A 144,179-nucleotide genomic window follows, 5' to 3' on the forward strand; every position below is an offset into this window, starting at 1 on the left:
GAATTTTCTCTATTTTCCATATATTCAGATTAAAGTGTGGTAAAGACTTGGTTGCCTACATCATCACCTACTCCCCCTTCTCCTTAAGGACAAAACCCCAATTTTTGCTTCTAACATTGCCATCAATGAAAAAAGGAAATCCACAGATAAGAACACAAGCAGAAGGTATATTTTGCAATTGTCTTGACTGTTGGTGTGGGAGGTGAGTGAATGCATTGTATGGGGTTTGCAGGAAGTGATCATAAAAGGGAGGGCCACACCCTACTCATCTTCCTTCTTCCTGCTATCTGCAATGCAGATATGATGGCCAAATTTCCAAAGCCATCTTGGGCTATGAGGCAATGCATCAAATAGCAGGAAGATAAGAGGAACCTGGATGCCTCATGAACTCGGAAATGGCTGTATCAGTCTTAGACTGCCTCTTTCGGAGTTCTTTAATCTGAGATGAAAAGAAATTTCTATTGTTCTTAAGTCACTATTATCTTGTCTTTTTCTGTAACATGCAGCTAATTCTAACATGAATCATGCAACTACTAGTAAGTATATGCAATGACATTTTAAATTTTGCATTAGACAAACATAGATGGAAATTTTGGTAAGGGAAGTTAGAAAAGCAAATAGCAGGCAGTGTTATAGAATTTAATAGTGTTTTTTTTTTAAATAATATTTGTCTTTAAGGATAATAAACATGTGCGGACTATTGAAAAATAGCTCACAGTAAATGAAAAACAATGATTTCTATTCACTCATTAATTTTTTTGTTCATTATGACCAACCTAGATAGCATATTCAAAAGCAGAGACATTTGCTAACAAAGGTCCGTCTAGTCAAGGCTATGGTTTTTCCAGTAGTCATGTATGGATGTGAGAGTTGGACTGTTAAGAAAGCTGAGTGCTGAAGAATTGATGCTTTTGAATTGTGGTGTTGGAGAAGACTCTTGAGAGTCCTTTGGACTGCAAGGAGATCCAACCAGTCCATTTTAAAGGAGATCAGTCCTGGGTGTTCTTTGGAAGGACTGATGTTGAAGCTGAAACTAAAATACTTGGGCAACCTCATTTGAAGAGTTGACTCACTGGAAAAGACTCTGATGCTGGGAGGGATTGGGGGCAGGAGGAGAAGGGGACGACAGAGGATGAGATAGCTGGATGGCATCACGGACTCGATGGACGTGAGTCTGAGTGAACTCCGGGATTTGGTGATGGACGGGGAGGCCTGGCGTGCTGCAATTCATGGGGTTGCAAAGAGTTGGACATGACTGAGCGACTGAACTGAACTGAACTGAACAGAATGCATTCACTGAAACAAACATAAAGTGCCTATTTTGTATTAGATACTATACAAAGCATTGCAAATTAAAAAAAGGTCAAAGTTCTTTGTTTAGGAGCTAATAAGTTGGACACACATATAGATTATTAATATCTTGTGGAAAATGTAGCAACTCTAATGCAAAGACTGGCTATGTTGCCTTAGATACGAGGTAAAGACATGGAGGAATTAGCCAAACAGACAGGCGGCACTAAGGGAGCAGTATCAACAAAGGACAGAAGTCCTGAAGTACAAATGGCTTTGTGTAATGGATGAGGCTGAAGGAGTCAGCAGGACTTTATATGTCATTCTACATACATGTATACACATATATTCTACATATATGTATAAAGCACATGTATGTATGTATGTATTATACACATATGTGCTTTATATGTCATTCTACAGAAGGTGGACTTTACAACATTGGAATCAGGAGCCACTGAAAGACTTTATATCAAGAGGAACATTGTCAGATTTGTGTTTAATTAAAAATGCCCTGTTATCGTGTTGTGGCCATGGTTTGAGGAAAACAGCACTGGAAGCAAGCAGCAAGAGGTTTTTTTAGTCGTCTAACCAAAATATAATGACGGTCTGATCCATGCAGTGTTTAAAGGGCTGTGGAAATAAGGAACACAGATTGAAGACCCGTGTAGCTACTGAAATCACCAGGAGCCAGTAATTTATGTGCTGTGGAAGATGAGGGATGAAGAAGAATCTAGAATCAATCAATGGTTTCTGAGTTGTGTGATGGCTGGAGGATGGTGTCACTCATTGTTATTTATGAAAAATGAACTCCCAAATCTCAACATGCAACCCAGGACTTATGCCTGACCATAGACTTCTCAGGTTAAAGTCTTGAGTCTATTTCTGTTGGCTGGGCAAGGTATTTAACCTCTTTGCTTTGTTTTTTCACCTATAAAATGTTTGTTGTAAAATAAAGTGTGTATGAATATTGGGTTAATACATGTAAAAGAGAGGAGTATCTGGTACAAAGTGCTCAATAAATAGTAACAATTATTATTATTACTACAGTAACAATCTCATGCATCCAGAGTGAATTGGTTACCTAGGAATCTAAATAAAGAGAAGTTGTCTCTGTATAAAAGTCCTGGAAAAATCAGTATTTATGGAGTTTCAAGGAAGAAAAGCCCGTGCAAGATTTGAAGAAGAAAATTATTAGAGAAATAGAAGAAAACAAAACAAAACAGAGGGGTTGAGCATAAAGAACCCAAATAAGTACTCTCAAGAAGAAAGATATCTACAGTGACCAACATGGTGGGCCAGTAAGACAGCAGTACACACACGCTGACTGCATTGTACAAGATGAGATGAATTGATGACCTGAGAGCAAGTTTAGTGGAGGGGGAGGGCTGAGACTTGGTGGCAGAGGGTTGAGAATAAAAAGATAAATAGTAAATAGAGACTCGTCTTGAGAAGCTGAAGCAGGTGGGAAGTCAATTTTACATGTATCCTTCATTCTATTTCCCCTACCCTCCTGCCACTATAATTCACTCTCTCCCATGAGTCTTTATTTCTCTTTAGTGTGTAAAACAGTCCTCCCTTGACACAAATCCCACTTATTCAGTTGACTTCCCACCTTCTTAGAATAACCTAAAAACCCTAGTGAAGGCATGCACATTTGGCCTGAAGATTAAAACTTCAGAATGATTCAGAGGAGATGGATGCTGGGGTGGATAATTCTGTGAAGTCAATCTGAGCAGAAAAAGATACTTAGAAATGGTGTTATTTGAAGATTTTAATCTCCTGACACTGAGTCACTTTAAAGGAAGTGACAGGTCCCTGGAGAGTGACTGATGGAACAGGATATGGTCACTTTAGGTTTGGGGTCCCTTTTAGTGTGTGAGGAAGTCCGGGAAAGGATAGCTGTGTACTACATTCTTAGTTCTCATCAAACCCAGCCATTATTGTCTGAGGAAATTCCATAGTGGTGCTGGGTTCTGTAGCACTGAACAGTCGGCCTTCAGGTCCACAGATCTGTTTATAATCACGCCTACTTCTCTTGTGCTATCATCGCCAGTACAGCTATGGATGCCCCAACACAGATGGATTAGTATTGTATCAGCATTAGTGACATATCAGGGATCCTTTTACCTTGTGATCAGGTTTTTTGCCTGTGGATTTTTGTTTTTTGTTGTTTCTCTATCCAAGGAATTCAAATGACTAATTCTCAGAGCCAGAGTTACACATAGTAATAGATGAACATCCATGTGAGCAGACCGTAGCACAGTCTTGATCCCCGAGTCAGCCCTTAAGCTGAACATAAAGTTGTCTTAAGATCCCAGGGTATCTGAACAAACTTTAGAGTCCTGGTGGATCAGCAGAGGGGCGAGGAGAATGCTGGCTCCCAAGACAGGTGTTCGGAATGGGAGTGAATGAGTGAGTGAGAAAAGGACTTATACTCAGCAAGAATTATTAGTATTGTATTAATGAGACATCTGAGCAGAGGAGGTGGGAAAGTCCCTTGTGTTTCATTATGATGCGGGCTTAAGAATTTACTCTGTGTGGAAGAAATGGTCTGCATTAGGGAAAAGCTGCTGGTACATGTGGTCTTTTAGAAGCTGTATAGAGGCATGTATTGATGTTGGTTTTATATGCAGAATGCCTGAATTATAATTCTAGTCATAGGCAAAGCGCTTACCATCAGGGCATATGCATCTTTGTGCACATGTGGAGAGTGAGGTTACTCTGGAAAGAGATGTGATTTCCCAGCCAAGATGGCTCATTTATTTTGATAGCTGTAAGCGCACAAAAGAGAATGGGCATAGCCTTTAGCTGCAGGTGTTCCTGGGGAGCGCAGATTGGCGGGGGCTGGTTGGTGGAAAACCTGTAGACTTCCTCTCCAAAGAGAAGCTGGGAAATCATCCAACACGTCCCACTTTCCTGACAGGAAGCAAGATGTGGGGACAGGAAGGCTGTGTCAATAAAGCAGCAAGGCTAAGCCTTTTGTGATTGTTTTTGCATCACAACTATTCCACAGCCAAGCTTATGAAATTTTGCTTCTGAACAATTGTAACGTGCTGATCTTCAACAAAATGGAAGAGGAACTGAGTTTGCGGTCCTTTCCCGTGAAATCTTCTGTAAAACAACACAGAAAGGAAACTTCAGAATGGGAGCCACCCTTGTCACACCAAGAGTGCTAATTAGGGCATCGAAGATCACCTGCTGCGTCACAACTGCCCAAGAGAGGAGGATGTGCGCTTCTCAGGAGGGGTTTCCTGCTGGGGCTGGTAGCTTCAGCCCTGGGACCTTCCTGACCCTGGTCTAAGAAATAATCCACTCCATGTTTCTAGAGTTGCTTCCCTGATCCCTCTACTGTGCTTCCCAAAAAGTCTAAAGTAGCTCATTTTTACCCTCACCAACCCATTCCCCCAAACACACAATCTCTCATTTCTGACAGTCAGTTCTTTAGGCTGATGACCCAGTTAATGAGTAAAGTCTTTCCCAACTCCATCAGCCTCTCCACTTCTTCCTCTGATTGTAATGGCCTCACACATCCCCCACTCATTGTCCCTCTTAACACAGCTGCTAATGGGAGCAAGAATTATTCTGCTTCCCACAGCTCCCACAGTCTAGGAGGGGAAATATGTTAGGATGGTTGAAAGAAGGCTCTTGGGCTGAGGACTCAAACCCAACGTGAAGATGCCTGAATCACTTTGATGAAACCCCTGAATCAAAATAACTTGGTCTCTGTTGCAGTTTAGTTCCCTATTTAACAAATTGAGGATTTAGCACCACGTTGCATCAGAAGGGATGTGTCTTGAGAGAGGTATGGACAAACAGTATGGGCAAAGCTATTGAAGGAACATATTGGGTGAAAATATAAGAAAAAAACTGGTACAAGGGTTTTTAGACGAGGACCTATAGAACTGCCTCATCTTTTTGCTCCTGTTCCTTCATCTAGCCAACAAATTTCTATTGCACACAAAGTTTATGCCAGATATGGTTCTGAGTAATGGGAATACCAGACAAGGCAATATCAGGCCAAAAAAGAAAAAAAAAAAAGCTAGTTAGAATAGAGCTTCTATTCTCATTCAACATATTTTCATAGAGCATAGATGTCCCTATTTTGTAGGGATAGGCCTGGTTTCACCCTACTGTTTCATAGAACTATTAATACTTCACCCTTTCACTCCAAAATTTCTCTGTTCAGCCAGTAATTTACATAGGCATGCTCACTCGTCTGCCAAGAGCTCTATGCAGGATGAGCTGGTCTTGAGGGAAAATGTGGAGCAGGGTAAACAAGCAGACAAAACAATTAACATTCAAAAGTGCTTGAGTACAAAGCACAAGTTGCTGAGAGCACTTAGCTAGATCTTAAAAAAAATACCAACATTTGACTGAAAGATAAGGGGAAAAAGGTAAAGAGGCAGGATGAACACATTAGAACTACTATTTTGCTTTCTAACTGGAATAGTCAGAAAACACAGTTGCTGCTGCTGCTAATTTACTTCCGTTGTGTCCGACTCTGTGAGACCCCATACACAGTAGTACAAAGAGCAATGGAGGAAAATGATGTGTTTGGGGATGTGTATCCAGTTCAAGGCCCAAATGATTTGAATATCACAAGAAACCAGAATTTGCTGAAATGAGAGAATATAGCTGATATAAATATATTTTTAATATATGCTTTTAAATATCTTCTGTTCTTTTTCACACTCTGGACCCCATCTCTGCTTTATGTATATACATATACACACACAGTCACATACAGCTGAAGAATGAAACATATGTATATGTGTACACATCTTTATGCATATGTTCCATATTTACATATATGCTCGATTCTTCAGCCATATGATGGTCTAAGGTAAGGGATGCTCTATGTAAGAGAAACCCAGAGAGCACAGACTTCTCCTGAGTGCCTTCCAAACGTCACCCTTTATTTTGATTTTGCCCTTCCCTTTTTCTTTTTGATTATTTTACTTTCCTTCTGCTAGGGAATTTTTGCTTTTTCTCTTTTTTAACTAGGAGTATATTTTAATTTTTAAAATTGTCTTTTACTTAAAATTTTTTTTAGCTTTATTGAGAATTAATTGACAAAATTGTAAGATATTTAAAGTAAACATCATGGTGATTTTTATACAGCTTTTAAAGATTACTTTCCATTTGCAATTATTACAAAATATTGGCTATATTCCCCATGTTGCACAATACATCCTCGAGCCTATCTTTCACCCAGCAATTTGTACCTCACATTCCCCCATGCTTAGATTACCACCCCTCTCCACACACACACACTGGCAGCCACTAGTTTGTTCTCCAAATCTGTGAGTCTGCTTCATTTTTGTTATATTCCCTTGTTTTTTGTGTATTTTAGATTCCACACACAAGTGATATCACAGAGTATTTTTCACTTGTATTTTTTCTTTTTAGAAATAGCTAAATTACACTAACCAGTCCTGTTGCTGATGGAGAAGTCTTTCTTACTGCTTTCTAAACAATGAATAGGCCTCCCCAGGTGGTACTAGTGGTAAAGAACATGCCTGCCAATTCAGGAGACGTAAGAGATGTGGGTTTGATCCCAGGGCCCAGAAGATGCCCTGGAGAATGAAATGGCAACACATTCCAGTATTCCTGCCTGGAGAATCCCATGGACAGGGGGACCTGGGGGCCTGCAGTCCATGGGGTTACCATGAGTCAGACACGACTGAAGTGACTTGGTGTGTAGACAATGAATGAGAGAGGACTGACGTGTGACATTTCCAGGTCTGTGCTCTAAAAAATTTTCCCTTTATCTGCCATGAGCTGCCAAGTGGACATTGACTTCTCCCACGTCTCCTTTCTTGACGTGAGGGGAAACGGCAATGTGACTATGCTAAGCCACTGAGATTTAGGCAGTGTTTCTTCTGGCAGCCAAGTTGATTACTTTAAATAACACACCTTCCCTTCCTCCTCACCTTTTCCGGGTGCAGTTCTGCAGCATCTTAAAAGGTGCATGTGGTTGTTAGAGAAGAATTCTTCTGGTTGTTCTTTCCTTGCTCTGGAGCTGACCTAGGTGGATTAAGGAGACCTAGGTGGATGAAGGAGTCCTAGGTCTTTGGTTCGCTTTGTTTTCCAATTTCAGTCGTGGCCTACTAGAAGCTGTCCTCTCATCTTGGGCCTGGGTGACTCCTCAGCTGACCAGATCATTTTATCACCTGATTCTTCCTCCAAAATTTACCACAGAAACAAAACATCTACTGAGAAGACAGCAACTTCCACTTCTTCCATATTATTTAAATTTTATGAGCACAATTAATGGAAAGTGCAATGAACTGGAATTTGCTCTTGGCCTATCTCACTAATTAGGTACACTCTGGGCCCCACCCTGAACCTTTCTAGTTTGGTTCAAGTTGACTGTTCTCGCAGGATGCACCCTCCTCCTTCACTCCACAGCACACTCTCCTGTTAAAGATGACTCTGCCTTGAGGCAGAAGCCAGAATTTATTCATTTATTAAACAAACTTTGAGCCTCAGGGACCAGAAAATTCTTGGGATCCAGAGATAAATAAAACAAAAACCGTTCCCTTAAGGAGTCTGAAAGCTGGTGGCAGAGAAAAACATGTCAACCATGAATGATAATAAGCATTTTGATGGCAATATGAACTGCTAGTAAGAGATAAGCCATGCCTAACCTTACCCGGGGTTCTCTGGAAAGGCTTCACAGAGCACTTGGCATCTCAGCTGGTTTCACAGGAGAAGAAGGCTCCATCAGGTGGAGCAGGGAGATGAAGGCAAGCTAGACAAGTGACATCATAAATTTGAAGGAAACAAAAGCAAGCATACAGAGAACTCTGAGGACTGTGTTATTGTTGGTGCACAATATTTGTACAGATTGAAGAAATGGTTGGGTCTAGACTGAAAGGCTTGGGGAAGCAGCCTAAGGAACCTCAACTTTATTTGGTGGGGGAGGGGGCAGGTCTTTACATAGTGAAGCTGTTGCTAGACATCCATGATTTTGTTTATAGCCTTGTTGCGGTTGACACCAGTTTGTCATCTAAGCTGTGTGGGTCAAGGGTTTCCCGAAGTCCCTTTGAAGCTTCCTTAGCTATGATTTCATGTTTGGTGAGTCAGAGGGAACCAGTAGGATCAGGAAGTACTGAACAATGGGACTGGGACTAACCATTCTCCCAGGTTGAAGGCAGCTGATAAGGTCAGAGGGTGGGGCCCCCCTCACCATCCTGCGCTGGCCCGGCAGAGGCAGGGCTGGGGCAAATCCTGCTCTTCCTTGAAAGAGCAGCAGTGTGGGAGGATCTCAGACCCAGGGACACCATCTACCCACTTAATACCATCATCCATCCTGTATACACTTAGATGCCGTATACACAGTGTGTGCTCCACGTATATGTGCTGTTGACAACTACACTGATCTCTCTCAAAGTCCTTATAAAAGGGGTAAGACAATGAGCAACCTTCACAACGAGGACTCCCCCAGCTAAACTATATTAGCATAATATGTGTGTCTGAATAATTTTCAGAGGTATAATGAGTACTTTCTTGTCAAATAATGTGCTTTGGTCTATAAATTTTGGCAATGTATACTAATGGATCTATTATAGGAGCTGGAAGGAAGCCAAAAGTGCATCTAACTCCTTATTTTTGATAGATAATGAAATGAAAGCATGGAGATATTTTGCCTGGTACTAAGAAACCTAATAGGATTTTAATATAAATGAAATTCATTCCAATATATTTATGCACCCTCACTCAGTTGTGTCCAGCTCTGTGAACCCATGGACTGCAGCATGCCAGGCTCCTCTGTCCATGGAACCTTCTTGGTAAGAATACTTGAGTGGGTTGCCATTTCTGCCTCCAGGGGATCTTCCCAACCCAGGGATCAAACCCACGTCTCCCATGTCTCCTGTATTGCAAGTGGATTCTTTACCTCTTAGTAACTGGGGAAGCCAGTCTATGTATATCTGTTTCCAATAAAATCAAAGATTCCTATAACCACACAGAAGTACCTTTAAAAATATTATCAGTAAGGACATCAGGATTCTTCTTGGCTTATTATTTTTCTGCTAACTACAGCTAGATTGGTTTTCTCCAATACTGAATCTTTATGAAAGGAAGACATTTACTCTTGTGAATAGTATGTAGCACATGTTATGTATCCAGAAATTATCAAGTAAGGTTTAGCTGTACCTTCTCCAATTCCTGCAAAATTCTAATACTTCTATTAGCTAAACGTTAGAGATATTTTTGAAGCACATTATTGTATGAAGAAAAAATTCATGTCTACGATATAGCTATGAAACATTACTTTACAATAATCTTTCACACTATCCAGAAGTTTTAACCTGGTGGATTCATACAAGAGAAACTTCTGGTCTATCTATGTTGACTCTTGTGGATTTTTTCATGCTTTTGTGATGGCTGATGATCTCTTGCATTTATAGGAAACATTAGGATGACCAGAGAAAGCTGCTGATGGGTTTCTTTCCATCCTGAGTGTTTAGACCCTTTTATGCTGACCCTAGAATAGACAACATTTCCCTTAAATGAACTTGGCCCTCAGGTGTTTTATAGGACTTTGTAAACATTCTAAAATCTCTGAGCCAGTGCATCGCGAAAGGCATGGCACCAGATGCTAAAGGAGGCACACTATTTGGGAGTCAAGGCAAATAAGGTTGAGTATACATTGAAAAATGATATTAAATAAAATGCAAAACCTATTTAATCTACCTTTTCCTGCAACGCATACTATAGAAATTCAAGCTGAAAAGAATTTCAGCTGGTTGGGAGAAGCAAAAGATAGTCATGAGAGGGGCGTATTGGGGATAAGCAACAGTATGTGAGTCCACTAAAGCCCAGGGTAGGAATTGGCTTCTAGGCAGAGCCCACAAAGAGATCAAAACTGTCAGTCCTATGCTAAGTCTTGTTCATACCACCCAGCTCCTGCTGACTGCTATTTATAACAGGTTCAGCTGGAGAATGTGATCCATCTTCAAGGATAAGATCAAGATGGCTCAGGAAATCGCTGTCACATTGTTGACTTTCTCATGACCTTCCCTCCGATGTCACCCAGCAGGTGCTTTCAGAAGAGTTAGCCCAGGGAGCGGGGATTGGGGAGGGTGGTGCAAAGTCCTTAAACAATAACAGTCATGTATGATTTTCTCAGTTGATAACCTTGGAACAGGACCCCATGAAAGGAATCAGAATAAACACCTTCACACCCAGGAAGTAAGGCGTGTAACATGCTGATCACAACCTCTTGCTCCATCCCTGTGTGAGCAAATTATAAAGCTAAACTCTTGCAAACTTTCCAGATTCTCAGGGTTCACCTCCAATGACTTAAGTAAACTCAAAGCTTTAGGTCATTTACATCTGTCACAATAACCTTTGTAACTGTACATGTTGCAGAAATAATTAGGAAGTGGGGTGTGGTTCAGCCTTCATAGGAGAACAGAAAAGAAAGCAAAGTCTTGCTTTGGAGCCAAAGTTGAAGACTGTTTTTGGGAGGAGTGGTGATGGTTAGAGCTGGGGAAAGAATGACTTTTTGTTTATAAAACTTATTTTTATAACTTTGCTGTTTGAGTAGCATAGATTGAAAGTGTTTCCATTCTATTAGCACTCCTGAAATCTTACTGAGTCATTTTTATCAATCACATCATTTTTTTTTCAGGAAATAAATTAGTATCTTGACAAATGACAAAGCTGATTGTAAACAAACATTTGCTAAACAGCACAATGGTATTAAGTTCCACCTGTAGTCTGCAGAATGTTTTGAATCTTACTTAGGGGTAGGGCCAAACTTCCTCTCTGTTGGAAACTGTTATGTAACAATAATATCAGCTATTGTTTGTGAAGTTCACACTTTGCCCTAGGCACTATATTAAGCACTTTACATTATCTCATTAAAGTCTCATAACAAACCTGTGAAGAAGGAAATATTACTATTTCCATTTGGTCCATAAGGAAATTAGCTGAGAGAAGTTCTATAAGTTGCTCAAGATCATGGAGATATTAAGGGGCTTGGGATGGCGGTGTGCAGAGAAGGTGAGGGGAGGTGAGATTCTAACCGAAATATATTACACTACACTTTCCACTTTTGATTTTCACCCTTCTAGAAGGTGGTAATCCCTGGGAGATGTAAATCTTTTCACTTGACTGAGTAGCCATAAATTTTATAGTCTAAAATAAATTCTTGATTTTAGAGTACTTAGCTAACCAGAACAAAGCATTGTGGTGAGGGCTAATTCAGTTAGTCCATGTAGGGGGAAATTTGTTCCCAGAATTATGGCATGATAATGTTGTAGGCACATCTCTGGTGGTGGAGTTTGATATGACTCTGGGTAGTACTTGAACATTTAAAAAAAAAACACAAAAAACAGTGATGTATTTTATTGCTATCTTTAGTTTACAACTGTGGTAAATGATCTATATATGTCAAGTTTTCTTTCAAAGTAAATTTATTTTGGCTAAAATTCCAAGTCAATCTAAACTAAAAATATTAAATCAATTATAGTATATGTGCTTTGCAAACTACAGACCTATAGCAAGCTGTGTGAAGGTGGTGGGGAGTGAGTTCATAAAAAGTGCTCAGCAAATCCTGCTGGATTAAATGGGGCTTCCAAGGATCTATGCAGAAACTTACTTTCTGAATCCTTCAAAATTATCTCTAATGAAGTACTCTGATGTAAACTAATATTCATTTTAAATGAGCCAGATGTATAGTATCAAACGTATAATCTGAAAATGAAACAGTACATTAGCTGTTGGCCTTATTTTTCTACATATTTATTTTGCTTTTGCATATTACACAAGCACCAACTAAAAGAAGTTGAGTAAGTATGCGATCTATGTTAAACGGAATTAAGGAATTTTAAATGCCTATATTCATTTAATGCTGGAGCCCCAAAAAATAAAGTCTGGCATCATTTCCACTGTTTCCCCATCTATTTCCCATGAAGTGATGGGACCGGATGCCATGATCTTCGTTTTCTGAATGTTGAGCTTTAGGCCAACTTTTCGCTCTCCTCTTTCACTTTCATCAAGAGGCTTTTAGCTCCTCTTCACTTTCTGCCATAAGGGTGGTGTCATGACCGAAATCAAATCCCTTATGATTATACAGTGGAAGTGAGAAATAGATTTAAGAGCCTAGATCTGCTAGATAGAGTGCCTGATGAACTATGGACGGAGGTTCATGACATTGTGCAGGAGACAGGGATCAAGACCATCCCCATGGAAAAGAAAAGCAAAAAAGCAAAATGGCTGTCTGGGGAGGCCTTACAAATAGCTGTGAAGAGAAGAGAGGTGAAAAGCAAAGGAGAAAAGGAAAGATATAGGCATCTAAATGCAGAGTTCCAAAGAATAGCAAGAAGAGATAAGAAAGCCTTCCTCAGTGATTAATGCAAAGAAATAGAGGAAAACAACAGATTGGGAAAGACTAGAGATCTCTTCAAGAAAATTAGAGATACCAAGGGAACATTTCATGCAAAGATGGGCTCGATAGAGGACAGAAATGGTATGGACCTAACAGAAGCAGAAGATATTAAGAAGAGGTGGCAAGAATACACAGAAGAACTGTACAAAAAAGATCTTTATGACCCAGATAATCATGATGATGTGATCACTAATCTAGAGCCAGACATCTTGGAATGCGAACTCAAGTGGGCCTTAGAAAGCATCACTACGAACAAAGCTAGTGGAAGTGATGGAATTGCAGTTGAGCTGTTTCAAATCCTGGAAGATGATGCTGTGAAAGTGCTGCACTCAATATGCCAGCAAATTTGGAAAACTCAGCAGTGGCCACAGGACTGGACAAGGTCAGTTTTCATTCCAATTCCAAAGAAAGGCAATGCAAAAGAATGCTCAAACTACCACACAATTGCACTCATCTCACATGCTAGTAAAGTAATGCTCAAAATTCTGCAAGCCAGGCTTTAGCAATACGTGAACCGTGAACTCCCTGACGTTCAAGCTGGTTTTAGAAAAGGCAGAGGAACCAGAGATCAAATTGCCAACATCCGCTGGATCATCAAAAAAGCAAGAGAGTTCCAGAAAAACATCTATTTCTGCTTTATTGACTATGCCAAAGCCTTTGACTGTGTGGGTCACAATAAACTGTGGAAATTTCTGAAAGGGATGGGAATACCAGACCACCTGACCTGCCTCTTGAGAAATCTGTATGCAGGTCAGGAAGCAACAGTTAGAACTGGACATGGAACAACAGACTGGTTCCAAATAGGAAAAGGAGTACGTCAAGACTGTATATTGTCACCCTGCTTATTGAACTTATATGCAGAGGACATCATGAGAAACGCTGGACTGGAAGAAACACAAGCTGGAATCAAGATTGCCGGGAGAAATATCAATAACCTCAGATGAATCACTGCAGATGGTGACTGCAGCCATGAAATTAAAAGACTCTTGCTCCTAGGAAGAAAAGTTATGACCAACCTAGATAGCGTATTCAAGAGCAGAGATATTACTTTGCCGACTAAGGTCCATCTAGTCAAGGCTATGGTTTTTCCTGTGTATGTATGGATGTGAGAGCTGGACTGTGAAGAAGGCTGAGCGCTGAAGAATTGATGCGTTTGAACTGTGGCATTGGAGAAGACTCTTGAGAGTCCCTTGGACTGCAAGGAGATCCAACCATTCCATTCTGAAGGAGATCAGCCCTGGGATTTCTTTGGAAGGAATGATGCTAAAGCTGAAACTCCAGTACTTTGGCCACCTCATGAGAAGAGTTGACTCACTGGAAAAAACTCTGATGCTGGGAGGGATTGCGGGCAGGAGGAGAAGGGGATGACAGAGGATGAGATGGCTGGATGGCATCACGGACTCGATGGACGTGAGTCTGGGTGAACTCCGGGAGATGGTGATGAACAGGGAGGCCTGGCGTGCTGCGATTCATGGGGTTGCAAAGAGTCGGACATGAGTGAGCAACTGAACTGAACTGAACTGATATTCATTTAATTATTCATAGTTCCACCTCCAAGTGATTTGGAACAGTGGATTTTCTCAGGGGACTATTAAATTTGTTTTGTTGGTGTAAGGTTGGTTGCTTCAGAGATGGATACTTTTGACAGCTCAGAATAAAAAAAACATCCCAAACCACAGAAGCATAGCATCTCAGACCTGTTTAACAAGCCCCCTGTACAGCTATTTCAATTTACAGAAGAAGCTGAGAAACACACCCAAAGTGAAAGTGAAAGTGTTCCTCCCTCAGTCCTGTCTGACTCTTTGTGACTCCATGGACTGTAGCCCACCAAGCTCCTTCGTCCAAGGGATTCTCCCGGCAAGAATACTGAAGTGGGTTGCCATTTCCTTCTCCAGGGCATTTTCTCCATTCAGGGATCAAACCCAGGTCTCCTGTACTGCAGGCAGATTCTTTATCATCTGAACCACGACGAAAGCCCAAAGGCATTCAGTTAAAATGCAGCAGCTTAGTAGCTATGCAAAGAATTTTGACAAGTAGAACTGTTACGTTGTCTATTAATCTTCTAAAAGAAAAATAGGCTGGTGAGAAAAGGTAGCCTTCAGAATCCATCAGACTCCTCTTTTTGGCATATATGGGGTATTCTTTCTATACTTCAGTTTCCTATCTCCCACAGGGATTGTTATTATTTTTTTTAATGATAGACCTGAAGAAAGGATTGAATGAGTTGACATCAATAAAGCTCAGAGCACACTGTCTCTCAAGAAGTTAATTCTTCCTCTCTACATTTAGGGTATATAATAATAAAGAAAATATTATTTAAGGTTTCAGAAAAGGATTAAGGAAAATTTGGTAAGTGGCTTTCTTATTGGCAGCTAAAACGTTATAAGTGAAGGTGAATTTACAAGGAAAAATGATCAAATAAATCTTAGAACTCTTTTCATGAGCATAAATATATTTTACATAGCTATAATTAATATGCACATATTATTTAGTGTTCACTTTTCGTACATGACTTCCTATATACTTCCATGTTGACTCCTCAGTTCAGTTGCTCAGTTGTTCAGTTGTGTCCGACTCTTTGTGACCCCATGGACTACAGCATTCCTGGCTTCCCTGTCCATCACCAACTCCTGGAGGTTGCTCAAACTCAGGTCCATCGAGTCGGTGATGCCATCCAACAATCTCATCTCTGTTGTAAACTTCTCCTCCTGCCTTTAATCTTTCCCAGCATTAGGGTCTTTTCAAATGAGTCGGTTCTTCACATCAGGTGGCCAAAGTATTGGAGTTTCAGCTTCAGCATCAGTCCTTCCAATGAATATTCAGCACTGATTTCCTTTAGGACTGACTGATTTGATCTCCTTGCAGTCCAAGGAACTCTCCAGAGTCTTCTCCAACACCACAATTCAAAAACATCAATTCTTTGGCACTCAGCCTTCTTTATAGTCCAACTCTCACATCCATACGTGACTACTGGAAAAACCATAGCTTTGACTAGACGGACCTTTGTTGGCAAAGTAATGCTTTTGCTTTTTAATATGCTGTTTAGGTTGGTCATAGCTTTTCTTCCAAGGAGCAAGCATGTTTTAATTTCATGGCTGCAGTCACCATCCGCAGTGATTTTGGAGCCCCCCAAAATAAAGTTTCCCACTGTTTCCCCATCTATGTGCCATGAAGTGATACGACCGGATCCCATGATCTTACTTTTTTGAATGCTGAGTTTTAAGCCAACTTTTTCACTTTCCTCTTTCACTTTCATCAAGAGGCTCTTTAGGCTCTTCACTTTCTGCCATAAGGGTGCTGTCATCTGCATATCTGAGGTTATTGGTATTTCTCCCTGCAATCTTGATTCCAGCTTGTACTTCATCCTGTCCAGCATTTCACACGATGTACTCGATGTACTCTGCATAAAAGCTAAATAAGCAGGGTGATAACATACAGCCTTGACGTACTCCTTTACTGATTTGGAAACAGTTTGTTGTTTCGGGTCTGACTCTAACTGTTGCTTCTTGACCTGCATACAGATTACACAGGAGGCAGGTAAGGTGGTCTGGTATTCTCTCTCTTGAAGAGTTTTCCACAGTTTGTTGTTATCCACACAGTCAAAGGCTTTGGCATAGTCAATAAAGCAGAAATAGATGTTTTTCTGGAACTCTCTTGCTTTTTCTATGATCCAACGGATGTTGGCAATTTGATCTCTGGTTCCTTGGCCTTTTCTAAATTCAGCTTGAACATCCTGAAGTCCACGGTTCACGTACTATTGAAGTCTTACTTGGAGAATTTTGAGCATTACTTTGCTAGCGTGTGAGATGAGTGCAATTGTGTGGTAGTTTGAACATTCTTTGGCATTACCTTTCTTTGGGATTGGCATGAAAACTTACCTTTTCCAGTCCTGAGACCACTGCTGAGTTTTCCAAATTTGCTGGCATATTGAGTACAGTACTTTAACAGCATCATCTTTTAGGACTTGAAATAGCTCAGATGGAATTCCATCACCTCCACTAGCTTTGTTCGTAGTGATGCTTCCTAAGGCCCACTTGACTTCTCATTCCAGGATGTTTGGCTCTAGGTGAGTGATCGCACCATGGTGGCTATCTGGGTCATGAAGATCTTTTTTGTACAGTACTTCTGTGTATTCTTGCCACTCTTCTAAATATCTTCTGCTTCTCTTAGGTCCATACCATTTCTGTCCCTTATTGTATCCATCTTTGTCCCCTTGGTATCTCTAATTTTCTTGAAGAGATATTGCCTCCTGGCCACATTTTTCTTGCCTTTGACTGCCCAGGAGGAAACCTGACTCCTCTCTTTGATCTCCTGAGTACAATGGTGCTTCCACTGAATCACTTGTCCTTAGGCACCTGCATAAGGTCTACTTCTGAAGGCACCTTCTGAAGGTCTACTTTCAGAAGCTCTCAGGAGGGAGAGAGAACACTTGATTTGCTTCTCTACCTCTGATGATTAGCATACTGTTAAATTTTAGCACACTGTTAAGTACATACCCAATAAGAATTCTTTGAGTGAAAGAAAATTTCCAAGGGAACATATCTCAGTATCCTAACTTCTTTTAACTTCTACTATAGTTTAGATACGAAGGTCAAATTGTCTCACTAAACTCTTTTAAAAACACCCTCCTCAGTATTGTGCTAACTCTTGGTTGTCAGTTGGTAAATTCTTCTAATATTATTGTTGTTTCTGTTTTTGCTTAGTCACTAAGTCATGTCCAACTTTTTGCGACCCCATGGACTATAGCCCACCAGGCTTCTCTGTCCATGGCATTTCCTAGGCAAGAATTTTGGAGTACAATGCCATTCCCTTCTCCAGGGAATCTTCCTGACTCAGGAAATAAACTTGTGTCTCTTGACTCTCCTGCATTTCAGGTAGGTTCATTACTACTGAGGCAGCAGGGAAGATAGTCTATTTCTTCCACCTTCATTTCATCAGTAACATTTGCTCTTGCAATGAATGGGGTGCAGTTTTGACCATCATTGCATTTAAACACATTTTACACAGAATAGAGCAAGGTCAGTGGCATTTGGGAGATCCTATATTACACTGTTCCCTGAAACAAAAAATGTTTTAAGAACTTAGAAAGTTTAGGTGGAACTAAGGCAGAAACAATAAAAGGAAAACTAAGGTGAAAATACAAAGGAAAAAATTAACATTAACTCTAACTTCAGAAAGTAATTCCACATGATAAGGACATATTTGGTTGTGACTTACATACTTTAATCTACATTGTCTCATGAATTTGTTTTCTGGGAGGAAAGACAATCAACCTACTTTCTTTCTGGACTCATTAAATATATATATATATATATATGTATATATATATATACACATATATATATATATATACTTAAAACAGGGATGAGGACAAGTTGCCCTGAAAAGTAGTAAAATAGTAGTAGGTTTCTGTTTTCATTATTTGTGAATTTTCAGATGTATAAAGTGAAGTCAAGTCTTCCCCGAAAGGGAGAAAACACCATGTGGTCATCAGAAGATAGGGTTGTTGTCCTGGAAACCATTCCTTTTTTAAATTGTGAAACTGACAAGCCTAACATGCCAGATCCTGGGTCCTAAATCTGAAGACTTGACAGTTTGCAAAACCACATAGTATATATATTTAGCCACAAGGTCATCTGTTTCCCAGATGACATCAGCAAGAGGTTTGCATGTTTCAGCTGAGACTAACAAAGAAGAGTTTATGTCACAATAGCTGAGACAAGTATGAGGAAGTCCAAGGAAATAGATACCTATAAGCAGGGTGGTTGTGACAGGATTGCTGAGAAGTCCTGGGCTTAGCCCAAGAGAGGCAGGGGCACATGCAGCCCAGTTGGAAAATAAGATATTGATTCCTGGTAATGTAGCTGCAGATATATAGGAAATCATTTTAAAATTAGCAATAAAAATATTCTTTATTTCCATTTATGTGAATCAAAAGCTCTTTGCTTTTCACAACTCAGGTGTTAATATTCCTTTACTAAACATTTACTAACCACGAACGCCATGAGAACACTTAGATTGGTTTTCATGATATGACACAGGCTTGATTCAGTTCAGTTCAGTCGCTCAGTTGTGTCCAACTCTTTGCAACCCCATGAATTGCAGCACACCAGGCCTCCCTCTCCGTCATCAACTCCCAGAGTTTACCCAAACTCATGTCCATTGAGTCAATGATGCCATTTAACCATCTCATCCTCTGTTGTCCCCTTCTCCTCCTGCCTTCAATCTTTTCCAACATCAGAGTCTTTTCAAATGTGTGAGCTCTTCGCATCAGGTGGCCAAAGTATTGGAGTTTCAGCTTCAATATCAGTCCTTCCAATGAATACCCAGGACTGATCTCCTTTAGGATGGACTGGCTGAATCTTGTTACAGTCCAAGGGACTCTCAAAAGGCTTCTCCAACATCAATTTTTCTGCACTCAGCTTTCTTTATAGTCCAACTCTCACATCCATACATGACTACTGGAAAAACCATAGCCTTGACTAGATGGACCTTTTAGGTTAGTCATAACTTTCCTTCCAAGGAGTAAGAGTCTTTTAATTTCATGGCTACAATCACCATCTGCAGTGATTTTGGAGCCGCCTCCCCCCCCCCCAAAAAAAATAAAGTCAGCCACTGTTTCCACTGTTTAGAGAAATAGAATTAGAATATAGAATATATACTTATGACACAGAATATACAGAGTAGAAGCAAGCTTGACCATCAAGAATGTCTATTGAGGATAGATTAGCAGTACAACCAAACTTCCTGTTTAGAACTGTAACTGATGGATTGTGTAAAGGCCTGGTCTATTACCCTGTAATGTGTGAGTATGTGTGTGAGGGGGAAGGGTGAGGGCTGCCACTGCCTCTGCAAGGAGAGACTGTGAGAACTTCATGTTGAGTTTGCCTCAAGTCACACTTCTTTGTACATATTCTGTTTACTTTTGTTGGATGTCATTTTGAAATGTCAATTGTGGATATAAAGTCACATTCAAATGTCTCTCCTATAATAGTAGGAGCTGTTCTGCTTTGTAGTTAATAGAGTAATAATCTCAGCTATAGGACCAGGCATGTCCCTACTCTGTCCCCCACCTCAAACATACTCACGCTTGAGATCGAATTTATGAAAAAGATTGAATTCTTGGCGGGGTAGAGTGGTTTAAGAGACAGGATATGAATGCCATATAAAGTACAGTATTGTAAGCCAAGGTAATTCTGGCTATGTTATGCTCCCTTCAAAGATCTTTTTAAGACAAACATTGACTTATTTTGCTACAAATGTATGATTTTGTAAATTGTTCTAGTTGAATACTGGCATTTTCATATTTCAGCCTCACATAACAGTCATAGGGTTTGTGGTCAGAGTGGAGAATGACAAGTAAGCATTATTTAATCTTAAGCTATATAATGTTATAAAAATATTTACTATACTTATGAACATTAAGTTTCATATCTTTGAGGGCAAAAATAGCTGCCAAGTCAGTATTTTTAAAGCGGACTTATTTTTCATGAGCTTTACTTTCAGAAAAATCCCAAAACCTGAGATAGATATTTCAAGGTTGAATTCAACCCTTATAAAATGACTAGAGTTAACTTCATGGGATACCTCTGCAAATGTCTTAAAAGTCAATACATTTCTTTTTTAGGAATATTACTAATTGTCTGACTTAAAATTTTCCACAAGTGTTTCTGAAGCAATGCTAGAATACAATACATCAGGGAAAGTTAAATAGCTAAAATTTTACACATTTTAGCCCAATGTTTGACTAAGTGGCTTTGAAATAATCACTAACCTGTCTTGATGCATGCAGAAGACTTTTATACAAGAAAGTACTAGTCTGTTTTATTATCCCGTATCTAACAGACACAGAGAAAGCATCATTACCAGTTCCTTCCCTTTGGTGTTATATATGATTGATAACTGAAGTTCCATGTGAGTGTGCTTGTATATTATATACAAGCCTAGTGTATACATAGTGCACAGTAGGACACACCTGGGGACCATGATGTCTCATGTGAGGAAGCTTTTTCTTAAGGATCTCTCAGGAACCAACGGGATGAAAAAGCACATGTCTTGGAGGGCCTGATGGCTCCCTGGTGCCCAACCTTCCTTGGAAGACCTCTGTGGTGGCCTTCATTCATCCAAGAATCTCTTCACCCCTATACCACCCTAGATGCACTAACCACCTCTGGTTCTAAGCAACAGCTTTCAGAATATGCATTGAATCATCCAAGCCACTAAAGAAAAGGCCATTAACGATCCAAACTTTCCCCAACTCCATTTCCTATCTCTGGACCTTTTGGCTTGTGGCCTGACCATTCCCAAGGCTTTTGAGAGCCATCTTATTGCAGAAATATTAGAACCTGTTACTCTATTTGCATCTTAGCTGCTGAGAAGGGGACTATTCTCACTGTGAGTCAAAGGTCTGAAAATGAAGAGAAAAAAACCAAGTTATTTTTCTTTGAAACAGAAAGAGCTACCATTTTCCTTATCAAAGAACATAAACATTTTCATGACAAATAAAAAAACAAATGCATAATCCCAATGATAAACATATTTTGCTATATACAACATTTTGGTAAATGTAACCCTTTTAATATTTTCCTTTGCAATCACATTATGATTATATAACTAAAAATCTTTAATGGCAACAGACTCATTTCTATTTAATAATCTTTTAAATTTGATGGTGTATTATGAATATCCTTGTTGTTGCTTAGTCACTAAGTTGTATCAGAGTCTTTGTGACCCCATGGACTGTGGCCTGCCAGGCTCCTCTGTTCATGGGATTTCCAAAGCAAGAATGCTGGAATAGGTTGCCATTTCCTTCTCAAGGGGGTCTTCCCAATCCAAGGATTAAACCTGCATCTCCTACATTGGCAGGTGGATTACTTACTGCTAGTCACCAAGGAAGCCCTTGTGAGCATCTTTACATGTCAAGAAAACTTCTCTGGCTACAGAATGTCCTTTATGGGATTACACCATCATTTATATAAGAAATTTCTTATTGTTGAGCATTTAGTTGACAGTTTGTATTTTATGCTACTATGAATAACATTGAAATGAAAGTCCTAAAAGGTCCATCTTTTCAATTGTCTATTTCCTTACTATATATTCCTAGGAGTGGGACCCTCTGGTTAAAATACGATCTATTAAGAGCTTTTGAGGTATGTTACAAAACTGCCCTCAAGAAAGGATATATGTGTTTATCCTCCCACCGATAGTGAGTGTGGGAGGTTTCCTTTTTGAGTCAGCCTTTATCATGTCATGAATTTATTTCTGTGGGGTCATGACAGAATATAAACTCAATGGAGTTAGGGGAGATTTGAAAAAAAAAATTGTCAAGAGAAGTTGGAACCATGCTGTGACCCACTATGAGTCACAAATGTGATCCTTCCTTCCTGCCTATGCTCTTGCAGGGAGCAGGCAGTGTTAGGGCCTTGTGTGGCATGCTAATGCTTTCTGGCATATGTTACATCTTCACTGGAGTTTGATGTGGATCCAGGAGAAAGTGAATGAGGCCCATATTCTTTACCAGATACACCATGAGAAAGTAACCCCCATTCTACAAAGTGGGCTCCAATGGTCAAGGCTGTGTGAGAAGGTCAAGGGGATTGAGAATCCTTCCTCTAGCTCATGCTTTAAGGATATAATAAACAGAAAATAAACACTCTGAGGTAGTCTACAAAATAAGGCATAAATAAGCAGGAACTGGATTCTTAATCTAATACTCCTTGTCAAACCTCTAAGTAAAATATGAATTCAAAAGGCTAAATTTAAAAAAGAATGGAAAATGTGTTACACCATTGGCAGGAATATATTTCTGTTAAAATGAAAAAATATGGGAGCTGTTAGTAGGAGCATTTTGGTGATAAATTTTCATTCTTCTCTGAGACTCCTGATGAGTGAATATTATGAAAATCAACTTTCTATAATGGTCTAATCATTTTGATATTTCAGTTTTGATCCATCATTTACATTATCTTATAATACCACAATTACTGAGTTGAAGATCAATTAGGAGGAGACTTGCTGAAGGTAATTGTCCCTATATTCTGTATTGCATCTTTCTAGAAACGCCTTTGTACGGTAGGCTGTTTTTCGTTTCTGACCGTGGCTAGCTTGACTGGCTTGCTGTGTCTGGGTCTTACCCTAACTGTGATGAGAGGCTGTTGGAACATTGCAGGCAAAGGAGTGACTTTAGCGCTTACTTTCTCAGGTGCGTCTTTATTGTTCTTTTCTTCAGGGTTGGTGGAAAGAGTGAAGCTCTCCCAACATACATGAGACAACTGGACCCCTTAGAACTTCCATTAGAAGCTTGTTGTTTAGTTGCTAAGTCATGTCCAACTCTTGCGCAACCCCATGGTCTGTAGCCCACCAGGCTCCTTTGTCCATGGGATTTCCCAGGCAAGAATACTGGAATGGGTTGCTATTTCCTTTTCTAGGGGATCTTCCCAACCCAGGGATCAAATCCTTGTCTCCTCATCGGCAGGCAGATTCTTTTCCACCAAGCTACCATGGAAGTCCCTTTGGTAGTTTAGGGAATGAAACTAAGCCAAAAATATAGTGACTCAGGTTGATCAAATGGCTGATACTCATTCTGTTGTTTCTCCACCTATAAAAGACAGGGGGTGGAATCCCACCAGTAATAATCACCTAGTGGAACGCCCAGTTCCATAGCCCATTCTGAAGCATCTTTCAGTGGCCTTGCCGATTTTTCCCCCAGCTGCCACTGTCTGTCCTCCAGCCTTTTCCTATGCATTTCTGTGACGCTTGTTCCTTTTATCTCTTCCTGCCCCCGTGGTTTACTATCACATCCTGTGGTTCAAATTCCTATCATTGCTTGGGTCGTTCTGTATTATTTCAGATGATCTGCTTGGCTGCATATCTTTTTTGTATCCAGTGAGAGCCCAGCTCTGCATCATTGTGGTAGAAATGCACAACTATAAATTTTCTCCCTCTGGGATAGAATGACAGATTTATTCTTGTTAATAACTTCACTCTTTGTACTTCTCTCTATTATTTTTGGTATGTTAAGCAAGGTGAGAATAGTTGTGTTTGACTCATTAAATAATGATAAGATCCAACCAAAAATTGGGGGAGAGGATTTCAATATCTAATATGAATGATGCCTTTTCTATGATACAATGTTTTCTCTTTAGATATCAAACATCCTGCTTCACTTCAATACTCAGTAGTAATAATGGGCTGATAGAAATTGATAAGACCCTAAGTTGAATCTTCTTGAGTTTATCCAAATGATAATTCTGCCTGGCTTGGAACAAGTTTTACTTACATGAACCTCTCACAATGATATGTGTCATTCCCTCACAGAACAATATGATGCTAATAGCAAAATATTTATCCTTCCCTGCTGCTGCTGCTGCTAAGTCGCTTCAGTCGTGTCCGACTCTGTGCGACCCCAGAGACAGCAGCCCGCCAGGCTCCCCCATCCCTGGGATTCTCCAGGCAAGAACACTGGAGTGGGTTGCCATTTCCTTCTCCAATGCATGAAAGTGAAAAGTGAAAGTGAAGTCGCTCAGTCGTGTCCGACTCGAAGCGACCCCATGGACTGCAGCCCACCAGGCTCCTCCATCCATGGGATTTTCCAGGCAAGAGTACTGGAGTGGGATGACATTGCCTTCTCCAATCCTTCCCTAAGACCATAGGTTAAATCCTCAATTGCCTAATCCTTCCCTAAGACCAGGCAATTGAGGATCTAACCTATGTCAGCAGCAGGAAGCTGGTAGACGGTCTCTTTTTAGATTCAGACACTGTACTCAAATAGTTAACCACAAACTACTAAAATGTTTGAGCCCTAGTAATACACCTTCAGGAAAAGGAGAAATACAGGTAGGACTAAAAGAGAAGAAAATTGATCTTATATCTATGCTGCCTTTGCAAGGGATTAGAGATATAAAACCAAATGATTTTAATAGAGACTCTTTATTGGTAAGGTTTTCCCACTAGAATTTATAAGTAGTATAGTCTCATGACTGAAGGTACAGAGTCTATAGCCAGACTGTCTCAATTTGGACACAAAGTCAGCCATATACTAGCTGAGTTTTCTTGAGCAAATTGTTCAACATATCCATGCTTCAGTTTTCTTCATTATACGATGGAGATCATGAGACCTACTTCCTTGGGGCTTTACAAATATTCAATGAGGTAAATCATTTGAAGTGCTTAGAGTAATACCTAGCCTAGATTGAATAGTTGATAATGGCATCATCATGATATTTATCACCAGATTTTACCTAAAGATAGATAAACCAATTTTAGCATGGGAAGGCCCAAAATACTGAAGAAAGAAAGTTTTTCATCAACTGTCAGAGTTTTCTTCCTATGGGATTCCAGAGGAAGGGAGGGTAGTAAAATAATCTTTTAAAGTATTTATTATTTTTTATAATAAATTCTATTTTTTAACTACATAGAGTAGAATAGGAGTTTTCTTTTGTCATATAATTTTGTCAATTTAATCCATGGATAGATTTGTGTAACCTTCTCTCTGCGAATTATGTTACCACAGAAAATTCCAACCCCACCTCCACCATGCTGCTCCTTTACAGCCAAACACTGCTCCATTCCTAACTCCTGACAATCACTGATCTGTCCTATCATAATAGTTTGATGTTTTGACAGCATCATATAAGTGAAATTATAGGTCGTCTTTTGAGATCAACTAACTTTCACTCTGTATAATGACTTTGAGATTCATCCACGGTGTTGTATGTAACAACACATTTTTTTCCTTTTCATTACTAAGTATTTCACATACCTCAACTTGTTCATGCATTCCCTTGTTTAAGGACATTTGTAGATAGAGCTGCTAGAAATATTTGTGTACAAATTTGATTTTGTTTTTATTTTGTTTTCTGTTCAACCCCATAATGGTGACCTTTTCTTTAGCTGGGGGAGAAACTTTAGAAATCAGAGAAATGACCTATGTCTGTAAATGGATTTCAATTGTATCAGTGATATCCTAATTGATACTCTAATAATATAAGAAAGTGTTGTGTCTGACTCTTTGCGACTCCATGGACTGTAGCACTCCAGGCTCCTACGTCTATGGAACTCCTCAGGCAAGAATACTGGAGTGGGTAGCCATTCCCTTCTCCAGGGGATCTCCCTGATCCAGGGATCAGATCTGTGTCTCCTGAATTACAGGCAGATTCTTTACCATCTAAGCCACCAGGGAAGCCCAATAATAAGATTTGTTAAATGTGTGGACACTATAAATAGAAAGTTAAGTTAAGTCGCTCAGTTGTGTCCGACTCTTTGTGACCCTATGGACTGTAGCCCACCAGGCTCCTCCATCCATGGGATTCTCCAGGCAAGAATACTGGAGTGGGTTGCCATTTCCTTCTCCAGGGGATCTTCCCGACCCAGGGATTGAACCCAGGTCTCCCGTATTAGAGACAGATGCTTTAACCTCTGAGCCACCAGGAAAGCTTAATGAAAAAGTATTTAGCTGATATTTTTCTTCCTTAATGTCATAAAGAGTGTATATTCATTGTCCATTTTGAGTTCATTTTTGTTTTGTCTTTTCAAAAGCAAGGTTTTATCTAGTATTTCCAAAGGTAGAACAGTGTATTGAAATTCTGATTCAGTAATGAAACTGTTTTCTAAGTTTGATAATACCCTTTTCCTTTTCCAGTTCTGAAAGCAAGACTATTTTTAATGTTTTCACCAGGATTATCAAAACAACCTTTCACAAAAACAACTCTGGACTAAGGTTATTGCTTGTCTCTTTGCTGAGAGTTGAGAAATAAAGTAAAATTGTTCACGTGTTAGGAAACTAAAATTGAATACAACAAGAAGTCCAAATATTGGTGTTTTTTCCTGTTGGGCTAAATAAAGCTTCTGCTGATTCTTCAGTGTTTCCTATAACATGTTAGAACCCGAGTTAAACAGTTAAAAACTCTTTCCTCTGGTAGTTGGGCAGTTTAGTTTCCAACATCACTGATTCTGCTATAAAAGAAAATTCAACACAAGTTGTTTTCATCTCTTGAAACATTTTTATTGGCAAATGAAGTTGACAGTTAATGGATTCTCATTCAAAACAGAACAAGAGCAGTATCAACCAGTGTGTATCTAAAAACAATAGGAAACTGTTTAGATTTTAAAAATAAAAACTAGCTAGGAGAAGGAAGGTGCGGGGAGTTCAGGGGGTTGGTCTGCTTTAGAAAATCTTCAGTGTCCCCATGGATCTGAGCAGAGTTTATCAGACAGTTTCTACCTGGGGAAGACTTGATAGAAGGTTCAGCTTCTGTTGTAACTACTATCCTATTATGGGAATTTTATTTTGTGTGAACAGATCCTCTGGTGGGGGCCATGTCTTTGATTGTTTCCATATAAATAATTCTTTATAGAAAATTATAAACGGAAAAAAATTAAAAGGATCCAGAGAAAAGAGGTTTTCTTCTAATCCTTTAGGATCTCTTTTCCTTTGCAGAAAACCTATTTGATGAGGGCAGGTTGTTTGTGAGCCATAACTTTCATAGCAAAAGATTTGATTGTCTTTTAGGATATTTTCAACAAGCTGTGATAAACAAAGTTGCTCTTCTCCATGTTAGGAAACTGTCTCAATAGTTATTACATGAAATTGTACAATTATATCACCTGAGGACTTTACTGTTTTTCTCTTTCATATTTTGAGTTCTGTAAACACTACATACTTTTGATGTTTTTGAACTGTGGTGTTGGAGAAGACTCTTGAGAGTCCCTTGGACTGCAAGGATATCCAACCAGTCCATCCTAAAGGAAATCAGTCCTGAATATTCATTGGAAGGACTGATGCTGAAGTTGAAACTCCAGTACGTCAGCCACCTGATGCGAAGAACTGACTCCTTTGAAAAGACCCTGACGCTGGGAAAGATTGAGGGCAGGAGAAGAAGGGGATGACAGAGGATGAGATGGTTGGATGGCATCACCGACTCAATGGACATAAGTTTGAGCAAGTCTTGGGAGTTGGTGATGGACAGGGAAGCCTGGCATGCTGCATTCCATGGGGTCGCAAAGAGTCGGACACAACTGAGCGACTGAACTGAACTGAAACATTACATTGATAACTAGTTTCTCATCTGTGGAAACTCGAAACCTTCCATATTGCCAAACTTAAATATACAGAAAAAAGTCTGCTGTGTAGTACAAATAATCCTTGAGGATTGAAAATCCTGGTTTCTTAACTGGGCTCTTCTGTCAGTAACTTGACCTGCAGTTTTCTACAAAGTGAATTCTAAAGTTAGTTAAATGTTGGTTTGAATCCTAGTATTGGCATCTAATAACCATGATTGGGGGTGAGTTATTTAATTAACATAATCTTTATCTTTGAAACGGTGAAAATTACCCATTGATTACCCACCTAATAAAATAGAGGCAATACATGCAAGAGCAGCTGGAGCACAACTCAAGTTCTGTACGATGAATGGTATCATTTATAACTGGAGCCATGCTGAAAGGGAAGACTGACTTGGGCCATAGACACACTTCAGGGCAGGAATCTGGTGGTGCTGTTGAAATGGGTGGTATTTCTAGACTGTTGTTGTTTGGATACTTCTGCAAATAAACCCTGATTTTCTGAATGCTATGGACAAGTTCTAGAATCTTTTATTTTTATTTTTTATTTTTGCTGTCAAGTGATTAGAGACAGCTTGGGACAAAAACTCAGCCTTTGGCAGTTGCACTCATTTTTCCACTCACAAGTCAATCTTACATAAACATTGCTTACAGAAGTGAGGATTGTTCACAGAGAAGGATCTGACCTAATATTTCTTACACTGGAAAATACTTACCCCCTCTCTGGCCTGACCAACTCAAGATCAGCATCTATGACCTGTACAGCTGAATGATGCCCTTGACATGGGAAGAAGGAGCCTTCTTTATCCTAGTAAATTGATTGATTCTTTGTGATTTGGGGCATGATTCCTTTTTGTGTAAAGTCTTGAAATCCTCTCCAGACCATGGAAGAACTTCCTAAGCCATTACATAATAAGGCAATGGTAGGCAGACACCAAGCGAGCCTGGAGAGAAATGGCTTGGGTTTGCCCTATTTGGGATTTATCACAGAGACAGTGCTATAGGTCAGGAATCCAAAATCAGTAATTTGGAACTCAGACAGGAATTCAGGATGAGCTTTCAGCAGGGCCAGGCAGGACACAAGGAGTACTCTGAAGGGGCCCTTGGCTTTTTGTCTGGATAAGTTTAGACATGATATCTTGGTCATTTTCCTAGGCACTGCTGCTGGTCTTAAATGATTAAGATCAGCTGAGGCAGACCTAAGATTCATAAGGAGGATGGAATAGTCTCATTCCCATAAGTTTCCTTGCTCTCTACCAGGAGAGAGAGTGAATTCTCTAGAAAGATTTTGAGCTTTGGATCTTAGGGTTGTAAACACCCAGGATGAAGGGTATGGGTGGTAGGAGAGACCTCACCTCTTTTGCGGTCTCCACCTCCAGGACCACACCCCAGCCACATGGCTCTGGCTGGAGCCACGAAAGTCATGAGAACTCTAACCATTTCTAGAGCAGGTGTAACCAGCCTGCTGATAAGGAGGCAAGACCGACTCCTGCCGTCAGGGTCCTTCGCTTTATACTCACTTTTGCCCCACTCACTTCTGCTCATATTTCAGGTTGTTTTGAAGAAAACCGACAGCCTCCATTGCTAAAACCCAAAATTATAATACATATTTCTCTTTCAAAATGTAATGTTCTTCATTTTTTTTCTGCCAAGTTTGCACTTATGGCAGGCACTGAATTCTATATGATTAAATAATTGGAGTTGGAGGTGAAAAGATTACTTCTAGAGAACTCTTCAAAATTCGTCCCTCAATTACACACACTAATTTTTGCCTTTTTTTATCCAAGTCTAAAGTAGAAAGATTTTTAAAGGATTTCTTTTCCAGAGTGTAGATTATTCAAGTGACTTTCGTCACTCCTCTTTTTAGATTTATTTTCTCATTTCTTTTTTCATGAACCCTCACTCCATAAGAAAGTAAAGGTAATCAAGTAGCAGAAGAAAGCAGCTATTCATCTTTCTGTCAACAGCCTTGTAGAAAGTTCTGATCGAGAACAACAAAACTAATAACTAAATTTAGATATTTGTGTTACTTGGGAATTTTCTTCTTTCTATCTATTAATGTGTGACATCCACCTAGAGATTTAGCAGAATGCAAAAATGACAGTATAAAATTCACATATGTGGAACAAATATCTTAATGATGCTAACTGGAATAAAGTGGAAAAAAGACAACACAATGGCTTGTGCCTGTGTATATATTTGAGAAAAACGAACATGATAAAGCGACAAGGTGATTATATTTATGGCAAGAAAATTGGCATGAGTCCTAGCTCTTCTAGTTACTAACAATTTTACCATGGACACATGAAAACATTTAACTTCTCTAGATATCACAGCAAACTGGAGCCCCAACCTTTAGCTCTTTAACCAGGTTACTGTGAAAAAATGAAATAAAAGCAATTAAATCATTATCAAAACTCAAAGGCACGAGGACATTCCTTTGAGTGTTCTTGTGCCTCTCTAGAAAGTCAAGCATCCTATTTAGAGGAAACACACAGGACTTATACATGAAAAACATTTCACGTCTATTTTAAATGCTCATCAGCCCCTCTTCAGAAGATTAGAAAGTAACTAACCCCAAATCAATCAATGGCCACTTGGATTTTACTTCTGACATTTCCACTAATTCATTTTGTAAACTTTGCCAAGTTATTTGACCCTCCCCTCACCCCCAGGATTGTTAGGACTGATTGCCCAACGTGCCCCAGGTTTCCTGAGTCCCAGTCTCACCTTTAGTCAGTGGACAGAGTGCTGTAAACCACACACAGAGACAGAGCCTATCTTAGACTTTGGTTCCCAAGAAAGCAGATGCTGAGACAAGGACTTGAGTCCAAGCAGTTTATTTGGAGGGTGCTTCCAAATAGGGGGATGGAGAAACGAGAGAGAGAAGAGTAAGAAGTCAATACAGAGAGCATTAATGAGCAGGTTAACGGTGCAGACAGCGGAGGCTCAGTTCTTCTGGGGACTTCCGGAATGTTGTGTAAAACATATGGGCAGAGTTGTCCCACTGAAGAAGAGAGGAAAGTGGATTATATTCTTCTCCAATTCTTTTTCTTCATCAGCTAAGGGTTGTTCTGGAGCCAGCCCCTCTGGACTGCTATGCACACTAGTCAAACATGTTGGAGAAATCCTGCAGTGACTTCTCACAGGCATTTCCACAAGGAAGTCATCAGCATGCACGGGGAAGGGAGGCCCAGGAGATGAGGGTGGGGCCGTGGCAGGGAGATGCAGATGCCCCTCAAGGCAGGACAGCTGCTTAGCACGGGAATGGTTAGCTGACAGCCTCCCGCTGTCAGTGCCTTCTGGGTCCTCCTCAGGTTTAGAGCTGAGATTCTGCTCTGCTTGGGGTGACCCTCCAGCTAATGACTGAGCTCGCTGGTGATTCAAGGCCTGTCCATCCTGCCCCAAGTATGACTCTGCTATTGGGTGATCTTTGTTCCGCTGCGCCCACCCCCACCCCGCCATAGTAGAGGCTTTCTTTGGTTCATTGCAGCCTGACAGTTGCATCTGCCCATCATGCTTCACCCCCTTTTCCTTTCCTAGATGTTACTACCTAGTAAACCTTTTGCTGTCTTACGTTTACTCCATCTCAGTGCCTGCTTCCTGCGAATCCAACTCATGACAAATACCTAACTCAAAGGGAGGTTTGGAAAATGTCAACCTCTGCTCTGAAACCAAATAAGAATCTACCTTACATGGGGACCCAGGAAAGTTGGACTGAAAAGACTTTTTCTACAATAAGTTTAGACAAAGTTTCCTCCAAGCATATCAGAAATCAGGCAAAAACACAATCAATGAAAACAAGCAAAAAAAAAAAAAAAGGACATGAAATAAATGGTAGGGTAGGCAGACACTGGAGAGTTGTTGACCTTGAATAAATACTGGAAGGGGGTGATGGAATTTTCCTGTTTAAGCATTTTTAAAAAGAATAGACTATGTATTCCATTGAGGTGCTTGTCACTTCCAAATTCTTATAAATAATATTATTTTTAATTTTTTTTGAAGTCTTACAGATGACTGTATCTCTTAAAGAAAACAGCAGAAATACTCAGGGCAGAAATGCGTTAGTCACTGGATTTATGCACATGACATTATAATAGTGAGAAAGCCTTGAGCAAGAATCTGTATTTAGATTTAACTGCTTGAAAGGAAGGGAAGGAAAGGAAAGTAACATGTTTGAGAGAGCCTATTATATTCCAGAAACTCAAGCAGGTGTTTTCCCTATTGTTCACCAAATATTTTTTGAGTACTCTTTTTTGCCAGACACATTTCTAGGTATTGAGATACAACAGGGATGAAGTTACAATTTCCTGCCATTGAGATTATATTTTGGAAGGAGAGAAATAGATGATAAATATTAAAGTGAAATAAATACATGATAAAGTATCTTGGCTTCCTTGGTGGCTCAGGTGGTAAAGAATCTGTCTGTAATGCAGGAGATCTGGGTTTGATCCCTGGGTTGGGAAGATCCCCTGGAGAAGGAAATGGCAACCCACTCCAGTATCCTTACCTGGGAAATACCATGGACAGAGGAGCCTGGTGGGCTACAGTCCATGGGATAGCAAAGAGTTGGACACGACTGAGTGACTAACACATACAAGTATCTTAGATGGTGGTATACAATAAGTAAACTATTTTAAAAAATCAGGGAAATCCAGAGTTCCCCACAGGATGTATGTTGCATGTAAATAATGTGGACAGGGCAGGCCCTATTGAGAAGATTTGAGAAATGACTTGAATGAGATGAGGGAATAAGCCATGTGGATACTTGCAGAAAGAGAGTTCTATACCCAGGCAGGAGGCAGAGCAAACTCCTAAAGCTTGTCAGAGGAACAATAGAGAGGCCAGGCTTAACAAATCAAATTACTCTCCTTAATCTCCTAGCCAGTGATCTCACATTCTAACTCAAGTCTGTCTGCCCCCTGTAATCATCCTCCTATTGATCCTGGCTATGACATTCCATAAAGGGGAGGAAACCCACCCTACTTTGATCTCTCTGAAGACTAGTCCTTTCCCTTTTAACCCCAACCAGATAGTTTGATGAGATGATTGTTTGGCTGCAACACGTGCTCACACTGACAGAGGTAAATATAGATTTTCCTTGCTAAACCAGAATATGCATAAATACTATGAAGCTGATTGGAAAGCAGAGTTTTGACAGGAATCCTCTGCAATCACACTGCATTTGTTGAATTGTTTGTTTTATTTCCCTAGAACATTCATTAAATGGTAAATGGGTAAGTGTGTCTTAAGTAGGTTTCTAGAAAACCAAACTTCATCCTTGAGATTCTTTTTCACTGAACCAGCTAGAAAGATTGACTGCTCATTTTGATATATGGAGACCAGCCTAACTCTCAGGACAATCCTCTTGGAGCATCCCAGCTCAGGCTGAATATTTGAAGTGACATATTTCATAATTGTTCCCAGTAGACAAGTGTTTACTCCTTCTGTGGAGACCAGTTACAGTGCCTTTTACTGAAACTAGCAATATCTCAGCTTACTTGCTGAGAATCATTCAAAAAGTATACACCTTATTCTGTTTAATTGGAAATACACTAGTTGATCATCTTTATCTGAGGGGAATTTTATACCAAACTTGACAGCTCCACATACCCGTGGAAAATCCACTATTTGACTATCTTAGACCTCTTTAAGGGCTTCCCTGATAGCTCAGTTGGTAAAGAATCCACCTGCAGTTCAGGAGATGCTGGTTTGATTCCTGGATTGGGAAGATCTGCTGGAGAAGGGATAGGCTATGCACTCCAGTATTCTTGAGCTCCCCTTGTGGCTCAGCTGGTAAAGAATCTGTCTGTAATGCAGGAGACCTGGGTTGGGAGGATCCCCTGGAGAAGAGAAAGGCAACCCACTCCAGTATTTCTGGCCTAGAGAATTCCATCGACTCTATAGTCCATGAGTTGCAAAGAGTTGGACGTGACTGAGTGTCTTTAACTTCAGACCTCTTTTAAGCCATCTCTTATCTTTTTGCTTCCTTAAGAACTCTAGAATGCAGTATCTCCTAAAGAACATCAGTAGAATTAGACACAAATTAGAGGGAGGATGTCAGTAGTTCCTTGCTATGAGAATGAAGCTGAAAAACTTCTAGTTATGATATGTGTCTTATATAATAGGTGCGACGGATTTTTAAAATGAGATTCTTTTTATGCACAAAGTACAATTTTTGGAGCTCCTTAGAAAATAGGTACTGCGTACTTTGAAATTGCATTATGTAATCTATGGCACAAAGATAAAAACATCTAGTGTTTCTAAAGTGTCGCTTCCCGGGGATGTTCAAATGTGCTAAAGATATGAACTCATTGATCATCCTACTTTCCTTTTAGCAGTGAGAGTCAGGTATTACTGTCCTGATTTCATAGACAGGGACCCAGTGCCAACCTCTGGCTGCTCAGTGAGAGAGGTATCTGGGGATTTAAGCTCTATCACCACACGTTTTGCTTTACTGAGGTTTAAATAGCTGCTTGTCAATGTTATATGTCAGTACCATAATTTCTTTCATCTTTTGGAAAGCAAACAGATACTTACACATATACACATACAATTTTTTCCTGATTGTAAAACAAAATTTGATGTGGAGGTCACTCTTGTGCTGAAACTTAAAGTAGTTTTATAAAAATGAATGAAGCTTGTTTTTACCCTCAGCTTTGCAAAAAATCAAAACTTGATAGTATCCAGGGCTGACAGTGGTGTAGGGAAATGGACACTGATCCTTGGTTGATGTGAAAATGAATTGCCACAAGACTTCTGGAAAGTTAACTGGAAGTTCCTATTAAATGAATATATTAGTATACTTGTGCCTTGGGGAATCTATTCTACAGAAATAAATGCACCAAGATACATGCACAAACACGTTAATTTTAGCATTACTTATAGTGGCCAAAAGCAAAGAAAGAATCCAAAAAAGCACAGGAAAAATACAGTTTCTCATCAATGGCTGAATGATTCAAAAGTTTCTGATTCCAATGACTCTAATGATTTGTAATTTCTAATGCATTAGAAATTTAGTATAACCATTAAAAGAACTAGTTCTGTAAATTCATCTGGAGAAATAACCATGGAAATAAACGAAAAAAATAAAATTGAGGATAACACAAATAACAGTTTACTTTTTAAATAGAAAAAATATTCATAAGGAAATATGTGTTTATCTATTTATACATATTTACACGCATGGAGAAAACTTTAGAGGATAAACCCTAAATTGTTCATAGTGACAAATTTTGTGTATTCTTAGGCTGGTGGAGCTTAGAAGGAGAGGAAGAGTGAAGGAGGGGAGCCAGAGAGACTTGGGACTTTACTTTGATCAACCTCTCTATGTAAGCATGGATTACTTGTAAAGCTTAGAATAGCTCACAAAAAATTTTTAAGAGAAAAAGTCATGACACAGAATTATGAGGTAGAAGGATAGAGATTCCGTCAGACGGTGTTGCCTGTTTTGCTTCTTGCTGCTCTGTAACCTCCGGTATATCACTAACTCCTCTGATTCTGCATTTCCTCATACGAAATAGAGACAATATGTAAAGCATAAGGCCTTAATTGTGGGCAAGTAGTTGGCACAGAACAAATGCTACCTTTTACTATAGAGAAAGAAAGCTTTTGGGGTGGGAATAGAAAGAAGCAGGAGAGAGAGGTTGGGGAGGATGGAAAGTAGATTCTCCTGGGATTGCTAGGTCAGTTCACAGAATTAGGAATTTAGTTCTGCTGTTTCAAGACAGAGCCCGCTGGGGCAGACATTTAGGCTCATCATTTTTGAATGACTGTGATTTTCTCAGCGGCCCTAGAATCTCAGGCTAGAAGCTGAGAAGAACTGATGGATTCTACTTCTAAAGTGTCCACTTTTCATCAACCATGAGAATCAAATAGCAAACTGTTAGTTTCTCTTGAAAATCAAGACTCACAGTGAAAGATTTTTGTCTCTAACTTGGAAAGGAAGGACAGTCATGTGGCTTCTAAGATTACAATGCAAGTCAGAAAACAGATGATAGAAGATGGGGGTGGGGGACGAGGGACAGAAATCTTGTGTGTTGGTCAACAGACATGATTAAATTGGGCAAATATTCCTGTCAAGCTGCTGTGAGTAAATCACTGCTAGAAAGAATTTATTCCAGCCCTGATGGCCCTGCCTCAATGCCTTATAGTTTTATTCTCAAAAGATACCAGTCTCAAGATAAAACCCAAGACAGAGATGAAACCAAAATTTTGAATAAAGAAGATGCTGTGGTCTCACTGCAGAAGCAAAAGAAACCAGTCTCACAGAGTAAGCCAGTTGAGTCAAGGTAAGTAGAAGGCAACATGTCCAAGATTGCACCAGAAGCCGAAAGAAATGAGGGAGTGTCCTTCTCTCAGACCTTCGGAGAGAGCATGGCCAGGCCAACACTTGGTTTTAGACACCTAACCTCCAGAAATGTGAGAGTATAAATTTCCATTGTTATAAGCCATCCAGTCTGTGGTGCTTTGTTAAGGGAGTGCTAGAGGAGCCTGGTAGGTTACAGTCCACAGCATTACACAGAGTCCAGACACAGTGAAGCGACAGAGCTCACAGGAAACTAATATAGATTTTGTTGGACTCCAGGGATCCAAAGACCCTAGACATGGTGCCCTAATCCATTTGGCCTGCTATAACAGAATACCATAAGGCAGGTGGCTTATGAACAATAAATTTATTTCTCGTAGTTCTGGAAGCTGGAAGTCCAAAGTGCCAGCATTCCCAGCAGCTTTGGGGTCTGGTTCATAGACAGCTGCCCCCTGCTGTGTCCTCATGACGGGGGTGGGGGCAGAAAGCTCTCTCGGGTCTCTTTTAAAAGGGCACAAATCCCATCCATGAGGCCTGCTGCATCTTCACGACATCCGAAGATCCTCTCCAAGGCTCCACCCCTAATATCATCACACTGGGCATGAAGATTTAGCATGTTCATTTTAGAGGGACAAAGATGTTCAATTTAGAGCATATGGCCTCTCCTTTTAGGGTGACATTGTAAAATTTGTGTTTGGAGAGGCTGGTTATTGATTTAAGGAAAACATCAAGATTCCACTGCTTATTCTAGACAGAGCAGGCACATCATTATTCTAAACTCCCTTGCCCAGGGCAGGTAGGAGAGCAGACAATATTATATATTTGAATTCCTGTTTTGTTGATGCTAAGCTGTGAATCCCCGGCATGAAATCATTTTCAATGCATTGACTTATACATTTATACATTTAAATATTGGAGATCACAAGATAAACTTTGAGAATCTGCTAATTCTCCCTGATTGAGCTTAGTGTCTTATCCAGTTCTGTTAATCTGGTTCTGGGTGAGTCCTGCAGGTTTTCTGTCTGACGTGGTTCTATGATAGAAGGTATCTGACTGATGTCAAGGCCTCTATTACTATTTGAAGATAGCATTTAGTCTTCAGCACACACTCAAAATACTTTTTATAGTTTTTATAGAGACTGTGCTTACCTTCAACATGTTCTGCAAAATATGGCATCTTTCCCTACTTGCTTGAGAATGGCATTTCTATCTTTTCTTGAAGTTGAACTTCACAGTAGCATAAATACTGTGTTTTCTTTGCCTGCTGTGTTCTTTTTCACTAATTACCTTCAGATTCTGTTCCTTGATAGAATATATCATACAGCACCATGACACTTCCTGTGTGACGTCATTAAACACCTGAGAGCACCCTCAACTCAATTCACATCTACTGTAACTACAACAAAAGACAGTCTGGCTTTATTAACCCATTTGCCATTCTACACTGTAACAAATAAACAAAATAACTCTTTGTTCTTATTAAATTGTCATATTTTAAATGACCCTATCCTACATATAGAGACTATTATTTATCACTGAATTATTTGTCCATAAGATTAACGCTTTGAATTCCTTTAATTTACCATGAACTAATGTTTCAGGTAAGCTGCAAACTCTTATTTACTCAAAGACAAATACCCAGTCATAAGCCTAACATGTGATCAACTGACAGGACAATAAAATGTAACAAAAATCTTAATGTCAACAGAGTTATCAGTCTCCCTACATCACACAGAAAAATATGTCTAAAGATTTATATCCTGTACCTGGAAATATTTTTCAATAGCAAATTTTTGTTTTCCCACTTACTATATAGAATCCTGTTAGAATATATTTTTTTTTGCCAAGTTAAATAAAGTTATCATTATAAAGTATTTGTAGCAAAAATGATCTGATTTTTGCAAGAAACGACATTCATGCTGTTGATATTTTCTGGAGATGGACTGAAAGACAAAAGTGGCAAAAATGATTTTCTGGAACAGGAGTTATTACTATTTATTTTAACCTTTTTCTTGAAAATAAAGGGGAAGATATATATTTTTACTGACGATGATTGAATGTTTAATGGTATTACAGTTGTTTTATTTTGAGAATTTAAATAAGCTATTATTACATTTCCCATAATTTTCTCCCCTGAATGGTTCTGGTTGTTTTTGAGTGTTTTCCTCACCAAAAAGAGAGAAACTTAAAAATTGTCCCTAGCTCTAGAAAACATGACTATAAAATAATGAAGAGTAGTACTGGATCACTATTTCTAGTTTGGGGGGCATTTTTTATATGCTTAATTCCAGGGACCTCCCTTGCTGACAAAAAAGCACACTCACACGGGCAGCTGTGTCTTCTCCCCCTTTCATTCTTCTCTGCAGCCCATGTGAGCTAAGACACCTTTGAAGGGATAAGAGGAAATGCAGCCAACCCAATGGAGAAGAGTAAGAGAATGAGGCTGTGAATAAGGTAGGTTGCTTCCATGAACAACTAAGCCTAAAATCACTTGCATTTTCAATTGTCTTGGTTTAATGAACTCTTTTTTTCTTGGGGATGGTCTTGATTCCTATCTCCTGTACAGTGTCAGGAACCTCCATCCATAGTTCATCAGGCACTCTGTCTACCAGATCTAGTACCTTAAATCTATTTCTCACTTCCACGGTATAGTCATAAGGGATTTGATTTAGGTCACACGTTAGTAAAGTAATGCTCAAAATTCTCCAAGCCAGGCTTCAGCAATACGTGAACTGTCAACTTCCAGATGTTCAAGCTGGGTTTAGAAAAGGCAAAGGAACCAGAGATCGAATTGCCAACATCCACTGGATCATCAAAAAAGCAAGAGAGTTCCAGAAAAATATCTATTTCTGCTTTATTGACTATGCCAAAGCCTTTGACTATGTGGCTCACAATAAACTGTGGAAAATTCTGAAAGAGATGGGAATACCAGACCACCTGACCTCCCTCTTGAGAAACCTATATGCAGGTCAGGAAGCAACAGTTAGAACTGGACATGGAACAACAGACTGGTTCCAAATAGGAAAAGGAGTACGTCAGGGCTGTATATTGTTACCCTGCTTATTTACCTTACATGCAGAGTACATCACGAGAAACGCTGGGCTGGAAGAAGCACAAGCTGGAATCAAGATTGCTGGGAGAAATATCAATAACCTCAGATATGCAGATAACACCACCGTTATGGCAGATGAAGAAGAACTAAAGAGCCAATTGATGAAAGTGAGAGGAGAGTGAAAGAGTTGGCCTAAAGCTCAACATTCAGAAAACGAAGGTAATGGCATCCAGTCCCATCACTTCAATGCAAATAGATGGGGAAACAGTGGAAACAGTAGCTGACTTTATTTTTCTGGGCTCCAAAAATCACTGCAGATGGTGATTGCAGCCATGAAATTTAAAGATGCTTACTCCTTGGAAGGAAAGTTATGGCCAACCTAGACAGCATATTAAAAAGCAGAGACATTACTTTGTCAAAAAAAAGTCCATATAGTCAAGGCTATGGTTTTTCCAGTGGTCAGGTATGGATGTGAGAGTTGGACTATGAAGAAAGCTGAGCGCCAAAGAATTGATAATTTTGAACTGTGGTGCCGGAGAAGACTCTTGAGAGTCCCTTGGACTGCAAGGAGATCTAACCATTCCATCCTAAAGGAGATCAGTCCTGGGTGTTCTTTGGAAGGACTGATGTTGAAGCTGAAACTCCAATATTTTGGCCACCTGATGAGAAGAGCTGACTCATTTGAAAAGACCCTGATGCTGGGAGGGATTGAGGGCAGGAGGAGAAGGGGATGACAGAGGATGAGATTGTTGGATGGCATGGCATCACCAACTCAATGGACATGAGTTTGGGTAAACTCTGGGAGTTGGTGATGGATAAGGAGGCCTGGCATGCTGCAGTTCATAGGGTCGCAAAGAGTCTGACATGACTCAGTGACTGAACTGAACTGAATGAACTCTTAAGCAGATAATATGCTGGAGGAGTCCCAATACTAGGTTGACCCTTTTCTTATTCTCTTCTTTTCTTTTTTACTATTTTCCATAGTTGAAAGAAATGGTGGCTGTAACTTCAAAATTGTGATAATCATGAATCTTTAACAGGGATTTTATCTAATGAGCATGACAATATATTTAATCTTTTAAAGAAAAATCACTGAAATGACTCCTGTGTAGAAAAAGAACTTTGGAATACGAAATCGTGGTTCCTAGACTATGTCTGCCACGTTTTCATGTGGGTATGTCATTTAAATTCTTCGAGTTTCAATTTCTTCATCTATGCATGGATGGCAATAATCCATACTGCACAGAGTTGATGTGGATGATAACATGATGCCATATGTCATAGAAGAGACAGACATTACAAATTCAAAGTAGATGCTCATTCATCACAGCTGAATCTCCATCCCAGAGGCCACATACAGTCATATTCTAGTGTGTGCAGTTGCAATGGAAGCTACATGAATTTGAGTAAGAAGTGCCAAGTCATTGATATATTTCCCACATTTAAATAGAAACAGTAAGTGCTGCCTTTAGCAGAGATTTAACAGAAATTGTTTTGTGAATTTTGTTGAGGAATAAGGATCTGTCCCTATGACTTTACAATGAAATCTCCACTTCTGCTTTCCCTAAACAAGTATTTGATATATATTTGTTCTCTAAGGCCTCAAATGCACAAGTATACCCCAATCAAGTCATTGCTTAAAAGCGTTGGCATTTTAGCTAGCCAATTCTCTTTTTAGCCTCCTGTGACACCAAAGGTCCTGAAAGACTGGATGACTGGAAAGCACAGATCTTTCTCCAGAAATACAGCATGATGGCACCGTCCGACGAGGACTGCCCACATGACAGTTTTCAGGTCCCTAAGTTCTCATCCCTCTGAGGTTCTCATGTAGCTCCCCAGAAGGCCTAGTGTCCCCATTTAGGGACTCCTCTGGGAGTCTTCTTCATTACCTTCTGTCCTGACTGACTCTTCTGGTTTTTCATTCCACCCCTGTGTTCCTGTCCCCAGATATCAGTGCATTGGTCCATCAGACACAACAATGACCGCATTTATCATCTGTGTGTAGGAACCATGTCAGATATTCACATATGTCATTTAATTGAAAGAGCTTAGATATTCATGGACTTCCTGGAAAAATGCCTTTATGGCTCTCTAACAGTGACTATAAAATATAATTTGGGGCCCAGTGGGGCTGGTTGTGGTTGGGAGAACTTGTATGCCACTTGGAATCTCATCTTAGCATGGAAAGATGCTGACTCTCCCTAGGGGTGGGCTAGTGCTGGCTGATGTGGTGCTCACTCAAAATGTGGGTATATCCTCAAACAATTGAGCACTTCCTGCCTCTGAATTTACCCACAGCTCCCCATTGCTGCCCCTTAACATGAAAGGTGAAATGGAAGGAAGACTCCTGGTACACGTAGGTTAAGGGAAGAGAATGTTAAACATGGCTTTAACATTGCCTTATAAGAACTACTCATAGTTTTTTTAATATTGTCTCTCAGAAAGAGATCTCCCCATTTCTGATTTTTACATGCTGAACTGATCTCTCTAACCCTGTTGTTTGTTTTCTTGTCTAAACTTCACTACCATCTTAACATCAATGCTGAATGAGTCCATCAGAATAGGACCATGACAGTTTTTTTTTTAATATATGAGAACAAAATAATGCCATTTGCAGCAAGGTAAATGGGCCTAAAGAATGTCATACTCAGTGAAGCAAGTCAGACACAGAAAGACAAATATCATATGGTACCACTTATACGTGGAATCTTAAAAAAGGGTACAAGTTTATTTATTCTGTGTTGTAAATTTATTTACAAAACAGAATCATGGATGTAGAAAATTAACTTATAGTTCCTAGGGAGGAGGATAAATTGGGAGATTGGGACTAACATAGATACAGTACTATACAGAGAATAGATAGCCAACAAGGACCTACTGTATAGCTCAGGAAACTCTACTCAGTACTCTATAACGGCCTATATGGGGAAGAGGTCTTCAAAAGGAGAGCGGATCTATGTATTGAATCCACGTATAACTAATTCACTTTGTGGTACTCCTGAAACACACAACATTGTAAGTCAACCATACTCCAATAAAAATTAAAAATAAAAAAACCCATGACAGCTAATGAAGAAGGGCGTAGGAGAGGATGACAATGACACCAACACCAAGCCACTTCAGTTGATACAGCCTTTTGCAGGGACTTCGGCCCTGCATAGATCCCCTCATCTGTCTTGCCTGCACCCCTGGTGACAGGAGGAGAACTGCAATTCTACAATTCCACCTTAAAAGGAACGCAGTCACAGTGCAGAGACTGTGACTTGTCCAGAGTCAATCAGTTTGGGGAGTAGACTCGACAGCTTCTGTTTATTGTTGGGGCATATTAAAGGTATCTTCTGAATACACTTAATGAAGGCTGCAAGCACTCATTTAAGGAGGAGGAGAAGAGGAAAACGGAACTAACTTTGAGTCCACCCCAACTTGTGTCCTGCCTTCAGTCACTTACTTCTTATGTCCTTCCATAATGAGATACAACTTGACCCTAATGATAAAGAACCTAATTATGCGAGGCTGGAAAGTATCCGTGGCTATAATCACATTAGAATAACCCAGTTGGGCGAAGGAGGGAATAGCATGTAATAGAAGATACTATATCAAACAAACAAGTAAGTGTTTTTAATAATGATGAACTGGAGTCAATGATTTTCAAAGAAGAATACTGAACACGAACTGCTCAATATATTGATGTCATTGAAACAAAAAAATGTACAGAAAATTCTAAAATATTGTTTTATCTTTGTATATCATTAGTGATACTGAATCCTTAGGCTTACCCAACTTCTGAATTCAGGCATCCCTGTTGCCCCAAGGGTTAGATTAGAAATAAAGTGTGTTATTAAAAGTATGTAAACATTTTAAATATCAGAATTTAACCTTTAAAATATCAGAATGGTTGTTATTATTTTGGGTTGAAAACTTACCAAAATCTATAATACAGAGAGGATGTACAGCAGAAGCTCATGTTTTCTGGATGAAATTCTGTCGTGGTTATAAACACATATCACCCCAGCAATTGAGGGGATATGGAGGTGTGTACGACAACCTTCTGTTCTCTGAAATGTCCCACAGGGAGTGTTTCTAAGTGTTTATTAGATGTGCTTTTAAAATTTCTCCTGCTTCCTTCTGTGCTGTCACGTCGTATTCACAACTGTCTAGCTGCTGTTATTACCTGAATCTAGTAATCCCAATCCTTGCCTCATCCCCATGCTGCTCACCGCTACTCTTGGAAAGTACGTGAGCTTTAAGGCATATATAATGGATAGCGCAGACACATGAGAGGAAACTTTATATAGGCAGCATCCTAAAAACGTGGTTCTTAACATTTGCAAACCAAGGGAGTATTGGAAAATCTAAAAAAAAGATTGTGAATACTCTCCTCATATTTACATCTGCATGTAGTTTGTCAGCAGGATTTGTTGAATACATCCATAGGGATTTAGATAAATGCATAAACTCAATCTGGAAACATAAGAATTTTCCTAAGCACCCTGTGGGTTTTTTTTTTTTTTTCTACCAAGGGGTGGTTCTTTGGTGACCTGCACTTCTTTGAGCATCAAAATACTTCCTATCTCTAATGATCAATTTAGAGGTTCTAATTCAGTTGCTGGTATTAGGAAGCAATCAACAAATATTTGTTAAATATTAATCTATAATATTAAGGTTAAAACTACTTGGTATTAAAAGTTAGCATGAGATGTTATAAATGCAATAAAAGAACTGGGGAAGTCTGAGCCCACACCATGAATAGAATGAGAAAAATACACAGCTGACCCAATCATAAAAATCTACATAACTGACAGATGTTATGTATAGCTCTGAATTTAATTTTAACTCTATTTGAGGCTGATGGCTATGGTGATTTGCCCTAGAGTCCTTTCTTCATTCCTCACTCAGATTTGGCTTCCTTCTTCTATCTGTGCCCTTCTAGTTTTGAAGTGACCCTTTCCTCCTATAGGGCTCTTCCTGCTCCTCCCAGGGACTCATGGATTCAAGCTAAGTTATCTTTGTGACCTGCATTTCTAAGATCTAACAAATGGCATGGATTCCCCAGATGCTGAAATTTAAGTTTCGCCACATTATAATGTGTTTTCCTTGTATTTATATTTACTCTGCACTTACTTTGAGAATAGTATCATTTGACTTGTGTTACTCTGGGTTCTCTGTTTCACTGAGCACTCTGAGAGCTTTTGGATTCTGATGGAAGAATAGTTTCAGCAAAGTCAAACTAAAAGACTTCTCTTTGATTTGAAGAGATTGCATTTCACATCTTCTCTTTGACTGTGACCATATTCTGGGTACTTTTGTGAAGACTATATATGTCAGTCAGTGTAAGGCAGGTTATGTTGCAATGACAAGTAACCCCCAAATCTCAGTGACTTAAGACAAAACTCTGCTTCTAGCTCATGCACAGAAACAGAAGTGCTGCTGCTGCTGCTGCTAAGTTGCCTCAGTCGTGTCCGACTCTGTGCGACCCCATAGACGGCAGCCCTCCAGGCTCCCCAAGTGCTGCTTCATGGTAGTTATTTGTGTCTCAAGACTCGTGGAAGCTTTGTCTTTACATGTGTTCATGCATGGTTCACAAATGATTCATACATGGAAATCACACAATTCATTGCCTAAAGCAAGTCACAAGAAGGTGCCCAAATTCAAAAAGGATGAGTATTACAGTCCTATCATATTCTAGGAAGTAAGAAAGCTGGATGACTTGTGAATGACCCAGAAGACCTCCACACAGCTTTATGCATGGATGTTCTAATTCCCATTGTTGTTACTCATAGACTTTTCATATTTTACGCTATCTTTTAGATAGAAGAAATGACTGAATAACTGATTTTTGAATAATTAGGTGTTTGTGTACTTACCTGAAGGTATCCTAGAGATACCATCTTTGTCATAAGGTGCGCTTTTGAAATACTTCAGCTTGACACTGTAACTATTTAGGGTCTGACTCTCTCAGTTGACAGTTTGTTAAGTCCTGTGAATAAATTTTCCCCTTTAACTTTTCCCACATGACAGAAGAGATCAGAAGTGGCTCCCTTTCTTTTCCCATTCTTCCTGAGAACATGGTGTCAGAGAGTGTACTGACCACTTTATGATGGATTTTTCATCCTATAGTTACACCTTTCTTAAGGATCTTAGTGATTTGGGAAAATTACTGGAGTCTCAGGAGCCATTTCTAACTGGTGAGGCCAGTGGACACCTTACTCGTTGGTAAGGCTTGAGACATTTAACTTAGTTGACTTTGAGTCAAGAAGATTATTCTTCAGTGTTGATGGACCTCATCCAAACAGTTGAAGATCTTAAGAGAAAAGACTGAGGTCCAGAGAAAAGAATGGGATTTAGCCTCCAGACTACCTTTGGACTCTGAACTGTAACAGCACTCCAGCCACCTTCACTGTGCTCTGTTAATTTTGAGCTTGCAAACCCCTATAATTGTGTGAGTCAATTTCTTAAAATAAATACCCCTTTCTCTCTTGTTAAGTTCTATTTGTCTGGAGAACCCTAACTAATACCAGTGGATTTGAATAGGCTGAAAGTAAGATGAAGGGTTCAAGGTCACTGCAATAATTCAGGAAATCATGAGGGCTGAATTATAGCCATGGTAGCAAGGCTTTGGGAACAACAAATAAGTTGCGGAGATGCATTGAGATGGAACTGATAACTCTTTGACGTTTTGGATACGAGAGCTTGATGGAGATAAAATACTTGAATAATTCTAGTATTACTTGTTTGGGCACTGGTAGTGTCTTTAAATGAAATATCGATAAATGGAGGAGAAGGATAGCTTGGAAGGAAGGAAAAATAAACCTAAATGCATTTCAATTATTTCAAGTTTGAACTCTCTGTATAATATCTAGGAAGATATCCTAGAGGAAGATGGGAAGTTTTAGGTTATTTTTAGAAGTGTCAATGGCTGATGATGGTTGGGATTGTAGATGAGAATGAGATGACTCAAGAAAACAGGCTAGGTGAGAATAGGATGGAGAATCCATTTTACTTGGCAGAAGCAGAGGAATAATTTCTTAAGCTTCTGGGCCATGCATTCTACTACACTGAGGTATTTCTCTCAGTATATTGAGCTACACCGTCCTCACTCTGTATTTCTACAAGGACCATAAAGCAAGTAAGCAAGTGTTGGAGAAGCCCCTACTTTAGTCTTCAGGAGGATGTCTGTCCCATGACAGTTGTTTGTGAACAACTATAAACAAAAATCAACCTTTGTGCCTACCTTGAAAAACCACTGAGGAAGCAAAATCATAAAGTAAATCTTATCTGTTTGTATTTCTTTTTTACTAAGAAAGCTTTAATTTACAGGCTCTATCAATGCACTGTGACTACACTACAACTTGTGCTTTGCTCAGTTCTAGTGAGAGAGAATGGCCATCTTTGATGTTATGGTTGTTCATGGAAAGCATCTCCCACTAATAAAGTATTTTAATTGGAGGATACTGAGGTACATGGCTCCAAGGACACACATCGTGTGTGACTGAAGACAAATGAGGAGGGAAAAGTTCAAGTAGAGAATACAGTTGATAAAATTTGGCTTCTGGGTAGATAATGCTCATCCTATACTTATTCTTGTTGGCAAGCACAAGATGAAAGACTCTCAGGACAGCTTTTATTTCACAGATGCTAGTCACATAAAATTTCAAACTGACCCAATGTGCTCACTTAACAAAGTCATTTATTTCCTAAAATGTACTTGTATTGCCTGAAACATAATAAATAAGTCCTAAACATGCCCTAGAAAAATCAGAGTAGCTTAGATCAGGACTAAGTAGCTCCAAGGACTTCCTAATATATTCAATAAAAAGACTTCCACAACCAGCTATATATGCGGAGAAAGAGACAGGAAGGAAAGTGACACAGAGAGGAGAGTTTTTTTGAGAGTTTTTCTTCACTTAAAAATTATTGTGAATACTTTTATGAAAACTATGAATTAAAAACATTGTAAAAACTTAAAGAACATTACAATATTCATATACCCGTAACCAATATTAACTGTCATAAACACTTTCCTCTATGTGTTAGTAGCTCAGTTGTGTCCAATTCTTTGTGACCCCATGGACTGTAGCCTGCCAGGCTCCTCTGTCCATGGAATTCTCCAGGCAAGAATACCGGAGTGGGTTGCCATTCTCTTCTCCAAGGGATCCTCCCAACCCAAGGCTCAAACCCCAGTCTTCGGCATTGTAGGCAAATTGCTGTATGTCACTTAATTTTTAAAGCATTTTAATGCAAATTATAGACAGCATAAGGATTCCCTGGTGGCTCAGACTGTAAAGAATTCACCTGCAATGCAGGAGACCTGGGTTCAACCGCTGGGTTGGGAAGATGCCCCTGGAGAAGGAAATGGCTACCCACTCCAGTATTCTTGCCTGGAGAATTCCATGGACAGAGGAGCCTGGTGAGTAACAGTCCATAGGATCGCAAAGAGTTGGACACGACTAAGCAACTTTCACTTCATTCTCATATGGATAGAATATTTTAATTATAAATATGTCAGTTTGCATCCCCAAATGAGTATTTCCTGACATACCTTCTATACCATTGTCACACACACCTAACAAAGTCATAATTTATTTCTACCATCTTAGTCCCAGTTCATGCTTGATTTCAGATTTCTGAAATCTCCCATTTTCCCCCAATTTTTTAAAAATAGCTCTTTTCTTTAGACTAGAATCCAGTTAAATACTGCGAGGTACATTTAGTGGTCATCTTTTAACCCTAACCTTTAAAAAATTTCCAATAATATTAAGAAGCTATTCCTAAATAATATCAACAAATGGTCTCCAAAAAGAAAAGACTGAACTCCTACAAAAGTTTAAGTGACTTGATGTGAAGGCTCTTTGTAATCATTAATGCATGGATGTGTGCAGGGGTTTCCAGATGTGATTTGTCATCACCGGCACCTGAGAAGTTTTGGAAAACTAGATTCAGGGATCCAGCACAGATCTACTGAATCAGAAACTCAAGAGCTAAGCAACCTGCTAACTTGGGGAAAATGCTACTCTAACTCATTTGAAAGAATCGATTACAACACGGGCTGTTTGTATCTATGGTTGTAATTCCATTAACAATTATAGCCTCCTACTGTTTGGTGAACATATATTTATGACATTTTTACTGCCACAAAATATTTGAGAAGGAAACAAAGATTTAAATTCAGAGTCTTGTCCAATTAGGATTACTAAGCTGTTAACTAGAGGAATTTCATATATTTTATGGGGCATTTAAATTAGTATTGTCACTGTGAAATTTTATTACACTGAGTTTATTTCTAAAGGTCATAGTGATTAAGTGTTAGAAATTGGGAATCAATAAAATAATTTATGGACTTCCCCAGTGGCTCAGTAGTAAAGAATTTGCCTGCAATTCAGGAGCTGCAGAAGACTCGGGTTTGATTCTTGGGTGGGGAATATCCTCTCGAGACCAACTCCAGGTGTCTTGCCTGTGAAATCCCATGCACAGAGGAGTCTGGCAGGCTACAGTTCATAGGGTCGCAAAGAGGTGGACATGACTGAAGTGACTTAACACACACAAAATAATTTGTGATGAAAACATTCGTATAATTCTTTAGAATATATATAGGGCTTCCCTGGTGGTTCAGGGGTTAAAGCGTCCTCCTGCAATGCAGGAGACCTGGGTTCGATCCCTGGGTTGGGAAGATTCCCTAGAGAAGGAAATGGCAACCCACTCCAGTATTCTTGCCTGGAGAATCCCATGGACGGAGGAGCCTGGTGGACTATAGTCCATGGGGTCGCAAAGAGTCGGACATGACTGAGCGACTTCACTTTCATTTTCACTTTAGAATATATATAGCTAAAATATAAGCTTTCCTGTTTCTCTGCAATACCAAGCAAAATTAATTCAGTCCTTTTGTTTTCTAAATTCTTGAAACATTTGACTTTTAGTATGTTTTGATGAATGTCTTAGAAATTGTGTCTCTTGTTATAGGAACAACTCTGTTGCTATTCTTTTTGGTTTATGCTGAGAGTTTTCTCAATAGCATCCTAGGGGATTCCCCTACAAAACTTCTGTTGCTGTTATTCAGTTGCCAAGTTGTGACCTGCTCTTTGTGACTCCATGGACTGCCTCACGCCAGGCTTCCCTGTCCTTCACAGTTCAAACACACCAATTCTTTGGCGTTTAGCCTTATGATCCAACCGTCACATCCCTACATGACTACCGGAACAACTAAAGCTTTGACTATGTGGACTTTTGTTGGCAAAGTGGTGTCTCTGCTTTTTAATATGCTGTCTATATTTGCCATAGGTTTTCTTCCAAGGAGCAAGCATTGTAGAGCTCCAAAATCAGACAAAACCAAAAGTTATACTCCCAAGCTAGAACAACATAGAACAACTATTTTGGACTACACCTTCATCTGATAATTATGTTTGGTGCTACCCCTAAACTGATGGTAGCTCTTGTCCTCTGAGGCAGCCAAGCCATGCCTAATTTTTTGGATATTGACACACTAGGAAAGGGGAGGCCTCATAGGGTAGCCACAGAGGTTGCAGAATATTTTTTGGAAAGTTAAGAATATTGACTTGGGGGAAGGAATAGTCCTGTTGAGAGTGCAATAGAGGAGAATCACTGATGGCATCTTGGAGGCAGTTGTTCTCTGAAATCCCTGTTTAAAGTCTTTGTGATAGTGAAAGTCATAGCAATAAAGTTTGCTGCTGCTGCTGCTAAGTCGCTTCAGTTGTGTCCGACTCTGTGTGACCCCATAGATGGCAGCCTACCAGATTTCCCTGTCCCTGGGATTCTCTAAGCAAGAACACTGGAGTGGGTTGCCATTTCCTTCTCCAATGCATGAAAGTGAAAAGTGAAAGTGAAGTCACTTCAGTCATGTCTGACTCTTAGTGACCCCATGGACTACAGCCTACCAGGATCCTCCATCCATGAGATTTTCCAGGCAAGAATACTGGAGTGGGGTGCCATTGCCTTCTCTGAGCAATAAAGTTTACTGAGCCTCCTAAAAGAAAAAGAAAATGTGAGCATCATGTTTCCATATAATAATTCCATACAATTACTGTCAGGTGACTTATTTTAACCTTAGATTAGGGAAAATAAAATTTGTTTGTAATTTTATTAAATAAATATTAAAAGTAACTTAAACGGTAAATTAAAATCCTTAAAGAATAGCTATAGGTGGGCATTTTAAGAAACTTGCAGTGCTATAAAAAAAAAAGTGCTGTAAACTAGATATTTGTTAAGAGAATGTAAAATTCTGAGATTGTGGTATCAGCATGTTTGAGTTCTAATGAGAGCCCTCTTCCAGGCTATGGCTGCCAACTGACTTCTCACCAAGACCTCATACAGCAGAAAAGGAGCATGCCAGTTATTATCCAGTTCTTATCGAGTTCTTAAAAGGGCTCTAACCCTGTGAGTGAGGCTCCACCATTATGACCTGATCACCTTTCAAAGGCCCTACCTCCAAATACCATCTCATTGGCAATTAGATTTTAGCATATGGATTTGGGGAGGGGACACAGTTATTCAGTCACTGACAGCAGAGAAGAAAGCTCTTTGTAAGAGTATGAGTATTTTAATGAATCTGTTAACTAATTTTTTCCTCACTTGCAGTTTTCAACTTTTCAGAATGCACACTGGCAGTGAGGATAAGCTTTGAGCATCAGATCAAGTGACATGATTAAGTGCATTCCCCCTTCATTCCACAGATGCCAGGACTAGGGCAGATGTGAAACTCTTTTGATACACATTGCTGTCCTCTGATTAAACTTCACCTCTTGGTACTTCTGTTTTTGCATTTGTAAAGTGGGGATAAATAGATCTGGTATGTGGCTTGGATAGAAAAATACTTGTAAAGCACTTGGTATGGAGGATGGCCCTTGATGAGGGCCTGCTGAATAAATTGTTTACATCAACATTATTATGGCTTGGAATGAATGTATTATGGCTCAAGAAACTGTAGCAGTTACAGCATAAGAACATGCTTCTTTCCCCTCCAGTCTGATACTCCATCAACCACCACATGAAGTGATAAGATAAAGAAACTGGAATTGTACTGTAATAAAAGGAATCCTGGACATGAAACTCCAGAAATCTGGGTCCACTTTTGACGTGCACACACGCCACGTACTGTTCAAAGAACCTAACATACATTAACTCAACTTATCACAAGGACCTGCTAAGGTAGATGCTATCTTTACCCCACTTCACTGATGGGGATATGGATACAAAAGAAGTTAAACAACTTGTCACAAATCACATACATTTGATGAGCTGTGGAGTCAGGATTTGAACCCCCAAAGACAACTCTAAGTCTGTGCTTCATAGCCTTTTAGGCCTCTTAGCTTCAGATTTCTTAGTGGTAAAACTAAGAGGAATAACCTTGAACTAGAACTGGTCATACAAGTGTAAAGGATGATTGCTACTGAGCTACTTAACCAAAGAGCATCCCTCTATATATAAAGAAACAGTATCAAGTATTAAGAATGTCACTAAAGCTGTGTTAAGATTATTCCAGATGTCAAATGCCAACAAAAATATTTTTTTCAGTGAACCTGAAAGAGACAATGAAAATATTTTACCATCTTTTGAAAGGATTATTTGAACATTTACAATCCTTTACCCTGTCAGTTAGGGGTAATATTTTTCCATGATGTACAAGGAAGTCCTTCTCAGAAGTTCAGAAATGACTATAGCAGCACATGTCTAAATGAGCATGTAAAAATGAGCTGTTTTGAGTGGTAAACTTATGTATTAGGGTGAGTTTATTTTGCCTCATGGGTCAATGCCTATTGATTCTTAGGAAGGCCAAAAGAAAAAAAAAAGTGACATTAATCACCTTTGCTCTTTAATTCTGAGGAGAATTATAGCTTAAATGGAAATATGATTTTGTTTTTCAGTTGGCACCTTTTAGAGACAGAGCCAAGACTTTTCCTATAATTGTTACTCAGTAAACGTTCCTGTATTAAAAGCTTAACCCTGTGTAAGTACGTCTGTGCTTCATTAGACAGATTCATATTGCTTTCCTGATCTGATAGGTTAATAGGCAAAAATTTATCTTTGAAAATTAAAAAAATTATGTTCAAAGACCAATGGGCATTGGCATGCTTCTGTGTTCGAAACTATATAAGGAATCTCAATGCTCTGAAGTATATACAGAAACTTACAGTCCATAGGGTCACAGAGTCAGACACGATTGAAGTGACTTAGCATGCAAGCATATACAGAAACTAAAAAGCTGTGTCTCTATATAGAGTTTGAAATTGTTCTGAGCTAAATAATAAACATTAAGCTAAACAGTGGTTCTCTTGCCTTCTTAGATGTTAAAAAGGCACTGGACTTTGTTTTGTATAAGACCAGTTTTCTTAATGAGAAAGAGTGATAAGGAGGGGGGAGAGAATGAGAGATTGGAGAAAGAAGGGAGGAAAAAGAAAACATCTGGGGATATTGGAAATAAAGCTTCCCCTGTGCACTACCAGTAAATGTCCTTGTATCAAGCAAAGACTTTGACAAAAGCACCGTGGACCTCAGAATTGTATTATACCTGGGAATCATGCTTTTCAAGATAGTTTTGTAACATCCCGTGACAGCTTTATTAAAGATGTCAGTTGTGAAGGATTGAGTGATAGTTCATTTGAATCTCCACCTCTTTTCTATTATTTTCTTTTGATTTGTACATACTTCTACAGAATTTCTAGAAAGCACCTTATTCACACCGTTAAAGGTTATATGAAAAAAGCTAACATGCTCTAAATATACCATGCACCCAAATCATTGAATAAGGTAGTCATCATGAGTCCTATACGTATAGTATCTAAAATCAAAGTATAATTATAGAACTCTATCTACTCCAGAACTATAAATAAAATGTAAATTTCATTTTGGAATAGAACATTTGATGAAAAAGATTTTTTAAGATGTATATCTCTCATTTGGAGTTTTCAAATATCTCCATGAAAACATCTTTATTCCTTAGTAAAACGTTTGTTAACTATGATGCATTTATTAACTCATGAGATGTTTTTTTACAACTTCCTTGAGAACTTCTCATCAGATGAATCTCACAGTCCTACAGTGATCTCGGGCCTTGCTAGTCAAACATGTTCCACAAACCAATTCCTCTTGTCTGTGACTCTGCACTGGACTGCAACAAGACAGTGAGAAGTTGACCAAAACGTAAGGCAATGATACCAGTAGACTTTCTTTGTATAACTTTCCCAATAAAGGAAGGAGAGTGTAAACTTACATTGTCTCTCGTCCCTGTAGAGAGGGACCATTGCTTATGGCCTGGCTATATTGTGTGACCCAGGTCAAATACATTTTTAAGTACAAGCCGCTCTATTGTTATGCTTAAAATCTTGGATTCTGTAGGTGGGCAAACCTGAGTTTGAACCCTGGCCCGGCAACTCATTAGTCAAATGACCTTGAATGAATTTCCTAACATCCTCAATCCAATTTCCTTATCTATAAAATTGGGATAGATCTGTCTCAGAGATATTGAGGATAAATAAGATTAAACTAAATAATGCAACATTAGCACAAAATCTAGCATATGTTAAGAGCTGTGCTCAAAGTGTGTTATGTTCTTAGTTGTTGGATGGTGGTGGTGGTAGTGGTTTAGTCACTATGTCTTGTTTGACTCTTGAGACTCCATGGACTGCAACCCATCAGGCTCTTCCGGCCGCGGGCCTTCCCTGGCAAGGACACTGGAGTGAGTTGCCATTTCCTTCTCCAGGGGATGTTCCTAACTCAGGGATCGAACCTGAGTTTCCTGCTTTGCAGGTGGATTCTTTACCATGAGCTACCAGGGAAGCCCCTGTTAGTAGTTACTTCCACATAATTGAGGGAATTACTATAACTGTGCTCTCTTTCATGCATGTGACAATCAAAACCACTTGACATATTCAGACCAGTTAGGAGGAAAATTCCCTTGAGTAATAATGCATAATATTAACTAAATGCCTGAAAGGTGACACCTGGCATAAAACTATTCCCTTCTTTTGAAAGAAGGAAATGGATGCCTGTCCCAGAGAGAGCAGGCATGGTAGCATGACCAGGATTGACGAAAGGGTTGGCGTCTGATATCAGACTATCCAGGGATGAACCCTGATCCTAACTTTTAGAGGCTGCTTTAAATCAAGGTAAATGAAGCCTTAAATGAGAAAATATGTGTTTACTAATATAAACATACACTGCACATTGCTTGAGGCAGAGAAGGTGCTCAGAGTATTTTGTTTATTCAGTCATCACAAACTGTAACACAGAAGACTGAACTACATGCAGAAATATATTTCTTATTCTGGAATCAAGTGATCTAAATGTTTAAGTCAATCTTTGCATTTATATCTTCTTACTTTCCACCACTGATTTTACTAGCTTAACCAAACAATTAATAAATAAGGGAATCCCCCAAAGTCTTGCCACATCTAAAATACCTTGAGTTGTATCAATATTCTGTAAATCATTGACAAGCCCAGTTAATCCCAATGTAACTCATGACGTGTACGGGTAGCCACTGCCTTTATTTTTTTTAGTACTTGTTTGGTTTACTTCCAAGCAAACACAGTAAAAATCAAATCTGAATGGGAGAGCAAGCATTAGTTTGGGGTTTCGTCATCCCTGTTTATCTACTCAGCTCATAGACCGTGTTCCAAGTAGACGAGTAGAAGGCCCTGAAGAAGCCCTTCATTCATCTCTTTGTCCCAAATCCACTTTTATGGAAATTTCCAAAAACAAGTAGTCAAATCCTGTGTAGAACTATACACCAACACCTGTGCTCAGAAGGCTGTTTAAAAGATGCACAGAAATAAACAAATCATGTCTATTAGTATAGACACATCTCCTCAAGAAGGGCACAGATGTAGCTCGTGTAAGCTCTAGTGTGTGCACTGTGTACGGCTGCTGTTCACATTCCACGACCACTCGCACAGTTATGCGTGTGCTGATGCTACGCATTTGTCCAATTCCTTTCCACATTTCTTCCTCTAATCATAATTACTTCCCAACTATCTTGTCCAGCCTCCTAGGTAATCTCCCTCTAATTTATCCTCCCTAAGGCTGTTGGAAAAAAAATTTCCAAACTGCCAATTTGATTGTGTCATTTCCAATTAGAATCCTTCCATGGCTGCCCATCTCCCTGCAGGATAAAATCCAAACTCCTTTTCATGATCTGGTGCCCCTTTCTCTGCTCTTGTCTCATATTATTCTCTTGCTTACTCTTAATGAAAGTACAGCATTTGCAACTCCTTACCTGGCCCACACTCTCCTAGTGCCTCTGCCATGTTCCTCCCTCACCAGAATTACTCTCCTCTCTCTTCACGCACTATTTGGCAAATTCATCATTATCTCATACAGAGATCTTCCATACTGGCCTCTTCAAACTCTTTAAGGGAGCCTAAAAAACCAGCTCTTACCTCTCAGGTCACTTGCAAATTCCATAATGAAATGATCACTGCTCAACTCTGAACCTCCCATTAAATTGTCAGATGTCCTAGGACAGGTAGGGTTTTCTAACTCCAATATCTATTACAGACCTGGCACATAGCAAATGTTTAATAGATTATAAGTTAACAAAAAACATTCAAAGTGCTGAGCCAAAACTGCACTAACTGCATAGCTGAGAAGTACCCAAGCAAAATGTAAAATATTCTCTCTGGAATTCTTAATGTTCAAAGTCTAAAATAGCCAATACTTATTCATCTCCAGTTCCAGGTGGTTTCTATGGTAAGGGGGCAGGGTGGACACAGTACTTATCACCAGTTTATTTGCTAGATCCTTACTCTGCATCTGAAATAGTGTAGATCAACTTGGTTTCCCGCCTGTATTGTTTTACACAAGGAAGTACATACATATCAAGTGTGGGCACAACCCATAAATAGTCTGTGTTACTAAACACCCTTTTACATTAAAGAAAAGATCACATTCTTTTGCAAAGGTCATAATTTTAAAAATAGTGTTCTAGTTTTCAGGCACTTAACATTATCCACTGAGTTGCATTAGGGGATTGTTTTTTTTTTTTTTTGGTGACTCAGATTGGGAATCTTAATTTTAACTGTTTGTTTAATAGCGTCAGTGTTTCAAGGATCTCAGCCCGACTTGGAGGTTAATACCTGGCCTAAGTAGGTAAATGAATAATGTGGTTTGCTGCCCCTACTTCCTGACTCCTGAAGCATCACTAGGGGCACAAAGGTTAGCATTTATGGAAGCTGCCTTCTGACTTGTCTTCACAGCTGCAGGCAGATCCAAAACAAATACACAGAAACGACAACTCGGCTGGAGTCTGCACACCAGAGGGGAAGAGGGCAAGGGCCAGTGCTTTGTGCTAGTGGCAGTCACGCGCCGGAACTTCTGAACAACACAGGGCTACGTGATGCCGGAAGTCAGTGGCTGAATAGACATGAGGGCTTCTTAGCCATTATGTGCTCTCCCTAGAGAAGGCTGGATCTGTGCTACCTTTTTAAGAGTCTGTGGCCTTAAAGATCAGTTATTTGGATTAGAGACAATTTCATCCGTAAAGAGATACATGAACATTTTCTAGATGCAGAATGAAGAAAATGATGTGATTGGTTCCTTCTGACTTTGTTAATTACAGAGCATGCACATTTCTCCCCCATCTTGGGCAAAGCAAGGCTAATCTTAAATTGTATTTCCTGTTCTGTGTCTCAAAAGATTAGGAAGCATATAGTGTGCATTAGATATCAAGCTAATTATTCTCTAGACAGTACTAAGAGGGATCTAAAGTTTTTAGTTTTATATCCAAGAATATCCTGCAGGTCTCTGCTACTCAAAATAAATGGCTTCTCCTCCTGGGGCAAATCCTGTTTCTAGTTTACTTGTCTGTCCTTCCTTTCTAACCACCACAAGGAAAACCTTTCTCTTTGCTAGACACTAAATAAGAGCTGTGGCTCCCAAGGAAGTTTGCTTAGAGATGAAAGATAAAGAAATGCAAACAATCACATTTCTCCAAAATGGAGTCTTAGGCCGCCCTGCAGAAAGGTTTCAGCATTTTGCAGGTGAGCTGCTTGCTGACTGCTCATTACCTTTGAGTCAAAAACAACATCTGTCATAGTAAAGCCAGGAGGAAATCTCCCTGGCTGCTTATTAGTTTTCCTTTCTCTGCCTCATGTTTAATGATGAGTGCTGTCTTTAGACAGTCCGTATTTGTGGGCTGGAAGATATTTGTCCTTTAGGAAGAAGTTAAAGTGTTAAGGTCTTTTTTGGTCAAGTTCTGGAAAAGCCTTGTACCCGTGGATTGGCCCCTCCTTAAAGGGGATGTTCCCTACCAGATGCTGTCATCCTGGCTCACTGGACACTGGCTTCCTGAGGAAGAACAGGGTGAAAATGACCCCTACACTACAGTTCAGAAAGGGTAGGAAGTTCCTCGAGGGTATCGGGTATAAAACTAATCTAAACAGTGATATTAGCTCCAAATCCAGCTTATTCTTTCTTTGGCCTCAGCAAAGTGGAAGAGGAAGGCTGGGCATTCACCGGTCAGTACTTGGAATATTGGAACTCCAACACTGAGAGCCTAAAGCAAATCTAGGGCCATATGTAAGAACGATTGCATTGCTTTTACTAGTTGCTTATAACAGTGCTGTCAAAGAGGTGTCCTTGGCTGCCTCTATCAGAACCACTTGACAAGGTTTGCAAAAATACCTGCCGCTGAATCAGTCTTTGGGGACAGGGCCAGGAAGCAGCATTTTCTGTAATTCTTATGAACAATCTTTTTTCTAAAACCCCTTTTTATATAGCATACACTGTTATATTTTTTGTTATAAACTGTTATAATTTCTGTGTGAGGAAGACATTTTGCAGGATTAGGGTGTGAAACATTTGCAGGACTAGGGTGTGAGAGTACATTTACCTAATTCTCAAAATATTAATTTGTAGTGTTTGAGGCATTTGGGCAATTTTATCTTGAGACACTTTTTGTTTTTGTTAGACTTCTTGGGAAAAACAAACTACAAAAAGAAGCTATCTGGTTGTTTGTCTAAGAAGTCGGTAGTACTAAATTGATCTAAAACTTAACTTTAGAAAGCTCAAATAATAAACTTACTGGTGCTGCTGCTAGGCTACCAATTAAATCCTTGAAATGATCCCCATGTATAGATGAAGCTATTGGTTATTAGACCACCTTGAATCAATAGGATTTATCCATTCTGATACTAAATAGACATACTTCAGATTATGTAGACAGTAAACATTATAGCAGCTTCCCTGGTGGCTCAGAAGGCAAAGCATCTGCCTGAAACACAGGAGATGCAGGTTCGATCCCTGGATCAGGAGGATCTGCTGGAGAAGGAAATGGCAACTCACTCTAGTATTCTCACCTGGAGAATCCCAGAGACAGAGAAACTTGGTGGGCTACAGTCCATAGGGTCACAAAATATCAGACATGACTGAAATGACTTAGAATGCATGTATGCAAACATTTTAGCAAAAGAGAAAATTCAAATATAAAATGATGAATTAGCACTTCGCTTTCTGATATTTAAATTTATGGGAGTTTGCAGGGGAAGCTTAAGAATGTTAGGCAAGCAAAGAATTTCTAGTGAATTTTGAAAACTATCTTGTCCTCAATTCAATTTGAAAGTTACTATACACAAAATCATATGTGTCTTAGAGACCACTAACTACATCTTTTGTGAGTCAAGGAAATGAAATCATTTGGGAGACCCAAATCTACAAAAATTTTATTGACCAGTGTCATCACTGCACTTTGTATAACATCAGGGCACATTCTGAGGCAGGCAGGTTGCCCAATCCCTTTTCTTAGTATTCTGTAAAAATAAACTTTTTTTTTAAAGTAGGCAAACATCATAAACTAAAGACAGTTGAATAAAAACATATGACATAATCAGAGCCAGCTGACAAGAGCTATAGCCTCCAGCAACCTACTGCTTGTTCTATAAGCTACCAACAATAGGACAGATTACTTGTACTGATTTGTTTCCCAGCCTGTAGACACAACTGAAGTTTAGCACATCAGAACAGTGCCAATCAGATCTTAGGAAGAAGTAGGAAATCATAGGGGAGGTCACTTTTTGGATTTTAAGTTAATATATAGATTGAAAAAATGTCCTGTGACTATTAATCATACCATATTTAAGGACACTATATACAATAAATATATACCTTAGGCATATTATACTCAGACTAAGAGAAATGCGCTTAATAAATATGTATCACCTATACTGTAGTTTTATCAGCACAAATTGAAGTTGATATGATGTAGAAGAATATCCTCATAAGAGACTTATATAATTATCCAAATTCAATAACCAGAAGACTTAATAGTGAGATGAGGAAAAGGAACCTAGCTTAGCCCATTCTGAAGTCTTCTCAGAGTGGCCTGTTCTAGAATGCACTAATTTGTTTATTGCACATACCGTGGGCAGCTTTTAAAATTTAAGGAAAAGAATTAGCAAACCCATTTGACCACAGATCCAAACCTTGTTCTTATTCCATAAACACTATCACTAGTATTATAAAAATTATATATGTATATTAAAAACAATATATGTATGTGTCTGTCTGACTCTGTCTCCTTTTATGTTGGTTTGGAATTTGGAAGAGAAAGATGGAGGTGTATTATTCCCCATCCCATCCTATTCTCAATTCTTGTGCTAAAATCTGTCATAATTGAGTTCTGAAAATTTTAGATCTCTACTCAACTGCTCTAGTATAGACTTTCCCTGACTTAAACATCCTTGCCTCTAGATTCCTGAGATTCTGACAGTCTCCACTTCTCCTCTTTGTTCATTTGCTCCTCAGAGCTCCTATAGTGAGATTATCCTTGGACTCTTCCTCTTTTAGACTCGTGAAACACCTGTCCATATAGGCTGCATCTATACTTTCTATTTGAATAACAAATGTCTGGCCTAGTAAGCCAAATCTTTTTCACCCTTCTTTCCTAGGTCAGGGTTCCTTCTTGTCAACTTAGAAACATTTTGTCACTCTTTGGTGATAAAACTTTACCTCTCTTATGTTAACAAAAATCCTTTCAGTTCAGTTCAGTCGCTCAGTCGTGTCTGACTCTTTGCGACCCCATGAATCACAGCACGCCAGGCCTCCCTGTCCATCACCAACTCCTGGAGTTCACTCAGACTCACATCCATCGAGTCAGTGATGCCATCTAGCCATCTCATCCTCTGTCGTCCCCTTCTCCTCCTGCCCCCAATCCCTCCCAGCATCAGAGTCTTTTCCAATGAGTCAACACTTCACATGAGGTGGCCAAAGTACTGGAGTTTCAGCTTCAGCATCATCCCTCCAAAGAAATCCCAGGGCTGATCTCCTTCAGAATGGACTGGTTGGATCTCCTTGCAGTCCAAGGGACTCTCAAGAGTCTTCTCCAGCACCACAGTTCAAAAGCATCAATTCTTTGGTGCTCAGCTTTCTTCACAGTCCAACTCTCACATCCATACATGACCACAGGAAAAACCGTAGCCTTGACTAGACGGACATTTGTTGGCAAAGTAATGTCTCTGCTCTTCAATATGCTATCTAGGTTGGTCATAAAATTAGGTTAGGTCCTTACAGTGAGCACTAATCCAATATGACTGGTGTCCTTATTATGAGGAAGACATTTAAAGGCAGGCATGCACACAGGGAGGGCACCATATGAATACTGAGACAGAGACCATGGCAATGCTCCTGTAAGCCAAAGAACACCGAAGGTTGCCAGGAAATCTCCAGAGGCTAGGGGAGAGGCTTGGACAGAGCCTTCTCACAGCTCACAGAAGGAACCAGCACTGTCAGCATCTTGATCTCAGACTTTCAGCTTCTAAAACTGTGGGACAATATATTTTTTGATTAAGCCATCCAACTTGTGATACTTTGTTATGGCAACCTTAGCAAACTTACACATGTGGACTTTAAGCCTCTTAATTGGATAACTGGTGAATAAAAGCTGTGGTCTTATGTCATTTAGTGAAAGAAGTTTTTATATGACTTAATATTTGATAAATCATGGTATCCTAGAGTCAGAGAAGATGTGGAAGAATTTCTCTTTTACTCTATATGTATCCACCAATTCACTCAAATCCATCCAGTGGAGAAGATGCTTATCTTTAATATTTTATAGAGAGGATTAAAAAAAGCCACATTTATAAGTCAATCGTGTGCTTGCTATGGCTATGAATGGTCAGTCATTTATTTAGCAAATAAGTATTGAGTGTTCAGTATATTCCAGGAATTGTATTAGGTACTGGGGATAGAGCAGGAAACAAGACAGATGCTATCTCTGGTTTCATGGGATATATAGTCACTCTAGGGAAGGAGTCAGATAATGAGTATACAGATATAAAAATATATGATCACAATTGTGAAAAATATTGAGAAAATATCTAGTGTGCTATGATGCAATATAACAAGAACCCAATTAGGACTTGGGTGTCAGGCAAGAGGTCCCTGAGGTTCTGGCATTAAACTTGAGAAAGTTCAGTAGGCGTAGCCAGGTGAAAAGAGTCATTCCAGAAAGTGGAGCGTCTTCACAATGCCGAAAGTAGTGAGAAGTGTGATTTTATTTTTAAGAGATATTCTGACTGTTAAAATAAAAAAGGATAAAAAGGGTCAAGGATGTAAGTAGGAATAGCACGTTAGGATGCTGTCAAGGTGTCCAAACCCAGATGATGCCCTGCACAAAGATGGTGGGAATGATAACAGAAATAGTATTCTATGAATATTTTGAGGTAGAATCAACATGATTCAGTGTGAGAGTGAACGAGAGATAGAAGGGATGCTATCAAATTCCAGTAGAAGAAGGGATGATGGAGGGCTCACCTACTGAACTGCGACAAGTTTTTAAGATGAAAGTTGTACTCCATGTTCTATTTTAGTTTAATCCTCACAGAAGCGCTGCAATTTAGGAATTAGTGTCACCTGGTTTATTGATGAAATGGAAAGTTCATAATCTCCTTGAATAATATATCCCCAAATCTTATATTTTTCTAGCTTCATGATTTGTTAAAGACCAAATTCATTTATCCAACATTGAGTGAGCATTTATCTTGTACCAGGTATTCTATAAGAATGTCTCAGCTGCAGCCCTCTAATCAGGGAGACAATATATTCAGAGACAGAAATTATAACTCAATGTAGTGACTACAATATTAGAGATATTCAAGGAATATTTTGGAAACTCAGAGGAGAACACTTACATTAATCTAGAAGAAGAAGTAGGAATGGGAGAAAGTTTCCTTGGTTATATCTGAGTTTGGCTTAGATTAGATGATATAGAGACAAGGGACTGAACAACTAGCAAAGTTAATAAAATACACAAAGTTTTGTAGCTTGGCAAAAAAAGATAAGTGCTATCCCATGAAGATTTAAAGAATGCAAGAGATTGGAGTTTATTATTTAATGGATGACAAAGGCACATTCCTGGGTTCTCAGTAGAGAAATAACATTGCCAAGTAGCCAATTGTAGACGTACCGCTCTGTTAGTTGTGTTGAAGATGGACTCAAAGATACTAAGGTAGACTACATGACTACAAGAAGTGAAAAGATAAGAATCTCAGTTAGGTTGATAATTGTTCATATGGAGAGAAGCAAATGTAATGGAATCTAATTAAAAGGCAAAATTGGCAGGAAATGTTAATGCACAGAAGAGTTAAATTTGAAGATCAAGGAAGGGGAACACAGATGTCCAGCTCATTTAGCTAGGTGGCAGTTAAAGGAAGAGCCAAATAGGGAAGAAAACAGTTTTTAAGATCAGACTTTTTGAGACTAAGGTTCTAGATGAGATAGAACTAAAAACAGATCTGAAGACTTCTCAGATTACTGTTTTTTTCCTTAAAGAATAGCCTATAAAATAGCCACTTATCCATTTTTAAGGCACAGTTAAGACTTGTAGTGAATAAGAAAGAATGTCTTTATCTCTCTTTCTCTCTCTCTCTTTTTTTAATATTCCTATGAGAGCAGGCAGATCAATAAAATTCTGTAGGTGGTTAAAATTTTGACCTTTCTGGATAAGACTGGGGAATTTCATTATACATGATTCATTAACAAAGTTGCAAAGTTGATACGTAACAAGAGCTGTCTTTATCAGTGAAAGAAAAAATTCTAGAGGAAAATAGATGTGTTCTTAGCTCTTTTCCAGCCAGAAAATTCTTCGGGTGTCCAACCACTTAATCCAGCCAGGAAACAAAGATCTTTTTTCTTTACAATAATGGATCACATGCTGAGTTAACTCCTTGGTGCAGAAGACCGTTTTTTTCATAAGATTCTTGAGAACAGACCACAGCTCAAAGACAGAGGGTCTGAAGACCAGATAAATTTGTAGAATTTTGTCAGAGAAGAAAGATTTGCTATAAATCTTCTGATGGGTAAACATAAGTGAAAAAATTTTAAATGGTATATTCCAAGGATAATTCTTTCTGTGCAGTTACTGTGCATACAACCAAAATGTTAATAGAAAATTATAAAATACAACTTAAAAAAACAGCAAGTCTTTAGAAAGTATTGAACGCAACTTAGAATATTTGTGAGTTTTATATACAAGGCATGTAAATGTTCTCATAAAGCAGCGTGCTTTGAAAAAACTCCACCCTATGTAAAATTGATTTACATAAAAATATTAAAATTGGAATATGATTCTAGAATCTAGAAAATAAAATATTTTCTAAATATATTAATAGCAAGAACCTACTGTTTTAAATCCCTGCCACATTAATTAAATAGGTTTCAGTTCAGTTCAGTCGCTCAGTTGTGTCCAACTCTTTGCTACCCCATGATTCGCGGCACGCCAGGCCTCCCTGTCCATCACCAACTCCCAGAGTTCACTCAGAGTCGCATCCATCGAGTCAGTGATGCCATCCAGCCATCTCATCCTCTGTTGTCCCCTTCTTCTCCTGCCCTCAATCCCTCCCAGCATCAGAGTCTTTTCCAATGAGTCAACTCTTCGCATGAGGTGGCCAAAGTACTGGAGCTTCAGCTTCAGCATCATTCCTTCCAAAGAAATCCCAGGGCTTATCTCCTTCAGAATGGACTGATTGGATCTCCTTGCAGTCCAAGGGACTCTCAAGAGACTTCTCCAACACCACAGTTCAAAAGCACCAATTCTTCAGCGCTCAGTCATAGGTTTAGGTAATATAAAAGATGCCCTGGATTTGCTAAAAGGGAAGTGATTGAAATTTCTTTCTGTTCCACCAAGATCCAAGGATGTACACTGAGACTCATTCTAAGTCATTATTGACTGATGCTGTGTTTGTTAGTCACTCGGTCATGATCGACTATTTGTGACTATAGCCTGCCAGTCTCCTCTGTCCATGGAATTCTCCAAGCAAGAATGCTGGAGTGGGTTGCCATTCCCTTTTCCAGGGGATCTTCCCAAACTGGGAATCAAATCCTGGTCTCCAGCATTGCAGGCAGATTCTTTACCATCTGAGCCAGCAGGGAAGCCCAATTTACAAGTTCTAGTCATTATTTCCACATAAATGGAAAACAGCTTGTTAAGAAAAAAGTCCAGTGTCTAAATATTTCCCAAGAGTAATATTCCACTAACAGACATGAGTAATGGCACTGACCACTAGCTTCAGGGATCAAGCCACAGTGTACAGGTACAATACTACCCTTCAGCCCTTCACTACCAAGAAGAAATTTACACTGCATCAAAGAGATGCTGTACAAAGGACCTAGCAACAAAGCCATGTGCTGTTGCTGTACAGAAATGATTTGTTAGCTTCTAGTTGTATTTCTGGAAAGAACTAAATTCATTGTCACAGAGTTTTGTTGTTTGCTATTTTTAAATTTTTTGTCATTGTTTTATTTTGCATATGTGTACTTTTATTTTAAGAAAGGTTAGGACATCTTCCCCTCAAAGGACAGATTATCTGCTCATATTGCCTTTTCTTTTGCTACCCCAAATAAAGTAACAATCTTCTCCCAGCACCTAACAAATAGTCATTAAGCCTCTTGTTTTTTTCTGCACATTAAGATCAGCTACTGAACTTGCAATTTTCCTAAGACCTATAATAGTAATGCTAGTTTATGTGGGAAGCACCATTCGTCACTTTATTTCAAATTGTATTAGGTTTGGTGAGCTTTGATATTAAAAAATTACTTAACTAAGTTTTAGCCCTAGAATTTCATTTTTCTTTATACTTTTTAGTATCTTATCAAAATATAAACAAAGATGTATCCTATATTTTAGTCAATCCAATAACAAAATGGGCTTCCCTAGTAGCTCAGGTGGTAAAGGTTCTGCCTGCAGTGCAGGAGACCTGGGTTCGACCCCTGGGTTGGGAAGATCTCCTGGAGATGGAAATGGCAACCCACTCCAGTATTCTTGCCTGGAGAATTCCACAGACAGAGGAGCCTGGTGGGCTACAGCCCATGGGGTCGCAGAGTTGGACACAACTGAGCGATTAACACACAATAACAGTATAGTAGTATGCTGTTAAATGCTATAAATTTCTCTTTTGTAAAGTACTGACTTACAGATTACATTTGGTGATGATAAAAATCAATTCACTGTGGATGTGTGGTATTTATTTGTTAAATCTAAATAAATTGAAAATTTTAAAAAGGGGAAAACTACAGGTCAGTTTATGAAATAGTTGACACTATTATGAAACTTTTCTTTTAAAACAAATTATATTTATGAACAAAATCTAATCTTAAACAATTAGTTCTAATAAGTAATAATATTTATGTAGTTTGAAAGAAGGGGCCATATGAAAATTGATATATTGACAACATTGACTTATTTGAGGGGAACGTACTTTTGAGTTTTTACCTGCCTTTTCTGAATTTTCCTTGAACTTGAGCTTCAAGTGTAATTGTTTCTGTTACCTTCCTCTCCTATACAATTGTTTCTATTTCTAAAGTGTCTGCTGCTGCTGCTGCTGCTAAGTCACTTCAGTTGTGTCTGACTCTGTGCGACCCCATAGACAACCTCCCACCAGGCTCCGCTGTCCTGGGGATTCTCTAGGCAAGAACACTGGAGTGGGTTGCCATTTCCTCCTCCAATGCATGAAAGTGAAAAGTGAAGGTGAAGCCGCTCAGTCGTGTCCGACTCTTAGCGACTTCATGGACTGCAGCCTACCAGGCTCCTCTGTCCATGGGATTTTCCAGGCAAGAGTACTGGAGTAGAGTGCCATTGCCTTCTCCAGCTAAAGTGTCTAATTAAGACTAATGATAAGTCTTATGCTTTGAGCAAAAATTCGAACTATTTTACAAGTTCAAACAATTAATGTGAAACTGAATTGAGAGAGGCAAATATATTTTGCATAAATCTGTAAGTTGATACTACTCTGAGAAACAAGCAGCGCCCCTTCACTCTTTAAGGCCCAGACATTCATGCATGCACACACCACATCATTGCAACCCTGAGACCTTAGGGTTGAGAAATACATCAACACCAGGGAACACTGGCAATATTGCAATTTGCAAAGTTTGTCTGTTGAACTTGTGCATTGAAGGTATGATTAGAAATTCATGGTGCTACCTAAAGGTACTGAGCAATTTGAGTCTAAGGAAAAAGGTGTGAAGGAAACCCCATCTTTCAGTTTGGGGTCTAGGAACAGTGGTCAAGAGGATGCCAAGGGTTCATTTTGCTCAAGCCAAGAAAATCATTGCTGAGATGAAAACTGAATTACATTTAGAGTCATGTGTATTTTACTCTTCACTTTCTAAAAAGAGGGAAAGGAACAGAGGATGTTTTCTTTTTTTTTTTTTCCTGTCCAATCTCTCATCATTTATTTTTTATTTTATTATTAGTTTTTTTACTTTACAATATTGTATTGGTTTTGCCATACATCAACATGAATCTGCCATGAGTGTACACATGTTCCCCATACTGAACCTCCCCTCCACCTCCCTCCCCATACCATCCCTCTGGGTCATCCCAGTGAGGATATCTTTTCTTTAAACTAAAAAAGTTAAAAAAAAAAAAAAAAAGCTTTGGTGTTTCCCGGGAAAGATCTTTTTTCCTTGGGATGACAATGTTCTGCAACAAGAGGCCACTGCAAGGAGAAGCACGTGCACACCAACGAAGAGAAAAGTCTGCTCCCTGCAACTAGAGAAAGCCTGTGCAGAAAGCAATGAAGACCCAGCACAGTCAAAAAAATAAATAAATCTTAAAAAAATAATCTTGTCATATGCTAATAAGTATCCCTCAGATAGAGACCATAAAACTCCCTTTCCTCCGGCAAGTACAGTGGTTTACTTTGACAAGGAATACTCCTCTGTACCAGACTCCAAAGGCACAGCAACTGATCTCAGAAAGACAAAGAGCTTGTTAGGAAAGGAATGCTTGAGATAGCCTAGGGTGGAATTCCAGTACCACTCTTTGTCTCAACAGATAAAAGGAAAGGAGTTTCAACTGTCGAAAATTTGGGAAACTCCAGGTTTGCCTAGGGATTTCCAAAGTCCTCCCAACAAAACGTTGGGTTTCTGTATCTATCTCTTTTTGTCTTGAGTGCAATCCCCTTCCTCTTAAGGTACAGTCTTTCCTTATATCCCGTGAACTTAAATTTAATAAAAAGACCCTAGCAAGAGGGAAACAAAAAGAATGGTTTGGGCCTTGAATTTTCTAGCCTATTCAACACAGGTTTTACCCAGCTTTGAAGCAGCAAGAAGTCACCTTTTGACAGAGTGTAGATGTACTATTTATCCCTAAAGTAGCTTTACAAAAGTAAGTCCACCTAATAAGTTCTTGGTGTGTCACTTGGTTTTCTGTGGTAAAAAGTGAGGTTAAAATTACTATAATCAAGAGTTCAACCATTTACTCAAATTCTTTCTGTCTGGGAAATGTGAGGGTGAAGAATAGCCTCCTAGGAAGATTCTGATTCCAGAAATCTTTCTGCTGCTTTTGATAAAGAAGGATGAGGTTGCTCTTCTTTGATGTAATTTGTACTAGTGGCTCTTTTCTCTGTAGCTGGGGAGGATGAGGAAATAGAGGCTATATACATGCAAATAATGGAGAAAACAAATTAAACCCCTACAAATCCTAGAGTTTGATTGCAATGCATTTCTGTCCTTTGATTTCAGTAGCTCTATAGTTTGCTGGGGCTGCTACACAAATTACTAGAAGTTACATAGCTTCAACAATAGAAACGTACACAGTTCTGTAGGCTAGACATCTGAGCTCAAAGTGTGGTCAGTGTTGGTGCCCCTTGAGGGCTTTGAGGGACAGTCTACTCCGTGTCTCTCTCTGGGCCTCTGGTGTTGCTTGGTTTCCAGATGGTGCCTTCCTGTGACATCGCATTCTCTTCTCCATGTCAGATCACATTCAGGTTCTGGGGGTTAGGACTGCAACATCTTCTGGGGGGATACAAGTCAACCAGTAACAGTAGTACAGAGATTTTTATTTTACTTTATGCTAATACAAGTGTTACAAATATAAACAAAATAAGATTCACAAAAGAGAAAATGAACCGAGAAAATGAAGTGAAAGTGAAAGTCATTCAGTTCAGTTCAGTTCAGTTCAGTTGCTCAGTCGTGTCCAACTCTTCGCGACACCATATATCACAGCACGCCAGGCCTCCCTGTCCATCATCAACTCCCGGAGTTTACTCAAACTCATGTCCATTGAGTCAGTGATGCCATCCAGCCATCTCACCCTCTGTCGACTCAGTCGTGTCCAACTCTTTGCAACCCCATGGACCATCCAGTCCATGGAATTCTCCAGGCCAGAATACTGGAATGAGTGGTCGTTCCTTTCTCCGGGGACCTTCCCATCCCAGGGATCAAACCCAGGTCTCCTGCATTGCAGGCAGATTCTTTACCAGCTGAGCCACAGGGGAAGCCCAAATGAAACAGTCCTAGGTAGTTAAAGGATATGGGCCTTTTTACAAGAAGTTCCACGCGAAAACAAAAAAGCTAAACTAAGACTTCCTGGAAATCAAACTCATTCAAAGTAGGGATTGCTGCTTTCTGACTCGAAAGAGAATATAGCCTCTGTTTCCATCACAGAAGATTGTTCAATCTATTTGCTTTGGCCTTGAGGAAGAGAGTCAGATATTGAGAAAGAATAACATTAGGGAGGGAGTTACTGTTATCTCTGTATCTTAAGGAAACTAAAGACAAACTAAAGTTGAATTGACTTCATGGCCTTCAAGACTCAGAGGCTTTTGACTTGGAGAGGCTGTGTAATTTGGAGGGCCCAATGTAATATGGAAGTTTTATTAAAAGTCTGGGAAGAGTTTGAAGATGGTGACAGCAGTGTTAACACCAAGCATGGGGCCATTGTAAACACGAGCACTCTGGGACTGCACATGGTCCACGCCCATGCAGCCCATCCTGCTTCCTGCTCTGGGGCATAGGTGTATCTGGTGGGTATAACCTGGGATGGTCTTGTCTGGAATAGCAAAGTTTCCAAAACAGGGCCAACTCTATTGGTTCATAGTGGCTACCTGGAGCATTGAGTTTGAATGCCTAGAAAGCTGAAACACACACCATAATTGACTAGCAATATCCACCATGAGCATAGGATATGCTATGTCATCCCTAGAAATGATATCTGACTTTTGGAAGGATATACTTTTAAACCTGCTTTATGGAGGTATAAATTACATACAATATATAATACATTTTAAAGGTATAAGTGAACGTCGCTCAGTCATGTTTGACTCTGTGACCCCTTGGACTATACAGTTCATGGAATTCTCCAGGCTAGAATACTGGAGTGGGTAGTCTATCCCTTCTCCAGGGGATCTTCTTGACCTAGGAATGAACTGGGGTCTCCTGCATTGCAGGTGGATTCTTTACCAACTGAGCTATAGGGGAAGCCTCTAAAGGTATAGTTCTCTTATATTTCACAAGTGTACTTTTCTATAATTACCAACCCATTCAAGATAGAATATTTTTATCTTCCTAGAAAAGTTCCTCACTCCCTTTATAATCAGTCTTTCTCTTCCCCCCAATGACCTCTCATCCACTCTCTAATGACCACTGTCCTGTTTTTCATCATTTTTTAATGATTTTGCCTGGTATAAAATATCATAAAAGCGATAATATTATCTGTACTGTTTAGTGTATAGTTCCTTTCACTCAGCATAGTAACTGTGAGATTTATTCATGTTGTGGCCTGAATTAGTAGTTCATTTTACTTTATTGCTTAATAGAACTTATTGTTAGAATATACCAGAATTTATCCATTCACGAGTTGTTATACATTTGGTTTATTTCTAGTTTGAGTTTATTATGGATACAGCTGGTATAAACATATGTACACACATCTTTTTATCAACGTATATCTCCTGTTCTCATGGATTAGTATCAAATAGGAGAACTACTGGGTAAATGCATGTTTTAACTTTATGAGAAATAGTGGTTATACCATTTCATACTTCCACCAGTAGTGTGTAAATGTTCTTGGTGCTTTGACAACAATGAATACTGATGGTATATTCAATATTACCCATTCTGTTGGGTGAGTAGTGTGGTATCTTATCGTAGTTTGAATTCCCTGGTGACTAATAATGTGGAGAAATTTCTTCATGTGCTTATTGAACACTTATTGTAAAATATCAGTTTGTTCAAGTCTTTTACCTAATTTTTTAATCTACTATTTTAGTTTTTGGTTCACCGCAAAACAGCATCAATTCAGTTCAGTCACTCAGTCATGCCCAACTCTTTCCAACCCCATGAACAGCAGCATGCCAGGCCTCCCTGTCCATCACTAACTCCCAGAGTCTACCCAAACTCATGTCCATTGAGTTGATGATGCCATCCAACCATCTCATCCTCTGTCGTCCCCTTCTCCTCCCGCTCTCAATCTTTCCCAGCATCAGGGTCTGTTCAAATGAGTCAGCTCTTCGCATCAGGTGGCCAAAGGATTGGAGTTTTAGCTTCAGCATCAGTCCCTCCAATGAACACCCAGGACTGATCTCCTTTAGGATGAACTGGTTGGATCTCCTTGAAGTCCAAGAGAGCAAAACAGCATAATGTTGCCTTATACCATCTCCCTCAATGCACACTCCCTTCCCACCAACATTCCACAACAGGGTGGTACATTTGTTACAATCAATGAACTAATGCTGTCATTATCAACCAAAATCTATAGTTTACTTTAAATTTCACTTTTGATATTCTGTGGGTTCTGCCTTGCTCTATGTTTGACAAATGTATAATGAGAAATCCACCATTAAAGTATCATAGAAAATAGTTGCTGCTGCTGCTGCTTCTGCTAAGTCGCTTCAGTCGTGTTTGACTCTGTGTGACCCCATAGACAGCAGGCCACCAGGCTCCCCCATCCCTGGGATTCTCCAGGCAAGAACACTGGAGTGGGTTGCCATTTCCTTCTCCAATGCATGAAAGTGAAAAGTGAAAGTGAAGTTGTTCAGTTGTGTCCAACTCTTAGTGACCTCATGGACTGCAGCCCACCAGGCTCCTCCATCCATGGTATTTTCCAGGCAAGAGTACTGGAGTGGGCTGCCATTGCCTTCTCTGAGATAATAGTTACACTGCCCTAAAAATCCCTAGTGCTCCATCTTTTCATCCTTTCCTCCTCCCTCCTCCAAACTCCTGGCAACCACTGTTCGTTTTAATGTCTCCATAGTTTGGGTCATTTCCAGAATGTCATATAGTTGGAGCCATACAGTAAGTAGCCATTTCCGATTGGCTTCTTTCACTTAGTAATATGCATTTGTTTCCTCCATGTCATTTCATGGCTTGACAGCTTATTTCTTCTTAGGGCTGAATTATATTTCATTATATAGATGTACCACGGTTTGGTACAATTTGAAGAATACTTTGGCCACCTCATGCGAAGAGTTGACTCATTGGAAAAGACTCTGATTCTGGGAGGGATCAGGGGCAGGAGGAGAAGTGGATGACAGAGGATGAGGTGGCTGGATGGCATCACCAACTCGATGGACATGAGTTTGGGTAAACTCTGGGAGTTGGTGATGAACAGGGAGGGATGCTGCAATTCATGGGGTCGCAAAGAGTTGGACATGACTGAGTGACTGAATTGAACTGAACTGAAGAATATCTTGAAGATGTTCTATCAAAGAACATCTTGGCTGCTTCTATTTTGGAAATTATGAGTAATCCTGTTATAAACATCCATGTGCATAAGTTTTCAGTTCATTTGGTTTTTATTCATTAAAAAAAATTGCATTGTCTTTTTCCTCAGTTTTACCTAGAAAGAAATGTTTAACTTGAAAGCTTTTCTTTCTTACTAACCTTGGTAAGGAAAATAATGATTACTAAAAATAAAATTTAATGAATAATTTATGCTTTAAAAATTTCTCTAACGTATCAAAAAATTCTAATTGCAACCAACAAATTAATGATGGCAGCTAGGTATACAATATTGTACTAATAGGATCCTTTCAGACTCCTGGTGAAATGTGACAAATCTCCTTTCCATACTGAATAGCTTAAAGTACAATTTCTACTTACTAACCTTTGTAGACTCCATATAGAATTTTTAAAATGAAAAGCTCATGTTCTCTGAGTAAAATTATTGCTACAGTATGGACGGAGGAGCCTGGTAGGCTGCAGTCCATGGGGTTGCTAAGAGTCAGACATGACTGAGCGACTTCACTTTCACTTTTCACTTTCATGCATTGGAGAAGGAAATGGCAACCCACTCCAGGGTTCTTGCCTGGAGAATCCCAGGGACAGGGGAGCCTGGTGGGCTGCCGTCTATGGGGTCGCAAAGAGTCTGACATGACTGCAGCGACTTAGCAGCAGCGGTAGCATGAGGATCAGTCAGTCAAAGCAGAGACTGGCCTTGGCATGAGAGCAGATTGCTGGAGGACCCCTACTCTTCTTGTTGTTACCCCTCTAGATCCTAGATTATTGGTGTATTATTTATTTCTGTGTAGCTATTATGAATTATATAGACTTATAAATGGAGATGGAAATGGCAACCCACCCCAATATTCTTCCCTGAGAATTCCCATGGTCAGAGGAACCTGGTGGGCAACAGTCCATGGGGTTGCAAAGAGTCAGACACAACTGAGCATGCACACACATACTTATAAGTGTGCAATAAATCTTCCTGTGTAAGAAACTATCTCAAAATCAATTGGTTTAAAATAGTACCTGTCTATTTAGCTCATAAATCTTAGGGACAGCAGTTTGGGTTAGGCCTAGCTGGCTGGTCTTCTGCACTTAGCTGGGCTGCCTCCTAAGTCTTTGGTCAACTGCCAATCAGCTTTTTCTGAGACGCCCTGAATTATGATAGTTCTTCTCTATTTCGGGCTTCCCAGGTGGTGCTAGTGGTAAAGAACACGCATGCCAATGCAGGTAGACTTCAGAGACATGAGTTCGATCCCTGTGTTGGGATGCTTCCCTGGAGGAGGGCATGGGAACCCACTCCAGTATTCTTGCCTGGAGAATCCCATGGGCAGAGGAGCCTGGCAGGCTACGGTCCCTAGGATCACACATAGTTGGACACAACTGAAGCGATTGAGCACACACACGCCTCTTACACTTGGTTTCCCATCCTTCTCCAGTGTATGCTGGACCATTCTTTATGACTAAAGAGCATGTTTCTGAAAGAGAGAGTAGTTGCGCGTAAGACTTGTTTAGGCCTAGGTTTATAATTTGTCTAACATCATTTATACTGTATTCTATCAGTGAAATGAGGTGTTAAGTTCAGCCCAGATCCAAGAAGTGAAAAAAAAAAAATAGACTTTACCTCTTGTTGGGAAGAATCAGAAGTCAGATTACAAAAGGATGTAGATGAACAGAAAAAGTCAACATGACCATTTTTGCAAACAATCTGCTATAATGATGAATTCAGTGGGGAAAGGGCCCAAGAGAGGTTCTGTGTCACCTCAGGTTCTAGGAGGGTGAGGGGAGCTTGAAGCAGTAACTCTTTACCAACTTTTGTGCAGATATTTCAGTATTTTAACAAGCAGTGTAGCCACATGCTAAGCATAGGCCAGATAATAGCTCTGAAAAGAACATTACAATGTTGTGTTTTTAAAAATGAAAATAGTCAGGGGACCATCTGCATTATGTCTACTTTCTGGACTACTTACATCTAGAGAAATCTTAATTGGACTAGTGATACCTAAATTATTTAACTTCAGTCACGGGTCCTAAGAGAAAACCACCAACCTTTTTAAGGTTAATATTGCTAAAGGAAAATGATGAACATAGCTAATATTATATTATTCCAGAAAATGAAATATTTCATCTAGTTTATATGATCCACCTGCCACAGGAAATATGGAGCATGAGTGGAAACCATACAATTTGAACAACATAGTTTAGTTACTACTTTTTTTCAGGTTTAGAAGAAGTTTTAACATTTTTTATTTTTAATTGGAGGATAATTACTTTATAATATTGTGTTGGTTTCTGCCATAAAACAACATGAATCAGCCATAAGTATACATATATATATATATATATATATATATATATATATATATATCCTCTCCCTCTTATCCAACTCATAGTTCTGTTTCTTCCAGACAACACAAACCCATCTGCTCTCAAATAAAAAAAACAACTTTAATCCTGTAACTATATTGGGGTTTTGACTCCAAAATATCATTCTTCCAACAAGTAACGTAGTGATAGAATTCTTCCGGACTCCTGCTGAAATGTGCCATCTTCTTTCCGCAGTATAGAGCCTCAAGCATAATTTCTACTTATTGGATTTATAGTTTCAATGTAGAAGTTCTAATGAAAGTATCACTGAAGTCATGTCCTTTCTCCACAGCTCACCTGCACAGGGTTCCTCAGCCATCACAATGCTGGACCTGAGTGTGGACTGAGGGAGACCTAGGACTGAGTAGGTCAACAGTAGCATGGCAATAGAGGCCAAAGGCTTCCCTGGTGGCTCCGCAGTAAAGAATCTACCTGCAAGCACAGGAGATGCAGGTTCGATCTCTGGGTTGGGACGCTTCCCTGGAGAGGGGAATGGCAACCCACTCCAGTATTCTTGCCTGGGAAGTCCCCTGGACAGAAAAGCCTGGCAGGCTACATGGGGTCACAAAAGAGTGGGACATGACTTAGCCACTAAACAACAATAACACTAATAGAGGCCAGTAAGTTTCTCCTCCACTCACTAAACCATAATTTGTTCATAGGTATAGACCCCTGAAAGCAAAGAAATTGTAACTCTCTAGCTTTTGAGTTTGAATTTCTGATGCTCACTCATCACTTTCCATAATGCTCTACATACAGCAGTGATTAAGCAAGTAGTGATTAAGCCAGACCAGTGCTTCCCAGGTGGTGCTAGCGATAAAGAATCTGCCTGCCAATGGAGGAAACATAAGAGATAAGGGTTTGATCCCTGGGTGGGGAAGATCCCCTGGAGGAGGGCATGGCAACCCACTTCAGTATTCTTGCCTGGAGAATCCCACAGACAGAGGAGCCTGGCGGGCTACAAAGAGTCAGACACGACTGAAGTGACTTAGCATGCACACACCTGAGCACATATCAGACTGGTCATATCTACAGCCACATCCACAGCAGGAACCTGGCCCACCTGCACAACACAACACCACAGTTAGATTCAGTGTCCCTTAACTCTTACGCTGGAAATCGGCAGATGAAGATAGTGACATGGCACAGGTGGCTAAGTGCCAAAGGATGTCTTATACTTTGAATTAATTCAACAGATAAACCCTATTAGGTTAGGGCCAGAGAAGCAGGATTTAAACTAGACTTTAGTTTATAAGATACTAGGCTGCAGGCAGCACATACACTCACACACGCTTGCTCGTGTATACACAGCAAAGGCAAATGAAACTATGAGCCACCACATGGGCATTTCACGATGGTCTCACTGGCCAGTAATATTTCCTGTGGTCAGTCCAGAAAGATGAGTGAACAGATCTCAGGGAAACTGCAGTGTCTGACCTCACCAAAATGGAGGACTAAGCCATGTATACATGCCACTGCTCATCATTTTTCTCAGACGAAAGGCCCGTGGTCAGCAAAGCTCCTATGAGAGGAAATCAAGGGGCACCCCCTACTTGGCTCTGCTCCTGTGGGGACCTGACTTGCAGAGATGTGGCGGAGGTGAGGTGCATCCTCAGGAGTGTGAAGCCCTATGTTCCAGAGTCAGAGGTCTCACTGTGTCAAGGACTCAGTGAAATTTCTAGTCCCTCAGTATTTATTCCAAGTGAAAACAGCAACTGGGACATTCCACTCCCATCAAAATTCCTAAGCTTATTTTCTTGTATAAGAAAATTTTACATTAATACAAAATTTTACAATTAGGACTTTACAATTATCATAAAGGAATTTGAAGTAGAGGGAGTGGATTTGTTTACAAAAATACTAGTGAAAATGAATTTACCTGTTACAGCTGGGAAACAATCTTATTGAGTTCCTGTTATGTATACAGGATTATGCTAGAGTCTTTACATGCATTATCTTATTTAATGTATTTACTAGAGTTTAAGGAAATTGGTAGGGTCTTCCCTGTAGCTCAGACTTCCCTGGTGGTTCAGACGGTAAAGCATCTGCTTACAATGCAAGAGACCTGGGTTTGATCCCTGGGTCGGGAAGATCCTCTGGAGAAGGAAATGGCAACTCAGTCCAGTACTCTTGCCTGGAAAATCCCATGGACAGAGGAGCCTGCCTGGTAGGCTATAGTCCATGGGGTCTTAAAGAGTCAGACATGACTGAGCAACTTCACTTTCACTTTCACTTTCCCCTGTAGCTCAAAAGGTAAAGAATCTGCCTGCAACACAGGAGACCTGGGTTTGATCCCTGGGTCAGGAAGATCCTCTGGAAAAGGCAACTGGCAGTCCACTCCAATATTCTTGCCTGGAGAATCCCATGGACAGAGGAGCCTGAGAGGCTACAGTCTGTGGGATCATAGTCAGACATGACTGAGTGACTAACACTACTACTACCACTAAGGAAACTGGTACTATTGTCCCAATTGTTAAATAAAAGGAAAGAGGCCTCAGGTTAAATGTTGCTAGTCTGTTTTGACTGTCTAGCTAATAAGCAGCAGGGTGAAGCCATTCCCCACATCTTCATGTTCCTGCGCGTATTCACTCTCCATTGTCCCTTGGTGTTCACTGCAGGGCCATCCAAGGTAGAGATATGTGACTCTGAATTCATTCCATGCCACAAAATGTCTCTTTACATTTTCCACCTACCAAAAGCCAGTCTCAAGAGATCATCTGAGTAACAAGAATTTTCATTTGTTCCTGATAGGAATACAAATGATACAGTGACTTTGAAGACATTTTAACAGTTTCTGATAGAATGGAACACACTCATACCATGTGATCCAACATCTGTACCTCTTGACATTCACCCAAATAAATTGATAACTGAGGTCCACACGAAAACCTGTGTATGCATGCCTGTAGCAGCTTTATTCATAGTTGCCCAAATGTGGAAGCAATGAAGACGCCCATCAGTAGGCGAATAGATAAACTGTGGTATGTCCAGGTCATGGAATGTTATTCAGTAATAGAAAAGGAATGGGTTCTCAAGCGATGAAAATACTCAAAGGAAACTTAAATGTATAATGTTAAGTGAAAGACAGTCTGAAAAGGCTACATTCCAACTATGACATTCTTAGGAAAATAAAACTATAGAGACAAGACAAAGTCCAGTGGCTGTCTGGCTTTGGCATGTGGGGGGATGGGTGGAGGGATGAGGCAGGTGATGCAACAGAGATTTTTAAGGCAATAAAGCTAGTCTGTATGACTCCAAAATGGTACATACATGACATTATATACATATGATGTACATATGTTTAAAAACACGTGAAATGTGCAAACAGAAGAGTGAATCAATGTGAACTATGGACTCTAATAACTAATAATTTAAGTATCAATATTGGCTCAATTACAACAAATGTACTATGCTAAGATATCAACAGTAGGGGAAACTGGGGAGAGGGTAGGTTGTTACTGGGGGGATGATAAATGGGAACTCTCTGTGTTTCAGTTTTTTTCTTATAAACCTAAAACTGCTCAAAAAATTTTTATTAATTCTGAAAATAAGCATCTTCAAACTACAGGTCTTTTTTAAAGGCCTCTTATGTGTTAGAATCTGTTGTTCATGCCAGAGACTGCTGATTATGCCGCTGTTCCCAAGTACATAAAATATAATGGGGAAGATTATGTACGCCCATCAGACTATCAAGTGGTAAACCAAGGATTCACACAGTTAAGTGCAAAGGTGAATGGAACAGATGTAAAATGCTGTGACCTTTCAGAAAAGAAAACATTCAGCATGTGGTTAAGAAGGTGAATTTAACTCTCTCCTTAATACTAACTCCAGAAGGAAAGGGAGGGTGGAGACCCTGTCTGGCTGTGGATGAAGATACAGGAGATGAGGAAAGATCACTGTCAGTAGTAGAAGAAACCCCAGAAGTGGAGGTTCACAGAATCTGAAGCAGAGAAAGAAAATTCTGATTGTGGAGTTTCCAGTGGGAAGTGGTATTTTGGGGATGTGGGGATCTTCCTAATCACTACATTTCTGAACTCCTTCCCCCCACCCCCCCTGACTCTGAAGCTGCTCCTGTTATTCTAGTTCCTGGGAAGAGTCACCAATTCACAAAAATGAAAACCAAGGCTTTCATAGGCATTGCTTCTGGGAACACCAGCCTTGCTCCCTGACACAGGCATTGCCTGCTGAAGCTGAGGGCGAGTGGCATGAAGGGAGCACTATATACTTGTATCTTGGTGTGTTTCTTTGGTCCTCAAAACCCACCTCACCCTCACCCTCCCGAGAAGCCATGGAGAGAGAGAGGGAAAGAGCGAGAGATGGAGTAAACACTTAAGTGAGACTCAAACAAACAAACAAAAAAATCACAAACAGGTTCTTTTTAATACTAGTCTAGACGAGGTTTTGCAATGTTGCAGGTTGCTAATTGCAGTAATAACTGCCTGAGAACAATTAAGCAGACACCAAACATTTCTATCAGGTGAATGCATTGTCCTATTAATAAACAGCCATGAACGTAACCTGGAAAAACCTCTTTGACTGGTTCCATCCTACCTAAGGCCCAAGCCCGGTGTGTTCCCACACATTCTGGCTATATGAAGCAGCTGAAGCCACAGTGGTCCCTTGGGCCTCTGAAGGTCTGCAGAGGTGGGCTTTGCAGCTGCTTGCTGCAGTGACTTGTGTCTGGTCACTGATTTAGACAATAGCTGTGAATCAGCATGTAAGGTATGGTACACACCACTCATCAACGGATGACCTGAATTTGCCTTCTGGAAATCCTCTTTCCCCCAGCTTGGTTACTTGCAAACTGACTCTCTAAATAGCTTTTCTCAGGGGAAGCAATTTCTTTTTAATCTTTAAGATCAAAGCCCTGATTTGATTTCTTATTTTTAAAATCATTAATTTCATATCCTAAACCACCTCTTTATCTACGGTAATCCACAATAGCTGTCCAGCTGCTCAGCATCTTTCTTTTCGACTCTTCCATGGTGGATGCATTATTTCAGGAAGGCTTCCTTCAAGCTGGGTCTTCTTGCCCTTCAATCCTTGCATTCCCATCATCACCCCTTAGAATGGTAAGGCTCCCTGTCAGTCAACGCACTCCTTGCTCCCAGTGGGGCTGAGTCAGTGCAGCCCTGAGAGGAAGCTTGAAGGAGGCTGTTAGAATCTATTCATAGATGAAAGCGACATTCCTGCCACAGCGAGAGGCTGCTAATGACGCATATATACACCGGGAGTGGCACAGAGGAGGAGGAAGCTGGAGGAGGAGGGTGCGCAGAAAGGGGGTAGACATAGGATCCAAGAACTATGACAAAGCTTGATATAGGTTCTGTCACCTTTTGGTGAGGACAGAATTCCAAGGAAATAACTTGCTAGCACTAGCTGCCCTGACACAGATTCCCTGTCCTTTGTCAGAATTCCTGCATACATACACACACCCCATGAGGCTGCTCAGCTCCATGACACCTGCAAGATTTCTGCCAGACTACTGAGGACCCCTGAAATGAGAGGTGAGGAAAAGAGGAGGGTGGGGAAGGTGTAGAGGGGAAGACAGTCCTTCATGCTTCAACCATTTAATTGTAATACACTGTGTACCAGGCTCTGTCCTAGGTCTGAAGAGATATCACACAGTCTGTGTCCTGAAAGAAATTGTAGCATATTAGACTTTGGAGAGTTGTCCAAGACGAATGATAAAAACAAAATCCCTCAAAATGTTACTGGGGTTACATGGGAGAAAGATCAAAGACTTTAGGGCTGTCTGCCACATAGGACTAACTTATCCTGAATAATGCAATATGCAAGAAAATAGTCCATGGAGTTCATGAAAAGGCAGATTTTCTATTATGCCATCCATGAACCATTTATTCAGAATCTACTAGTCCCCAGAACTATCTTACCTGTTGGTATATAACAGAAGCCAACTATCTCTTGTTCCCTTTTCAGAAACTCTAAGAGCTCTGAAGAAGCATCTGAGGATGTGGAGAATGCTATTGGCTGAGTAGATGCTTTTGCTCCACAGAAAGTCCTGCTTTCTGTGAAAAGATTAGGAGTTTGCTTTACTGGGATCTTATAAAACAGATCAGGAAAGCATGTCAAGGACTCAGGAAGTCAAAGTAGCAGACGGCCCACTGACTTTGATCAAGTTGGGTTTTAGTCATAATTCCACCATGATGAGGCTGCATTCAGGGGACTCATTGTCTTCCTCTGGAAATTAGATTTGATAACCTCATAATATGTCTCCCAAATTCAAAAGCTAATTATACTAAGATTCTCAATGCCTCCCCCCCCGAAATAACCCTTTAATATGCTAGTGAAAGGTAATATAATCCCTACTTGTACTTTTCTGTCATATTGGTGGCCTCCTCTTCAGCTCCCACCCCAGTCCTGATTCCCCACCCCTCTTATTGCTCATTTTCCTAACATGTCAGGTTCTGCTGAGGAAGTTGTCCTCTCTTAACTCATGCTAAAACTTGAAGAGGGAATATAATGTGGAATAGAATGGGGAAGTGCCTGGTGTAGAAAGAAGACTCTATCCTTCCAACTTCCTGTGATTTTGAGAAAGTCAGTTGACTCCTGTGGGCTTCAGTGTTCCCTACCTGTGATTCCCTCACACTCATCCCATGTGCACACACACATACATACCACTGTGTGTTAGAAACACACATACTATGAGCAAGAAATAAACCTGCCAAGTTCGGGAATTATTTGCTGAAAATGCCTCATCTATCTTGACAAATACAAGGTTCAGAAAGAAAGCTTAGAGGGTTTATTAAAATGCAGATTCTCATCCCCATTCTGACTGAATTAGAATTTCAGGTGGTAGGGATTTGGCATCACAACCTTGAAAAGCTTAGTCAATTTGATGCACACCAAAAATTAAGAACTGCTGCAGACAGGTATTTGCATCCATTTATTACACTGGCGGCAATTAACAGAGCCTCTGAATCTTCTCACTCAGGAGACTCACAGAAAATAACACCAGTTAGGTGACCAGCCAAGGGAGCTGCTTATTCCTAGAAGCTGTGTGGGGTAAGGAAGAAGGAGGGGTGGCCCCCATGGTGGCCCCCCATGTTCCCTATGACAGACCTTGCCTGTCCCCCAAACGGAGGCCATGACTATTTCAGACCACCCTTCACTCCTTTGCACAGTGTGTGGGGGGGGGGTGGATATGGGGTGGGGAGCGTTGATATCAGACTGGTGGTCTAGGGCACAGTGCGAAGGGGATGGGACACAGCAGAATGCACTAAGTCTCACCCTGAAGCCTGGAAGACAGAGTGGAGGATTCTGCCATGCATGAAAACTGCCTTCAGAGCCACAGAGCTGGATTGAAAGAGTGAAAGAGCAAAGTAGGCTGGGCTGACTCGGCTTTAATAAGAACAGTTCTAAAAGAGTGGCCAGCTTTATAGTTCTGTGTATTTCTAGCCCCAGTTGAATGCCTGTTTTATGGGAGGACCCTGAGCCAGAGGGCTGAGAAGCAACTTCATCCAACCCACAGCCCCCTACACCTTGTACCAAACACCGCCCCCAGAAACATAGCAGGATGCACACACAGGACCAGAAAGTATTCCCACAGGACTCCCCACATCACCTGGGGTCTTCTGCATAAGCCCTATCTTGGCCCAGGGGCCTGCTTTACAGCAACGGCAGCTTCCCTCTTTGCCTCATACTACTTGCTTGTCCAAGTCTGAGCTTGGCAGACTACCTCACCTATGGCAGGGGTATCTGAGGGACAGCCCACGGATGAGCTCATCTGTGCACTTTCCACAGATTTCAAGAACCCTTTTGTCTGGTCTTCTGCAACCACACGAGCACAAAGTACATGAATGTCCGAAAAATATGGGTGTATCTGTGCCCCTCTGGGCAGGCACAGATCTGGGACAATTTATACTAGAAAGTGCTCTGATCTAAGAAAGGATATGTTGCTGCATGGCTAATAAAATACATCATCTGTGTGCATTAAAGAGCCCTTTCAATCCTTAATTATTATCATTATACCCAAGTAGTTAGTGGTCTGGAATTTCTTACTGGGATGAGCTTTGTAAACTAGCACTTCGATTTCCCCAAATGGCTGGCTGAGGGCAGCAGGGAGCAGGCCCACTGAGATTTGGACATTACCACAGAGGAATTGTTTGGAATTATTTTAGCAACAACTGGTTGGATGCTGAAACTATGTAAATTCAGTGGTTACAGGCATTGGTATTCTTCTGGTTCCATTGTTTCAGCTAGATAACTTGTTGACTGAGGTTACCATAGTCATCTTTCCAAAACCACTAAAGGGAATTCCCCAAATTTCCCTAACATAATGGGCATCCCTTAAAGGCACAAACTAAAAGCTGTCAAAAGAGATTCTTTGACTTGTATAATCAGTTCACTCATGCAGTAAATGAAAGCTAGGGTTATTTGCATTGCTTATGGCACTATTCTGCTTCAAGTTCATGTCTATGCCAAACCTACCATTCCATGATTGTACTGCATTCCTGCTTCATGCTTAAGTCTGGGTTAGGTGCTGTGGGAGTTTCATAAAAATAGAGGCCCAACCATGGAGGAGCTTAGAGTCTAAGAACAAAAGAAACATTATCTGGAGAAGTATAGAAAAGGGGTCAGAAATACCAGATTCATGTCAGGCAGATTGGGTTCAAATTCCCGTCCCCCTACTTTCAGTTTGTCTGAACCTGGGTGCCAAATGTTTTCCCCTCTTGTCATTTAGTCGCTAAGTCGTATCCAACCCTTTGCAATCCCATGGAATGTAACACACCAGGCTTCCCTGTCCTTCACTATCTCCAGGAGTTTGCTCAAACGCACGTTCATTGAGTCAGTGATGTCATCCAACCATCTCATCCTCTGTCATCCCCTTCTTCTGCTTTCAGTATTTCCCAGCATAAGGGGTTTTTTCCAATGAGCTGTCTCTTTACATCAGGTGGCCAAAGTATTGGAGCTTCATCTTCAGCATCAGTCTCTCCAATGAATATTCAGGGTTGATTTCCTTTAGGATTGACTGGTTTGATCTCCTTACTGTCCAAGGGACTCGGAACAGTCTTCTCCAGCATCATAATTCAAAAGTATCAATTCTTCATACTCAGCCTTCTTTATTGTCCAACTTTCACATCCATGTATGACTACTGGAAAAACCACAGCTTTGACTATACAGACTTTGCTGGCAAAATGAAGTCTCTGCATTTTAATATGCTGTCTAAGTTTGTCCTCCCCTGAATTTCTATTAATATTTTATCCAGTGCAAACTGAGGATAACTGTACTATATTGAGAGTGATTATGAGAATTGATAATGCTCAAAATGCATTGAGCACGAACCTGACTCTCACTACATGGGAGCAAAGAGGATGACAATGATGAAACAACAGTAAACAGTAGAGTATCTGCTGCTGCTGCTGCTGCTGCTAAGTCGCTCAGTCATGTCCGACTCTGTGCAACCCCATGGACTGCACCCCACCAGGCTCCCCGGTCCCTGGGATTCTCCAGGCAAGAACACTGGAGTGGGTTGCCATTTCCTTCCCCAATGCAGGAAAGTGAAAAGTGAAAGTGAAGTTGCTCAGTCGTGCCCGACTCATAGCTACCCCATGGACCGCAGCCTACCAGGCTCCTCTGTCCATGGGATTTAGAAAAATTATAAAATATCGATGATAGTTTGATAGGAATTTGGAAAAGTGAGAGCCCCTTGGGGTTGAAGCAATCAACAGTTTAGGGGTAAAGGTGGGCCAAGTGGAGCCTGAAAGTCTATGTAGAATTCAGATGGGGGAGGTTAAGATTTGAGATTACAATTGGACAAAACAGCTACTGCTAGTAGAGACTTGCGAAGTAGTCAGTGTGCCATGTTGTGGCATTCCAGCCACTTTCAATATATGACCCTGTCATGTGATTAATGCAATCCATGTAACTCCCACTGAAGAGATATTCAAACTTAATTTCCTAGTAGCCTCTCCTAAATCTTTGATTCTATTTCCAGAGGTAACACCCTGATATTGCAAACAGCACACTTTAAAATTGAAGGTTACAGATGAGATTAAATTTGCTTAATCAATTGACTTTAAAATAGGGGAATTATCATGGATTATCTGGTTATCTGGGTGGGCCCAATGTAATTATGAGAGTCCTTAAATATGAAAGAGGGAGGCAGAAGAGGAGGTCACAATGTTGTAATGTGAGAAAGACTCAACTCAACATGGTTGACTTTAAAGATGCAGGAAGGGCTCCATGAACCAAGTAACAGGAATGAATTTTAGAAGGGCTCTAGAAGCTAGAAAAGGAAAATAACTTGCTTCTCTCCCAGACTGTCCAGAAGGAAGCCTGACAACATTGTGATTTTAGCCTAGTGAACATCTGGCCTCCAGAACTGTAAAATAATAAATTTGTATGTGTTTTAAGCCACCAAGTTTTGATAATTTGTTACAGAAGTGACAGAAAATTAACACATCAGGAAAAGCTTATTGATGCAGATAGTGCAAATCTTTTATTACATGTTTAATTTTAGCTACCATATTTAAATTTCTGAGAGCTCTTTCTCATACCAAGAAGTTTTTTGTTTCCTACTATCTTATTTTTGCTTTATTTGTACAATAAAAGCCAGAGAAAAGAAATACTACCTTTGTTATAAATAACTCTCAATCTAGAATTCTATATGCAGCTCAAATATCTTCAGCATTCAGGGTGAAGCAAATACTTTGGCAAATATTAGTGGTGCTTACCATTCAGAGACCCTGTAAAATTTGATGAAAATTGCTAATAGATATACATTTGAACAAAGAAATTGGAAACAGAAGCAAATAATGAAGTGCAACTAATAAATTACAATTAAAAAATGATCAATATATGGAAAAATCTAATCATTAACTCTTTAAAATCCCCAAATAGTAACAACTTGGAAGACATAACTAGAAAGTGACATGGAAAGAGTAGAAAACAATATCATGTAATTCAGAAGATAAGTGGTTAGATTTAAAGCTTTCTAAAAGGCCTTTACATTGTTTGGGAGGAGAGTAGAAATGTTGATGAATTTGGTGTTTTAAGTCAAGTATTCACATCAAGGTGTACAGATAATACAGATCTTCTAAAAGATTTTTTGCATTCACCTCCATAAAGGAAATCAATCCTCAATATTCATTAGAAGGACTGATACTGAAGTTCCAATATTTTGGCCACCTAATGTGAAGAGCTTACTCATTAGAAAAGACCCCTATGCTGGGAAAGATTGAAGGCATGTGGAGAAGGGGACGGCAGAGGACGAGATGGTTAGATGGCATCACTGACTCAATGTATGTGGGTTTGAGCTAGCTCCAGGAGATGGGGAAGGACAGGGAGGCCTGGAGTGCTGCAGTCCATGGGGTTGCAAAGAGGTGGACGCGACTGAGTGACTGAACAACCACTTCAAAAGTGTGGTAGTTATTAGACCTGCTACTAGGTCACTACTTCATATGTGATAAACAAGTTCACATATTATAGTACTGTATTTAAAATTATTGATAACTAAATTTCTATATGACTGGCTTCCTTTGTAATCCTATGTATATTATTTTGTATATTTAAAAACATCCTTCTGAGAAGAGGTCCATAGGCTTCCTCAGAATATACAGTGCAATTTATGGCACAAAAAATTACAGCACACTTAGTACATTAGGACCTCCCATTAGCCTCTTTAATTCAAACTACTACAGAAAAACTAGAGATTTCTTTTTTCCCTTATATCCTGATAAATTTGTCAAAGCTTCAGTGGCTTAAATCCATATTCATAGAGACTGCCTACTATGAAATAATAAAAGATTTCAGGGAATTCCCTGGTGGTCAGTGGTGAGGACTTTTTGTTCTCACTGCTGAGGGCCCAGGTTCAATCCTTGGTTGGGGAACTAAAATCCACAAGCCACACAGGCAAGGTGTGGCCAAAAAAGAAAAACACGAGTCCACATATAGAAGCAATATTATGCAATATTATGCCTATGTAAAACTGACTCACTTTGTTGTACAATACAAAGTTATACAACATATTAAATCAACTATACTCCAATTAAAAAATATGAACTCTCTGGTCAGATTAAGATGTCCTCCATGAGTTGTTCATATTGTTGGTTTTAAATCAAGATATGGTCATTATTTGAGCCCTGAGCATAGTTAGTCTAATGCTTCATTTGTCAAATGGAGAAAATCATAACCATATTGTGTCAGAAAATTCAGAGCACGTAGTCTTAAAACCTATTGGTCTTCTTGTTTTAACCAAGATTATATTATAACATGGAGAGCTTTAAGAAGGTAATGATTGTAAGTGAATTAGAATATGGGCTTTGGATTAGATAGATGAGGACTTGAATCCTGGACTCACTACTTTCTTGTTCTGGATGGTTGGGAAACTATTTTTTCAACTCTGTCAGTGCTCAGTTTTCTCATCTTTAAAACACTGATGATAAAAATCGCAACGCTTGGTCAAACTAAAGGAGATTGTGGTGCTTACCAGGTAGCACTAGTGGTAAAGGACCCACCTGCCAATGCAGGAGACTTAGAGGTATGGGTTCGATCCCTGGATCAGGAAGATCCCCTAGAGGAGGGCATGGCAACCCAATCCAGTATTTTTTCCCGGAGAATTCCATGGACAGAAGAACATGGCGGGCTACAGTTCATAGGGTCGCAAAAAGTCAGACAGGACTGAAGTGACTTATCACGCACAAAGGAGATCGTATATGTAAAGTATGTGGCAAGTTACTTGGCTCATATATAGTATTTTCTGTATTCATGGAAAATTTGCATTCAAATGAAATAGATATGCAACAAACTAGACATGAGTATCTGAGAGTAAGTGACCTAACCAGAGAGCAAATCTTGACTAAATTGAGACAATATCCTCCCATTTTGATTTCCTTCTGTTCCTCTGATGGAGTTTAAGTCCTACTAATGAACCGATACATGAACATTTTACTTCTGTTTCTGGTTGTTTTTATCACAGTGAGTGATAGAGATTGTATCTAATCAATGGAAATAAAGTTGTAAATGTGTTCCTACTCTGCCACCCCACTACCCAAAGCTTCTGAAATGATTTACTTAGTTTTAGGCAGATTGATAGACACCGGAAACACACTCATTTCCATTTCAAGTTCAGAGGAAATTGTGTCTCTGCTTTGATCCTTTTTTAACTTCATAGATTTAGACAGCTGCTAGACCAGCCCTTTTACAGTGCAGATGAAGAGGCTAGGACCATGCTCAAGCACAGTTTAATTAGCTTTGCATCTGTTCTCAAAAACAATACATTCAGTCCGGTAAGACATGAAACTTGGTGGTCTGCCTCAAAAACAAAGCAAAAAAGCCTTTAGATCTACCTTTCATGAAGTAAGCATTAAGGAATAATTTCTAGAAGGGTCCCCAAGTAGACTATGCCTATTAGTTTAATAGGCATAAGTACCATCTGCCAGTCATGGGTGTTAATAATCTTAAAAGTGGAATGATCCTGACAAAAGGTAAAACAACTGCTCCTATTTTTTTTTTTTTTAACGAGGAACAGGATTTCTGTGCTCAATAAAGAAGAAACCACATATTCCCCTACTTCACATTTTCCTCAAAGCTATTTCTGTTAGGTGTCAGTTGTAGATACTAATTAAGTTTCTACTCAAAGAACTAGATGCTATCATTTTTTAATGAGCTCTTACAGAAGAACTGGACACTTGAGATTCTGGTCCTTTATCAATTGGAACTGTGAATAAAAGGGAAGTTCAGTATTTATTATTTATTTATATTTAAAACAGTACCTCGTATTTCCTAATGAAAAATGACAATAAACCCTGTAATACATACTGACAGAAAAATGGGACAGGTTGCAGAACTATTTTAAGAAAGATCAGTGCTGAAGACAAAAAATCAAATAAGATACCTCAAGGTCCTTTCTCTTTAACGCATCTAAGATTTGGTAAACAAATGCCTGAGAAAAAGTGTTGCAGCTTAGTACATACAGCAGAGGTGTTATCAGCATCTTACATAGGCTCCCTCCTGTCACTTTATACACTATGTGAAAGCTAGATAAATATTATCCTGTAGTTGTAGAAATAAGAATGGACAGCTTGCTTGGGGTATCACTTCACAGTCCTCACGGGGATATTGTGTTACCTCTGCACCATCTCTCAATCTTTTTTCTTTCTGAATCATTTTAATTCAATTTATGAAAGTCACACACACATGCAGTCTGAAGCAATGGACAGCTTTTCACTGTTGAAGCCTTTCCTTGGCAGGGGAGAGACAGCCTCTGATAATGGCTTCCCAGATAGCTATTCAGGAGCCTTCAACCAGCCAGAGGAAATAAAGTTGAAGAATTAAGTGAGACCAATGACTTCAAGTGGAGAAACTGAAAGAAACTGAGCAGAGTGATAAGCAGCTCACTCTGGGTAGCAATGGAGTCCATGGGCTGCACTTGATTCTAAGCAGGAGTGACTGGTGATGCTGAAGAATACTGAAGGGAGAGCTATTGCAACCGACCCCAGTAAATCCACTCTCGTTTATTTAATCCCGCATGTCTCTCAAAGCTGAGTTCTGACTATTGAAAAATAAGCAAGCTTCTCATTCAAAGACAGGCTACAGAAAAGGCGGCACACTGCAGTTAGATGGTGAGTGGCAGGAGGAATAAATAGAAGGCAAATATAGATTACCATGGAGAAGTCAGTTCTCCTTTCTTGAGGTTCTTTATGCACCATGATGACTTTATGCTAATAAAGGGATGCCTGATCCTATTGCTCACTGAGGAGCCCCAGGTATAGAAGCAGACTGGCTCCATTCAAATTCTTCCACTGAGTAAACTTGAGTAAATTTTCAAAGCCTTAGTTTTCTATCTGCAAAAAGAGGATAATGAGGTTATATCTATTCCATTAACTAATTCTCTGGAAGGTGCTTAGCACAGTATTGTGTCATTTATAAACATTCGATGTATATTTACTATTATTATAAGTGCTTCCTTAATAGTGATTATGCCACGCAAATGAACAGTAAGAATCAATAATATTTTAGCAGCTATTGTGTTTCAGGTAGTGAGCTAAGAATTTTACATGCATCATTGTTAGCCCTCTTCAGAGCTCAAGGCAGAAAACAGTAAAAATTGTGTTGAGGGTCTGAGATCTGGGAAAGTCAATCTCTTGCAGCTGGTTAGATGCTGTCAGTAGCTAATAAAATGGAGAAAACTTGTCCATTTTAGAATGAATTCAGGAGCTTATAAGAGGAAAGCTATTAGAGATGCTACTCTTCCTACCACGGACCAAGAATGGAACAGGACCACTCAAAAAGGCACAGTTTTATCTTAGAGCTTCAAAAAACAATTGCAATTTTTAAATGTAAAGTTATCAGATTAAAGCATTTTAAATTAGGGAAAAGCCAACTTCAAACACTGTAGGTTTATCAATGATCTTGGATTTCTAAAGAATTGTTAGACCAGATAATGAAACTCTTTAATAATCAGCTTCTCAAACACCTGAGAGTTCATTCAGCACCAAAAATATAAGTACACACAGCTCAGTTCAATTTCATTGTTCCCCTGTTCAATTCACTGTAGATTGTATATGTAAGTATACAATCGTTTCCTCTTCCCACAGCAGGCTCAGTCTAAGTAACAGTTAAAAGTCTTTCAGGAGCACATTGGAAAGGTGTGACTTTTTTTTTATGTTGTTTAAGTATTGTTTTGACAAAAAGGAGGAAAAAGTAAAGAAATAGTACTTTGACAAGATTCATCCACATAGTCCATTCATTATAGGCTTTGTTAGGGGTAACAGATTACATTTTTTAATGTAAATATCAGTGAGAGATGGATGCCTGCTTTTGCACCTTAATGGTCATTACTCCTGTTAGAAAATTTAATATAATCATGAAAACAGAAAAAGGTAAGAAAATGGGAAAGTTGAAACAATAAGGGTGGCAAAATTGGGTTGAGTTCATCTGTGAGGAGTGAAAATGTTACATGGGGCATTAAGAGTCTAGAAATTATAAAATAGCTTTATAGGAGGAAGGGAAAGTTTTCCAAAAAACAAACAATCAAAGGAGCTGTTTTTGTTCAGTCGCCCAGTCCTGTCTGTCTGTGACCCCATGGACTGCAGCATGCCAGACCTCTCTGTCCGCTCTCTCCTGAAGTTTGCCCAAGTTCATGTCCATTGCATCAGTGATGCCGTTCAGCCATTTCATCCTCTGATGCCCTCTTCTCCTTCTGCTCTCAATCTGTTCCAGTATCAGGGACTTTTCCAATGAGTTAGCTGTTTGCATCAGATGACCAAAACACTGAAGTTTCAGCTTCAGCATCAGTCATTCCAGCAAGTGTTCAGGGTTGATTTCCCTTAAGATTGACTGGTTTGATCTTGTTGTCCAAGGGATTCTCAGGAGTCTTCTCCGGCACCATAATTCAAAGTCATCAATTTTTTAACAAAGAAGTTAAAAAGAGTGAAAAAGAAAGTTATCTATTTACAAATTCTATGTAACAATAATGCTAGTAACCAAGTAAAGTTCCTTGCAAAACTATCATCTTACTTTGGGTAAACAAATCTCTAACGATGTGCTCTATTGTATGGGTAATAAATTCAAGATGAAACTAAATATAAGCAGCTTCTGATCACTCCTTTACCTGCATGCACCTTGTTCCAAGGAGCAGGGCTAATACCATTGTTGAAGACAGTTTAGTTAGCTTAACTCAATGATTTCTAGTCGGAGTTCCCCTAAGGTAGACAAGAGACCGGCATATGCAAGCAACTGTGAGAAGCTGATAGTTATGATATGTTACTGATTATTTTTAAAAGAACATAGAATATATGAAGTTAATGACTGTACAAGATTCAAATAATACAAAAGTAAATGTGAAGCATCACTGACACGATGGACATGAATTTGAGAATACTCCGGGAGACAGTGGAGGACCGGGAAGTCTCGCGTGCTGCAGTCTGTGAGGTTACAAAGAGTCAGACATGACTTAGCAACTGAACAACAACATATATTCCCCACCTCCTACCTCAAACTTTCTCCTTTTTCTAAACATATATGCGAGTTCATAGCTCTGTGTCTTCCTTCTTGATTTCTAAGATTTTGGTAAGGTTTATTTTCTACCTGAAGAAAATAAAGAAATTATCTTATACTGTTTTCTAATATTTTTATAATTTTATTTATAAAAGTAGGTTTTAGTCCATATGTAATATATTTTTATGTACGGCATGAGGTAGAACTTTTTTAAAAAACAATAGGCAGTTGTTCCTGTATGAATTATAGAATGATCTATCTTTTCTCCACCGATGAGAAAGGTCACTTCAGTCACTGGAGTAATAATCATACTTCGGCCTGTTATTGGACCTTTATCTTGTCCTATTGGTTTACTTACAGATACTGTAAGTAAAGCCATTACCTATGACTCTTACATTTGTCATATTTTAATCTATGTTTTGCCCTCTTTAAGGCAAGTCCCCTTCATTGCTACTGTTTAGGGGAAACAATTAACAATAGCTATTCTTGCATACCTCTATCAGATGAAATCAAGAAGCACATTCAAGTTTTATTTTCTAAAAAATTCTCATGGAGTTTAGATTTTTTAAGATAAACCTTGGAAAAATGGATATTTTCTGATTGTTTATTCTCATCGAGTAATGTAGACTATCCCTAAAATATTAAAGTCTAATTTTTATGATCAAGTATTATAGATTTCATTATATAGGTATGCTCATTTTTTATTATATCCTTACTGAAGTATTTTGAAGTTCCACTGCTATTTTAATGGAAATGTCTTTATTGAATTTCTTTTGTTTTATACATGCATAATGGTTGGTTTTAAGAATATTCATCTTCTTGGCAACTTTTTAAGAGTTATTTCATTAATAATTGATTAGTTTACTGTAATATATTTTGTAAAATAAGGAAAACAAAGATTAAGCTTTACAGAATGAAAAACAGCCTCTTGCCTCACCCGCTCTCAGCCTAGAAACATTTTCGTATCCTTTCCCTTTTCAGTGTTTGGGTTCTTAGTGTTATGGTACTTTCCACAATAACTTTAACTGTTGTAACAGGCTTTTGGCTTTGTTTATTGGTTTACCAACCTTGGGTGCTACTACACATTACCTCCTACTTCAAGGACACTATATGAATGAGTCTGCCTCTTGTTTCATGTGGGTACCTGAGAGCTGTTGAGTTCACCTGTGAGGAGTGAGAATGTTACATGGGGCATTGAGAGTCTAGAAATTATAAAAAAGAGAGCTTGGTAGAAGGCAGAGAAAGTTTCCAAAACAACAAGCAAAGGAGCTCTTGTTGCTCACTGTTGAATGCCAGCTGCTTGGAGCACTGGCTCTGATGATTTTGGCCTGTACAGCATGTCTCACTGGGAATTCTGAGGGTCCTTCCTCTGAGTGTGGTGGCTTCATTTATTTCTTCCTAGGACCACTGGCTACCTACAGCACCTCTCTGTGTCCTCTGCTAATTCTCACTGTTTTAGCCTAGAGGAAAATCTTACTGCTCTGATGAACACAAAGGATGATTCTTTTCATCACCCCTGGTAACTTTCCTTTTCTCTTTATTGATTGGATTTTCAATTTTGAGCATCCCCAAAGCAACTGGCCAATCAAGCCTTGCAGTGTTTTGGGCTTTGACGCCCGCTAGTCTTGTGTCTCTGCCGTTCCATCCTGTTCAATTTTAGAAACTTAAGACTATCTAGTTTACTAGGAAGATTATTTTCTAATAGTTCAGATAGTGAGTTTTCCTTTTAAATATATATGTATATACAGACACATATTTTTTCCCTCAGTCCAAAGTATTTGAGGATACATATATATTTAGTCATCTTAATCTAATCCTAAATAATATTTTAAAATTTTTATGAGTGTAATTGTTTTACAGTGTTGTTTTCTGTTATACAGCAAACTGAATTAGCTATATGTGCATATGTATATATACATATGTATATACATATATACACGCTGCTGCTGCAGCTAAGTCGTTTCAGTCGTGTCCGACTCTGTGCAACCCCATAGACGGCAGCCTACCAGGCTCCCCCGTCCCTGGGATTCTCCAGGCAAGAACACTGGAGTGGGTTGCCATTTCCTTCTCCAATGCATGAAAGTGAAAAGTGAAAGTGAAGTCGCTCAGTCGTGTCCGACTCTTCATGATGCCATGGACTGCAGCCTACCAGACTCCTCCATCCATGGGATCTTCCAGGCAAGAGTACTGGAGTGGGATGCCATTGCCTTCTCCAACATATATACATACACATACATATATATGTATATACACACATATATATGTATACACACATACACATACATATATATCCTCTCTCTTTTGGACTTCCTTCCTATTTAGGTCACGACAGAGCACTGAGTAGAGTTCCCTGTGTTATACAGTAGGTTCTCATTAGTTATTTATGTCCGAGGACAGGGGCAGTGGCCTGGAGGAGCTACCCCCGAACTGAGGCCAGGGATGGCAGTGGAGATGAGCAACCCCATATCCAAGAAGTGGCAGCTGCACGGGCACAGGCGGGCCGAGAGGAGCTACTCCACGTTCAAGGTCAGTAGGGGCAGCGGTGAGGAGATACTCCTCATCCAAGGTAAGGAGCAGCGGCTGTGCTTTGCTGGATCAGCCATGTCCAAGATGAGAGAAACCCAAGTAAGACGGTAGATGTTGCAAGACGGCATCAGAGGGCAGATGCACTGAAACCATAATCACAGAAAACTAGCCAATCTGATCACACGGACCACAGCCTGGTCTAACTCAATGAAGTTAAGCCATACCATATGAGGCCACCCAAGACGGGCGGGTCATGGTGGAAAGGTATGAAAGAATGTGGTCCACTGGAGAGGGAAATGGCAACCACTTCAATATTCTTGCCTTGAGAACCCCATGAACAGTATGAAAAGGAAAAATGATAGGATATTGAAAGAGGAACTCCTCAGGTTGGTAGGTGCCCAATATGCTACTGGAGATCAGTGGAGAAATAACTCCAGATCGAATGAAGGGGTGGAGCCAAAGCAAAAACAATACCCAGTTGTGGATGTGACTGGTGATAGAAGCAAGGTCTGATCTGTAAAGAGCAATATTGCATAGGAAGCTGGAATGTCAGGTCCACGAATCAAAGCAAATTGGAAGTGGACAAACAGGAGGTGGCAAGAGTAAACATTGACATTCTAGAAATCAGTGAACTAAAGTGGAGTAGAATGGGTGAATTTAACTCAGATGACCATTCTATCTACTACTGTGGGCAGGAATCCCTTAGAACAAATGGAGTAGCCATCATGGCCAACCAAAGAGTCTGAAATGCAGTACTTGGATGCAATCTCAAAAATGACAGAATGATCTCTGTTCCTTTCCAAGGCAAACCATTGAATATCACAGTAACCCAAGTCTATGCCCCAACCAGTAATGCTGAAGCAGCTGAAGTTGAACGGTTCTATGAAGACCTACAAGACCTTTTAGAACTAACACCCAAAAAAGATGTCCTTTTCATTATAGGGGACTGGAATGCAAAATTAGGAAGTCAAGAAGCACCTGGAGTAACAGGCAAATTTGGTCTTGGAGTATGGAATGAGGCAGGGCAAAGGCTTACAGAGTTTTTCCAAGAGAATGCACTGGTCATAGAAAACACCCTCTTCCAACAACACAAGAGAAGACTCTACACATGGACATCACCAGATGGTCAAACTGAAATCAGATTGATTAATATTCTTTACAGCCAAAGATGGAGAAGCTCTATACAGTCAGCAAAAACAAGACCAGGAGCTGACTGTGGCTCAGATCATGAACTCCTTATTGCCAAATTCAGACTTGAATTGAAGAAAATAGGGAAAACCACAAGACCATTCAGGTATGACCTAAATCAAATTCCTTATGATTATACAGTGGAAGTGAGAAATAGATTTAAGGGACTAGTCTGATAGAGTGCCTGATGAACTATGGATGGAGGTTTGTGACATTGTACCAGAGACAGGGGTCAAGACCATCCTCATGGAAAAGAAATGAAAAAAAAGCAAAATGGCTGTCTGGGGAGGCCTTACAAATAGCTGGGAAAAGAAGAGAAGCAAAAAGCAAAGGAGAAAAGGAAAGATATAAGCATCTGAATGCAGAGTTTCAAAGAATAGCAAGAAGAGATAAGAAAGCTGTCCTCAACGATCAATGCAAAGAAATAGAGGAAAACAACAGAATGGGAAAGACTAGAGATCTCATCAAGAAAATTAGAGATACCAAGGGAACATTTCATGCAAAGATGGGCTCAAAAAGAACAGGAATGGTCTGGACCTAACAGAAGCAGAAGATATAAAGAAGATGTGGCAAGACTATACAGAAGAACTGTACAAAAAAGATCTTCAACACCCAGATAATCATGATGGTGTGATCACTCACCTAGAGCCAGACATCCTGAAATGTGAAGTCAAGTGGGCCTTAGAAAGCATCACTATGAACAAAGCTAGTGGAGGTGATGGAATTCCAGTGGAGCTATTTCAAATCCTGAAAGATGATGCTGTGCAAGTGCTGCACTCAATATGCCAGCAAATTTGGAAAACTCAGTAGTGGGCACAGGACTGGAAAAGGTCAGTTTTCATTCCAATCCCAAAGAAAGGCAATGCCAAAGAATGCTCAAACTACCGCACAATTGCACTGATTTCACACGCTAGTAAAGTAATGGTCAAAATTCTGCAAGCCAGGTTTTAGCAGTACATGAACCATGAACTTCCAGATGTTCAAGCTGGTTTTAGAAAAGGCAGAGGAAACAAAGATCAAATTGCCAACATCCGCTGGATCATGGAAAACACAAGAGAGTTCCAGAAAAACATCTATTTCTGCTTTATTGACTATGCCAAAGCCTTTGACTGCATGGATCACAATAAACTGTGGAAAATTCCGAAAGAGATGGGAATACCAGACCACCTGACCTGCCTCTCGAGAAACCTGTATGCAGGTCAGGAAGCAACAGTTAGAACTGGACATGGAACAACAGACTGGTTCCAAATAGGAAAAGGAGTATGTCAAGGCTGTATATTGTCACCCTGCTTATTTAACTTCTATGCAGAGTACATCATGAGAAACGCTGAGCTGGAAGAAGCACAAGCTGGAATCAAGATTGCTGGGAGAAATATCAATAACCTCAGATATGTAGATGACACCACCCTTATGGCAGAAAGTGAAGAGGAACTAAAAGCCTCTTGATGAAAGTGAAAGAGCAGAAAGAAAAAGTTGGCTTAATGTCTGGTCCCATCACTTCATGACAAATAGATGGGGAAACAGTGGAAACAGTGTCAGACTTTATTTTGGGGAGCACCAAAATCCCTACAGATGGAGATACAGCCATGAAATTAAAAGATGCTTACTCCTTGGAAGGAAAGTTATGACCAATCTAGATAGCACATTGAAAAGCAGAGACATTACGTTGCCAACAAAGGTTCATCTAGTCAAGGCTATGGTTTTTCCAGTGGTCATGTATGGATGTGAGAGTTGGCCTGTGAAGAAACTGAGCGCCAAAGAATTTATGCTTTTGCACTGTGGTGTTGGAGAAGACTCTTGAGAGTCCCTTGGACTGCAAGGAGATCCAACCAGTCCATCCTAAAGGAGATCAGTCCTGGGATTTCTTTGGAAGGAATGATGCTAAAGCTGAAACTCCAGTACTTTGGCCACCTCATGCGAAGAGTTGACTCATTGGAAAAATCTCTGATACTGGGAGGGATTGGGGGCAGGAGAAAAAGGGGACGACAGAGGATGAGATGGCTGGATGGCATCACCGACTTGATGGACTTGAGTCTGAGTGAACTCTGAGAGTTGGTGATGGACAGGGAGGCCTGGCGTGCTGTGATTTATGGGGTCGTGAAGAGTCAGACACGACTGAGTGACTAAACTGAACTGAACTGACTGAAATAATATTTTAATATTGTTACCTTTAAAACATAACTGCAAGAGAATTTTCAGGAACCTCCTAAACAGGGATAAGGTGTCAGGAGAGCTCTGATGTGTACAACTAGGACCTAGCTAAACACCTCTGCTTCCATTTACAACTGTACAGCTTTCAGTGCCCTTTATTTATTGACACTAATTATTTATAGTTCAGACTTTTAACTGACTGTTGCTGAAAGACAAACAGCATAAGAACTTTGATCTTGGAATACAAAAGGACATAAAATACCAATTCTACACATTTGTATCAATGATCTTTGTCTTATGTGTAAGTTATATCTATATAATAAACCTTTTATAGACTATGAAGATGGCTTTATGACTTCAAAAAGACATGTTTGAAGCAAAATATATAATAATTATATGCAATTTAGAAAAAAAGCTTGATCAAGAAAAAAGATAAGCCACATCAAAAATGAGCTTTATGCAAAGAAATGCTTGCATAGTTTAAAATCTGTCTCATGCAATATTTCAAATACAAAGCATAAACATAAGCTTTGCTGACAAAGCTCTGTCTAGTAAAACCTATGGTTTTTCCAGTAGTCATGTATGGGTGTGAGAGTTGGACTATAAAGAAAGCTGAGTCCCAAAGAAATGGTGCTTTTGAACTGTCATGTTGGAGAAGACTCTTGAGAGTCCCTTGGACAGCAAGGAGATCCTACCAGTCCATCCTAAAGGAAATCAGTCCTGAACATTCATTGGAAGGACTGTTGCTGAAGCTGAAGCTGAAGCTCCAATAGTTTGGCCACCTGATGCGAAGAACTGACTCATTGGAAAAGACCCTGATGCTGGGAAAGATTTAAGGCAGGAGGAGAAGGGGACGACAGAGGATGAGATGGTTGTATGGCATCACTGACTTGATGGACATGAGTTTGAGCAAGTTCTGGGAGTTAGTGATGGATAGGGAGGCCTAGAATGCTGCGGTCCTTGGAGTCGCAGAGTTGGATATGACTGACTAAACTGAACTGACAAATTTCCAAAATTTAAAAAAAAAATTCAGCTTATTTCTTAAGTTATGAAAGCAAATTTAGTCTTTTTTATTACTAAAACTTGCTAAATTTCTACCTACATTTTCGTTCATATTGTCAACCAACATAATCTGTCATTTGACAGTTTGTCTGAAAGTCTACAGCATAATTTGACTTATGAACAATCATGAAGTGATTATCAAAATGTTTAGTGAGTATTCATCATCTCATATAAATACTAAACTAAATAAACAGAAAAAAGCTCTGTATGATGAGAACTCTTGGGATTTACTCTCCTAGTAATTTTCATTTATAACATCCAGCAGTTAATTATGTTTATTATGTTGTATATTATCTCTAGTATGTATTTATAACTGGAGGTTTACAGGACCTTTCGATTGCTTTCATCCAGTCCTCCATCCAGTACTCATGCACTCCTCTAGTAACCACATACCTGATCTCTTTTCCTACGAGTTTATTTGTTTGTCTTTGTTTTGGGGAGCATTTTTGATTTCCTATTATACAACTATATTATAGTGATTTTTTTCCCCTATAGATTTCAAAATAATCATAAGTCTAGTTACTAATTTTATCATACTACTTAGCTGAATATAGCCAACTACTTAGTTGCTGACTATATTCCTCACACTGCATATCTCATATCCATGGTTAATCTATTTTGCAATTGGAAAATAATTTTCCCTCACCTATTGCTTTCCTTCCCCCAAACCCCTCTCTCCTGCAACCACCTATTTGTTCTCTGTATTCATAATTTTGTTTGTATTTCTTCATTCGTTTTGTTTTGTAGACTTTTCACATAAAAGGGAAATCCTACAGTCAGTGTTTGTCTTCTCTGACATTTCATTTAGCATGATAACCTCTCATTCATGGATGAATAGTATGCTGTCGTACCCATATACCAATCTTCTTTATCCCTTTGTCTATCGATGTGCTGTTTGGGTGCTTCTGTACCTTGGCTATTGTAAACAATGCTACCGTGACCATGAAGGTGCATATATCCTTTCTAATTACTTTGCTTTCTTCGGATAAATACCCAGGAGTGAAAATGTTGGACCATATGGTAATTATATTTTTAATATTTTGAGGAATTTCCATACTGTCTTTCATAGCGGCTACATCAACTTACATTTCCACCAATAGTACATGAGGGTTCAGTTCCCTTTCCTTCACATCATCAGCACTTGTCATTTGTTGTCTTTTTGATGATAGCCATTATGATGGATGTGAGGTAGTATGTTACTTTGGCTTTGGTTTGCACTTCCCTGTTTATTAGTGACACTGAGCATCTTTTCACATGTTGTTGGCCATCTGTGTGTCTTCTTTGGAAAAATATCTATCCAGATTCTCTGCCCATTTTTCAGTCAAGTTGTTTCATTTTTGTTTTTTGATGTTGAGCTGTGTGGATCTTTTGTATATTTCAGATATTAACCACATCAGATGCATTGTTTGCAAATATCTCCTATTCAGTAGGTGATTTTTGTTTTGTTGATAGAATTTTGCTTTTTACAAAATATGGATATTACTAAAAATTACAATAAATAAAAATTTCAGTTGCACTTCTAACATCTTTTAATCTTAGATATACTAAATAAAAGATTTTTATTAAAATGCTATTTTTTATTCAGTAACCTGCAAAAATGATGAAAGACTAAACTTGCTAAGAGGGTTTGGAACATTAGATTAGTTCAAGAAATCACTATTTAAAGTAAACCTCAGGAGTGTCTTACACACTAGGGGAGAATAATGAAGTTCTAGGAGAGATTGTTCGGAGAAGGCAATGGCACCCCACTCCAGTACTCTTGCTTGGAAAATCCATGGACAGAGGAGCCTGGTAGGCTGCAGTCCATGGGATCGCTAAGAGTCGGACACGACTGAGCAAATTCACTTTCACTTTTTACTTTCATGCACTGGAGAAGGAAATGGCAACCCACTCCAGTGTTCTTGCCTGGAGAATCCCAGGGACGGGGAAGCCTGGTGGGTTGCCGTCTATGGGGTTGCACAGAGTTGGACACGACTGAAGCGACTTAGCAGCAGCAGCAGCAGCATTAGAGATTGTTATTTGGAGGTGGAACTTCATTGCAATGATTTTAATTTTTTGGCATTTAAATTAATCCCACTGGTAAGTACTTAAAAAAAGAAATCATATAAACTCCTATCTAGTTATGATCAATATAAACTTACTGGGAAACAAATATAAAATGATAATTATCAGTGATTCAGCATTGACCCAGAAAATTAATTGTATTAAGTTAACGTGATGAAAATATTTTTAGTTTATAGATACAGTCAATTATCAGCCATCATTACTATGAGTTTTTCCTTCTGAACAAGTTTGTTAATAAAATGTGTTCAATATAGTTATGCGGTATTCATTAGTGTAAATTTCTCCCTTTTTGATTACCATAGCCTAGTAACATCATGTAGACATAGCTTGTGTAGACACAAATTCCACAGTGATAATGTGGAAGAGAAAGCTGATATCCTGAATACACCAGTCATTTAGGAAACAGAATCTCAGGTGAGGCAATTTCTTTCAAGATGGGTATGTTATGACTGTAAGTTAGAGTTTGAAAGTCTCTTGGGCTTCCTGGTGGCTCAGAGGTTAAAGCATCTGTCTGCAATGCGAGAGATCTGGGTTTGATTCCTGGGTCGGGAAGATCTTCTGGAGAAGGAAATGGCAACCCACTCCAGTATTCTTGCCTGGAGAATCCCATGGACAGAGGAGCCTGGTGGGCTGCAGTCCACAGGATCACAAAGAGTCGGACGCGACTGAGTGACTTCACTTTCACTTTGACTTTATGGAGAGCAGTGGTGACTTTTTTTCTCTATACTACAGGTCAGATGACAGTTATATGTGCTAAACACTTCACTAAGTATACCCAAGGTGGTTGCAATTGCAAGCACATTAATTCTATTCCCAGCTATTTCTATTCCATCTACTTCATTCAAAAAAGCATATCAGAATTTAAATGTGTGTGAGAGTCCTTCTGGATTTTATTACAGCAAGAATTTTAACCAATTATGTCAGAAAAGAAAAAAATTAATATTTTATCACTTTGAGTATTAATTAGAATAATGATATACGCCAGACCTCACAAAGCGGCACACAATAGTACGTTGAAATGCCAGAATTGAGAACCAGCCACTAGAACACCACGAAGTATGCCCTTCCCTTTAAGATTTGAGATACTCGGTTTAAAGTGCCAAAACTGAGTGGCTTATATAAACAGAACTGTATTGTCTCACACTGCTGGAGGCGAAAGGTCCTAAATCAAGGTGCTGACAGCATTGTTTCTCTCTGGAGGGCTGTGAGGGACGGATCTGTTCGGGGCCTCTCAGGTTGGTAGATGGCCTTCTCCCTGTGTCTTTTCACATCACTGTCCCTCTATGCATGTGTGTGTCTTGTATCCAAGTTTCTCTTTATTATAGACACTGGTCCTTGGGCCCATCCTAATGACCCCTTTTAACTTGATCACCTGTGTAAAGACCCTGTCTTCAAATAAGGCCACATTCTGATGTACTGGGCACTAGGGCACCAACATATTTTTTAGGAGGGTAGTTCAGTTCAGTTCAGTCGCTCAGTTGTGTCCGACTCTTTGTGACCTCATGAATTGCAGCACGCCAGGCCTCCCTGTCCATCACCAACTCCCGGAGTTCACTCAGACTCACATCCATCGAGTCCGTGATACCATCCAGCCATCTCATCCTCTATCGTCCCCTTCTCCTCCTGCCCCCAATCCCTCCCAGCATCAGAGGGAGTTGACTCATTTTGAGGTGGCCAAAGTACTGGAGTTTCAGCTTCAGCATCATTACTTCCAAAGAAATCCCAGGGTTGATCTCCTTCAGAATGGACTGGTTGGATCTCCTTGCAGTCCAAGGGACCCTAGAGAGTCTTCTCCAACACCACAGTTCAAAAGGGAGAGACACAATTCAACCCATAACTCTTGATCTGGAGCCAAAAAATGCTCAGAGTAATAAAATCAGTCACTGAGAAAACGGCGACACCTTGACTACACAGCCACTTGCATCCAGACTCTCAGCTAGCACCAACCGAACAAGGGGATGAGGAAACTGCCACAGTGAGCAGCTCTCAGCATGAGTGGCTGACATTACACCCACAATCTCAAATCATGAATGATCTAGGAATATATATAGGGATTGGGAGTAAGAAAGTTGGTTTGGGGAAAGCTGCTGAGGTCAAACTTTTAATTGGCTTGACAAATATAGGGGATGTCCTTATGCTATTTTTCCAAGCCAGGCTCCCTTCAGGTCTGGACCTCTCAGTACCCATTTCTCCCCAGACTGCCCCCCAAACTGCAAATGCTAGAGGCACTTGTGTTTGCATATTTATAACTGCTGTCCTTATTATCCTCAAAGTTATTCATAATGAAAAATTAGTTTCTCATTTACATGACTTTTCATGCATTTTCTCTTCACCCTCTAAAACTGGGCAAAGAGAAAATATTTTAATTAAGAGTAATATAAAATATATCAGGAGTTTCCCTGGGGGCTCAGTGGTTAAGAATCCACCTGCCAGGGCAGGAAATATGAGTTTAATTGATGATCTGGAAAGATCCCGCCTGTCACGGAGCAACTAAGCCCGTGTGCCTCAACTATTGAACCTGCGCTCTAGAGCACAGAGAGCTACACCTGCTGAGTCCACACGCCTCAACTACTGAGCCTTCTAGCCCTAGAGCTTGAGCTCACAACTGGAAAAGCCACCATAATAAGCCCGTGCACGGCAACTAGAGCGTAACCCCCTCTCGCTGCAACTACAGGAAAGCCCTCGCAGAAATGAAAACCCAGCACAGCCAAAAATAAGTAAATAAAAATTTAAGAACCTGAACTATATGAAACCTAGAAGAAGGTAAGTTGAGAAGGTTATAGGTTCTAAATATAAGAATATGTTTATTCTTACATTTGTATTTATTCTTTTGGGAAATAACACTTCCTTAGCAAGGATTGCACATATGCACACAATTTTTTTTTTTTTAATGGAAGTAGCAAGGCTGTAGACTGGAGCTTGACATGATGTCTGGCACCAGCTATATAGTTGTGAGGCTCAGTGTGAAATGAAAGTACAGGGTCCTTTGTCCACAAATTTTTGAGAATGGAAATGTCAAGACACTAGAGCATTGAACCAAGCACAGGCTTTTCTAAGCGTGGGATCCTTCCTAAGCTCTTACACCCAGGGAACAATTTTCACTTCAATAGACTTTTCTCATTATATAATACAGACAAGTATCTTCATTTCGGGACAGACTAGCTAATTATTAGGTAACAATTAGGAATTTGCAGCTGACATGAAGAGCAGGATGTGACCTCACGTTTGTACTCTTATCAAAGCCTTTACTCTTGCTTACTGTTTCCTTGCTGTTCTCTCTTATCTCCCTTCCCCCATCAAACCACAGTAAGGAGTGGAAGCATGATCTCATGTGTTTGTGTACTTATGAGAGCATTGGTTTGTATTTTATTTTGAAAGAAGTTGAGTCAATAAAAAAATAAACTTTGCATAGCACTTCACAGAAATGGGCTTGACATATGTTACTCAGCTTTGCATCACTCACATCAAAGAATATTCACACCAAAATATTCATAATGTTATGAATAATTATGCCTTTATAAAGGTTAAATGGGACTTTTTAGTGGGATAGAGGTAGGTCAAATGACTTGGATGATTTATTTGTTGTTTAAATTTATATATATATATTTTTTGTTAACTTCATGCTGTTGGATCACACCGAGTTGTAGAGGTTTGACCTCTAGAGTCCCTGAGAATGCGTTAAGCTAGAAACAAACCTCTTGGGTCACAAAAAGTCTGTCACTGTATCTATTTGTCCTGGGATCTTATCTAAGCTGCATCTCTACTGGCAGCTGTTCCAAGGGTTTGGGAAAAGACTCTGCCCTTTCCATGGTATATTACTTTCCTGTGGGACTGTACCTATTTAGCAGACATAGGATGGCCCTGGGAGGCAGATGAAGAGATATAGGGAAAAAAGATTGACATGTATAAAGTAATTGAATGTTAATGATTATTGAATATAAAAGATTTGTATTTGTATGATATGAGAGTACTCGCCTATACGGGTTCAGGAAAGTAGCCTAATCTTTTTTTGTTTTGTTTTTTAATATTTCAGGTGAAATGAGAAATGAGAATGTTTTTTTAAGTGTTAACTCTCTGGGTATAGTTTGTGTCTTGGGGAGGGGAGCAGAGAAGAGACTTCTCACAAAGAGGGGATGTGTAGGTTTCTCTGTTCTCCCTCAGGCCCCAGATGGCTTCAAGGTGACAGGCACAATCTTGAGCAGCGGGAATTTTTGACTTCTGTGTCTCTGCTGCAGCATCACCTTCTAGTACAGAATGCGCTGGGCTTTAACTTTCTCATCCAACAAGTGAAAGAAGTGTTACTTGTCCTACATGGATCAAATATGAAACATATATGAAACCACCATCTGCGTCATGAATAGAGATGATGGAATTTTGCTACATGTAGCTAAATATAATATTGATAACAACATATAGTATAGACCCTAGTGGGAAGATAAGTACTGAAATATTTTCTGATTCTCTACTAATTTTGGCCTAAGACCTCCAGTACCTTTTCAACCATCAGGTTGCCTGAAGAGCTAAAAATGCTAGCTGCATCACTGTTCACACATTTATAACTGCCATTCCTATTGTCTTCAGGATGTGAAACAGAATTATACCATGTGAGGTTCACAGTCCTAATTCCATCACCCCCAAATCACTGCAAAACATTATTTTATCCTTTCAAAAATGTATTTTATCTTAGTGTATAGCTGTTGATTTACAACGTTGGGTAGTTACTGAGAAGAGTGTCTGGAACTATGGACTTATGCCTGGGTGCTGGGGAGGCAGGGAAAAGGAGAATGGTATTGGACTCTGAAAGGGTCGTTTTCACCAAACCCTCTGGAAGGGCATTTACAGCAACATTTTGCACCCATATTCTGAAGTTTAACACTAAAGCTGGAGGAGAGACCATTTTGTTTCTACTTGGAACACAGATTGATTTAGCCCCTGGAGAATGCCAGTCTTCTCAGCCTCGTCTGCCACCAGGATGACTTCCCAATATCGGTAGCAGCCAAAACGTGTGGGACGAACCGCCAGAGGCTGATGTCTGGTGGGAGCACACGGTGGACCTGATGTCCAGCAGCAACAGCACCAAAGGGGCCTAAAGCAGGAGAGACTGTGAAAGTGCCCAGGCCACACGGCCACTGGTGGGCCTCATTCTCGGCATTGTGAAGATTCAGGGGCTCTTCTAGAAATGCTCCAAGGATACCTCACTGCAGGCGGAAGTCAAGTGGGAGTGGATGGGAACATTCATAGAGGTGGACTTTCTCTCTTTTAGGGTCATAGCATTCACGACCTCCAGGCTGTGAAACTCCAGGAATCACAGATTATACCCATGTTGTTATGCAGTGAATTAATTCTCTTCAGAACTGAAGGGACTCTTTAGTAAATGTGTCTACTTATGTGAGTTGTTTGTTTCTGCACTCTCAGACTATTACGGAGAGATACTTGCCATGAGGAAAGGCATTGTCCTGTATGTTTCTTTCGAACATCATTTAGCCTGTTTTCTCCCATTAATTTCCGTTCTGTGCATGTGTCAAAAGCAGGATAGAAAATGGCCATTCATACTTTGGCCCGCTATTTGAAACTAATGTTTCTAATAATCACCCTGTCTAACACAAGGTTCATATTAAAATTTTCTCAAAACATGGTTCTAAGACTTGTTTTCTTTTGAAATACAGATAGGAGCTTTGAGTCTTTTGTGATAAAAATAGATAGATGTTTTTAAACTATATTTAGAAGACATCTACCACCAAGAACTTGGAAATAGAAGAAATAAGACTGCCTTTGAGACATTAAATTAGCAAAGCTCACCCAACACTTTTTGAGAACCAATGCAAGAATTTGCCTGCAATTATGTATCTCTATAATTTAGACTCCAGTCAGAATGATTAGGAAATTTCTCAGGGACCAGGGGCTACAATAAGAATGTAGTTTAATAAGAAACAACTTAACCAACTGAGTCAAACCCTATTTGGGGGGTGACAGAAGAGCTCTCTAGTTTCCTGAGCATCTATCCAGCCTTGGGATTATAATTCTCATTTAATTCTTCCAACATCTTTGATAGGTAGGCATTATCATACCTGTTTTACAGATGAAGAAACAGAGGCTCCAAGAGATTATTTTACTCCCCCAAGTTGATTTTTCTAAGTGACAGGTCCAGAATTTTGATTCAAGTTTGCCTGAATCAGAGAGCTTGGGTTATCTAATACTAAGGCTATCTGTGTTATCAAATGCCAAGGCTATCTGTAGCCTTCCAGTGGCTCAGATGGTAAAGAAGTTGTCTGCAATGTGGGAGACCTAGGTTCAGTCCCTGGGTTGGGAAGATCCCCTGGAGGAGGGCATGACAACCCACTCTAGTATTCTTGCCTGGAGAACCCCCATGGGCAGAGGAGCCTGGTGGGCTACAGTCTATGGGGTTGCAAAGAGTTGGCCATGACTAGGCAACTAACCACAGCACAAGCCTATCTGTATTGGAATCCCCTACACAAGATTCCTGTGTCACCCCCATTATACTTCAGTTGATCTAAGGGTAGAAAGGGCATGGAAGATTAAAGGATTTAACATTTCAAAGCTTAGTAAGAAATTTTGCTCTTCAATCAGGCTTGGGAACCACTAAGCCACAGTTTCCAAAATAAACCATACCCATTTGGTGAGTAGCGCCTGTCCAGCCTGGAAGGGGTCTACACTTCCAATATATAGCTGACATCTCTAAATGCTTATGATACCCTGACACTACTAAACACTCCTGCTTGATAATGAATTCCCTTTGCTCTGTTTCTAGTTCAAACCTTATGAAAACTTAGTAGCTTGTCTTCTAGGAAGGGGTATTAACATACCAATTCAAACATTCTAACATTTCAGCCCTTTTTACTGAGTTAAATTCAGTAGTCTCTGTGAGTGTGCTTATTGTGCATTCTCAACGTCCACACAATTTGTGTGACAAAAAGATCAGCCTGTAACTTTGACGGCCAGACCTTGGACCTCCATGTATTCAAAAAAGCAAATGCCACCTTGAGTGTATATTTAGGGGCAGCCCTTTCCTGGTGTCACACGACCCTGCTCTCAGGGGCACAGGCAAGCTTTCCACTTATCCTTGCCACTGTTGGTGTTAGAATACGGTGAGGATAAAGGTCATCCATCCTTTTGTCAACAAATGAAAAAGAATTTTTTCCAGTTTGCTTGTTTAGTCGCTAAGTCACATCTAACTCTTTTGTGACCCTAAGGACTGTAGCCGGCCAGACTCCTCTGTCCATGGGATTTTCCAGGCAAGACTACTGGAGTGGGTTGCCATTTCCTTCTCCAGGGGATCTTCCTGACCCAGGGATCAAAACTGCACCTCCTGAATTAGCAGGCAGGTTCTTTACCACTGAGCCAAATATTTACAAATAGGAGAGTTGGACCATAAAGAAGGCTGAACACTAAATAATTGATGCTTAAGAATTGCGGTGCTTGAGAAGACTCTTGAAAGTCCCTTGGACAGCAAGGAGATCAAACCAGTCAATCCCAAAGGAAATCAAACCTAAATGTTCACTGGAAGGACTGATGCTAAAGCTCTAATACTTTGGCCACATGATTCGAAGAGCTGATTCATTGGAAAAGATTCATGGGAAAGATTGAGGGCAGGAGGAGAAGAGGGTGACAGAAGATGAGATGGTTGGATGGCATCAACTGACTCAATGGACATGAGTGAGTTTGAGCAAACTCCAGGAAATAGTGAAGGACAGAGAAGCCTGTTGTGCTGTAGGCCATGGGGTTGCAAAGAGTCGGACATGACTTAATGACTGAACAACAACAATAAACTAGATAACAGTTTACACAGACTTCCCTCAAATAAGTACAGTGCAGTTAACTTGCTTATATGTAGTCTGATCTGACTTAGCCTGGCTCCGTAAGATTTCCCCATTCTGACAAGAGTCCTGGGTGGGGAGACGTGGGCTTACAGAAAAGTTCTTAGTTAATTGTCACAGATGGTCAGTAACACAGAGTATGCTGTGTCATACCAATTTAACTCTGAAATGACAGTATTTTCTCTATCTTTAATTAATGGGACATGGGGCACTCCACTATTGCTTGATTTTCTTTAATGTATATTAAAGACTTGAAAATATTTATCCTAAAACTTTTGCATTCCAATCACCTATGACAAAAAAAAAAAAAAAGTACTTTTATTCTTTTTTGGTGTTAGTTCTAGAAGGTCTAGTAGGTCTTCATAGAACCAGTCAACTTCAGCTTCTTTGGCATCAGTGTTTGGGGCATAGACTTAGATTATTGTGATGTAGAATAGTTTGCCCTGGAAATGAACAGAGAACATTCTGTTATTTTGGAGATTGTACCAAGTGCTGCATTTCCAACTCTTGTTGACTATGAGGGCTACTCTATTTCTTCTAAGGGATTCTTGCCCTCAGTAGTAGATATAATGGTCATCTGAATTAAATTCACTGTCCATTTTAGTTCATTAATTCTTAAGATGTCGATGCTCACTCTTGGCATCTCCTGCTTGACCACATCCAACTTACCTTGATTCATGGACCTAACATTCCAGGTTCCTATGCAATATTGTTCTTTACAACATCCTACTTTACTTTTACCACCAGACACACCCACAACTGAGTGTCATTTCCACTTTGATCCAGCTGCTTCGTTCTTTCTGGAGCTATAAGTGATTGCCCTCCACTGTTCCCCTGCAGAATATTGAACACCTTCTTACCTGGTTGGGGGGCAGGGGGCACGCGCTTGTTTTCTGGTGTCATATCTTTTGCATTCTCATACTGCTCATGGGGTTCTTGCCCCAAGAATACTGGAGTACCCCCATTCCCTCCTCCAGTGGTACGCATTTTGTCAGAACTTTTCACTCTGGCCTGTCTTGGTTGCTCTGCATGGCATGGCTCATAGCTTCATTGAGTTAACTAAGCCCCTTCACAACAAAGGTGTGATCCATGAAGGGGATGTAAAGTTGAGCAAATTCTGGGAGATAGTGGAGGACAAGGGAGCCTGGCCTGCTACAGTCTCTGGGTTGCAAAGAGTCAGACATGAGTTAGTGACTGAACAACAGCAACAATCCTGACACTAAGAGGTAAAGTCATATCAAAGTTTTGTAGAAATTTTAACAATATTAAATTGTAGCTGATAAATGGGCTAGAAGGGTAATTGTTAGAAAGTGTAGTTATAAGTAGTACTTATTAGGGTTATCAATTAAAATTTTATTCTTGTCTGTCTTTAGTGGAATCATTTAGGTTTGATTTGGTGTTAGCATCAACAAGAACCAAAATCTCAATACAATGTTAAGCTGTTCTCAAGTGTGGAAAATGATCAGATCCTTCAGGGAAAGCAAATGTTTGATGAGCAAAGAAGAAACCAATGACATGATATTTTCAAGAGGTGGATTCAACTCTGTACAGAAAGTCAGAATGAGCAGAAGATGAACAGAAAGCTGTCTCTTTCCTTGATGCACTGGTTCCTTGGCAGCCCCCATGCGGGAGGCCAGCTTTCACTCATGACCCTTCCTTGCATTCTTCCCTTTGAGCCAGGACTGAGCCAAGGTTGTGGAGTTGCTGGGGATGAAGAAGCAGGGCTGGAAAGAGGGGGAAGTTGAGCACTGACAACTGTCTTCAGCAACTAGGGTAACTTCCAAGCACCAAATCACCTGAGATGTTTCTATTTGAATGAGGATTTGGGGGTTATTAAAAGGGTTTTTACTCTATGCCTACTTTTAGCCTTTTTAAAAGAAATACATGTAGGTTATAGAGTTTTTAAAATATATTTCCAGAAGGGAGGAAAGGCTATGATGAATGTTACTTTAGAGCAATAGGATACAACCTCTAGACTCACATTGTATGGCCGAACATTCTCAATACTGGACTTCTGCATTTTATTAGACTAAATCGTAGTTCAGTTTTCCTGATGAACTATATTTTAGTATCACCAAGATTAAGAAGCATAAGACTGGCAAACTACTGCTGTAAGGTCCAGATATAATCTGTGGCCTACTTTTGTAAATAAAGTTTTATTAGAACACAGCCATGCCCAGATCAGACTGTCTGCGGCTGCTTTGGTGTTACAATGGCCAATCTGTGATAGAGACTATATGACCCACAAAGGCTCAGGTGTTTACTATTTGACACTTTACAGAAAATATTTGTCAAGTCCCTAATATGATGTTTTAAAAAATGGAGGTATGAAATATGCCTTCTCCACAAAATAATTGGAGAAGGCAATGGAACCTCGTTCCAGTATTCTTGCTTGGAAAATCCCATGGATGGAGGAGCCTGGTAGGCTGTAGTCCATGGGGTCACTAAGAGTCGGACATGACTGAGCGACTTCACTTTCACTTTTTGCTTTCATGCATTGGAGAAGGAAATGGCAACCCACTCCAGTGTTCTTGCCTGGAGAATCCCAGGGCGGGGGAGCCTGTTAGGCTGCCGTCTATGGGGTTGCACAGAGTCGGACACGACTGAAGCGACTTAGCAGCAGCAGCAGCACAAAATAATTATCCTTTTTACCATAAAGCCGAAAACAGTACAGCAAGAAATTATCACTAGCACTGAAACCTAGGGCACTTAGAAGTGCCATACGAATACAAGGAACAAAAGACTGTAATGACCAGCTTGGTTCTTTTATTTCTTTCATGGTAAATTATAAGTTTGAAGGATTCAAAAGCCCTTCACAGTGGTTTCACAGGATATATTTTGAACTCTCAGCTTTACATCCAGTGTCTATTTCTGAGAATGTGCTGAGGAAATTGTAATAAGGGAATGTTCAAAGAATAATGGAGACACTGGTTAGAAACTGTTCCGCTAAGATATCTATATCCCCACGTTTACAGCAGCATTATTCACAATAGCCAGGACGTGGACACAACCTAAGTGCCTGTCAATGGATGAATGGATAAAGAAGATGTAGTGTGTGTGTGTATGTGTGTACAATTATTCATCTTTAGAAAAGAAAGAACTCCTGCCATTTGCACCAGCTTGGATGGATGAACCTGGAGGGCTTTATAAGCCAGGGAAATAATATTGCATGGTATCATGTGTAGAATTTTTTTTAAAAAAAGTCAGCTTATATAAATAGAGTGGAAAAGTGGTTGCCAGAGGCTAGGGTTGGGAGAGATCGTAGAGGTTTGTGAAAGGGTATAAACTTTCAGTTACAAAATGAACAAGGTCTGAGGATCTAGTGTGTACCATGGAGAGTATAGTTGATAATCCTGTATTGTATAATTAAATTTGCTAAGAGAGTAGAACTTAAATGCTCTCTCACTCAGTCACACACACATGTATACACAGACAGGTAAATATGAAAGGTGATGGATGTGTTAATTAACTACATGAGAGAAAGCTTTCACAATATGTATATATACCAAATCATACTGCAACCTTTCTTATAATTTTGTCAGTTGTGTCTCATTAAAACTGAGGAAATTGTTCAACCTGTTTTAAAGAAACAAGATTCAAACTGACATTCCACAAATGTAAGTGCTTCATCTGAAGAATGTGAATAGATTTTTCCTAATTAATTTGGACCCTTCTGTTCTTGATTTAGACTTTAGTGACACCAAAGTAAAAGAAAAGATTGTTTTAATAACATGAAGAGTTTCATTTATTCCACAAAAGTGCGCTAGTGAGAATTGATGATGCAGCAGGCACTGACCCAGGCACTTGAACTGTAACTTCACAGAAGAAAGAGTTCCCTGCGAAAAGTGGAAATGCACCTGGCCCCGTATGACTGGGAGATGGCCAGGAATTAGCCATGATTTGCAGCAGGATGGCCTGTCAACACATTCTCCCACTTGTGAGTCCAGACATCTACCACCCAGAAAGATTTAAGAGGATCTGTGAGTTAATGTTTACCAACTGCTTTAACATCCCAGGATTAAAAAGGGCACATCAGAAAGAAGCGGCCGTGCTGGAATTTGGAGGCTGTTCAAAAATTCAGCCTGGCAAGTCTAATGGTTTGTTTTCAACATTTATTTAACCTCCTTCTGCTATCAAGAAACCCGAAAGTGCCCTGAGGAAGTTTATATCGAAGGAAATGGAGAAAATGTACATTGTTTTTGAGTGTTTTGTTAAGGCTTCTGGACGGCAAAGAGAGTGTGTTTTATAATTATGAACATTTGCCCAGTCTGAGGAGATGCCATAAGCATACATCTTTGAGCCAACCAAATTGGAGTACCACGCAGTGCCTCCTTAGGAAAATAAATATCATTAGAGCACTTGAAATAATCTCAAGTCTGTCCATGAAATAGCTATAAATGAACTGGGCTTCTGTTCAACATAGGCCAGCAAAGAGAACATGCCAGGGGGAAATGTTTTCGTCCACTCTGGAATGGCCAGCTGTCACCAAGTGCACAGAATTGCCGGATCTGTGGGAATAAGCAAACAGTTCTGTTTTCCTCACAGAAACTCATTTCCCTGGGCTTCATATAGACAGTGGTGAGCTATGTTTACAAAGGGGTTTGCATGCAAAAGAAACACCCACTAGGATAGGGGCAAGTATTCACCCCAGCAAGTCTTAGGAGCCACTTTACCCAGCTTGCTTTATAATAGAACCAGGTGAAACCACATTTCAGAGTGCCAGTTTGAAAGGCAAATATTTACTGGCACAAAAGTGTTCTTTAATTAGCATGTATGTCAGAGCCAGGGTGACATAAGTTGCTAATTATGCTGATACCAGAACAGGTTGAGATATTCTTGTATGTAAAAGAGAGAGGGGTAACAGGCATGCCTGGTGGATTTAGAGCATATGTGGTTTAATTTGACCCCAAATTAGTTTGGATTCTGTCTGGCCTGCATTTAAAATAGCCTTTCTAGTAGTTAAGGAGACTGCACTAGCTTCTGTCTTGAATGGTAGGAATTTCAAACTGTATGCCCACATGGTCAGTCACTGCAGTAGTGTCTGACTCTTTGCCACCCTATGGACTGTAGCATGCCAGGCTTCTCTGTCCATGGGATTTTGCATGCAAGAATACTGGAGTGGGTTGACATTTCCTCCTCCAGGGGATCTTCCTGAGCCAGGAATTGAACCTGCATCTCGTAAGTTTCCTGCATTGCAGGCAGATTTTTTACCACTGAGCCACCAAGGAAGCCCTCAAACTGTATATTGCATCGTTAATCTCTGAGTTTCATAAAGGTTATTTTTATCCCAACCATGATTAGTGGAACTTTTGGACATCTCTCAGGAGCTGATTATCCCTAAGTGCTAAAATAAGTTTTTAAATAAAAATTGTGAAGGGAGGTATTTTTGTTTTCACCGAAGTTCAAATAATATTTCATTAAAATCTCAACTGTATGGTAAATGACTCAAAATACATGCACTACTTATAGCAGAGTCTGTTAATTAGTAAGAACTCAACTAGCCATATATACATTTTTCAAATATTTAAAGGAGGATTATTTATAATATGGTTTTTCAAAAAAGAGAGTCTAGGCCACATTGTCAGTTTTTCTCATTGCCAATAATGATAGTTAATCCTTGCATACCATGTTATGTGCTCCTTCTGATTCTAGACACTTACCATGTAGGACTGATGATCTATTTATTTCTCAGGCAGCCCTCTGAGATGGGTATCAGTAGTTCCCCCACGTGCTCTGATGAAGACTCGGAGGACTGAACTTCCAGAAACTTGCCTGGGCTCACTGACTAGTAAGCAGCACGACTGAGATGGGAACCCAGAGCATCTATGCACTTTATACTTTGCTGTTCTTCCAGTTCAAGAAATCTAACGTTTTCAGGGACTACAGTAAAGCCATGCCCTGTAAATTCTCCCTTCTCCATTCTGCTAAACACTTATTGTTGAAGTGAAGCAAAGTCGCTCAGTCGTGTCCGACTCTGCGACCCCATGGATGGTAGCCTACCAGGTATCTCCGTCCATGGGATTCTCCAGGCAAGAACACTGGAGTGAGTTACCATTTCCTTCTCCAGGGGATCTTCCCGACTCAGGGATCGAACCCGGGTCTCCCACATTGGAGGCAGACGCTTTAACCTGTGAGCCACCAGGGACTATGATACAATTATGGTAGGTGTTTATTACAGGAATCCACAGATCCTGAATTCCTTTTGAATCAGTAACAGGCTGCATCATATTTACTGTGATATTCACATTTGAGAGGGTAGTCAATAGAAAGCATCATAGAATTGATTTATTAAATATTTTATGAACTAGGACTCCCTACCCTTTCAGCAGGCCAGATCATGCTGATACGTTATGAGAATAGGATAATTGTGGAACTCACTTTCAGACTAAGTTTTAACCTCACAAGAAGCACAGAGTTGATAACTACTGATGAAGGACCTTGCTGGCCTCAGTAGTACTGCATATTTATTTTCAAAGCTGTTTGATCACTGGTGTATTTCTGGAATCTTCTCCTAAGTGAGCTGTTTCTCATTTCTCTGTTAAGAACTTTCTGTTTAACTTCCAGCAACTTGGGTGACTGAGACCTGTAACATGTCCATTGACGACTTTGAAGAACTTACAGACTTTTGTCTGCATATATTTGCACTATCTATGTGTTTTATATTCTCTGCCAATTTCAGAACAGAGTGCATGCCCCCAAATGGTACTAATTCAGCCAATTTTTATGATGTAGAGATTAAACTATTGTTTAACAGCAAAGGAGAAAGCTTTCACATTATTCATTTATTTCTATTTGTAGTTTTATTTCAACTGTAAGACTTACTTCCAAAGCACCTGAGTCTCTTTAGACACAAGACGAGATATGTGCTAGCCATACAATACCAGACTAAGCTGATCTGATTTCTCATCTTTTATAATATGACGGTGGTAGAGTAAGATTTTCTAAGAAGGGCAGTGAAATATTCTATAGGCTGTGGGAAAGGATTAGGTTTCTTAATTACCACTGATTTGAGTAGTGTTGTCCTTTTCTGGAGGAGGCAATGGCACCCCACTCCAGTACTCTTGCCTGGAAAATCCCATGGATGGAGGAGTCTGGTAGGCTGCAGTCCATGAGGTCGCTACGAGTTGGACACAACTGAGCGACTTCACTTTCACTTTTCACTTTTCACTTTCAGGCATTGGAGAAGGAAATGGCAACCCACTCCAGTGTTCTTGCCTGGAGAATCCCAGGGACAGAGGAGCCTGGTAGGAGGCTGTCTATGGGGTCGCACAGAGTCGGATATGACTGAAGCAACTTCGCAGCAGCAGTCCTTTTCTGAGTTTAGGATAGACATTCAATCTACACTGTAGATTCATGTGCATAAATCTTGGGCCACAAGCTTTTATTTGTAAAGGACTTTTAACATCTCATTTTCTATTTTTAGCCATAATCCCACAGGACTGGCAGGACTTTTAGACCAAAAGTTCTTCTCATGGATTTTCTCACCTTCATTCCTGCTCTAAAATCAATCTAGACCCCTTAGACAGCTTGTTTATTATATTAGGGGTCTTCTGTTTCCAGTGGTGCCCAAGCAACCCTCTTCTTACTTCTTCCCTGACCCCAAGGAGAAGAACCACCTTTTAATTTAATGAGGAAACTATCATTTCCTTAGATCAAGAGATTTTGCAATTGTTTTTCTGTGTTTTTAAGAAAATAATTTTCCTTCACATAACTTTATACGTATCTGTAAAAGCTTGGCCCTTTGGAAAACAAAAGTCATTTCCAATTTGAACTGCAGGTGGTGAGGGTGAGGGAAAGTTTACAAATGGAAAGCAGAAAGTCCAAGGGAAACAACATGATGTTTCAAATGTTATCCTGTTCTGTGTGCTGATGGCCAGTGGCGTGTGGGGGTTCAGACAATAGACTCTGAAGTCTGACTGGCTGGTTTAAGTCTCAGTTCTTCCACTTATTAATTGAATTGCCTGGAGTAAGTTGCTAGATCTAACTAGACCTATCTGTGCTTCGGTTTTCTCAGTTGTAACATGGGGATGCTGCCAATAGTACCTGGCTCATGATTATTGTGATCATTAATATGTGAGCTACAAGACATAAAGTGCTGAGAACAGTGCCTAGCAATGTAAGTGGCACATAGTAGTAGTGTGAGTCACTCAGTCGTGTCTGACCCTTTGTGACCCCATGGACTGACTGTAGCCTGCCAGGATCCTTTGTCCATGAAATTCTCCAGACAAGGATACTGGAGTGGGTAGCCATTCTCTTCTCAAGGGTATCTTCCCCACCAGGGATCAAACCTGGGTCTCCTGCATTACAGGCAGATTCTTAACCATCTATTGCCTATACAAACAAAAAATTCAACTTGTAAAATTCGAAGTGAAGTGAAGTGCAAGTCACTCAGTCAGGTCTGACTCTTTGCAATCCCATGGGCTATACAGACCATGGAATTCTCCAGGCCATAATACTGGAGAGGGTAGCCCTTCTGGTCTCCAGGGTATCTTCCCAACCAAGGATTGAACCCAGGTCTCCTGCATCGCAGGCGGATTCTTTGCCAGCTGAGCCACAAGGGAAGCCCATATAATGAATGTTACGTGTATGTTTTAAAAGCACGTGTATATGGAATATATACTTAGACTCCAGAAAGATTTATTTAAGGTTCAGGAAAAGCAGGAACTTTTGGCTGAAGGCTCAAGGCTGTCACGTTTAACAAATACTTAATTCTTCTTAAGGAACAGAGAACAGTCTTATTATCTCTCAGGAGGAAATGTATTTTATGGGAAGCAAAGCTTTGAGAAACAAAAAAGTCCTCAATAATAAGTTCAGTCATGTGCACACCAAGAGACTTATTGAAAGGAAATGGCATAACTGCATTGTATCTAATAAAGGAATTAGCTAAAGTGATACATTTTGTGTTATAGGAATAAAAATTTCAGATACTACTTGACTATTTCATGGTTTTTAGGCACAAAGCATTGTAGGAAACAATCCTTCAACAGGAAAATTATTTTGCTTTATGGTTTTCTGTCAAATATTTATATAGTTTTTATTAAAACAAATGCTTTTGTTTTATAAATACTTCATTGAGCATTTTTAAACAATTTAATTCTAAAAATTTTGTTTTAGTTTAAAAACTTTACCTGCTATTCCCCCATCCAGTTATATTGAAATGTAACTGACATATAACATTGTATTAGTTTAAGGTGTACAACATAATGATTTTAATTGTATATATTGCAAAATTATCACAATAAATATCCAGTATATGAGGTAATATCTATCATCTTATATGGCTATAAATTGTTTTCCTCTGAGAAATTAAGATCTACACACATAACAACTTATAAATATATCAGTTCAGTTCAGTTTAGTCCCTCAGTTGTGTCTGACTCTTTGTGACCCCATGAACTGCAGCACACCAGGCCTCCCTGTCCATCACCAACTCCCAGAGTTCACTCAAACTCATGTCCATCAAGTCGGTGATGCCATCCAGCCATCTCATCCTCTGTTGTCCCCTTCTCCTCCTACCCCCAATCCCTCCCAGCATCAGGGTCTTTTCCAATGAGTCAGCTCTTCCCATGAGGTGGCCAAAGTACTAGAGTTTCAGCTTCAACATCAGTCCTTCCAAAGAACACCCAGGACTGATCTCCTTTAGGATGGACTGGTTGGACCTCCTTGCAGTCCAAGGGACTCTCAAGAGTCTTCTCCAACACCACAGTTCAAAAGCATCTATTCTTCAGCGCTCATCCTTCTTCACAGTCCAACTCTCACAGCCATACATGACCACTGGAAAAACCATAGCCTTGACAAGACGGACCTTTCTTGGCAAAGTAATGTCTCCACTTTTGAATATGCTATCTAGGTTGCTCATAACTTTCCTTACAAGGAGTAAGCGTCTTTTAATTTCATGGCTGCAGTCACCATCTGCAGTGATTTTGGAGCCCAAAAAAAATACAGTCTGACACTGTTTCCACTGTTTCCCATCTATTTCCCATGAAGTGATGAGACCAGATGCCATGATCTTCGTTTTCTGAATGTTGAGCTTTAAGCCAACTATTTCACTCTCCACTTTCACTTTCTTCAAGAGGCTTTTTAGTTCCTCTTCACTTTCTGCCATAAGGGTGGTGTCATCTGCATATCTGAAGTTATTGATATTTCTCCCAGCAATCTTGATTCCAGCTTGTGCTTCTTCAAGCCCAGCATTTCTCATGATGTACTCTGCATATAAGGTAAATAAGCAGGGTGACAGTATACAGCCTTGATGTACTCCTTTTCCTATTTGGAACCAGTCTGTTCCATGTCCAGTTCTAACTGTTGCTTCCTGACCTGCATACAGATTTCTCAAGAGGCAAGTCAGGTGGTCTGGTATTCCCATTTCTTTCAGAATTTTCCACAGTTTATTGGGATCCACGCAGTCAAAGGCTTTGGCATAGTCAATGCAGCAGAAATAGATGTTTTTCTGGAACTCTTTTGCTTTTTCCATGATCCACCAGATGTTGGCAATTTGATCTCTGGTTCCTCTGCGTTTTCTAAAACCAGCTTGAATATCAGGGAGTTCATGGCTCACGTATTGCTGAAGCCTGGTTAGGAGAATTTTAGCATTACTTTACTAGCATGTGAGATGAGTGCAATTGTGCGGTAGTTTGAGCATTCTTTGGCATTGCCTTTCTTTGGGATTGCAATGAAAACTGACCTTTTCCAGTCCTGTGGCCACTGCTGAGTTTTCCAAATTTGCTGGCATATTGAGTGCAGCACTTTCCCAGCATCATCTTTCAGGATTTGAAACAGCTCAGCTGGAGCTATTTCACCTCCACTAGCTTTGTTCATACTGATGCTTTCTCAGGCCCACTTGATTTCACATTCCAGGATGTCTGGCTCTAGGTGAATGATCACACCATCGTGATTATCTTGGTCATGAAGATCTTTTTTGTACAGTTCTTCTGTGTATTCTTGCCACCTCTTCTTGATATCTTCTGCTTCTGTTAGGTCCATACCATTTCTGTCCTTTATTGAGCCCATCTTTGCATGAAATGTTCCCCTGGTATCTCTAATTTTCTTGAAGAGATCTCTAATCTTTCCCATTCTATTGTTTTCCTCTATTTCTTTGCATTGATTGCTGAGGAATGCTTTCTTACCTCTCCTTGCTATTCTTTGGAACTCTGCATTCAGATGCTTATATCTTTCCTTTTCTCCTTTGCTTTTCACTTCTCTTCTTTTCACAGCTATTTGTAAGACCTCCTCAGACAGCAACTTTTTTTTTTGCATTTCTTTTCCATGGGGATGGTCTTGATCCCTGTCTCCTGTACAATGTCATGTACCTCCATTCATAGTTCATCAGGCACTCCATCTATCAGATCTAGGCCCTTAAATCTATTTCTCACTTCCACTGTATTGGGAAGTGAGGGATTTGATTTAGGTCATACCTGAATGGTCAAGTGGTTTTCCCCACTTTCTTCAATTTAATTCTGTATTTGGCAATAAGGAGTTCGTGATCTGAGCCATAGTCAGCTCCCGGCCTTGTTTTTGCTGACTGTATAGAGCTTCTTCATCTTTGGCTGCAAAGAATATAGTCAATCTGATTTTAGTATTGACCATCTGGTGATGTCCATGTGTAGAGTCTTCTCTTGTGTTGTTGGAAGAGGGTGTTTACTATGACCAGTGCCTGCTTCATTCCGTACTCAAAGGCCAAATTTTCCTGTTACTCCAGGTGTTTCTTGACTTCCTACTTTTGCATTCCAGGCCCTATGATGAAAAGGACATCTTTTTGGGGTGTTAGTTCTAAAAGGTCTTGTAGGTCTTCATAAAACTGTTCAACTTCAGCTTCTTCAGCATTCCTGGTTGGGGTATAGGCTTGGATTACCGTGATATTGAATCGTTTTCCTTGGAAACGAACAGGGATCATTCTGTCATTTTTGAGATTGCATCCAAGTACTGCATTTCTGACTCTTTTGTTGACCATGATGGCTACTCCATTTCTTCTGAAAGATTCCTGCCCACGGTAGTAGATATAATGGTCATCTGAGTTAAATTCACCCATTCCAGTCCATTTTAGGTCACTGATTCCCAGAATGTCAGTGTTCACTCTTGCCATCTCCTGTTTGACCACTTCCAGTTTGTTTTGATTCATGGACCTGACATTCCAGCTTCCTATGCAATATTGATACAGCATTGGACCTTGCTTCTATCACCAGTCACATCCACAACTGGCTATTGTTTTTGCTTTGGCTCCATCCCTTCATTCTATCTGGAGTTATTTCTCCACTGATCTCCAGTATCGGGTACCTACTGACCTAGGGAGTTCATTTTTCAGTGTCCTACCTTTTTGCCTTTCCATACTGTTCATGGGGTTCTCAAGGCAAGACTACTGAAGTGGTTTGCCATTCCCTTCTCCAGTGGACCACATTCTTTCAGACCTCTCCACCATGACCCTCTCATCCTGGGTGGCCCCACATGGCATGGCTTAGTTTCATTGAGTTAGACAAGGCTGTGGTCTGTGTGATCAGATTGGCTAGTTTTCTGTGATTATGGTTTCAGTGTGTCTGCCTTCTGATGCCCTCTCGCAACACCTATCGTCTTACCTGGGTTTCTCTCACCTTGGACATGGGGTATATCTTCACGGCCGCTCCAGCAAAGCACAGCCGCTGCTCCTTACCTTGGACGAGGGTTATCTCCTCATGGCTGCCCTTCCTGACCTTGTACATGGATTAGCTCCTCTTGGCCCTCCTGCGCCCACGCAGCCACCACTCCTTGGATGTGGGGTTGCTCCTCTCGGCTGCCACTCCTGACTTCGGGCATGTGGTAGCTTATCTTGGCTGCCGCCCTGACCTCTGGCGTGTTGTAGCTCATCTTGGCCACCGCTATATAGCACAGTATTAAATAGTCACTATGCCACATAATGACCTGGTACATTACTTCCCCAGAACTTATCTTATAATTAGAAATTTGTACCTTTTGACTGTCTTCGTTTTCCCCCATCCTCACCTCCTGTGGCAACCACCATATAGCTTTCATTATTATTTAATATGTTACAGCTGCTGCTGCTAAGTCGCTTCAGTTGTATCCGACTCTGTGCGACCCCATAGACAACAGCCTAACAGGCTCCGCTGTCCCTGGGATTCTCCAGGCAAGAACACTGGAATGGGTTGCCATTTCCTTCTCCAGTGCATGAAAGTGAAAAGTGAAAGTGAAGTCACTTCAGTCGTGTCCGACTCTTCGCGACCCTATGGACTGCAGCCCACCAGGCTCCTCCGTCCATGGGATTTGCCAGGCAAGAGTACTAGAGTGAGTTGCTATTGCCTTCTCTGGAGAAATGGTCAGATCTCACTAAAAATCCTCAGTATACTAGGACTCTGAACTAGAGAAGTTAGCTTGTTCAACGTTACCTAGTTACTGAGTGACAGGTTCTGTGTTTGCATAAGAGAAGCTAGCTCTTAAATCACAGACTCTGGAAGACAAAGGTTCAGGCTGAATCTCACCTGTGACAAACAGTTCAATTTAACATGGTTCTGAGCAAAATGTGGGTATTATATATGCATTTTCCAGACTAAATACCATATATGATGCAACTGTTACATAAGCAGATAACAGGTGCCTGATGGGGTTTCCCTGGTGGCTCAGCAGGTAAGGGATCTGCCTGCAGTGCAGGAAACACAAGAGACGTGGGTTTGATCCCTAGGTCACGAAGATCCTCTGGAGGAGGAAAATGGCAACCCATTCTAGCATTCTTACCTGAAAAATCCCATGGACAGAGGAGCCGAGCAGGCTGTCATCCACGGGGGTCACAAAAGACATAACTGAGCAACTGAGGCACACACTGCACAGGTGCCTGATAAAATATAGCTACCCAGGCAAATATTTTGTGTACATACAACCTAGGTTGGTTGTATTTTGCTTATACTGAAAGAACTTGTTGGATGATGTTTCTCATGGCGGGGGTGGGGTGTGTGTGTGTGTGCACTTTGGCTGGAAACATAAATGAGAGTACTAAGACATATATCCCAATGTCAGCTTAAGAGATATTTTACAGAAATTGAGGGATGGGGAATTACAGAGACAACAGATACTATCCTGCAAGCTGCATGAATCTCTATAAATAATTTCTTTGGAATTTTATGGATCTTAAAGAATCTGACTTTTTGGATTCCGTTTGTTATTCATTTGAATATGTGAGCCAATCCTGTGTGTTGCCCTGACAACGAATTTTAGTAACATAAAGAAGAGCTAGCTACTAATTGGTATTCAGAGTTAGTATCTGGTGTCCTTGCTCTGTTTCCATGGTAACCTAGCTGTCACGTTCCCATCTCTAGCACGGCGTTGAGATTTCCTATGTGTGTCTTAATCCACATTGTCCACAGCCTTGGGCACAGTGTTTTAATATCTCTCACGTGATCACTTTCGAGCTATTAGCACCATTGCTAAAAAATAGTTGCTCTCCTGAAGTCAGTTTCATCCTCCATACATTGCAAACTTCCACTTTGCGGCTTGTGTGCCTTGAGGTGTTTGTTTGGTTGTCTGTACAGAGAAAGTTTTGCATAACTCCATACTGTGTATGGAATATAGATATTCTAAATATGTAAAATAGGGCAACACTGAATAAATAAGGAATACTTTAGGATAAAATAAGGATGTTTAGCTGAGGTTAGAGGTAATATGGGAGAAGGAAATGGCAACCCACTCCAGTGTTCTTGCCTGGAGAATCCCAGGGACGGTGGAGCCTGGTGGGCTGCCGTCTATGGGGTCGCACAGAGTCGGACACGACTGAAGTGACTTAGCAGCAGCAGTAGAGGTACTAAATATTGATTGGAGGGATAATTGCCAAATGAAAGAAATGAGGTCTAATGCAGGAGTCTTCAACCTCCAGGATCTAATGCTGGTGGAGCTGAGGTAATAATGATAGAAATAACATGCACAATAAAAGCAATCCACTTGAATCATCCCCAAACCATCCTGCCACTCCCTAGTCTACAGAAAAATTGTCTTTCACAAAACCAGTCCCTGGTGTCAAGACTTGGGGACCGCTGTTATTTTCTGTACTGAGATATATTCTTAAATGTTGGTTGGATAATGCAGAGATGTGTCGTATACCCATTTTCTAGCAATTTCCTATTAAATAGAAAGTAGGGAAAGACTAGAGATCTCTTCAAGAAAATTAGAGATACCAGGGGAATATTTCATGCAAAGATGGGCTCGATAATGGACAGAAATGGTAAGGACCTAACAGAAGCAGAAGATATCAAGAAGAGGTGGCAAGAATACATAGTAGAACTGTACAAAAAAGATCTTCATGACCAAGATAATCACGACGGTGTGATCACTCACCTAGAGCCAGACATCCTGAAATGTGAAGTCAAGTGGGCCTTAGAAAGCATCACTACGAACAAAGCTAGTGGAGGTGATGGAATTCCAGTTGAGCTGTTTCAAATCCTGAAAGAAGATGCTGTGCAAGTGCTGCACTCAATATGCCAGCAAATTTGGAAAACTCAGCAGTGGGCACAGGACTGGAAAAGGTCAGTTTTCATTGCAATCCCAAAGAAAGGCAATGCCAAAGAATGCTCAAACTACTGCACAATCGCACTCATCTCACATGCTAGTAAAGTAATGCTCAAAATTCTGCAAGCCAGGCTTCAGCAACATGTGAACCATGAACTGCCAGATGTTCAAGCTGGTTTTAGAAAACGCAGAGGAACCAGAGATCAAATTGCCAATATCCGTTGGATCATGGAAAAAGCAAAAGAGTTCCAGAAAAACATCTATTTCTGCTTTATTGACTATGCTAAAGACTTTGACTGTGTGGATCACAATAAACTGTGGAAAATTCTGAAAGAAATGGGAATACCAGACCACCTGACCTGCCTCTCGAGAAACCTATATGCAGGTCAGGAGGCAACAGTTAGAACTGGACATGGAAAAACAGACTGGTTCCAAATAGGAAAAGGAGTACATCAAGGCTATATACTGTCACCCTGCTTATTTAACTTATATGCAGAGGACATCATGAGAAACGCTGGACTGGAAGAAACACAAGCTGGAATCAAGATTGCCAGGAGAAATATCAATAACCTCAGATATGTAGATGACACCACCCTTATGGCAGAAAGTGAAGAGGAACTGAAAAGCCTCTTGATGAAAGTGAAAGAGGAGAGTGAAAAAGTTGGCTTAAAGCTCAACATTCAGAAAATGAAGATCATGGCATCTGGTCCCATCAGTTCATGGGAAATAGAAGGGGAAACAGTGGAAACAGTGTCAGACTGTATTTTCTTTGGGCTCCAAAATCACTGCAGATGGTGACTGCAGCCATGAAATTAAAAGACGCTTACTCCTTGGAAGGAAAGTTATGACCAATCTAGATAGCATATTCAAAAGCAGAGCCATTACTTTGCCGACTAAGGTCCGTCTAGTCAAGGCTATGGTTTTTCCTGTGGTCATGTATGGATGTGAGAGTTGAACTGTGAAAAAAGCTGAGCCCGGAAGAATAGATGCTTTTGAACTGTGGTGTTGGAGAAGACTCTTGAGAGTCCCTTGGACTGCAAGGAGATCCAACCAGTCCATTCTAAAGGAGATCAGCCCTGGGTGTTCTTTGGAAGGACTGATGATAAAGCTGAAACTCCAATACTTTGGCTACCTCATGCGAAGAGTTGACTCATTGGAAAAGACTCTGATGCTGGAGGGATTGGGGGCAGGAGAAAAGGGGGACAACAGAGGATGAGATGGCTGGATGGCATCACCGACTTGATGGACTTGAGTTTGAGTGAACTCCAGGAGTTGGTGATGGACAGGGAGGCCTGGCATGCTGCAGTTCATGGGGTCTCAAAGAGTCAGACACGACTGAGTGACTGAACTGAACTGAACTGAGGGCTCCTCTCCATTTCTCTCCCCATTTTTTCCTATTTAAACTGCTGCTACCTCTTTTCATTTGACTCTCACTAGTTTTGTTTTTCCAATCCTCAAAGTTAAGGTAGAATTATTTCCCAATCATAACTAGTTAGCTTATTAGTCATAGTTAGTCTTCCTCATCATTACAAATATACTGACCCCATGATGGAGGCAAGGAAAATGGTCTGGGAAATATATAGCTATTAATCTTTTTATGGAGATATACATACTAAAAATAAACCTAATTTTATATTCATTCAACACTGGTTTTAAATTCTGGATTTTTCGTTTACTAGCCTTGTGGCCTATTAACCTTAGGTTTTAATTACAAATTGTAATGAATATGTAGGAGAACACCTTAATATTCCAAAGTATTGACAAAGAGCTTAAAATGCCATCAGGAGGGGAGTTGCTATTTAGATTCACTATTAATGACTTATTAGGTATTAATGGCTCATCATTGTTAAGAAGCTCCTGTGATGTGTCGGTATTTCAAGTGGTTTTCTGTTAATGAGTCATTTGATCAGCCATAATCCGGGAAGTTCATAGGAAAATATGCTTATACATATGTAACCCAAAGGCCGGCTTCCTTAGATTCCTGGAAACACATGAAGTTAATTGATGAAATCAGTTTGAAGTTCCTGGAAACTCAGACAACAAACTTCATAACTATTACTGAGACCATTACAGGGGTCATTGGTGCAAGAATGATGATGTATTTCTTTTGATACAGTATCTTCCTTTATGCTTTTCAATCAATAGTTAAGTGGAAATATCCTTGGTGTGCTTTGTTTCACAAAGCTTTTAAGTAGATTTTTGTTTTTGTTTTTAAATAGAAAAATGTAGCAAAAAGGGGGGGGGGGAATGTATTTTTAAAAAAATATCTGGCCTATGTTTTGAGTTTCACACTCTAGACAGCAGATTATATGATTCATATGCATTTTACTGATGAACAGTGCAAGGTTGATGGCAAGTCCTCACATAAATATGAAGTCCAAATACTACCTCTTCAGACTTCTGTGTTTTAACTGAATACCACTAAGCAGTATAGCAGTGGCCCTAATGATCCGCAAGATATTTTGGAGGAAAATTTTCTAATGAATCCTAAGTCAGTGGATCACTAAGTATAGTATGCTAAAGAAATGCTAATTGCACTTACAAACATATGCCTTGTGAACAGATGTGCACAGATGTACTCGCTAGAGATTTATCCATACTTGGGGAAGAAACAAGAAGACAAAGATATTTTACATTTTTGCATGATGTCTTCTTCAGTGTGTTTAGTTCAAAGCTGTCACAAATTCCAAATAAAGATAAGATGAATTGAGATGGGATAAAACTAAAAAGACTCCCTAGCAAATTAGGCTATTTCTCAACTCTTTGCGCTTAACAAACTGCAAGTGGACTCTCTGGTCATATGACAACCCATATATAAGGGTGACCTTTTTGAAATCTGAAGCCACTCTTTTCTGCATTTTTGGCTTTGTTGCAATCTGTTTTTAAAATTACTGCTTAAAAGCAATAGCTGGTTCTGTAGTCAAACGCTTTTTAATAATTGAAACACAGGGACCTATTATTTTGATTCAAGCATTTGTTTTATTGAGAGCTAGGTAGTAGCCTGCTGAATAATTTATGTTTTTTAAATAAATTAGTGAGGAGTTAGGTGATAGAGGTGAAGCAAAAACCTGCTGGGGATAAACAGGATGCTGACTTCCACAGGGAAAAGTTACTTGACAGCATTGTAAGACAAGAGTTGCAAACCTCACTCTCCAACTGTCTGACTTGCCCTTTTGAAAAGGTACTCAGCTTCTGTACAATGGAATACCTGAAGAGTCACAGTGTACCTGGCGGTGATTTTATGGCCATGTAAAATTTTACCAAAGTCACTCACTGTTGCTTTCATCCAGAACACTCTAGATAGGCCATTTCTGAAGCAGGTCTAACTTCTTAAACCTGCCAGTCACATTTGCATGGAAGTTTACCCCTCATGACCAGTATAGAATCTCCCACTTCTAATACCCTTTGAATATCTCTATCAACTAGAAAGATATGCATTTTTTTCATTTCACTCGTCTCTGCTAATGTTTCATCATTTCCTTACATGTGCATCTATTTCAGAGAGGTCAATCAAAAACTATAAAGAAACAAAAAGGCTAAATGAGGTAGTTTACATGGCCACTAAGTGTATACAATTGTGATGAAGGAAAATTTGGAAACAGCTCATATTAAGGAAAAATAGTCATCTCTGAATTTTCAATTTAACATTTTAATTTATAGAAATATTCTAATCATGATGATATATTTGACTCAAAATTTTATTTTCACATACTCTTAATTATGATACTTCAAATCATTAAATGTCACGAACACTTTTGGATGCCCATAATATATGTGACACACTGGGGGTTTCTGTGGAAATACAAAGAGGAGGAGGACTTGCAGTCCCTGATCTCAAGGAGCTCACAGCTTAACCAGTGTATCCCCTTGTTTGAGGGAGGAATACCTTTTGCTGACAAATAAACCAATCCTTAAGTTGCTTTTTACAGGAATCTTTTGAGCATCTTTCTAATCCTTTACATTCTGCTCCCTGTTTTATACTCTATGTGGGGAAATTAATAAGATGGTGTCCGTCAGGCTGTCTCATGCCATGCTCTCACACACTCTTGCCTCCTGTTCTGTAAACAGTGACTGTAACAGCTGCGATCACTTGTGGCGCTGCACATGTGTGTCACGGGGTACTCACGCGGTCGGGAGCTGCCTTGTGTGGTGCGCCTGCATGCACAGGAACGCCCTGGCTGCTGCTGCACGGGGGCTACTTATGAGCAACATTGCGATAATGTTGTATAGGAGGTCAGTGCCATGGCTATGTTATTGCCACATTATGATTATGTTGTGGCTGCTGCTATGGCTGCTTCAGTCAGCCAGGAGAGGCCGGTGTAATGACTGCCACGCCAGCCAGGAGAGAATAAATGTGTCTGCAGTTCCTCGAGTCTCCTTCCAGCCTCTTAGCTCGCACCTTGCCTACACTGGGTTCAGAGAAAAGTGTGAACAGTGTGAACAGTAAGATAATTGGCCTTACGAACAGGACCAGCAGTACACTCTGAAAACACAAAATATCTACACACCTTTACAACATACGTTGAGTGCCCAGCATGTGTGAGGCACTGGGCTCTGCCCTGGCTTTAGGGTGTAAGATATCACTACCTTCCAGGAACACTCAATCTGTTTCCCAAAAATCAACTTGAGGAGGGGCATTTGGTGGTTTAGCATGAGCTGGATCCCTGTACACAGAGGATGTTCCATATTCCTCAGCACTGGGGGATAGCTAACTAGGGTATACAATTCTTGAAGGGAAGACAGGTATGTGCTTACAGCTTTATAGGCATGATTTTATGAAAGGCAGATATAAACTACAGTTAAAGACAGAGGGTTAGATCATGGCATCTGGTCCGATTACTTCATGGGAAATAGATGGGGAAACAGTGGAAACAGTGTCAGACTTTATGTTTTTTGGCTCCAAAATCACTGCAGGTGGTGACTGCAGCCATGAAATTAAAAGACGCTTACTCCTTGGAAGGAAAGTTATGACCAACCTAGATAGCACATTCAAAAGCAGAGACATGACATTGCCAACAAAGGTCCGTCTAGTCAAGGCTAAGGTTTTTCCAGTGGTCATGTATGGATGTGAGAGTTGGACTGTGAAGAAAGCTGAACACTGTAGAATTGATGCTTTTGAACTGTGGTGTTGGGGAAGACTCTTGAGAGTCTTCTGCAAGGAGATCCAACCAGTCCATTCTGAAAGAGATCAGTCCTGGGTGTTCATTGGAAGGACTGATGCTAAAGCTGAAACTCCAATACTTTGGCCACCTCATGGGAAGAGCTGACTCATTGGAAAAGACCCTGATGTTGGGAGGGATTGAGGACAGGAGGAGAAGGGGACGACAGAGGATGAGATGGTTGGATGGCATCACCGACTCGATGGACATGAGTCTGAGTGAACTCTGGGAGTTGGTGATGGACAGGGAGGCCTGGTGTGCTGCGATTCATGGGGTCGCAAAGAGTCGGACACGACTGAGTAACTGAACTGAACTGAAAGACAGAGGAATGGCTAGTTCACCCATGAGGAGCTGGTAGAGGGTTTTCAGGGGAGGTGGAAGAGAATAAGAAACATGGAAGTCTTCTGTAGAGCTGCTATTTTAGCAGGACATGAAAGATGAAAAACTGTTTGCCAGACAAGAACAGGGGAAAGGATATTTCAGGCAGAGGGTGGAGGGGGTGCATGAAGTCAGTTAGGAAACACTCAGTGAATCTGAAGAGTAGATGTTCTATGACTGGATCATGAAATTGTCTGGGTGTCATAGAAAGGATCTAATGAGGGTGGGGAGAAGAGAGTTGTTCTAGGGCATATACGTATGTATATAGGGATATAGGGATATAGGGCATGAACATATGTAAAGATGAGATTATGTGAGCCATGTCATATGCTGGCTGTTCAAGATTTTTAGCAGTAGAGTGACATGATCAAATTTAGTTTTATATGAAGATACTGCAATGTTTGAGTGTAGCTGAGCAGCACTGTGGATGGACCACACTGTGACATTTCTTTCTGGAGGACCACTTAGCAGACTCCAACTGTCTACATATTTTAATTCTTTGGAAGAGGTGGCAGAAAACATGGTTCCCAAATTGACATGTTATAGATATATACAGATGAGTATTTCTCTGGGTATGAATTTCATATTACTTTTGGAGGGACTCTGACTTGCTTCATTAGATAGCATCACTAACTCAATGGACTTGAATTTGAGCAAAACCTGGGAGACAGTGAAGGACAGGGAAGCCTGGCATGCTGCAGTCCATGGGGTAGCAAAGAGTCAGACCTGACTTAGCAACTGAACAACAACTGACTTGCCCAGTTTGGGGGCCTGGTGTCCACTCTTGGAACAATTAGTTGTAGCCAAGAAATAGGGTTACATGGTAGGGAAGATGGCAGCTAGAATCCTAGCTCTGTGGAAAAGCAAGGGTGTTCCCAGAGAAGGGACATTGATTTGGGAATTTGAGAAGACAACTCAGTAGGTTTCCACTAGGGTGTACAGGTGAAAAATTCAACTTGGGGCACAATGTCCAAGCTCTTCATGGTTGTTATTTAACCTGGGTTTGGCACCAGGTGGATTCAGAACAGACACAGATTGCCTTCAAGTATTTGAAGATGAGGTGGCTTTGGTGATAATGCTTAGCCCCCCATTTGAGGTGAAAGGTAACCTCTTTTGAAAATAGAGATAGATGATTTCCAGGAATTTTCCATTCTATGGCTTAAAAAGTCATCTTTTTCCTTTTGCTTTTCCTAAAGAATGAGGGGCACCCTACCTTTCTAAAAGTGTAACTAAAATCTTCAGCTTGGGATACACGCTGGGAAATAAGTTTTAGAGATTCACTTTAGAAACTGTTTTTTTTTTTTTTTTAACTGTAGGTTTTTAACATCTTCACAGATATTGAATTTACACAGATATCAGAAGCTTGATTTGAGTTGGGCTTTGCTTAAAAGTCTACTGACCTAGATTCCTAGGGCCCAAGCTGGATGTATTGTTTCTTTTATCCTCTGACCCTGCTAAACATTTTCAGTAATGAGTTTCCTACACAGTTTATCTAGCTTATGAATTGTTTGATGTGGAATAATATACATTTTTTAATCGGAGGTTTATTCCCTCATTCTCTCAGAAATTTTGATTTGCAATCATTCTATCCCTTCTTGAACATCTAGGAGATATATTTTGAAAAACAGGCTAAATAAACACAAGATATTTATCTCATTCCACTCCTAAATAACCACAGAATACATTCCAAACAAAATGAAAGGTGAAAAGACACTTGGAAAAATTTCTTTAGGCTTTCAGACTTCAGTTTCTTAAAATGAAACTTCACATATACAATAAGGAGCCCTAATAATATTATACAGGTGTAACTTCACATTTTAGACAACATTATTCTTTTCTATGTGTGGATAGCTTGGGTAGGTAACCCTTAGTGTACAGGGTTTGAAAGGAATTAAGCTATTGGTGTCTGGTATGCTCTAGACTATTTTCTTGGGCTGCAAAATCACTGCAGATGGTGACCGCAGCCATGAAATTAAAAGATGCTTGCTCCTTGGGAGAAAAGTTATGACAAACCTAGACAGAATATTTAGAAGCATAGACATTACTTTGCTGACAAAGGTCCATATAGTCAAAGCTATGGTTTTTCCATGTATGGATGTGAGAGTTGGACCATAAAAAAGGGTGAGCACCAAAGAACTGATACTTTTGAACTGTGGTGTTGAATAAGACTCTTGAGAATCCCTTAGACTGCAAGGAGGAGATCAAACCAGTCAATCCTAAAGGAAATCAATCCTGAATATTCACTGGAAGGACTGATGCTGAAGGTCCAATACTTTGGCCACCTGATGCAAACAGCTGACTCATTAGAAAAGATCCTAACGCTGGGAAAGTGTGAAGGCAGGAAGAGAAGGGGATGACAGAGAGCAAGCTAGTTGGATGGCATCATTGACTCAACGGACATGAGTTTGAGCAAGTTCTGGGAGAAGGTGAAGGACAGGGAACCCTGGTGTGCTGCTGTCCATGGGGTAGCAAAGAGTTAGACACAACTGAGCAACTGAAAAACAATTGCTCTAGAAGATTCCTACACCTTACAAGTGGAGCATCATCCCTAATCATAAGAGACTCTCCACAAAAAACTGTAAACTCTTTGCCAAGACACAAGGCCAGGAAAAAGAACAAACTGAAGCAGGGACTATGGAATAACACTCATGTCCCAGAGAAAACAGGAGTGTCATAGAGCACATAATTAAAGCCCCTAGACAGCAAGAGTCAACACTTCCAGAAAAGCCTACAGGAAGCCTGGTGACTCTAGTAGTTAATCTATAGTGAAATACTTCCAGGCTGTGTTTTAAACAAGGTGTGAGAGCAAGCCAGGCAGGAGTCAGTTACCCCAGTGCAAACAGCATATTCCAACTAAAACAGGAGACCCAAGACAGACTATAATGGGTTTGGCAGGAACCTTACTGGTATTACAACCCACCATAAACCTTTATGGGTCATTGGATAGCAGCAGGTAGATTATTTTGTATAGTGATTCAACTGTAGGGTCTGGGCTCAGTGATTCCCCACTAGTCTGATTGCCTTCCTTGAAAATCCATCAGTTAACTCATAAGGGGTTATGAAGGATGACTGGGTGGAGGAGACTGGCTCACCCCTTTGCTGGCATTCTTGCATGTGCTGTGGGCAGAAACATCAACCTTCTGTGCCTGTCAGAGCACCTGGCACTTGTCTGGTGCTCAAGTGAACAAACATATTATTCTACTTCCCTAAATGCTTTTCTAGGTTAGAAAACAGTTGTCCTCCCCTGCCCCCTGTTTCTAGGCTGAGAAAGACCCATCACCCGCACCTGAGTACTTGAAGAGTGTGATGACGTGAGCATAAATGCAGAGTTGATATTCTAAGAAGTTTGAAAGCTCCATATAGTGGGACATTATTTAGAAGCATGATTGGGGTTTAACAAATGATTAGATTATAGGGAAGTCTATGGAAGGCCCTGATGGGGAGGCGCTCATGAAACTGAAGGTTAAATTCAGGGAAGTTCTGAGGGCTAAATCTGGAGATGCCTGCAAACTGGCGCTTTAGAGGAAATAAAGGTCAACTTAGAGTTAGTGGGAAGGTCTGTTGCCCAGACACACAGAAAGGACATGGCTCGGAGACAAAGGGAGTTGACGCTTGCTCTTATAGTGAACACTGTTAAGTCCCAGTGAGACTGAGCAAACCAGTAAAGTCAGAGCAAATAAAAGGTAAGAGTTGATGGTAAGAGCTGGTGGATGACTGGGTGAGAGAGGGCATCAAGGAAAAGGAGAACGGAAGAGAGTAAGCATCACCTTGGAGGTCAATCAAGTTACGTTAATGAAGAGACAGAGGCAGTGTGCTGTCAATAGGTGACAGGAATTAGCAATAACTGAGTCGGTAGGATGCACATGTTAACCAATTTATGCAAGTATCTCATTTAATCCTTACAACAGCTGGAAAGAAAAGTATGCTTTTATCATAACTTAAGGCTATCAAGTCCCTAATAGGTGCAATATAGGAAGAATAACCCAGAAGAAGTAAGATAAACTATGCCTTTTGGGTCATGTTTGTCAGGGTATTCAAAGTTCTGCCAGGAACCAGAGGATGCTCTCAAATGGGGGGTGGTTAAGAGATGTGGTCAGACTTTCTTGAAACCAGTGGAAGATAGTCTGATACCCTACAGGGAGCACCAGAAAGGAGCACTTACCACCCAGCACTTACCACCTAATTGGACAAAAGGAGGGTGTGTTTCCTAGAATCTGGACATTTGTGTGGAAAGGACTCCCTGACAGTCACTTGGGCCTTTGGGTGCAGGAGGCAGCCAATTTGCAATAACCAGATAGGAAGGGAGCCTGAGGGCTAAAGACCTTTTCCCTCCCATTTCTCCCTCCCTGATCTCTTGCTAATGCCCCCAGCCTCCCCTGTCTAAAGTCACCTGGAAGTCAGAGAGCAAGGGAGCCTGCTTGAAGGAATCTTTCAGAGGGTCTAGAAGAGGAAACCTAACATCCAGCCCTGAAAATGAATCTTTTCTGATAGCATAGGTCAATGGTTAGAGACTTTCTAGGGTATACGAAAAGTGAGGGTTTGTTGTTGCTGTTGTTATTTGTTTTTTTAAGTGCAGATACTTAGGCTTACTTCCCATTCATTATAGAAGTTCTGAATTATTAGGTCTGGGGTAGGAACTGAGGAACTCATGGATCTGCTTCTTCAGAGGTGCAAGATCCTCAGCAGATAGTCAGTCATTGGATCACACTATGAGAAGTAGCTCCTTAACAAGGAAGAGAGGGTCCTCTCTGTGCAGACTGCCTTTAGGAGCCAACCTTCATGACAAGGTCTTTCCAAGGAATTTCCTGGGAGAGTAGCCATCCTGTAACAAGGTGATTGGTCAACCTACCCATCTACAACTGAATAAAGGCTTTGAGAGTAGTCAATGATGGAGTCTGAATTCCTTCTTTGTCACTTAAAATGTGATCTCTTCTCTAAGCCTGTTTCCTTATCTCAATAGTGAATGATAGGACCTAGTTCATAAAGTTGTAATGAGAAATGAGTAATTAAATGTAAGAAAGAAAAAAATCAAATACCTTTAGCTCAGTCTTTGGCACAGAGTAAATATATAACAAATACCTGTTACTATGATAAGCTGTGTTAAATTCGTGGTGCTTTGTCAGGATGCATGCTCTCCACTAGCATTAGATACACTACACAGAATCAAAAGCCCCAGAACGGAGCAGACTCCATGCACTTTACTCAAGTTTCATAATGCAGAGGATGATTCAGTTTTTGTACCTCAAAGATTTAGATGTAAACCTAAGAGAAACGGCACAATAAACAAGAAGACAGAGACCTAGAGACCTAGGTAACTTTTCTTTGCCTACTTATCCAAAGGCGTTTTGAAAAGCACTCCCAGCAGGCTTCTAATAAGTTGGGGAATAATGAAAAGCCTTTCTAGGGGGGCAGGCAGGACAGGAAGACTTTTGAATTTGTTTTTGAAATACTTTGTCTTAAAGTTAATTGACTTGCATTAACCTAGGAATACTCGGAACTAAGGTCCTGCCAAGTTAGCGTGTGGAAAATAAGTTTCTACTATTATCAGTAAACAAGGAGTCTGATTCCTTGTCTTCTTTGAATTCAGTTGGCCCACACAGTGGAAGTCTTTAAATCTCTTCCAAGTTTCTCCACAACCTCCCCTTCAAGCTTACGTCTCAGAATCTGCTAGAACATCCCTTCAAAGCATCCTTCAGAGCCCTTCCAGCTGGGAAGCTGTGGGACACAAAAATCCTAGCTTTGGGAGACCTGCCACCCTGAAAGCAGCCTGTGTGTCCCAGCGACAAGACTAAGGGGAGCACAATGTGAAGGAGCCCTGCTTTAAAGGGGAGCAGGCTTTTCTCCCCGTAGAGAGTAGGGGTAAGCAGCCTCAGTTGGGCGACAGACCAAGCAGGGAGGTGGGAGCCTGTTGGACTCATCTCCCACCTAAAGAAGGACAGTAAAAAAAAAAAAAAAAAAAAAGTCACGTTTTTTCAGAGATAAAAGGAAAAACATGGGGTGTTCAGAAGTTATTGTGAGCTAACATAAGAGGAAAAGGAAAAATGAGATTGCAAAAAGCTGAATTGTCTTTCTGCAATGATTTAAAATGGTGGTTCTCAACTAGGGGTGAAATTTGTCCCTGAGGGGGCATTTGGAAATGTTTGGAGATGTTTTTGGTTCTCAACTTGGCCAAGGTGGCTCAGACGGTAAAGAACCTGCCTGCAATACAGGAAACCTGGGTTCAATCCCTGGATTGGGAAGATCCCCTGGAGGAGGGCATGGCAACCCACTCCAGTATTCTTGCCTGGGGAATCCCATGGACAGAGGAGCCAGGTGGGCTACAGTCTGTAGGGTCGCAAAGAGCAGGACATGACAGAGTGACTAACACACACAGGATTGGACACTTGATGGGTAAAGGACAGGGATGCTGCTAAACAGCCCACGGTGCCCCGGACAGTTCCCCACCACCAGCGACAAAAACTACCAACTTAAAAATTTCTGTAGGGCCGAGATTGAGAAAACACTGACTTAGAGTATTCTAAGTAGCTGTTTCAAGTCTTAGTGATCTTCAGAATTCTATCAAGATAACTGGGTCTCTAGATATATTTTGATTGACATAGTCATACTTATTTAGAACCAGTTTTGTCATGATTTTGTACCACCCAATGTCCAATTATTTAAACCATTTTATAACTGCTGTGTTATCTTCAGGGAAACTTGATAGCTAATGCCCAAGGCCCTCCTTATGCTAGTAAAGTTTTAAAAAAGAAACAGAAGTTCACTGAGAATAACTAAACTAATATAGCATTTAAGATTCCTTAGGCCCAAGTAGATGACCCATCATCACCCACATGTGTGAGAAGAAGGGAGGAGCACTGTGGTGTAATCCGCAGCACAAATAGGAGAAAGTGCTTACTTCTTAAATTCTGTCTTAAGCACCCCACAAGGTCATTTAGAATAACAAAATATTTAATTAGCTTGTTTTTAATCACCAACAAGCTAGGGTTATTAAAGGTATCTGTATTGCCAGTTCTCTGCAAGGGTAAGACAGACTTCTTTTATATTTTGCCTCCTTTCTTTCAAAATGTTCTGTCAATGGCATCTTCTTGCTCTTTGGGGAAACTTTTCACTTTAGGGAATACTTTCTGAGATGAACTTAGTTGACGCTTACTTGGGCCACAATGCCTTCCTTGAGCTATGGTTACCCCTCCCACTTTTTTACACTTGAACCACACTGCCCCTTGCAGTCAAGTTGGATTAAAAAAAACCCTCCTGGCCTTTTGAGGATCTTACTATGAGTTTTGCAAATAGGTTCCATCTCCTGTTGAAGTGTGCGGAGAAAAGAAGGGGTAGCAGAGGAGGGAAATTACAAGTTAGCCACAGAGATCATCACTTTTAGTAAAGATCTGTGAAACTGGCTAGTAAACTGAGCTCCTTAGCCTCAAGCTCTGTGTTGTGCCTGCCCCCTAATTCCAAGTTTTTAAGAGAGAGAAAGCTGAACTAAACAAACACGAGAAAGATAGTAGAGAGTAGGACTTCATTATGAATGACTTCAGTGAAGCCGCCCTTACTCTGGTATAGTATTACAAAAAAAGTAAAGTCTATTGAAAACTGTGAACCACAAATCATTCACAAAACTTTAGTTTACTTGGTTAAGAGGCCCACTTAGAAAGCTTATTTCCCAATCAGGCTCATTTTGCAGGAAGACAGCAGCCTAAGTGCTGAGACACCAAGGTTTGCAGCAAAGAGGAAAGAGAGGGTTTATTTGAAAAATGGAGGAGTGAGGAAACAGAAAAACGAACCTCAAGCCCACCTCCTTGGAGGTGAGGGCCTGGGGGTATTTATGGACTAAGGAATACAGCCAGAGGGCACTGAGGCGTGGGCGGGGGTAGGGTGGCAGGGCTTGGGGGAAGATGATTGAGGAAAGGTGTGATAGTTATCCTTCTGTGCAGATGTAACTGAGCTATACGCCCGCCCCTACCCCAATGTTCAAAAGGCCACTGAGAGGACATGCAAGCATGCCCAGTTGGAGGGTCAGGGCTCCTATCCAGTCTTAACTAGTTCAGCTCAAACTAGACACAGCTGACTCCAAGCTGCTAGAAAATAACCTGGGCAAACATCCTGTTTAGGCTCCATGTCACCTGGAGGACTGCTGCTGCCTCTGTTTAGCCGCTTAGTCATGGCCACCTCTTTGTGACCCCATGGACTATAGCCCACTCAGCTCCTCTGTCCATGGGGTTTCCCAAGCAAGAATACTGGAGTGGGTTGTCATTTCCTTCTCCAGGAGATCTTCCCGGCCATGTCTCCTGCTTGGCAGGCTGATTATCACTGAGCTACCTGGGAAGCTCCAACTGGAGCCATGCACATCCTAAAATGACCTTAATTAGTGAAAGCAGGTAAAATGGATTTGATTAATTACAGTTTAAAGCACTCTTCTAGGTAATATGATTTCCATTCCCCCACTTGGGGAAAATTATATATATATATATATATATATACATATATATATATATATATAAATTTTTTACATCTTAGATGCTATCCTAATACAAAGCAAATTAGTGGGTTGACTCTTTTTCAGCTATAAGAAAGTGACTGACCATAAGAAACAAAAAATGGCAAGTCCAAAATGGCTAAATCAGTTTTGTTTTGAGCTTTCAGCAGACACCTTGAAAGTCTTTGAAAGGCAGGACAATATGGGCAATGACTGTGTGGACCTTGGCAGGTTCCCTGGGTGCCCTCTGGGTTTTCAGCAACTCTTTGGGGGTTGTGGTTTCCTTTCCTTTTTTCCCAGGCTCCCCCATTACCTTTAATTTCAAGCTTAAAGACCAAGTCTGTTTTCTTAGATTTCAAATTTTGCCTGCCCGGGATTCATTTCTTGGCCAGTGTACTCGAAAGTTCCATTTGAAAACTTCCTCAGTGCTTTTTCTTCTTTTCACTGACCTTTAAAGAATAATTATGAACACAACATTCCCTGAGGGTCTCTGGCTATACTCTGGTTTACTATTTTCACAAGGATGTGCAGAATGTGTTCTCTTGGAAAGGGACTTCACACTCATTTCTGAATGCATTTTTACCTGGGGCTTTCTTTGAGAGTGTTTTTCTCAAAAGAGTACTCAGCAGTGTCAATTTGAGAATACATGAGAGAAATTGACTCCACTCATGCACATAAGCCTACAGAACATTCCCAGACTGGAGTAAAACAAAAGAAAAATGAAAGGATTGATGTATTTTTCACATTTTCTAATATAGTCATATAAATGGAAACAAAGCTTAAAGAAATTAAGGAAATCAATGACAAACTATCATGAAGGACAAAACTTTCTTTTTAAAAAACTTTTTATTATTTTAAACCCAGGCTTCCAGAGTAAAGGTGAGTTTTCAATTCTATATTGTACCAATATTAAAGACTGATTTGATTTTCTGTGGTAACAGGACAGGGAAAAGGATATATAACTAAAATTGCTTCTCAGGACCAAACATTTTTTTTTCAAATAATAGAAAAGTAGCAATTCAGTCAGTAGACTAGAATCCATTTCCTTCCTCTCACTCATCTGTTTGTGGGAAAGCTCCAAAAAGATGAAGAAATAAAAATCAGTCAAAAAAAAAAAAAAAAGAGGATAAAACAAATGGAGATCAGATGATCTATGAACAAGTTATCTATGGTTCTTGAAGAGCTCTGTAGTTCGTGGATGTGCATAAATGGTGCCAAGGAAAACCAGAGGGAGTGTATTCTTTCAAAACACAGTACAGACTGCATGATCTGATGAGAGCTGCCTTTAAACGGAATTGCTTTTAATAACTGTGAAATTGTTATTTACTAGGGAGACACTAAAATGTGGGACAAGTGACATCCCAGACTCTGAGGGGAAAGTGGATTCTACTCTAAAGCTCCAATCCCACAGCGTCACCTTCAGCCTTACCCGCCTCCCCTACTTGCTCCCTTTCACCAGCTCCATTCTATAGTCTTTGATACCAAACTCTGTATGCCTAGTTGTAAACTCTTTCAGCTGTGTTTCTCCCAACCCCTCCCCTTATTGCAGACATTAGCTTGTTTTCTTCCAGTTCTGAGTTTAATTTACATTTCCTACTGCATAAAGCATGAGAAACATAGAAAATGATCCCCCTGTGGGTTATGTGGAATGAAGCAGATTAGCAATGAATGAGCCAGAAACTCTTCAAAATAAAATCATATTAAAAGCTATACTTTTAGTACACAATCCAGAAACTCTGAATGCATCATCAACTTGGGGAAATATAACAGATCAAATATATATCCAGAAATCAGAATGTTCTGAATGACCTTACAGATGATTTGATACAGTTGTTCTTAGCCTTTTGGGTCTAAGTTCTCTTAGGGAAACAAAAAAGACAGGGGAATTCTATTTTTTAAAAAAGTGTCAGCACACTAGATGCAATGATGTGCATATAATCTTAGAAGATTAATGGAGGTCTTGAAGTCTGTTCAAGATTCCCAAGGTAAGGACTTCTGAACTCTTCTAACCCCTCCATTCATGTTTGAATGACAAAGGTACTGCCAAGTCCAACACCAGACCATGCCTGTAGCATAAGCAGGCTCCATTGCCAATTCAAGCACTCTCCACCATGCTGTGAGTCTCTCTATAGATATCTGAGGTCACAGAATACTGATAATTCCTATAGTGCTTGTACTGATGGAATAGCATCCTCCAAGATTCACGTCTACTTGGAATTTCAGAATGTGATGTTATCTGGGAAAAGCATCTCTTCAGCTATAATTAGTTAATTAAGATGAAGTCATGATGGTTTAAGGTGGGCCCTAAATCTGAATGTTGTCGTTGTTTAGTTGCTAAGTCCTGACTCTCTGACGACCCCATGCACTCTGAGAGTCTCTTGGAGAGCAAGGAGATCAAATGTTAATCCTAAAGGAAATCAGTCCTGCATATTCATTGGAAGGACTGATGCTGAAGCTGAAGCCCAGTACTTTGCCACTTGATGCAAAGAGCCAATTCATTGGAAAAGATCCTGATACTAGGAAAGATTGAGGGCAAGAGAAGGGGATGACAGAGGATGACATGGTTCGATGGCATCACTGACTCAATGGATATGAATTTGAGCAAACTCCAGCAGATCGTGAAGAACAAGGAAGCCTGGTGTGCTGCAGTTCATGGGGTTGCAAAGAATCAGACATAATTTAGTGACTCAATGACAACAACAACATGGACTGTAGCTCGCCAGACTCCTCTGTCCGTGAGATTTCCCAGGAAAGAATACTGGAGTGGGTTGCCATTTCCTTCTCAAGAGGATCCTCCCGACCCAAGAATCAGACCCTTGTTTCCTGCATTGCCCGGTGGAATCTCTACCTCTGAGCCATGGGGGTAGCCCAAATCTGAATGACAGGTCTTTAATAGAAGGGCATGTAAAAACAGAGACACACAGGAAAGAAGGCCAAGTAATGACTATCACTGAGAACTGGCTTGTCATTTAGGGACTCGAGTGAGGCAGAAATTAGAGCTATTCAGCTACACCCAAGCAATGCCTAGTCTTGCTGGCAACCGCCAGACAGTAAGACAGAGAGGCAGGATAGATTCTCCTCGAGAGCCCCCAAAGGAACCAGTGCTAACACCTGGTTGCAGCTTTATCATCACCAGAAACATAAAAGAATACATTTCAGTTATTTAAGAAATCAGTTTCTGGTAATTTGTCAGGGTAGCCCTAGTACTTAGTATCTAGTAAAAATAATAGTTTACTTCTATTGGCTTATATCTTTATTAGCATTATATTTTAAAGTCTCCATATGTTGCTTCTGTTACTGACCCACTGGGTCTCTCTCCATTTTCTTTCAGACTAGCTGACCTGAATACTGATACTGGACAAACCAGTGCCCTCCCATGTCCTTCTAAATTTTCTTCATGAGTAGTGAAATATGATGCTGTGAAAGTGCTGTACTCAATATGCCAGCAAGTTTGGAAAACTCAGCAGTGGCCACAGGACTGGAAAAGGTCAGTTTTCATTCCAATTCCAAAGAAAGGCAATGCCAAAAAATGCTCAAACTACCACACAATCGCACTCATCTCACATGCTAGTAAAGTAATGCTCAAAATTCTCCAAGTCAGGCCTCAGCAATACATGAACCATGAACTCCTGATGTTCAAGCTGGTTTCAGAAAAGGCAGAGGAACCAGAGATCAAATTGCCAACATCCGCTGGATCATGGAAAAAGCAAGAGAGTTCCAGAAAAACATCTATTTCTGCTTTATTGACTATGCCAAAGCCTTTGACTGTGTGGATCACAATAAACTGTGGAAAATTGTGAAAGAGATGGGAATACCAGACCACCTGCATCTTGAGAAACCTATATGCAGGTCAGGAGGCAACAGTTAGAACTGGACATGGAACAACAGACTGGTTTCAAATAGGGAAAGGAGTATGTCAAGGCTGTATATTGTCACCCTGCTTATTTAACTTATATGCAGAGTACCACTGGACTGGAAGAAACACAAGCTGGAATCAAGATTGCCGGGAGAAATATCAATAACCTCAGATATGTAGATGACACCACCTTTATGGCAGAAAGTGAAGAGGAACTAAAAAGCCTCTTGATGAAAGTGAACGAGGAGAGTGAAAAAGTTGGCTTAAAGCTCAACATTCAGAAAATGAAGATCATGGCATCTGGTCCCATCAGTTCATGGGAAATAGATGGGGAAACAGTGGAAACAGTGTCAGACTGTATTTTCTTTGGGCTCCAAAATCACTGCAGATGGTGACTGCAGTCATGAAATTAAAAGACGCTTACTCCTTGGAAGAAAAGTATGACCAACCTAGATAGTATATTCAAAAGCAGAGACATTACTTTGCCGACTAAGGTCCGCCTATTCAAGGCTATGGTTTTTCCTGCGGTCATGTATGGATTTGAGAGTTGAACTGTGAAGAAGGCTGAGCGCCGAAGAATTGATGCTTTTGAACTGTGGTGTTGGAGAAGACTCTTGAGGGTCCCTTGGACTGCAAGGAGATCCAACCAGTCCATTCTGAAGGAGATCAACCCTGGGATTTCTTTGGAAGGACTGATACTAAAGCTGAAGCTCCAGTACTTTGGACACCTCATGCGAAGAGTTGACTCATTGGAAAAGACTCTGATGCTGGGAGGGATTGGGGGCAGGAGGAGAAGGGGACGACCCAGGATGAGATGGCTGGATGGCATCACGGACTCAATGGACGTGAGTCTGAGTGAGCTCCGGGAGATGGTGATGGACAGGGAGGCCTGGCGTGCTGCGATTCATGGGGTCGCAAAGAGTTGGGCACGACTAAGCGACTGAACTGAACTGAGTGATGAGTTACACTGAGAAAAAATCTTGGGTCTACATTTGTAGCACATGGCTCTTGTTATTTTTCAAAAGTGGACCATGTTTTTTTCCCATGGTGGGATAGCTGTTGTTGATCTTGCAAGAGGGTAATCAAAAAACCCAATGAAGATTTAAAAGGAAGTTCCATTCAAAGTATGTAGTACAATGGAAGTTTGCTTCATGCAAACAATAAAGAAACCTTAGAAGATAATGTTGTTGACTTCCCTTTTTCTAAAGTACTCTTTGACTTTGGAAGGTACTTCAAGCTTTACCAAGGATAAGCTATCTGGAAATAACTGCCTGCAAAGGCCTCTCAGCAATCCAATAAAATAAGTGAACTGGCTTAAATCGAACTTTTCCCATTCCCATTTATTAAACAGTCTTACCTACCACTATAGATTTCTTGTGTTGCTAAAATACTAGATTGACTCATGCATGGAGATAGCTTTTATGCTGCTGTCAGAATATTTTCAGAAGTCCAGCTACAATTAGGGAAAAAAATAAAAAAGTGTTCACTGCCGCTTCTACCCCTAACTCCTTGCTCTCAGCAGACTCTGTACTTAAAAAGATGAGTTACTTTGGTCTTGAGAAATTTCCAATGCCAGGTTATTGTGAGGAGCAAGCTAAGTGTGTGGTCTGAAATAGTATTTCCAGTTCTGCCTATTTTCATTTCCGAGAACTACTTGGAAACAAATACCCTTGATTTTGTTAGGAAGGGGTGACTCTTCAAAACTTTTGTGCCTTAACTTTAGACTGCACGTTGAACTAGCTTCTATTCTTGGATACCCTTCTGATTTCCTGATATGTTTGCTACAAATTGAATAAATCATTCTGAGCCTCTGTTTCTTCGCTAGCAAAGTGGGAAAGAGTAGCATATTGATGAATCGTGAGGTGAGTTGAACGTCAATATCCATTGGATTTTTTTATAAGCCTCTTGCAAATTGATAGCATAAAAGAGACTCAGTCCTTTGAAAAGGTATCCCATCTCCTTAAGAGGATGCTGGTGAGCCTCCTTTTAGGAAGAGGCTATATAAAAGAGCTGGAGTTGTTGGCTTTCAGGTATAAATATGGACTCAGGAAACTAAGGCAGGCATCTGTGGAGCTCCACTGAAAGCTCAGCTGTGCACTGCTTAGTCATGTAGGAAACATCATAAGGAAATGCAGCATGACCCAGAATAGCTTAACACATATGATGCCAGCTGGATAGGGGTGCAGGGCAGTGAAACCAGGAGAACTGAGCAGAAGGTGGTCTCTTATGGGAAAAACACAACAGAAAGATGAAGTCTAGGAAATAAAAATGTAGAATAGATAAAAGTTGTGAAAAAAATCATAGATAATCAGACCAAGAAGTCAGGACTGTTTGGTAGCAGGCAATGTTTTTTACTGTGTCATGATGACAAATAATCTCAAAGATGATTATGTCATAGGCTGGCAAGGGGAGAGTGAAGAGACAGAATTTCTTTATGGCAGAGCTTGGTTTAAATGTCAAGTGTGTGGCTTGTTAACTGTACAATATCAAGCATGTTACTCTTGTGAGCCTCATTTATAAAATGTGGATAACAACTGTTTTTTAGGGGTGTTGTGACTATCTTAGGAGAAGGCAATGGCAACCCACTCCAGTGTTCTTGCCTGGAAAAATCCCATGGACG

Source organism: Ovis aries, chromosome 16 (assembly GCF_016772045.2).
Source record: "Ovis aries strain OAR_USU_Benz2616 breed Rambouillet chromosome 16, ARS-UI_Ramb_v3.0, whole genome shotgun sequence".
NCBI lineage: Eukaryota > Metazoa > Chordata > Mammalia > Artiodactyla > Bovidae > Ovis > Ovis aries.